This window comes from Sphaerodactylus townsendi, linkage group LG04 (assembly GCF_021028975.2).
Source record: "Sphaerodactylus townsendi isolate TG3544 linkage group LG04, MPM_Stown_v2.3, whole genome shotgun sequence".
Lineage (NCBI taxonomy): Eukaryota > Metazoa > Chordata > Lepidosauria > Squamata > Sphaerodactylidae > Sphaerodactylus > Sphaerodactylus townsendi.
This window is the reverse complement of record NC_059428.1, coordinates 156,921,566-157,058,863: the sequence shown is the minus strand read 5'-3', so window position 1 is coordinate 157,058,863 and position 137,298 is coordinate 156,921,566. Positions and strand designations below refer to the sequence as shown.

The window sequence follows — 137,298 nt, the reverse complement described above, 5'->3', positions numbered from 1 at the left end:
AGGAATTAAATCCCACTCAACCACACCCTCCATTCCCAAAATCTCCAGGTATTCTCAACCCAGAGCTAGTAACCCTCTTTATCTCAGTTCCTTGACATTTGTTGGCATGCTCTTTTCACGTTTGTCTTTCACACCCAGTCACCATGATGGGATTCTCCTCCTGCTTGCAAGAAGCGCAATCTAAAACAAAACAAAACAAAGGCGGACTTTTTGAAACGCCCCCTGACGCCTCTTTACTTGGTTTGATTTTTCCTCAGCTGTTCCCAGATCAGGGAGGTCAGTTCTTGGGTGACCTGCTCCAAAGATGGCTCCATGGACCCCGAAGTATCGATCAGGATGCAAACGTTGGCTTCCAAAATCACCCCGAACAATCGCCGGCTTCCTATCCCCCCGAAAAAGAAGAAACGTGTCACCTTACAGCATGGTTTCACTACCACAGTGTGACAGACTGTTCCCAGCTGAAATGTAAGTTTGAATACATCTATCTCTCTCTCTCTCTCTCTCTCTCTCTCTCTCTCTCTCTCTCTCTCTCACACACACACACACACACACACACACACACACACACACAGACCCAAACCAAAATATTTCACATCACACAGAGCTGAGCGCTCAAGCAACAGGCCGTCTTTAGCACCAAACACACCTGACAAAAGCCACTGCATTCTTTTGACGTAGCACTGCAAGACTCTCTCCATTTGTTCGATATATTCTTCAAGATCCTTAGGCTGAACGTGCAAGTGCTTTACGTTGCCCTAGAAACACAATTTGTGAAGAATCGCTATATTAATCGACAGTCATCACGCAGCCAGCAGAGCACGTAAACTGATAAGGCAGGCAGGAAATAGTACCATTTAAAATTAAAACTGCAACTCCAGTTCTGTTAAAAAGTGTGAGTTTTTGCCTGAGGTGGGGGGAAGGCAGAAATGGGAAGGGGGCAGTATCAAGAAACTGGCCCTGTGGAGCGGTTTGTCGGCTTTTCAAACTTTGGTTTTGTGGGGACAGGCCAGAATGTCTATAAAATTTGTATTTAATCAAGAAATATGGAAATTCCTATGAACCAAAGATCCTAAGAATCAAAATGGGTGCTTCTGTATAAGTGACTAGAATTCGGGCGGTGTACAACTTAAAATCTCAATACAGTGCATATATAGTTATAAATATAGTTCAGTTATAAATATAGTTCCGGCTTTTGGGCCTAATCAGGCTCCTGACAACCCGCTCTGGGAAACTACTGCCTCACTGACCGGCAGTTTCCAGAAAGGTAAGGGATGTGATGGAGATAAGCATTGGTGGAAGGGAGAGAATGGGCCAGAGAGCTTCAAGCCCAGAGACCCAGTGGGAGTTCACATTCACATCCCATCTCATTAGTGCAGGAAATCTGATAGGGCTGTCAACCTCCAGGCGGTGACTGGAGATCTCCAGCAATTACAACTGACCTCCAAGTGACAGAGATAAGTTCCCCTGGGGAAAATGGCCGTTTTGGAAGGAGGACTCTATGGCATTAGAATCATAGAGTTGGAAGAGACCCCAAAGGGCCATCTAGTCCAACCCCCTGCAATGCAGGAACACACAGTCAAAGCACTCCCGACAGATGGCCATCCAGCCTCTCTTGAAAAACCTCCAAAGGTTCATCTAATGGAACCCGCCATCCCTCCCTCTGGGGGAGAGGACTTTGAAAATGGAGCTGTTGGACACCACTTATATTTATACTTGTATTTATTATATTTATTATACTCAGCTCTTATTGCTTTTATCGCTGCTTTTAAAGGTTTTTAGCCATCTTATGATTGTGCTATGCTTACATGTTGTACACCGCCCGGAGCCCCTCAGGGATAGGGCGGTATAAAAGTCTAAAGAATGAACGAATCTAACTAACTTAACGAATCGAATCTTAACGAACGTAATCTTAACGTAAATCTTAACGAATCCAACGAATCTAACGCAACAAAACAAAACAAAACAAAACAAAGTAAATCAGCCAAATAATATGAGACCTCCACCACACTCCCAGGTCTTGCATTCCACTGTTGAACTGCCCTTACTGTCAGGAAGTTTTTTCTTGATGCTTAGATGGACTCTCTTTTCCTTCAGCTTGAACCCATGACTCCTGGTCCTAGTCTCTGGAGCTGCAGAAAACAAGCTTGCTCCCTCACCAACATGGCATCCCTTCCAATATCTAAACGTGGCTATCATGTCACCTCTTCACCTTCTCTTCACCAAACTAAACATCCCCACCTCCCTCAGTCTCTCCTCGTAGGGCACGGATTCCAGACCTTTGACCATTTTGGGCGCCCTCCTCTGGATCCCATTACACCCCATTGAAGCCCCTCCTCTCCCCAAACCCTGTCCTTCTCAGGTTCCACCCCTCAAATCTCCTGGTATTTCCAACCAGGAGTGGCCAACCCTAATTCCATCAGTGGAGAATGGGGGGGACAGAGGTTGCCAAGTCCAGGTTGGGAAAGTCGTGGAGACGGAGCTTGGGGAGGACAGGTTTCGATCCCACAGTGTCCACCCTCCAAAGCATCCATTATCTCCAGGGAAACTGGAGATCAGTTGTAATTCCAGGAGATTCCCAGCCCTCCCACCCCCAGATAGAAGAGACAATTGGGAAGTCACTTACGTTCATTTCAACGCTGGGGAAAATGTCGCAGTATTTCGCAGACACTTTCTTGTGCAGAGACTCCACCGTTTGCCTCTGATGCAAGCACCCGGGCCCGAAAATGATCCTGGGTAGGTCTAACTTCAGTTTCTTGAGGCTGAATTTGTTGAGCCACTTTGGGGAGACATAAGAGGGGCCAGAATGTTGTGCTGGGGGTGTACACTCAGGCTGTGTAGCAGCAGAAGAAATATTCATGCTTTCGCTGTAATGCACATGAAGGTGAGTCATTTCATACCTCTTTGCTCGAGCACCTTTCCTCTTCCTGGGGCAAAACGACGTGAGGAATCGACTCCCTCACACACGTGGACTTGGAATATTTTTTGTAAACAGCACCTAGGGAAAAAGCAGCAGCAGTGTTCTACTTGTAGCAAAAAAACTTGTCTGTTTCGTGCACGTTCAACCATGAGTCTATAAGTTTAATGCCTGTTTTTGCTGCCAAGATTTTAATACTGGTTTTAATACTGGTTTTGCTGCCAAGATTGTAATACTGGTATATCCTAGTCTCTTGGGATGCTGTGTTGACTTTTTTCTGCCTTTTGATTTTCACTGCAACGGTTGCCATTTTGGCAGGGCGCGCACACACACACACACAAATATTCATAATATCCCACTGTTGTGTGATGTTTCCTTCTTTTTTTGTGCTTCCAACATCCCTCTTGCCTTGAAAATGACACCCCCCCCCAAATATATTTGAAAGCATCTCTCTGAGGGCGCAGAGAAGCCGACGTCTGCCCCTAGATACAGCTGTTGACTCCATTCCACTGAATTACAGTCAATGGGATGGTTGTTAGGAAACACAGCCCCGTTGCCGGGGCATACCGGCCCAGTTCCCATGAGGATGTATTCTTCCTCCTCCCCCCCTGCCCCCCGCACCCACGCCCTTTTGAAGAGTCGTGACCTGTTCTGTTCACAAATGAATGAAAAGTATTGCCAAAACAAGAAGGAGGTTGTTTGGCATTGAGGCGGGGGGAAATGTTTGCAAGCTGTACCCAACCAGTTCAGCCAGCCACGGGTAACTCAGTCTCACGAATGGAACTCTTCCCATTTAAAGAGCATTAATATTCGTCCAGGGCATTCCAAGAAGAAGAAGAGGAGTTTGGATTTATATCCCCCCTTTCGCTCCTGCAGGAGACTCAAAGGGGCTTACAATCTCCTTGCCCTTCCCCCCTCACAACAAACACCCTGTGAGGTAGGTGGGGCTGAGAGAGCTCCGAAGAACTGTGACTAGCCCAAGGTCACCCAGCTGGCGTGTGTGGGGGAGTGCACAGGCTAATCTGAATTCCACAGATAAGCCTCCACAGCTCAGGCGGCAGAGCTGGGAATCAAACCCGGTTCCTCCAGATTAGATACATGAGCTCTTAACCTCCTACGCCACTGCTGCTCAGATTTCTGAATCCCCAAGTACACAGGAACACACCCAAAGGTGCCTTTTAGTTGTGGTAGGTTTTCTGGGCTGCGTGGCTGTGGTCTGGTGGATCTTGTTCCTAACGTTTCGCCTGCATCTGTGCCTTATAGTGTTTAAGACCCCCATCCCGCCAAGGTCAGTATTATCTACTCAGACTGAAGGTCTTTCACTTCACTGCTGGGTCCTTGCAACTGCAGGTGCCGGGGAACGAACCCGTGACATTCTGCATGCAAAGTTGAGGCTCTTCCACTGAGCCACAGACCCTCCCTGGTAAAGTAATACTTTTCAAGCCTGAGAAATGGACAGATATTTTTCAAGAGAAGAATACAGCAGTTCCAATGAAGGCATGTGGAACGGAATATAGAACGAGCTCTGGCTGAGAATATGGCCGTCTCTTTGGCCTGTCCAATGGTATGAGGTGGGAATGAGATTGCCAGCCCCTCATCACTGAATCTTCTTACACCCTCCCCCCAACCACTGCTAAACTGCACACCAGATAAATTTCTGCGTAATCTGACTCTCACCATGTTGGGATCACCCACCTACTTTCTTCCCTTTGCCAGTATAAAACAACGAAAGAGAAATCTCCGGACTTTTCTTCGACCTGTATTTCTTTCTCCTGCCGATCTGCAAGAACTCCTTTATTGGCTGTGCTGCAACAAACAACGGAACGTTATTTTTCTCGCACACAGAATGACGATGCTGGTCCAAATTTTTATTTTGACGGCTACTAATATGATTGCGAGGAATCATTTATGTCAGCGATTTCATCAGTTTCCACCCACCTGGAGGGATTTCTGCTTTGGCGCTCGGCGGGCGCCACGTTAACGCTTTCGTGGCACGGTTTCTGTTCCCATCTCGTTCCTCTCTCATGATCTAATCATACAATGAATACTTGAGTTGACACACTGATGTCCGGCTACATGTCAATGACTTTTTCAAATCTTGGGTGCTGTGTGGTTTCCGGGCTGTATGGCCGTGTTCTAGCAGCATTCTCTCCTGACGTTTCGCCTGCATCTGTGGCTGGCATCTTCAGAGGATCCTTCAGAGGATCCAATTGGCCATGCTGGCAGGGGCTGATGGGATTTGTAGTCCACAAACATCTGGAGAGCCGCAGGTTGCAGACCCCTGGTCTATGAGTTTTCTCACTTTATGAGTAATGACACGGTGGACTGGTTTTTCCAGAGTGCCAAACTGATGAAGAAGAGGAAGAGTTTGGATTTATACCCCACCTTTCTCTCACGTAAAGAGACTCAAGGCAGTTTACAAATTCCTTTCCCTTTCTCTTTCCTTAACAGACCCCCTGAGACAGGCAGAGCTGAGAGAGTTCCAAAAAACTGTGACTAGTCCAAGGTCACCGAGCAGGCTTCATGTGTAGGAGTGGGGAAACAAATCCAGTTCACCAGATAAGAGTCCCCTGCTCTTGTGGAGGAGTGCAGAATCAAACCCGGTTCTCCAGATTAGAGTCTATCACTCTTAACTACTACACCACTCTGGCTCTCGATATCAGGTACCAAATGGGCCACCATTTGCCAAAGATGGGCTACCAAATGTCATTACAATTTGTGACACACACCCCCTCGGGTGATAACTGCAGTCAGCGGTCTCTTCTTAACATGGATTTTCTCAAGTAGAGACACGAAATATTTGCAAAGCATTGAAAACACACACGCATTTGCAAAACTCTCTGAAGCTGACTTGACTTTTCTGAGGGGAAATTGATTCAATGAGGATCCAAGACAGGGCCAATCAGGTCTCATGCCTGTGATGGGGGCCAAGGGCCAGATTAAACCAGATTTCACCCAAAAAGCAGAGCTATCAGATCGGATCGTACCCTTCTGGCGAGAGTGAGGGCGGTCGGTTTTGGAAACGGTAACTTCTGCGGTCTACTTTTCTCCTCCTTCTCCGACACAGTTAGGTCTTCCTCAGGAATCAACTGATCAGCCCCTTGATTTCCTGACCGTTGCTTTAAGGATTCCACAAGTAGGGCACACTGAGATGAAAAAGCTGTGTTTAGACATCCAGTTGCAAGCATGATTTTAAACAGCCTTATTAATTCCTATCCTTCAGAAGCTACAGCAGAATAGTAGAGCGTAATCCTTATGGCACTTCCAGATATGTTATCAGCTAGAATTGCCCGCCGCCACGGGCCACTGGGCAATATGCTGGCAGGGGCTGATGGGAATTGTAGTCCATAACATCTGGAGTGCCAAAGGTTCGCCACCACGGGCATAGAGCATAAGTTCCCACCCTTGTTGAAGTGCCAGGCCTAAGAAGGAATAGCGTTGCCACCACAAAATGGCTGCCGCAGGAGGCAGGCTAATCATGAAATGGCTGCCATAGGGGCTTTGGCCAATCACCGCATCATGTCTACCATTGGGATATGACTGATTTTCTGTGTCTAAAAGGAGAAAGTTTGTTTCCTGCGTGGCCACAGATGGAGGTTGCTGAACTCAGGGACCAAAGAAAGAAATACGTATCTCCAAACACTTGGGAACTGTGCGAATTCAGAAACGCGCATTTCAGTCTTAAATTTCATGTGTTTACCACAACAAAATGCCTCTGGAAAAATCTTTTTTTGTCTTCTAAAACATTTTTAAAAACAAAGGGAAAACACTCTGGAACACTCATGTCGCCATGTTAAGTTGCTTCTAGAGGCGGCCAAATGCTTCCTGTTCCTGTCAGAAGCCATTTCTGAGGTGAAATTGCCACCTGTCAAACACGTACCTTATGGGAATAGTCGACTGCGTTCTCCATTTCGGACAAGATGCAGTTGATGTCATCGCTTTCGTAAATGCCTGCCCTCGTGAGAAAAAGTAGCAGAGTACAATATGAAATCAGTCGCCAGTGTGCCGTGTTGGGATGAAAGAGAAATCCCCCACTGGAGTGAACTCTGAGGCCCCTTCCGCACAGGCAGAATAATGCACTTTCAATCCACTTTCAATGCACTTTGGATTTTACTGTGCGCAATAGCAAAATCCACTTTCAAACAATTGAGAAAGGGGATTGTATGTGCATTACAGCAGTGGCGTAGGAGGTTAAGAGCTCCTGTATCTGGAGGAACCGGGTTTGATTCCCAGCTCTGCCACCTGAGCTGTGGAGGCTTATCTGGGGAATTCAGATTAGCCTGGGCACTCCCACACACGCCAGCTGAGTGACCTTGGGCTAGTCACAGCTCTTCGGAGCGCTCTCAGCCCCACCTACCTCACAGGGTGTTTGTTGTGAGGGGGGAAGGGCAAGGAGCTTGTAAGCCCCTTTGAGTCTCCTGCAGGAGAGAAAGGGGGAATATAAATCCAAACTCTTCTTCTTCATTATTCTGCATGTGCAGAAAGGGCCAATTTTCGGTAGGTAGGGCCAATTTTCTTTTTTCTTTTTACAAGACCAGCACCACACCTGTTTCTCCAAACCAGTGAAAGCGGCCTCCAGCAGCCTGCACAATGGTCTTGAAAGCAAGGGCCGTTTCTTCTGGGCTGGTGTAGCGCGGTGGAATATCGTCGTCATAGGGAGAGTCGTCGGGGCTGAACAGAGAGACGTGAAGCTGCAAATCGCACCCTCCACAGACTTCCACCATGTAAGAGCTAATGGCGTGCTGAAAGACAGAAAGAAAGGTGAGGGCCAGAACAAAGTGCAAGTTTAGGATTCCGTGACTGGGACTCGAGTGGGATTACCTGACCTGAAAAATAACCAGCTGAGGATGAGACCAGCCAAGCTGGGAGTGGCTCAATCTTCCTCTGGTGCATGTGGCCAAGTCAAGCTCTTCAGCAAAGCTAACCTAGCCTCTTTCCACACAAGCCCCTGAAAACGTTTTCAAAACATTTTCACACATTTGCCCACACTCACTCCTTGAAAATGCTTCCTGGCCGCCATTTTGTGGTTGTTCCGTTTCCTTTTTTAAAAAACTTCACATAGCTACGTTGGCACACCCCCCCCCCCCCCCCATTAAAAAAAACTGAGGTAAATACAGCACGAGATGGCTGGCGGGTCATCACAAAATGGCACCGACAAGGAAGTCCAGGGACTGTCGAGCAGCATGGGAAACGTTTTAAAACGCACAGCAAGTGAAAACGGCTCCACAAAAGAATCACTTCCTAGAAACCATTTCTTTTTAAAGAATTGCTTGAGAACAGCATGCGAATAAAAAACTTTCAGGCTAGAAATAAAACCCTGTGGGGGTTAAAAACCATGCAGGACTCCATGGAAGAAGCACTTTATTTCCTTCCTTGAAACATTTTATTTGGTTTCTGTGGAAAGGGCTCTACATCTGTTTTGGAGCCTCCACAGTTCCTGATATATAGAAAGCCAGGGAATCGTGCATACCGTCTCTTGATCAGGGATGCCAGTAGTCAGAAGGTATATCCCTTGGGATTCCTGTTTGTCTTTATCTCTGAAGTCCACCTCCATTGCTCTTCGAAAAGCGCTCATGACGTTCCGGGTGCCTTCGCACTGCAGGGCCAACACCCACCTAGCAGAAGAGATAAGAACATAAGAACATAAGGAAGAGCCTGCTGGATCAGACCAGAGTCCAGCACTCTGCTACTGGCAGTGGCCCACCAGGTGCCTTTGGGAGCTCACAGGCAGGATGTGAAAGCAATGGCCTTAAGAACATAAGCAAGAGCCTGCTGGATCAGAGCAGAGTCCATCTAGTCCAGCACTGTGCTACTGGCAGTGGCCCACCAGATGCCTTTGGGAGCTCACAGGCAGGAGGTGGAAGCAATGGCCTTCTGCTGCAGCTGCTGCTGCTGCTCCTGAGTACCTGGTCTGCTAAGAACATAAGAAAGAGCCTGCTGGATCAGACCAGAGTCCATCTAGTCCAGCACTCTGCTACTTGCAGTAGCCCACCAGGTGCCTTTGGGAGCTCACAGGTAGGAGGTGAAAGCCAATGGCCTTCTGTTGCTGCTGCTCCTGAGCACCTGGTCTGCTAAGAGCATAAGAAAGAACCTGCTGGATCAGACCAGAGTCCATCCAGTCCAGCACTCTGCTACTGGCAGTGGCCCACCAGGTGCCTTTGGAAGCTCACAGGCAGGGTGTGAAAGCAATGGCCTTAAGAACATAAGAAAGAACCTGCTGGATCATACCAGAGTCCATCTAGTCCAGCACTCTGCTACTGGCAGTGGCCTACCAGGTGCCTTTGGGAGCTCACAGGCAGGATGTGAAAGCAATGGCCTTCTGCTGCTGCTCCTGCTCCTGAGCACCTGGTCTGCTCAGGCATTTGCAATCTCAGATCAAGGAGATGCATGGAAACGATCCAAAACGTAGTGAAACTCTAAGATGGCTCCGCTGACCCCAAGTGTTTGCACGCAGCCCACAGCCCAGATTCCAAATCCTATGTTTAGTGTTATATCCCTGTGCTTCTGACACCGAGCGTCTTTGGCACCTCAAGCCTCGTGTTCTAATGCAAGAAGTATAGTTTGTTCGTGGTTTCTGTTAATCTGCAATTGGGGACCGTTCAAAGACGCTGCTCGCTGGAACATAAGTAAACAGAGAAGGCTAACACAGGTCTTTTACCCGTGAGATCTTACTCAGGAGCAAGGGGGGAATTAAAATTAAGTTTACCTACCTCCAGGCATGCTCTAAGTTGTCCGAGTGTGGAGGGACCATTTCCGGTTGCCAGGGCTTGACGTCTTTTCCAAAACTGGGAGGAACACCGTACGAAGAAAGCAGGGAACAATTGCATTAAAAAAACGAGCCCGAGGAGGTTGCTTGCCATTGTTTGAAAATAATCAGGCAAACCACTGGTCCTGATCTAAAGTGTTAATCACAAATGTAAACGGTTTTACTTACGCTATGATATTGAAGCAGTCCTTGCTGGACATCTGGTCTTCCAGCACAAGTCGCAGGGCATGTTGGATATGGATGATGTACAGGGAATTGGCTACGGAGACATCAATAAGTAGGACGACCCTACCGGAGAAACACCGGCATTGAGCGGTCAGCCTTTTCTTGCCCGGTTTGTTTTGTGAAAAGCGAAATGTGCTCAGTACCAATTGGCTGGAAACAGTGACGTGACTAATCCACCTCTTTCCTGGAAGCAGGTTTTCCACTTTTTTTGCCACGGCTAACAATTCATTTACCTCCTTTCGCAAACTGTTCCCCACATCCTCCTGCTGCCAGCGGAGAGCCACTCGATGCGTCTCTCATACCTTCTCACCAGCCTGGTCAGCTGCTTCTACAAGCAAAACACAAGCGTAGTGGAGTTGACATGCCGATGAATACATGCTGTCTGTTCCCACTGCTTGATCCACATAAATATAATAGTAGATTGTATATTCCTCTGCCACAGAACCAAGTGCAGGGAGGGTCCCCCTCTCCTTTAGCTCACCTGGTAGTCGTACAATATCGGTGGATCCACGTGGACATTTTTCACAGTCCCGTCATGCCATTCAAGCTGCTTCATTACTTTCTGAAAGGAGGAAAGGGGGAAAACATTGCGGTTTTTCAAGTTTTTGACATGCACAAAGTGAACCAGGGCTGGACAGTATGGAAGTTTCTTAAAGCTCCAACTGGGCGGCATCTCTCTGGCTCCGTTGTCGGCCCAGGCGCCTGAACACGACGAGACCAGCTAGGTGCTGACTCTCTGCTACTCCTGGGAATGCCAGGGGGAGGCTGTTTAAGGGGAGGGGGCCAAGGGGCACCTTCAGAACCAGGTGTTCATGGCAATTCCGTTCCAGTCTTTACAATTCAGTTATTATTAACAACAAAGGGAGACTCATGGGGAAAGGAGATGAATTTCCTTCTACTGTAAGGTTGTCGGCTCTGGGCTGTGGAAGACCTAGAGATTTTTTTTGGGGGGGGAGACATGGGAGGGCAGAATTTGGGGAGGGAAGGGAGCTCAGCAGGGTATAATGCCATAGAGTCCATCCTCCAAAGCAGTCATTTTCTCCGAGGGAACGTGGTTATCTGGAGTTCAATTATAATAGCGAGAGGTCTCCAGGGGCCGCCTGGAAGTTGGAAACCCTACTCCCCGGGCCCTCCACTTCCTCCCCTCATGCTGGCTCTCTGCCCCAAACCCTCCCATTCATCCACCCCCGGTGACCCTGCCATTCCCTACTCCGCGGGCCCCCTCAACTGACACAAGAGGAAGGGTTCCGAGATGAACAGAGGAACATCTCATTTAGGCCCCGTTCCACACATGCAGGATAGTGCGCTTTCAATCCACTTTCAATGCACTCTGAAGCTGCGGAACAGCAAAATCCACTTGCAAACAATCGTGAAAGCGAATTGAAAATGCATTGCTTCCTCTTATGGTCGTAATCCTTTCACTCACCGCTCTTAGGCCAGTAATTTCAGAACACAAACTAACCAGGTTTGAGGAACGACCTTCCCGGTCGAATCCCCACTACCGTCTTAGCCAGGTTTCAGATACAAACTAACCAGGTTTGAGGAATGATTTCGTCGAGACCATTGTCAGCCTTAGCCAGGTTTCAGAATACAAACGACCTCAAACCTGGTTAGTTTGTGTTCTGAAACCTGGCTAAGACGGTAGGGGGGATTCGACCTGCATGTGCGGAAGGGGGCCTTAGAGAAATGGGTAAGGACGCGAGCTGGTTTTGAAAGAAAGCATTTAATCGGGGATTTTTCTCCCCCACACTCACTTCATGCACAGTTGATGACACCGTTTTCTGAAGAATAGGGACAAATTCTTCCACGGGGGAAAAGGCGTTTGGCGCCAAAACCTGGTATAGGCCTAGCTTCTTTCCTGCAGCGAAAACAAGGAAGCGGAAAATATTTCCATCGGATCCCAGGGCTGGTGTCCGAGTGGCCTCATGCAGAAAGGCTTGGAATGAGAGATCCCCTACTTAAGTTCCATGGAAGAAGGAAGGTGAAACGTAAACACAAATCATCAAGCACTCCGCAAAGTTGGTTTTCTTCCCCTCAAAACCCCTCTGTCCGACCTTACCTTTTAATCCGTTGGTTTTTAACCACTCTGCTGACGTTTTGACCAGGAAATCCGGGATTCGTATCACGAGAGGCCCTTCGTGGTTCGGTGGCTTTGGTAGTGAGCTGGCCAGTGGCACTGTGTCTGCGGAGCTCTAGGCAGAGATTTAAAATTAGGACCGACTGAGACAGCTGGGGAAGAAACCCATTAAAAAAAACCCAAATCTGGAACCCAGATCTGGAGAAAGGATAGTACAGAGCTAGAAAATATGTTAACACACGGAAATCAAAATGGCCTGGGGGTTGCAGTTCTTCTCTACGAAGACAGCTGAAGAATATGAGGCTTTTCAATGTACAAAGAGACACGTTGGATGAAATGGGATAAAGTTTATAAAATTATGCTCGGGGGTGGGGAAAGCGGAGAGAGAACTTTCTCTCCTTCTTGCAAAATAGTAGAACTCAGGCAGCTAATCCAGTTGACGGGAAGGAGAGACACAAAAGTTAAGTGCTTCTTCACGCTGTGCGCGATTAACCTGTGGAACTCCACGCCACAGGGGGGCTCCTAAGTTTAGACGGCCTTAAAAAGAGGACTAGTGAATGGTGGCTATTGTTCATTAAAAGCTAAATGGAAGTTCTAAGTTCAGGAGCGGTATACCTTTGAATATCTGTTGTTGCTGGAGGGTAGCAACAGGAGTGGATTTGGGCCTCCGTGCCCCACACAGAGGTTTTCTCGGAGTACCTGGTTGCCCACTAGGAAAAAGGGAGTTTCTGGACTAGACAGATCGTTGACTGATCCAGCAGGGCTCTTATCAACTTAACAAAAACCAATCTGGCTCTCACCTCTGGGATTAAACTGAAACATGCACGGCCCACCCTTCTCTGATAGATTTTGTTTATGACAGCCAGCATGTCCTCGGCTCTCTCGCGCTCACAAAGGGTCGTGTCCAGATCTTTGTTGTCGTAACTCTGAAGTCGCAGGGACAAAAAAAAGGGATTACAAAGCCAATCAGACTTCGATTGCTCCCTGCTGTCGAAACGTAACCACGCTGGAGCGCAAATGCCAACGCTATGGATCGTGACTCTTCTTTCATTCCGGAAATGAAATAGATTTTCTTTTATGACTCATAAAAATGTACATGAGAATTGTGGTCCAAGCGCACCCAGGGTCCAGAGAAAATCACGCTCGGGATGTTGCAGATGATACGGGACCACAATCATCAGTTCTAAGAACCCTGCCCTTTTTGTTACATCTCTAAAATGATGAGGAGGTCACATCTCAAGAACGTTTCGGGTTAGAGCAGCACTGCTGACAAGTATGGTTGCCAACACGCAGGTTGATAGAGATCTGTTCCCTTGGAGAAAATGGCGGCTTGGGAAGGCAGTCCCTAGGGCCGTGGTGGCGAACCTTTGGCACTCCAGATGTTATGGACTACAATTCCCATCAGCCCATGCCAGCATGGCCAATGGGTTGATGGGAATTTTACTTCATAACATCTGGCGTGTCAAAGGTTCGCCACCACTGCTCTAGGACATAATACCCCTCCCTTCCCCAAACCCCTCCCTCCTCAGCCCACACCCCCAACACATCCTGTCATTTTCCAACCAGGGGCTGGCAACCCTGCTGTCAGGGCACAGGAGAAACCACCCTGTCACGCCTACCTCGTTTTTTGTAGAACAGCTGTGATGATGGCCGCCAACGGCTTCGGCGATGCTTTTCAAGACAGCCTGCGTTAATGGCAATAAGGAAAACGATCGGCCACGGAGGCAAACTAGGCTCGCTCTTCGTACTATTCCCTTCCCACAAAAAGGGCTCGGCTACATACGGCTGGGAGGGCAAACTATTACAAAGTGCGAAATGGCTGGAACAACAGCCCCCTCAAGAATGCCTCAAGTGGCGGCTGGGATTCTCCTGCTATTACAACTGATTTTCAGGCAACAGAAAATGGCCGCTTTGAAAAATAGACTCTATGGCAGTGGTGGCGAACCTCTGGCACTCCAGATGTTATGGACTACAATTCCCATCAGCCAATTGGCCATGCTGGCAGAGGCTGATGGGAATTGTAGTCCACAACATCTGGAGTGCCAGAGGTTCGCCACCATGGCTCTATGGCATCATACCCCATTGTAGCCTCTTCTCTCCCAAACCCCCAACCTCCCCAGTCTCTTCCCACCCCCAGAGTCTCTAGTCTAGGGATTTCCCAGCCCTGATCTGGCATCTCTGCTCCCACTCAGTCTTTGTTACTGCGTGTCTAGTTTATTATTCTATTGATATATTAACTTCATTTATACCCTGCCTTTCACCCAGTCAGAGACACAGATTTCGTCTCCTCCGTTTAATGCTCATAGCAGCAACACTCTGAGGTAGGTTAGGCTGAAAGGCAGAGACTCAGCCGAAGTCGCTCAGTGACCCAAGCATAGCGGCTTTAAAAGGGGACTGCGCAGATTCACGGAGGACAGGTTTGTCAGCAGCGGTGAGCCGTCGTGACTGAAGGGAACCTCCTAAGCGGCTACTAGCAATGGATTACCAACAACTGCAGAGCTTGGCCAACAAATGCTGCTCGCCAATGAATGTGGCAATTCCATTTGTGCAGGGAAACCCAGCCTACTATATTGCAGCGCTTACCAACCCTATATATAGGAGAGCCTACATGCTGGCTAGATTTAACATTATGCCATCCCCGTTCCATAGAGGAAGACTCAAGGGTCTACCAAACGATAAGAGGCTTTGCCCCTGCAGTCCAGGGCAGCTGGATTCCATTGCACACATTCTCCTCCACTGCCCACTTTACCAGAATCCAAGATCCAGCTTATTATTACAAGTCACTGACTCTATGAAAACCCTTACAGAGCTTGATAAAGTAAATATGAAGGGAACCTCCATGTTCAGAAGCGGTAAACCTTTGAGTCCCGGTGCCAGGAGGCAACACTGGGAGAAGACTTCAATCTCTATGTCCTGTTGTTGGTCGTTCACAGCAGCTGAGTGGCCGCTATGTGAGAGGGGAGGACAGAAAGGATGAACCACGGGTCTGATCAAGCAGGGCTCTTCTTCCATTCAGTGAGCCTGCATGGCAGAGTGAGGGTCTCCCATGTTTATTCCTGACACTCCAACCACCATACCAGACTGCCTTCTAGTTGCCTCAGTGGCGTAGTGGTTAAGAGCAGGTGCAGTCTAATCTGGAGGAACCAGGTTTGATTCCCTGCTCTGCCGCTTGAGCTGTGGAGGCTTATCTGGGGAATTCAGATTAGCCTGTACTTTCCAACACATGCCAGCCGGGTGACCTTGGGCTAGTCACAGTTCTGTGGAGCTCTCTCAGCCCCATCTACCTCACAGGGTGTTTGTTGTGGGGAGGGGGGAAGGGAAAGGGGGGGATATAAATCCAACTCTTCTTCTTCTTCTTCTTCTTCTTCTTCCTCTTCTTCCTCTTCCTCTTCTTCTTCTTCTTCTTCTATATGCCCAGCCAATTGGATGTCCAGTGGCCAATCAGAAGTTCTGCTAGACAAGAGCCCCACATAGCTCAACTCACTTTGTGAGCACCATACAGAAAGCATGACAAATATACTAAAACAACAGTGGCATCAAGGTCTCGTCCAGCTTTTAATATGAATCCAGCGAGAGAAAGCACCGAAGGAAAACTTACTGGAGGCACTTGACTGCTACACTCGTAGGCAACCGTTTGGATCAGCAATTCTCTCCCCAGCGTACGTTGCTGGATATAATCAGACAATATTTCAGAGGACTGATCTGGGCTGAAACACAAGACATGTAAATATTGGTGACGCAAATGAACATTGCTTCATTCCTCTGCAGTCGGTCCACTACACAAAGGTACAAAATTGCAATAACGCTCTCCAAAGTCCGATGAAAGCGAGTGGTGAAACTCAGGGACCTACCAGCTCCCTGCAATAATGACCAGGCTATCCAAGTCTTTCAGCTCCAGAACCTTCTTCAGAGCTTTCAACAGGTTGCAGCCTCCGCTGGGTTTTAACCCCTTCAGCCACAGCCTTGCTGCATCCAAACTAGGAGGAAGAAAAAGAGAAGAAAAGAAGAGATCGTTTACTGGGATATAGGAACTACATGCCTGTAGTCAAAGACAAATTTATTTATTTTGATGTTGTCTGATACCGATCCCTGTGTTTCTGAAAGAGTAGGATTATTTGCTCCAGCAGCTAGAAAGAGCAGGATGCAAACGACACCGTGATGGTTTAATTTGATCAAATCCCCCTTTTATGCTCACGTAACCATTGATGTAAAGCTTTAATGTGACGTGTACTTATTGTGAAGGTCAATAAAACTTAGAAAAACCTTGTCATTTAGCCCAGATTCCCTAGGCACTGAGGTGCACTGAGTCCCTGGGCTAGTCCGTTCGTAGTCTTACACATTATCATTTAGTTCTGTGCACTGAGATGTACAGAGTGTCCTGGACTTAGCATCCAGATTTCTGTTGGTTATAGGAAGACCCTGGATTTTTCCAATGGGTTCTTTCACCCAGAACCTAGGCACACCTCCTGAACAAGGAAACCCAGATGAAGTTCTGACTCCATCAAGTGGCAAGCAACTCATCACTTACGCATCCACATTGACGTGTCTGGATTCCTTCCAAAGAGATGAGACCGTGGTACCGAAGGAAAGGAAGTACAGACGTTTCATGTGGCATAACTGCTCATCGACTAAATGCTGGGGGAACAAAAGCCGAGACTTTGAGTTGACAAACCAGGGCAGAACTAGAGGCAGAACGAACCAAGCAGAAAGAAAACATTGCTGTTTCCTATATAGGCGGAGCTTCAAAGAAATGTTCCAAAGAAACAGCCCAGAATTGGGTTCCGCAGGGATAGAACTATTTCTCTAGAATCGCCACTTCCAACATCAACGACCGACTATTGGGCTGACTGACCACCAGTGTTACCTGCACTGCTTACCAGAAGGTCTTTTTGAAAATCGAGGAGTCTTGGTCCACAAGTGATATCGGATGTGTCAATCAGAACTCCAAGTCTACTTCCTTGTAGAATACCAAATAGCTGGAGGAGAAGGTAAGGAAAAAGACAGAGACCATGTGTTGTCACAACTTAATTTTGATCCTAAGGGACTACCTGCCTACAGAACCCAATTGTCTGTTTCATAGAATGTTCTGATTTTAAGAGACAGAGCAAATTAAGACACTTCAAGAGGCCGGGGAGAGGAAGAGAGAGAAAGACAACAAACCAACAGTGGAGTGACCAAGAATTGAAATTTAATAGCTTCTAGAATTGAAATTTAATAGAAGACGAGTTGGATTTATATCCCCCTTTTCTCTCCTGAAGGAGACTCAAAGGGGCTTACAATCTCTTTCCCTTCCCACTCCTCACAACAAACACCCTATGAGGTGGGTGGGGCTGAGAGAGCTCAGAAGAGCTGTGACTAGCCCAAGGTCACCCAGCTGGCGTGTGTTGGAAAGTACAGGCTAATCTGAATTCCCCAGATAACCCTCCACAGCTCAGGTGGCAGAGCGGGGAATCAAACCTGGTTCCTCCAGATTAGAGAACACCTGCTCTTAACCACTACACCACTGCTGCTCCACATAGCTTCCAAATAGCTTCTAGAGCATCCGGGATTTATAGAATCATTTGGAAGGGCCATACAGACCATTTGGCCCAATCGCCTGCTCAATGCAGGACCACCCTAAAGCATCCCTGACAACTGTCACAGTTCCACATTTGAAATCAAAATAGCACACCGGAAAATCCCCCCCCCCTTTGTTGTTTGAATAGACCGCGCCATGTTACCTTTCTGGTGCCATGCAACAGCCACTGGATCCGTTTGTCATAAAGATCGATTGCTCTGGAAGAGACAGAGTGCAAAACACAGATCGTGTGGACTGGCTTGATGGTGAGAGAGGGGGATGAACGGTCTTTCTTCTTCTAAATCACAATTTAGCCGCCTTATCCTTATCCTGTTGTCTTGAGTCAGTCTACTGTGCTCTAAATGGCAGCAGTTCTCCAGAATCACGGACGGAGGTCTGTTTCCCATATACTATCAGGTGATGCTAGGATCTGAACCCGGGACTTCCATTCACCTACATCATTTTTTTCCCCAATGGGAACCCAAAATGACTTACATCGTTCTCCTCTCCTCCGTTTTACACAACAGCCCTGTGAGGTAGATTCAGCCGAGTGCATGATTGATCCAAGGTCACCCAGCAAAATGGGGACTTGAAACTGAGTCTCCAAAACCATAGTCTAGCCCAATTCATGGCCAATTGGCCATGCTGGCAGAGGCTGATGGGAATTGTAGTCCATGAACATCTGGAGCGCCATAGGTTGGCCACCCCTGGTCTAGCCACTGTGTCACACTGGCCCTGCATCTCTCTCAGTTTTTCTAAGCAGGGGCTAAACCCATCGCTGTCCCATAACAGGGCCAGATTCGAGTTGAGTAACATCTCTGAGACAAGCAAGATTTTCCGGGTACAAACTTTCAAGAATCAAAGCTCTCTTCGTCAGATGAATTCTTGAAAATTCATACCCCCCAAATTTTGTTGGTCTCCGTTACAGGATTCCAAACTAGCCCTTCGACTGCTACCCTCTGAATCTGTTCCATAACGGCGACTGGTATTTCACGGCCCAACAGAAAGGTCAGGGCTTCGGCAAAATAATTCTCCACGCCGTCCGAAAAGTTTCATTTCCCCAGAGTCCTTTGCGTGGGAATCAGAAGCCAGCGTAATCCAACCAGTAGACGCTCCCGCGGCTGTCGCATGCTTACGCGTGCAGTTGCATTTCAAAATCGACGACGGCCTCAGCGGGGAACTCCACCTGCTCTGCGTTGTTTGCATCCCTAAACGCAAAACATGGGAAAGATGAAGGGACGAGAAAACGACCGGCCAGTTTGGAAAGGATAGGACCCGTGGACTGGACTTACAGCCCGACAGAGCCTTTCTGCATTAGATCTTCCATTGTGAGATGCAGGTTTTTTACGCTGTAGCTCTGCATCCAGTTATCGGTGACATTCAATCCGGAACAGACCATGGCTGTATTCTTCACTTTCTGCTGCACAAGACAAAAGAAAGCCAGGAGGCAGGGAAAGCGATATGAAGAGATCCACCTGATTTAAGGCAGGGTGCTATTGGGGAAGCATGGACTCACAATCTGGCAGGCCTGACGGCAAACAGTTGGTCACACATGCGACTTTTTCTGAGCAACGAACTGATCGGGAGATGTACAGAATTTCCTGACTCGGCAAAGGAAGGGTAGGGCCCGCTTTGCAGTCCATTAACTTTCTACGGCAGTGATGGCGAACCTTTTCGAGACCGAGTGCCCAAATTGCAACCCAAAACCCACTTATTTATCGCAAAGTGCCAATACGCTAATTTAACCGGAATACTGAGGTTTTAGTTTAGAAAAAACGGTTGGCTCCAAGGCGCACATTACTTGGGAGTAAGCTTGGTGAAGCAACCGTGCAACACTTTGAATGGGTGAATCATGACCCTAGGAAGGTTTACTCAGAAGCAAGCCCCATTACCAGCAACTGAGCTTACTCCCAGGTAAAGGATCGTGCCCAGGTTAGCCTAGATGTGTGTGTGTGGGTGTGTGTGTGTGATTTTGCATTCCACCCCCACATGATGAACTCTGTGCACGCGTGCCCACAGAAAGGGCTCTGAATGCCACCTCTGGCACCCGTGCCATAGGTTCGCCATCACTGTTCTACGGTCATCTCTCTGTGCTTAAAAAGTTGCTTTCTCCCCTATGAATCGAACCACCACCTTGTGATCCTATCTCAGGGCCTTTTTTTCGCCTGCCCCCGTTTTCAGATGGGCGCTGTTGGGCCCTCAAAATTGCAGAATTCATTCTGCAAGGAGATTTCACCTGGTGTCAGACAAAAACATTTTTACTTTCCTGTCTTTTTCGCTGATGTCTGTTGACGTTCTGATTCTGGGGCGGCTTTCTGCACCGCCCTCCCTTCCCTCCAACAAGCCTGACTATCCTTATACAAACTGTGATGATTGCTGTTAGAAGACTAAACCATATGCGGCTGGGTTTGGCCGCTGATTTTAGCCCTGGTTGTTTTTACAGTTCTATTTTTGTTGATCAAAGCATTGAAAAGCCAGCTTCATTGTCAAATATGCCGCAGACGTGGCTGACATAATCAAGCAAACGAGTTTCCTTCATTAAAACCCATCACCTTACCAGAAGATCGTGGGTCTGGTTGATATTAGTAACCAATAAGCCGTGGTCAGATTCACGATCTGTTAAGGAAACCTTCCGCCATGATATTAAACTTGCAGATGTTGGGGGCTTGGAGCGTGCCTTTACACTGCGGAAAGAGAGATTACAAAAACATTATAAAACATTATTCTAACGGATGAGTCAAAATGTCATGCTAACATGGTGTAGTGGTCAAGAGCGGTGAGCTCTAATCTGGAGAACTGGGTTTGATTCCCCACTCCTCCACATGTGTGGCGGACTCTTATTTGCGGAACCGGATTTGCTTTCCCGCTCCTACAGATGAAGCAGGCTTCATGTGGAGGAGCGAGGAAACAAGTCCGGTTCACCAGGTAAGAGTCCCCTGCTCATGTGGAAGGGTGCAGAATCAAACCCGGTTCTCCAGATTAGAGTCTTATCGCTCTTAACTACTACACCACACTGGCTCTCGATATCAGTTACCAAATGGGCTACCATTTGCCAAAGATGGGCTACCAAATGCCATTACAATTTGTGACACACACACACACACACACCCCCCCCGGGTATTAACTGCAGTCAGCGGTCTCTCCTTAATATGGATTTTCTCATCTAGAGACACAAAATATATGTAAAGCATTGAAAACACACACACACCTTTGCAAAACTCTCTGAAGCTGACTTGGCTTTTTTGAGGGGAAATTGATTCAGTAGGGATCTAAGACAAGGCCGGGGATCAGGTCTCGTGCCTGCGATGGGGGCCAAGGGCCAGATTTCATCCAAAAAGCCGAGCGATCAGACTGAAGCAGGCTTCATGTGCAGGAGCGGGGAAACAAGTCTGGTTCACCAGATAAGAGTCCGTCATTCATGTGGAGGAGTGGGGAATCAAACCCAGTTCTCCAGATCAGGATCCACCACTCTTAATCACACCACACTGGCCCTCAGAAAGCAGTTTCAAAAAGCTGGTTTTCTGTGAGCTACTACTTGGACTACAGATGGTCAGCCAGCCTCACTTGTTTTAACCCTGAAGTGGTCCTGGGGCAAAGTAGAAGCTATCTGAGTACGGACCGAAAAATCACGTGACGCACGTGTGCTGCACAGTGGCTGATGTGTATTACAATTATAAATTATAACATCTAGACATACATAAAATGCAATAGCTGCAGAGGCTGTTTCACCAGGAATACTTGCTTGAGAGAGCCCGATCTTCCCCGCACGCCAGTGGTGAAACTTACCCCATTTTCTTCACGAACTGCCCGTCGTTCCGTAAACTGTTTGTCATCTCTGTTTCAGCAAAACGTTTCAACTCCTATTTGGTTTTTTTTTTTAAGATATGGAGGAAGAAGCAGCTTAGACACACAAATCTCCAAGGAAATTAACATCCTATTGTCAAAAATCAACTGCAAGTGCATTTTGATATTATAGAGAGCTTTTCTGAGTGGAAATTCCTTCTGAATTATTTTCCCCAGCACCATCTTTGCACCTTTATCTTTTAAGTATTATACAACAGTCATCTTGAGGGGCGGGGGCTGTTGGGGGGTGAATTGATTCTCTTCTTCTCTTCACACCTTGCTTTAAAAAAAAAAGGCCCTGTTTTGCAAGTTTTATTTACATGCTGATGTCTCCTGGTTGTTTTACCTGTGTTAATTGTTGCCGGTTTTGACATTATTAGCATCGGCTACTTTAAATATCGGCTGGATAGAAAAGGTTGCATTGTTTCAAATATCTTTCAGATAACTATGTCTTAGGGCACTTTCGCAAATGCAGAATAATTGCCTTTCAATCCACTTTCACATTCGTTTGCAAGTGGATTTTGTTATTTCGCACGGTAAAATCTAGCTGCAAAGCGGATTGAAAGCGCACTATTCTGCACGTACGGAAGAGGCCTACATTTTCATGTGAGATTCGGGTTCACGGTTGTCAAACCCGAGCTGGGAAATTCCTGAAGATTTAAGGCAGGGAGTGGATCCCGTAGAGGTCAGGATTTGGGTAGAGAGGGGATCCCAGTGGGCCACGATACAGTCCTCCATCCGAAATAACCCCCATGAATGGAACAGATTATAATAGGCCCAACTATACTGGGTTCTGTGTCCAAGATTAAGACCAGCGGTCTCTCGTTGCCACTGTCTGCTGGAAACTAGTAACTGTTTCCCATTTCTTTCCCTTGCCTCCAAAATCAAATTCCAACCTCCAAGCTCTCTGTTTTCTATTTCACTTCTCCCTTGCACAGATCAATTCCGTGATTCTCTATCACCTTGCCATGGTCACTTCCCCTGGACTGAATCTTCCCCATAAAAAAAATGACACCCTTCTCAAGGCTCCCTGTGCATCTCAAAATCAACCGCGTATGCTACGAACATCAAACATCTGAAGGATTATTCCCAGGTCTAAATTCCATAGGGAGACCCCACAATGTGTTTATTATGCTGCCTCCAAAAATTTGCAGAGCCAAAGGCAAAGAACTGAAACCTCTTGGGAGGGTGGGGTGGGGTGAATATAAAATAAACCAGTATAGAAAGGGAATAAAACTGGGGATCTAATGCAGACCCATGCCTTTGGCTCATTCTTGATCCTTCTCCCTTCTCCCTGGCAAGAAGATCCCACTGCCTCTGCTGCTAGGACGGAGTTTCGTACAAAAGTCCCAGACTCACCAGCAGCTCCCAATTCTTTCCCTGCGGCTTTATAGGCTCGGCCCTTTTCTCCAGAGCCCTCCTGGCTAGAGCTGCATTCCTGTTGCCAACAGCAACGGAAGCAACCAACCATTCTCGCCAGGGGAGGGAAAAAGAGACTCAGACACCGGCTCAGCACTGAAAACACAGATGAGGGTGCAGGAGGGACCAACAGTGCCCTCTTAAGAGGGCTTCTCTGGTCCCCGCTGGGTACCCCCGCTTAGGAATCGGAGTACAGGGGCTTTAGAGTACTAAGCAGGGCTGCAAAGAGGATCTCCACTTCTTCCCTCTCCTTGCTGTAGGCCAGACTGACTGCAGGTGGTTAATACGTGAGCAACTTTCCTAAGGCCCCTTCCGCACGTGCAGAATAATGCCCTTTCAATCCACTTTCACAACTGTTTGCAAGTGGATTTTGCTGTTCCGCACAGCTGCAAAGGGAGCAGCAGTGGCGTAGGACAGTGGTGGTGAACCTATGGCACGGGTGCCAGAGGTGGCACTCAGAGCCCTTTCTGTGGGCACACACACACATCTAGACTAGCCTGGGCACAATCCTTTACCTGGGAGTAAGCTCGGTTGCTGGCAATGGGGCTTGCTTCTGAGTAAACCCTCCTAGGGTCGTGATTCACCCATTCAAAGTGTTGCACTGTTGCTTCACCCAGCTTACTCCCGAGTAACGCGAGCCTCGGAGCCAGTTAAATTGCCGTGGTGGCACTTTGCGATAAATAAGTGGGTTTTGGGTTGCAATTTGGGTACTTTGCAATAAATAAGTGGGTTTTCGGTTGCAATTTGGGCACTCGGTCTCGAAAAGGTTATCCATCACTGGCGTAGGAGGTTAAGAGCTCATGTATCTAATCTGGAGGAACCAGGTTTGATTCCCAGCTTTGCCGCCTGAGCTGTGGAGGCTTATCTGGGGAATTCAGATTAGCCTGTACACTCCCACATACGCCAGCTGGGTGACCTTGGGCTAGTCACAGCTTTTCGGAGCTCTCTCAGCCCCACCTACCTCACAGGGTGTTTGTTGTGAGGGGGGGAAGGGCAAGGAGATTGTCAGCCCTTTTGAGTCTCCTGCAGGAGTGAAAGGGGGGATATAAATCCAAACTCCTCTCCTCCTCCTCCTCAAAGTGGATTGAAAGTGCATTATTCTGCATGTGCGGAAGGGGCCTAACTGCTCTAGACCCAAAAGTCTCTAGACCTGGTAAATAAAATGTAAACATGAACATGGCATTGGTTACTTATGTATCACGGCAGGAGGAGGACGGGGGAGATGGCACGGCTCAGCGGTATGGCATCTGGTTTGCATGCAGGATGTTCTGAGTTCGATTCCAGACACCTTCATTTAAAGGACGGCAGGGTCTATAAGGTTCTTGGTACCCAGGAGAATCGCTAGCAGCCAGAGCAGATGGCACTGAACTAAGCAAGGCACCAGCCTCAATTTGATAGCTTTATTTCTTCAGATGTTCAGGGTTTAGAACAATTCCAGGTCTGCAAAGTTTCTTCTGGGTTGAGGGAATTGCCTTCTGAACAAGTTCAAAGGCAGTTGGTATATGACAGCGGTGGCGAACCTATGGCACAGGTGCCAGAGATGGCACTCAGAGCCCTTTCTGTGGGCACAAGTGCACAGAGTTCATCATGTTGGGGGGGGGGGCGGAAAATCACACCCACACCCACACACACCTAGGCTGGGAGTAAGCTTGGCTGCTGGCAATGGGGCTTGCTTACTCTTTACCTGGGAGTAAGCTTGGTTGCTGGCAATGGGGCTTGCTTCTGAGTAAACCCTCATAGGGGCGTGATTCACCCATTCAAAGCATTGCACGGTTGCTTCACCAAGCTTACTCCTGAGTAATGCACATCTCGGTGCCAACTGTTTTTTCTAAACTAAAACCTCAGTATTCAGGTTAAATTGCCATGCTGGCACTTTGCGATAAATAAGTGGGTTTTGGGTTGCAGTTTGGACACTCAGTCTCGAAAAGGTTCACCATCACTGGTATATGAGGAGAAACAAGCATTTTGGCCCTGAAGGATGGTTGAAAGGGATAGCATATCCAGGAACATGCTGAGATCTTTTCTGAATAATTCTAAGAAGGTGAGGTTGAATTATTTTTTCTTTGCTGTCAAGTCACATGTGCCTTTCAGCAACCCCGTGGGGCTTGGGGTTGAAATGATTTGTTACAAGGGAAAGCCAAGAGCCGGTCAGAGGTGGTTTGCCGTTGCATGAGACGTTCAGAGGTGGTTTGCCGTTGCCTGCCTCCACCTAACCGCCCTGGTATTCCTTGGAGGTCTCCCTTCCAAATACATGCCAGAGTCAGGTTAGTTTGGGGCAGTGGTGGCGAACCTTTGGCACTCCAGATGTTATGGACTGCCATGCTGGCAGGGGCTGATGGGAATTGTAGTCCATAACATCTGGAGTGCCAAAGGTTCGCCACCACGGGTTTGGGGGAACCCACAGGTAACAAAACAGTATATTCAAAAGTCTTTGTGCTCGTCACAGTCCTCTTGGTGCCGCATGGCTGAGGAAGACCACAAAGATAGGAAATGCTTTGTGTTGTGTTTGTGGGTGAAAATGGAACCAGCAGCCCCTGGACCCCATTCTTTCCTTGCCCTCTTCTTATCTTTGCTTCGAAGAGGCAGCCTAGTGCCATCTCTGCCCCTGCCAGCCCCAATGGGCCTGATCTTCATGACAGAGTGCATACCTTCAGTGGCTGATTCTTCCTTTCACCCAGCAGGTGGTTCGAATCCGCCCCACTCACCTTACCACTCGGCGCCTTGCTGTTAAGACCAAGCCAGTCCCGTTACTTTAATTAGAACAATTTCTTTATTTTTTTTTGATAAACTTGCTCAATAACAAAAATACAAGTGAAGAAAATTATGTCTGATTTATACAGGCTGTATTAACAAATTTGTTTCGAAAATCAATTGGAACATGGGGGGAAACGTCTTAACCAATTAGAAAAGAAATTCTTTTAACAATTGCGGCCCGGGGGGGCGGCGGGGGGAAGTGTAGTAGAAAGAAAGAAAGAAAAAGCACATACACAAAATGCTTTTGAGCACAGACTTCAGATCTCGTTGAGTAGGGATACAACTAGCGGGGAAACTTTTTTTAAAAATTCAATTTTCCTTCATCCTCGGTTTCTCATCCTTCACAAGGTTTTTTTAATGGTTACAAAACCAACAGCAATTGAAATGCATCCTCGGAGCTGGCGGAGATCTACCCTGTGCTTGGAAAGAATTAATGCGAACATGATTCTGATACTTATGTCTTACATCTCAAGAAGGTACTTACAAGATCTCTACATCTTACTTCTGCGGGAGTGACCTGGCAAAAACGAGACCTAATTCCAGCCCACCCCACAAAAAAGGAGACTCGTAGGCCAAACAGGCTAGTAAAAACAGAAACCGTAGGTAGCGAGAGAGCTTTACTTCCACTCAGACAGAAATCACACTGCAAACACCGTCGATGGAAAAAGCCACTGTTTCCCAAATCAGAAGCGATCAGAGGCAAGTCCTATTCGCCGTATGCCCGTCAAAGGGACTGTGGAAAAGAAACTTCAGTTCCCCCCCAAAATATAGATGATTAAAAGAAGACTGTTACACGCTCGGGCACCTGTGATCAGGCATGAAAGAAACAGCAGCGGAGTTAAAAGTGTCCACCAATGAGCTGCCCGGAAGACGGTAAAGCTGGCAGGAATTTAAAAGGCCGTCTGTGGATTTCCTTGGGCAAGGGGGCTGTGCACCCGCACGGAGAGAGAGAGATGAAGAAAGGGCCCAGCCGGGTGAACCCCCCACAAAAGAAATCTTTTGTGCAAATGGGAGCGACGAACCGTACATGTCGACTGCCGGGCTCCTAGGCAGAGAAAAAAAAAGTACTGCGATGGGAAGCCAAACCATTAAATTGGACGAACTGGACGTTGGATACAGTTTACAAGATATGATCTTTCTGCCATAAGTTAATACTGCCTTTTTTTGATCTTATTTAATTAATTATTGACCTTTTCTCCCACCTTCTTTTAATTACTGGAATTCTTTCTTTCTCTCTCCCCTGCCCGCTACGAAAATATTCTTGTTTAAACCACTGAGTGAAAACACCAAATTTCTATGCATTTTCCCACCAGGAGATATATATTATTTCCCTCCAAATGCTTGTGGGCTGGTTAAACTTTTACTCCTAGACTGGCTGAACGCAGAGCTCCTTCTCTTACTTGCCCCAACTTAGTTTTAGGTAGCGTTGCCAACCTCCAGGTGGCAGCTGGAGATTTTCAGGTGACAGAGAGTTCATCATTAGAAGGGCGGGTTCTACTGCTTTGTATCTCTCCCTCCCCAAACTCCGCCCTTCTCAGGCTCCACCCACAAAACCACATATTTCCCACCCCAGAGCTGACAACCCTGGTTTTAGGTGATGACTGGGAAAGATCACCACGAGGTGCTTTTTAGTTCTTTTTCTCACGCACTTGTGGGACAGCTTTCTGGTGATTTGCTCCCCCAATTGAACCTAGTTTCTACTCAGCCATAGCCTGAGGATGGTTGAACACTAAATCTTCTTCCTCCGTAATGAGCAAATATATTGGACCAGATGGGGGCGCGGTAACAAGCACGGGGTATAAATCTTTGCTATGCCTTCCTCCAACCTTGTCCTAAGGTCAGCTGCGTAAACATGTGACCTCAGTTGTATCAACAGGTGATGTCCAATTCTTGTTAACACAATGTCCACAATATAGAAGCCCCCTGTTTCTTGGCTGATTTGGTCTCCTTTGTGGTTCTACCTGCAAACAGTCCCACAAGCAACCGTGTTGGGGGTTTGACCCTGCTCTTTTCCCGTTTCCTTTGGCTCACTGTTCACCAGATCCAGGAGTTGCTCAGTTTTGTGGTCTAGGGGGGCTACTTTCTCAGGTATGATTTAGAACTGAAGCCCGCCCCTTGCAAATCAGTTTCACGGTCTAAAGGCCGGGAAGGCCGTCTCTCCCATTTCTAAAAATTCTCTGCTTTAAAATTTGAGAACTGAACATGTAAAAGCATCCAGATGCTTTCAGATATGTCTTGAGGAAAAGGGGTTACATTGGTTACATTTGGTAAAGCCCTACCGTTCCTAAAACCTCAAGTGGTCTAGCCACTGTAACTTTCCAGGATCTACTGGGACAGACTCCTTATGTCGCAATCTAGAAAACTAGAATCAAACCACAAATTGGCTCAAGGCTCAAGAAAGCGTCATGGATTCCTCTCTGCCTTTCCCCCCCCATAAATCTGAACAAACATCTACTGGTAGTGTTTTTTAAAATGTACAATTGTTTCAGCATCATTTGTACATCCCTAAGTCAGGTTAGTGATTCTTTCATGTAGTGGAAGAAATTTTATTCTGTGTTATCTTAAGGAAATGGGGGCGAAAAAGAGAGAATCGGTGCACCTGATTCATTTGGAGAGCAGGATGCAACATGGTCTATGCAAGTCATAACCCAGTGACTACCCAGTTAACCGGCAGCATTTTCCCATAGGGTGAATAATTCAGAAAAGAATACAAGATACTCCCCTCCCACTTTGCAGCCATGAAGTATGGTGCTTTTTACTTCCGCACATGCAGAATAATGAACATTCAATCCACTTTCACAATTGTTTACTATTCAGCAAAATAAAATCCAGCTGCAAAGTGGATTGAAAGTGCATTATTCTGCATGTGCAGAAGGGGCCAAAATGCAAATGAGGTGGAGGGGGGGAGCTACAGAGAAGGCTGGGGATGGGGGTTGAGGTTGGGGCAAGAAGAGCCAGAACTGAATTTTAGGGCTGTCGTCCCAGCTGTAACTCCACGTACCTTTCTGCGATGCTAAATGCTTTGCATCCTAACTGCAAAGGGTATCGGAGTCATACAATTAATTGGGGCATGAAGGTGTTTCCCACTCTCTCGGCCCTTCCCCTGTGCTTTGAGCAGCAGACTAGCCTGCGAAAATCAAGCGAGGCGTGTGCTTCCTGTGATGGGGCGAAGTGATTATGGAGACGTCCTCAGCCTCATTTCGAGGTTTGGGCAGCTGTGAAAAAGACCCAGCAGCTGAGAAGACCGCAAACACTGGCTGCAACTGAACCAAGCTGGCTAGCAGACCTGGAAGGGGAGCTTAATCGAGACAATGCTGGCTCCAAAATTACCCCACGGAACTACTGGCCACAAGCCTTTTGAAAGAGTAGCCGTTGTTGCCGATCAAAGCCTGTTAAAGCTACAACCCGTTCAGGATTTTCCCCTTTGGGTACCGAAAGTGAGAACTCAGTCATGTCGTTCAGTGTTAAGTAACAGTCCTCCATGTGGGGAAAAGACTAATTAAACCTCAAGAATGCTCTGATGGTCCTTAGAACTCTGGGAGGAATTTCTTGCAAAGACTCAAACTTCTACCACCCCCACCCCCACCACCCCGTCGAGATACAAATTTGGAAATAATTTGAATCTAAACCAGGCAGTCCAAGGGAGGAGTATATTTTCCAGAAAGCTACGAGAATACATGAGTGTCTGTGAATTCTTGCTTGGACAAACAGAAACAAGACCGAAACAACACCAGAGAACCAACCGTCGATCCTACAGAGGAAAATCTGGTAACGTTGCCAAGTTAGCCCCTTGCAATAATACTGTGATGGGAAAGTTAGAATGATTTGCACAATGTTTACAAACTGTACCCCGTCCACCCACGACTGAGAACTCCACATCTCAGAATCAAGTGGGAGGGGTAGAGAGCAGGAAAAAAACATACCGGCGGATTTCAGCTTCTGGCAAAGATCTACCTCCATATTGGAGGAAGAACTCCCTTCGTTTCCTTTGTCTTGTGCCGATTATGGCATTAGCCAGTAGCACCCCGTAGCAAACCTTACACTTCTCCTATGACTTGCCAGAGAATCCCACATAAATGATCCTGCTGACGATGATGCATGCGCCCTCAGGTTAGTGTTATGTCAAAAAGCACCCGGCAGTGATCACTGACCCATTTTCGTTTAATTTTAAAATAATTTCAGCTGCAGTTCTTCACAATGTTGAGGTCCCAAACTACAGCAGCCGAAGATTCTCTATGTTGTTGCTGCATAAAAAGAGGGTTCTAACTCAGTAATACTGGGTTCTGAGTGAATATAGGAAGGGACATCTGACGCTACAAACCGCAACAGCCCAGTTATAGTTCCGTACACCGAAACAAGACTTGGGAGCACCAATCGCTAGGCTGGCACCCTTTTTGGTAACAAATGGGGGCTTTCACTTAATACTGTCCCATTGCGCTGTCATCTTCCCAAGTTGCAATCAAGTGGAGATCTCTCTCTGTGGCAGATATTCCAGGGTAGAAACTCACATTAATGTAATGAGAAAAGTCCAAATCGTGCCAAACAGAGAGCCACAGGTGACCATACCTGGAATACAACAGCTGCTCCCAATTTAAAGGAGTGCTTTATCCCAACTGGGGGGGGGGTTGACCTTTGAGGGTTATGACATGATGCTGTCTTCTATTCCTGGCAACGTACAAATAAATTACCGTACACAGAAACCTTAGCTTAACTTAAAAATGGCCCCTAGAAAGGCATGGGTTTGTACCTTAGCATAGGGAGGGATAAAAACAGACCTGTTAAAATCAAGGGCTGCTACACAGATTGAGGTAAACTGAAGACCCGTCAGCTCGGCAGCCTTCAGGGAAATGGCTTTGTGTGTTTGTGTGTTTTTCCTTTCCTTTTTCTTCCTATCGCGTTTCGCACACCACAGTGTTTCACTAGCAAAGCGTTTGGAGTTCTCTTCCAGAAACTTTCTTTGTGTGTTTGTGTATATATATATATATATACACACACACACACATATGTATACACATTCAGTATACTGCATCAGCAAAATATGTATATATATATTTATATAAATATAAAGGAAGGATTCCCATTCTTCCACCCACCCCAAAGTTCCTTGGTGTTTCCTACAGCTCACGGGGGCAGACAAGAGGAAGAACGGCAGGCGTGTGTTTTGTTGTAACAGACTTCCGAGAACCTCGTTTGATCTCTTGGCTTCGGGGTGCAGTTAGTTTGAAATGGACCTTTCTTCTCTTTTTGTTTCTTGGTGGCAAACACTCCTTTGCCTGTCACAGAAGGAAGATACTAATCTACTCAGCGGTGGGGCCAGCCCCACACCAACATCCTTGGGCAACCTCTGGTTGACCAAAGTTCATAAATACTTTTTTTGTTGTTGTTGTTGAGACTTTCAAAACTGTCAAAGACATTTAAAAACTGGCACACAGTACAGTGACGGCGAGGGGCGAGAGATGTCGCTCGGTGGTCGAGAATTCTCCTCTGCTCGGCTGTCGAGTATCCTCCTCCGCTCGTTCCTTATCACAGTGCCGCGCCTGACGTCTCCCAGGCGCTCAGGAGGACGAGTGACAGTTGGCTGTATTTGGTTTATGGGAAAGGCTCTCCGCATATCTTTTTTTTCTTTTTTCATAAAAAAATAATCAAAGTGCATAGTGAGACCAACGTCAGAGACCTCCTCGTTGATGATAAAACCACGACAGCTCGACGCAGGCACCCTCCCGAGAACGCGCTCGACGCTCTGCTCTCCTTCATGACCGAGTGAAGCTGGCGTAGGTGGTCATCAGCCCGGCAGGCACACTTTCCCAGCGAATAGAAGTCCGACTATCGTAAAGAAAATGGATAGGACAAAGAGGACATAGGACGACCCGACCACGGTGTTGTTCGGCAGTTTATATGGCTGGCCGCCCACTTCGTTGATGTAAAAACCTATTGGGAATATTAGCGCTGCCATGCAGAACAGAATCACTGGAAGGAAAGAGAAGCCAGGTTAGTGACAGGGCAAAGTTATGGATGTGGAACGTTACACGGCCAAGTCCTTCTGTCTCCGTTCTGTCTACTCTCGCAGAAAGACCAACTTAGTTCTGTTTGCAAGCGCGTTAAGTGCCGTCAAGACGCGTCCAACTCATGGCGATCCCTTGACTCAATCTTCTCCAGAACTTTCTACCATTAACAGCCTTGCTCAAACTGAGGGGCGGGACTTCCTCTATAGAGTCGATCCATCTCATGTCGGGTCTCCCTCTTTTAAGAACATAAGAACATAAGAACAAGCCAGCTGGATCAGACCAGAGTCCATCTAGTCCAGCTCTCTGCTACTCGCAGTGGCCCACCAGGTGCCTTTGGGAGCTCACAGGCAGGAGGTGAAAGCAATGGCCTTCTGCTGCTGCTGCTCCTGAGCACCTGCTGCTGCTCCTGCCACCTTCAACTTTTCCTAGCATTCCTGTCTTTTCCACTGACTGGCCTTTTCATAATGCAAAGTACAATAACCTCAGCTTAGCTTCTAGGGATAGTTTGGGCTGGATTTGATAGGGAACCCGTTGATTTGTTTTTGGGGCGGTCCACAGTATCCGTAAAAGGATCCTCCAAAAACACATTTCAAAGGAATCTACTGTTTTCTCGCCAGCTTTCCTCACGGTTCAACTTTCACACCCATGCAGAGAAACAGAATTGGAGTGCAAGCCGCTAGAGGGCGCTTACGGATTTCCACTGACACCAGATGCCCGGAATAAGCTGCGAGGGAAGTAAGAGAGAGCCTGAAAGATGCAAGAACTGTCTCCATAGCGTTTTCAGGGCAAGAGGCAAACAGCGACCCTGGACTTCCTTAGTGGTCTCCTGAGAGCTGACCTTGCTTAGCTTGGGGCTAAACTGGCTATCTAGCTAGAAAATCCTTTACTTCAAGTGGCTTTTCAGAGTCAATCTGGGCTAGTTGCTTGGCCGACGCCAGGGATCGGGCAATGATCCCCCCCCCCCCCAAGTTTTGCACTTCCTCTTATCTGGTTTAAAACATTTGTACCTCCAAGTCTGACCCAAACCAGCGGTCAATAAAATGTTATGATCAGCATCGTATTTAGTTCTTCCAGAAAGAACAAGGGGACAGGTGAGGAAAGGTAGGCGCCCCCGAGGAGTTCCCTCTTCTTCGGCCCCCTGCTGATGCAAAACAAATGCTTGACCTCACCCCTATGGCTGGCATCTCCCTCCACACTGATCTTGGGACCGCAGGCTAATCGATCAAATTCGGATCAACTTCCAGGATGAATAAAGCGTCCACAGCTTTCGTGGTGCTTCGGACTCTCCTGACAATGGCTTTAGATTTGTAGTGACAGGGTCTGCTCTTTGGCCCTTGCGAGTGTCTTCCTGTCATGGGCCTGGCGTTAACTGAAATCTGGATTGCGTTTTGCTAATGGTGCTCATCTCTCTTTCATCCGCCCCCATGCTTGTACTATGTCAGTGGTGGCGAACATATGGCACGGGTGCCAGAGGTGGCACTCAGAGCCCTCTCTGTGGGCACGCGCAAACAGAGTCGTGACACCCCACACACACATCTAGGCTGGCCTGGGCCACTGGGCTCGATTATTAGCATTAAACTTAAGACCTAGTTTTGGAGAAGCAGTGTAGGTAACCCTGTTAAACCCCACTGATTTTCATGGGAAGAACCAAAGCGCGATCCTTTACCTGGGAGTAAGCTCGGTTGCTGGCAATGGGGCTTGCTTCTGAGTAAACCCTCCTAGGGCTGTGATTCATCCATTGGAAGAGTTGCATGGTTGCTTCAAAGCAAAGCCACCGACTACCACCAAGCTTACTCCTGAGTAATGCACGCCTCGGAGAAAACCATTTTTTCTAAATGAAAACCTCAGCATTCAGGTTAAATTGTCGGATTGGCACTTTGCGATAAATAAGTGGGTTTTGGGTTGCAATTTGGGCACTCAGTCTCAAAAAGGTTTGCCGTGATTTAGAATGCGCTCTTATCAGTACTTCTGGCCTTGAAGTGCAATGGCTAGGACAGCGCATAAGCTCTGCCTGGGCATTTGGGAAGGAGGGAAGAAGGAGGGGCGGAGTGGTAAACATATATTGGGGTTGTGGAAAGCCAATACCTTACTACTGGCTTTTCTCTCTGTACGGCCAAACTGCTGTCTGTCAATAAAGCTTCTGACCGAAATAACTGAGCTTGTTATTGGTACAGATCCGGGGCTTGACGCTTCCTCCTTTCCTGTGCTGGGGAAGGGGTCAGCATGCAGGCAGACTCCCTATGCATTGGGGAGACATTTCCTCCTTCCTACGGGAGACGCTCAGAAGCAAAGCCACGCCAGTAGGGCCAAGGAGGTCCAAACTCTATGGAATCAGATTCAGAGTTCCATCTGGTCCAGGGGTCTGCAACCTGTGGCTCTCCAGATGTTCATGGACTATAATTCCCATCAGCCCCTGCCAGCATGGCCAACTGGCCATGCTGGTAGGGGCTGATGGGAATTGTAGTCCATGTACATCTGAAGAGCCTGGACAATCCTGTTTCCCCACAGCAACCCACACCCAAATGCCACTGGAGAGGTATGCAGAAAATATCAACCAGAAGTCTGCTGCCTTTGAAAACTCTCCATCTCCGGAGGTTTTTAAACAGAGGCCGGATGGCCATCTGTCAGGGGAAGTTTTGATTGTGTGTTCCTGCACGGCAAGGGGTTGGACTGGATGGCCCTGTCTCTTCTAACTCAATGATTCCATGATTCTAATCAGGAGCTGTTGAAAGAATTAGGGCTCCATAAATCCAATTAAGGCCCTTCTAAAGTCATCCGAGGTAACGGGCGTCAATGCCTCTGGAAGCAGTGGATTCCATAAGCAAATTATGCCCCGCGTAAAGGAGGACTTCCTTTTGTCTGAGCTGTCGAAGCAGTTTCTCTCTCTCCATAACAGGCATGATTTCATAAGCCTCCATCACGTCCCTTCTTAGTCAACTTGGGGGAAGCCAAAGAGCAAAGGTGGTGCAGTGGTTGCAACAGAATCTGGGAACCCGAGGTCCAAGTCTCCACTATACAATCGTTCCCTTTCCCCCCTCTTTATTTTATTTTAAAAGTTACATAAAGTGGAAACAAAAAGATAACAAGAGTGCGGTGGTGGATCTACACGTACGTTTCTATCAATAGTTTCTGAATATCTAAAAAGAAGTCTAAGAGTACGCGTTCAAACATTGATAGTCCTCGATCCACTGATTTACCAGATGTGGGATTTTATATTTCCAATCTTGTAATATGAGTCTTGTGGCTGTACTGAGGGCATGGAAGGTTAATTTTAGTTGACCGTCAAGAGACAGGCAGCCGTCTGCCATGAAGTCTGCTGGGTGATCTTGGGCCTGCCTGTCAAACTCTCAGTCTAAACTACCTTGCAGGGTTGTTGGGAAGAAAACTGGGGAGGGGGGGGTGTTGGTCAATTCGAAAGGGAGAAAGGAAACTAAAACCGGAGCTGCACCTGACATTTTCATAAACCCACATTTGATATGGTCTAGCTCAGGGGTAGGGAACCTGCGGCTCTCCAGATGTTCGGGAACTACAATTCCCATCAGCCCCTTCCTGCATGGCCAATTGGCCATGCAGGTGGGGGGGGGTGGGGGGGGGGGGGGGGGGGGGGGGGGGGGGGGGGGGGTGGGGGGTGGGGGGGGGGGGGGGGTTGGGGCGTGGGGTGGGGGGGGGGTGGGGGGGGGGGGGGGTGTGTGGGGGGCGGGGAAGGGGGGGGGGGGGGGGGGGGGGGGGGGGGGTGGGGGGGGGGGGGGGTGGGGGGGGGGGGGGGTGGGGGGGGGGGGGGGTGGGGGGGGGGGGGGGTGGGGGGGGGGGGGGGTGGGGGGGGGGGGGGGTGGGGGGGGGGGGGGGTGGGGGGGGGGGGGGGTGGGGGGGGGGGGGGGTGGGGGGGGGGGGGGGTGGGGGGGGGGGGGGGTGGGGGGGGGGGGGGGTGGGGGGGGGGGGGGGTGGGGGGGGGGGGGGGTGGGGGGGGGGGGGGGTGGGGGGGGGGGGGGGTGGGGGGGGGGGGGGGTGGGGGGGGGGGGGGGTGGGGGGGGGGGGGGGTGGGGGGGGGGGGGGGTGGGGGGGGGGGGGGGTGGGGGGGGGGGGGGGTGGGGGGGGGGGGGGGTGGGGGGGGGGGGGGGTGGGGGGGGGGGGGGGTGGGGGGGGGGGGGGGTGGGGGGGGGGGGGGGTGGGGGGGGGGGGGGGTGGGGGGGGGGGGGGGTGGGGGGGGGGGGGGGTGGGGGGGGGGGGGGGTGGGGGGGGGGGGGGGTGGGGGGGGGGGGGGGTGGGGGGGGGGGGGGGTGGGGGGGGGGGGGGGTGGGGGGGGGGGGGGGTGGGGGGGGGGGGGGGTGGGGGGGGGGGGGGGTGGGGGGGGGGGGGGGTGGGGGGGGGGGGGGGTGGGGGGGGGGGGGGGTGGGGGGGGGGGGGGGTGGGGGGGGGGGGGGGTGGGGGGGGGGGGGGGTGGGGGGGGGGGGGGGTGGGGGGGGGGGGGGGTGGGGGGGGGGGGGGGTGGGGGGGGGGGGGGGTGGGGGGGGGGGGGGGTGGGGGGGGGGGGGGGTGGGGGGGGGGGGGGGTGGGGGGGGGGGGGGGTGGGGGGGGGGGGGGGTGGGGGGGGGGGGGGGTGGGGGGGGGGGGGGGTGGGGGGGGGGGGGGGTGGGGGGGGGGGGGGGTGGGGGGGGGGGGGGGTGGGGGGGGGGGGGGGTGGGGGGGGGGGGGGGTGGGGGGGGGGGGGGGTGGGGGGGGGGGGGGGTGGGGGGGGGGGGGGGTGGGGGGGGGGGGGGGTGGGGGGGGGGGGGGGTGGGGGGGGGGGGGGGTGGGGGGGGGGGGGGGTGGGGGGGGGGGGGGGTGGGGGGGGGGGGGGGTGGGGGGGGGGGGGGGTGGGGGGGGGGGGGGGTGGGGGGGGGGGGGGGTGGGGGGGGGGGGGGGTGGGGGGGGGGGGGGGTGGGGGGGGGGGGGGGTGGGGGGGGGGGGGGGTGGGGGGGGGGGGGGGTGGGGGGGGGGGGGGGTGGGGGGGGGGGGGGGTGGGGGGGGGGGGGGGTGGGGGGGGGGGGGGGTGGGGGGGGGGGGGGGTGGGGGGGGGGGGGGGTGGGGGGGGGGGGGGGTGGGGGGGGGGGGGGGTGGGGGGGGGGGGGGGTGGGGGGGGGGGGGGGTGGGGGGGGGGGGGGGTGGGGGGGGGGGGGGGTGGGGGGGGGGGGGGGTGGGGGGGGGGGGGGGTGGGGGGGGGGGGGGGTGGGGGGGGGGGGGGGTGGGGGGGGGGGGGGGTGGGGGGGGGGGGGGGTGGGGGGGGGGGGGGGTGGGGGGGGGGGGGGGTGGGGGGGGGGGGGGGTGGGGGGGGGGGGGGGTGGGGGGGGGGGGGGGTGGGGGGGGGGGGGGGTGGGGGGGGGGGGGGGTGGGGGGGGGGGGGGGTGGGGGGGGGGGGGGGTGGGGGGGGGGGGGGGTGGGGGGGGGGGGGGGTGGGGGGGGGGGGGGGTGGGGGGGGGGGGGGGTGGGGGGGGGGGGGGGTGGGGGGGGGGGGGGGTGGGGGGGGGGGGGGGTGGGGGGGGGGGGGGGTGGGGGGGGGGGGGGGTGGGGGGGGGGGGGGGTGGGGGGGGGGGGGGGTGGGGGGGGGGGGGGGTGGGGGGGGGGGGGGGTGGGGGGGGGGGGGGGTGGGGGGGGGGGGGGGTGGGGGGGGGGGGGGGTGGGGGGGGGGGGGGGTGGGGGGGGGGGGGGGTGGGGGGGGGGGGGGGTGGGGGGGGGGGGGGGTGGGGGGGGGGGGGGGTGGGGGGGGGGGGGGGTGGGGGGGGGGGGGGGTGGGGGGGGGGGGGGGTGGGGGGGGGGGGGGGTGGGGGGGGGGGGGGGTGGGGGGGGGGGGGGGTGGGGGGGGGGGGGGGTGGGGGGGGGGGGGGGTGGGGGGGGGGGGGGGTGGGGGGGGGGGGGGGTGGGGGGGGGGGGGGGTGGGGGGGGGGGGGGGTGGGGGGGGGGGGGGGTGGGGGGGGGGGGGGGTGGGGGGGGGGGGGGGTGGGGGGGGGGGGGGGTGGGGGGGGGGGGGGGTGGGGGGGGGGGGGGGTGGGGGGGGGGGGGGGTGGGGGGGGGGGGGGGTGGGGGGGGGGGGGGGTGGGGGGGGGGGGGGGTGGGGGGGGGGGGGGGTGGGGGGGGGGGGGGGTGGGGGGGGGGGGGGGTGGGGGGGGGGGGGGGTGGGGGGGGGGGGGGGTGGGGGGGGGGGGGGGTGGGGGGGGGGGGGGGTGGGGGGGGGGGGGGGTGGGGGGGGGGGGGGGTGGGGGGGGGGGGGGGTGGGGGGGGGGGGGGGTGGGGGGGGGGGGGGGTGGGGGGGGGGGGGGGTGGGGGGGGGGGGGGGTGGGGGGGGGGGGGGGTGGGGGGGGGGGGGGGTGGGGGGGGGGGGGGGTGGGGGGGGGGGGGGGTGGGGGGGGGGGGGGGTGGGGGGGGGGGGGGGTGGGGGGGGGGGGGGGTGGGGGGGGGGGGGGGTGGGGGGGGGGGGGGGTGGGGGGGGGGGGGGGTGGGGGGGGGGGGGGGTGGGGGGGGGGGGGGGTGGGGGGGGGGGGGGGTGGGGGGGGGGGGGGGTGGGGGGGGGGGGGGGTGGGGGGGGGGGGGGGTGGGGGGGGGGGGGGGTGGGGGGGGGGGGGGGTGGGGGGGGGGGGGGGTGGGGGGGGGGGGGGGTGGGGGGGGGGGGGGGTGGGGGGGGGGGGGGGTGGGGGGGGGGGGGGGTGGGGGGGGGGGGGGGTGGGGGGGGGGGGGGGTGGGGGGGGGGGGGGGTGGGGGGGGGGGGGGGTGGGGGGGGGGGGGGGTGGGGGGGGGGGGGGGTGGGGGGGGGGGGGGGTGGGGGGGGGGGGGGGTGGGGGGGGGGGGGGGTGGGGGGGGGGGGGGGTGGGGGGGGGGGGGGGTGGGGGGGGGGGGGGGTGGGGGGGGGGGGGGGTGGGGGGGGGGGGGGGTGGGGGGGGGGGGGGGTGGGGGGGGGGGGGGGTGGGGGGGGGGGGGGGTGGGGGGGGGGGGGGGTGGGGGGGGGGGGGGGTGGGGGGGGGGGGGGGTGGGGGGGGGGGGGGGTGGGGGGGGGGGGGGGTGGGGGGGGGGGGGGGTGGGGGGGGGGGGGGGTGGGGGGGGGGGGGGGTGGGGGGGGGGGGGGGTGGGGGGGGGGGGGGGTGGGGGGGGGGGGGGGTGGGGGGGGGGGGGGGTGGGGGGGGGGGGGGGTGGGGGGGGGGGGGGGTGGGGGGGGGGGGGGGTGGGGGGGGGGGGGGGTGGGGGGGGGGGGGGGTGGGGGGGGGGGGGGGTGGGGGGGGGGGGGGGTGGGGGGGGGGGGGGGTGGGGGGGGGGGGGGGTGGGGGGGGGGGGGGGTGGGGGGGGGGGGGGGTGGGGGGGGGGGGGGGTGGGGGGGGGGGGGGGTGGGGGGGGGGGGGGGTGGGGGGGGGGGGGGGTGGGGGGGGGGGGGGGTGGGGGGGGGGGGGGGTGGGGGGGGGGGGGGGTGGGGGGGGGGGGGGGTGGGGGGGGGGGGGGGTGGGGGGGGGGGGGGGTGGGGGGGGGGGGGGGTGGGGGGGGGGGGGGGTGGGGGGGGGGGGGGGTGGGGGGGGGGGGGGGTGGGGGGGGGGGGGGGTGGGGGGGGGGGGGGGTGGGGGGGGGGGGGGGTGGGGGGGGGGGGGGGTGGGGGGGGGGGGGGGTGGGGGGGGGGGGGGGTGGGGGGGGGGGGGGGTGGGGGGGGGGGGGGGTGGGGGGGGGGGGGGGTGGGGGGGGGGGGGGGTGGGGGGGGGGGGGGGTGGGGGGGGGGGGGGGTGGGGGGGGGGGGGGGTGGGGGGGGGGGGGGGTGGGGGGGGGGGGGGGTGGGGGGGGGGGGGGGTGGGGGGGGGGGGGGGTGGGGGGGGGGGGGGGTGGGGGGGGGGGGGGGTGGGGGGGGGGGGGGGTGGGGGGGGGGGGGGGTGGGGGGGGGGGGGGGTGGGGGGGGGGGGGGGTGGGGGGGGGGGGGGGTGGGGGGGGGGGGGGGTGGGGGGGGGGGGGGGTGGGGGGGGGGGGGGGTGGGGGGGGGGGGGGGTGGGGGGGGGGGGGGGTGGGGGGGGGGGGGGGTGGGGGGGGGGGGGGGTGGGGGGGGGGGGGGGTGGGGGGGGGGGGGGGTGGGGGGGGGGGGGGGTGGGGGGGGGGGGGGGTGGGGGGGGGGGGGGGTGGGGGGGGGGGGGGGTGGGGGGGGGGGGGGGTGGGGGGGGGGGGGGGTGGGGGGGGGGGGGGGTGGGGGGGGGGGGGGGTGGGGGGGGGGGGGGGTGGGGGGGGGGGGGGGTGGGGGGGGGGGGGGGTGGGGGGGCGGGGGGGTGGGGGGGGGGGGGGGTGGGGGGGGGGGGGGGTGGGGGGGGGGGGGGGTGGGGGGGGGGGGGGGTGGGGGGGGGGGGGTGGTGGGGGGGGGGGTGGGGGGGTGGGAGGGGGGGGGTGGTGGTGAGGGGGGGTAGGGCGTGGGGGGGGTGGGGGGGGGGGGGGGGGGGGGGGGGGGGGGGGGGGGGGGGGGGGGGGGGGGGGGGGGGGGGGGTGGGGGGGGGGGGGGGGGGGGGGGGGGGGGGGTGGGGGGGGGGGGGTTGTGGGGGGGGGGGGGGGTGGGGGGGGGGGGTGTAGTCCATAACATCTGGAGTGCCAAAGGTTCGCCACCACTGATTTAGGACTTCCTTGAGCCCGCCTGAGCCAACTGCTGAGAAACAGAGCTGGGGGTCGCCACGGCGTTCCTACTCCGAATCTCTGCATAAATCTCTCCCAGTGGTTTCGTGCAGGGGTTCAAAGGCACAGGGAGCAGGAAAGGACCCTGGGAGACCCCGGAGCAGGCCTCACAAGCGCTCCTTCAACACCACCTTTGGGACACAATCAAGCGGGGAAGAGTGGAATCACTGGGGTGACCTGCCCCGCCATTCCCCAGGTTTGGGCCGGCTTCAGGGGAAAGTCTGAAGCTTAAAACATGCGCAGCTTTTGCTACAGATATGTAGGAACAGGTCAACTGGCTGTTCTCCTGGTTGTTAGCTGAAGACTGAAGCAGCTGCACACTCCTTGCGTGTTCCCAAAAGATGCAATATCGACTGGCCCTCTCCTTAAAGTCACCGAAGCTCCACATGGTGAAAACTCCTTGCCGACCCTTCTTCACCTAGACGATTCTGCCGTTTCAACCCCTGCGGCTACATCCAACGCATCTTTCTTTTCATGTCACGCAAGCCGCATCCACGGCAAATGAAAAGGAGCGACGAGGAACCGACGCCCACTGGTTTCGTACCGGTGGAAATACCTTTGACAGCCAAACTGCTTCTGACTACACCAGATCCTCCAAACACCAGCAAACCCTGGTTTCCTAGGTAACAAAGGAGGAAACCCGAATCCAATAAAGGGAAGAAAAAGACCGGTGTGCTTGCTCCGAAAACCTCCCCCCCCCCCAATCCCTAACACTTTTGAATTATTTAAAAATATTGCAGGGCTTACTGTGGTACCAACTGCGACACATACGCCCCTCAAGACAAGCAGGCCAGCGTGATGAATAACTGGTACTGAAGCATACTCAGAGGACAATGGGCCCTTTCCCCCCGAGGGGCGAACAACAGCAAAGAGCAAAACCCCAGAAGGTGTGAGGATTCTGCCAGCTACAATAATCAGACACAAGCTGAGCCTGAGGAGACCTAAAAGCAGACATCAGGGTGTCTCAGCTTTAGGCCACAGGGACAAGTAAACAGGCGCTTCAACGGCTTGTCAAAGGCGTCCATGGCCGTAATTAACTCGCTATCGTAGGTTTTTCCGGGCGGTGCGGTTGCGGCCTGGTAGTTTTAGCTCCTAACGTTCTGCTCGCATCTCTGGCTGCCCTTTTCAGAGGTGTGTCGCAGTGATGTGTCTGAAAGAAATACGTATTACTGTGACGGTGCCGCTGAAAGGTTAGGAGCGAAAACTACCAGACCGCGGCCACGCAGCCTGGAAGTCCCACAACGGCCAGCAAACATGCTTCTCAATTAACAGAAAAAAATAAATAAAAAGAAGGCCGGAGGAGTTAGAAATCATTCGCCTAGACCTGGAAAGTTGACCAATTGACACTGGTGTGAATTGGCCATGCTGGCAGGGGCTGATGGGAATTGTAGTCCATAACATCCGGAGTGCCAAAGGTTCGCCACCACTGCCCTAGAACTACCTCAGTCATGGAGAAGGATTTTTGTTTTGTCTCTGGAGGTGAAAAGTCACAGCCAACGTATGGTGACCATTTGGGGTTGTGAAGGCAAGAGGTGCTCAAAGGTGGTTTGCCACCGCCTGCCTCCACGTGGGCTGAGAGAGTTCTGAGAGAACTGTGACTGGCCCCAGGTCACCCAGGCTTCCTGCGGAGGAGTGGGGAATCGAACCTGGTTCTCCAGATCAGAGTCTGCCGCTCCGACCCACCACACCACGCCTGCTCATGTTTTGTTTCTAGACGGTATCCGATCAATATTGCAGAAAGGCGCACCTCCTGGCGCGGTTCTGCACATGTCGCAAGCGCTTCCGCTTATGAAGTATGGCTTTAAAGACGTGTGGCTAGATTTGAAAGAAAAACGCCGATTAGTCAAGCGACGGGTTTTAGAAAACACTGGTCTGGGAGAACCACGGGGTTCTCCGGTTTTCGTAACGCAGCCCCGAGCAAACACGATGCGCTCTAAGCCCACTGTCTTCTGCGGGCTCAGGCTGTAGTAAGTGCGCATGGGACAGTCATGCCCAGATTGTGGCTCTTCTCCAATAAAACACAAGCCCAGGGGCCCCTCAAAAAGCAGCTATGGCCGTAACTGGATTTGCTCCTGAGCATACTGGACAAAATAGGTCGCGTGCCCTCTCGTCCCACGGGTTTTCTTCCCATCTGATGCTCCTGGGGCAGCTTCGGCCTGTTCGCAAATGTTCTCCTCCAATTAGTTAATGGCAGGAGTCAGGAGCTCCTCACAAGACAGAGGCTCTCCCAGTCAATGGGAGCGGTGTCATTCTTGTCTCTGCAGATGGACTGGGGTCAGCTGGAACTAAAAGGGTCAAAGCATTTGCTTAAAACCACAACAAAATAAGTCTCTCTCTCTGTGTGTGTGTGTGGTGTGTGTGTGGTAATGTGAGAAGGGAAGGGCCAGAAGATCAATAGTGCAGCTTCATGCTTCAAACAAACAACCCCCCACCCCTCCCCAAATCTCCCCATTCAGAGAACAAGAATGCCGGGAAAAGGGTTCAGGGCTATTTCTATTTACATTTATTACCCGCCCTCTACCACAGTCTCGGGCGTGGGTTGCAACAAAACGTGCCACATTAAAATCATGTCAGTAAAAACACAATGAAATACAATTTTTAAAAACCCATCCTAAAAACCTGGACGCTAAAATCTCCCACGTCCACCCCCATGAAAAAGGAGGGGTGTATGGATGTCCCAGGAGCACTCCCAGGAGGGGAAGGGGTCAGTCACAAGCCCAGGTGAAGAGGACAGTCTCCGCCAGGCGCCGAAACTCCAAAAGAGTAGGTGCTTGGCGAACCTCGAGAGGAAGGACATTCTGCAGTTTAGGGGGCCACTGTACAGAAGACCCTCCAGGCTGCCCCCAACCCCGTTACCTCTGACGGGGGCCTGACAGCCAGGCAGGCCCCCCCCCTTTGATCTCAGCACCTGGGCAGGAATATATGGGCAGACACACTCTCTCAGGTATGAAGGACCAAAGCCTCATAGGGCTTTGTTTCGGTTCTGTCTGGAAAAGCAAACTGTTGGGGGAGTCTCCATCTGCCACCTGAGCATGGGATCGCCTTTCCCCCATCTGCCAATTGTGAGGAATGGCCCACGGGCGCACATTCTGGCAACACAATGACCTGTTTTTCTCCCTGTTTTATCTCACAACACCAGCCCCCAGAGGAGAACACCAGAAGCACAGGAATCTGCGCTCGGCTATGAAAATATTGTATTAGTAATGGGTTGGTAATGCTGTGTTGGTAATGAAAATATTATTTGACGGGGAAAATATGGTCTTCCTTCAAAAACAAACAACCCCGCCAGTCTTAAAATGCGAAAACATATTTTCCCTATATACACGCCCCCTGCAAACAGGGCGCATCTTTTATTCACTGTACTGTTCACAACCTCAGTCATGACTAAGATTTTTTTGGTACATATGAGGATAAAAACTGATGTGTGTCCTATCCCCAGAAAGAACGGCAGTTGCAGTTGCAGTTGTGGCCGTGGTCTGGTAGGTTTTGCTCCTAACAGTTCTCTGGCATCTATGCCTGGCATCTTCAGAAGAAGATGCGCATGATGTGCCTCTGAAGGTGCCAGCCATAGATGCCAGAGAAAACATTAGGAGCAAACACTACTAGACCACGGCCACGCAGCCCAGAAAACCCACCACAGCTAGTTGATTCCAGCTGTGATAACCTTAGACAGTACAGACAGATTATCCCAGACAGATTATCTGAGAGGGAATGGATCATACGCCAGCTTAGTTCTGAATGAAACCAATTCCTGACTGCCCTTCTTAGGAAGTGGTTCGAAAACACACATTTGCAAAACTTGGCACCAGACACGGCTGCTTTAGTTCTCCCCGGCCCTTCCGGCAGGTGGTTCAGGTGACAGATTAAAACGCCGGTGTGTTCAGACTCATATCCGCAGCTTACAAATCCGAACGTGGCGTCATTCAACATCTAGGCGGACGTGCGGCAAAGAGCATTAATGCTCATTTTACATTCGGAGGAAGGCTGGAACAAAAGGCATCAATCACAGATGAATTACCCCCCCCCCCCATCCGGGGGTTGGGGGCCTCCCGCATTTTCACATCACAATTTATAGTAACTGAGTCAACCACCACCACAATCTGAAATCCGCGAGCATTCCAGAATGGCTATCGATCCTGTAATTCAGCATCTACCGTATATACTCGCATAAGTCGAATTTTTCAGCACATTTTTTGTGCTGAAAAAGCCCCCCTCAACTTATATGTGAGTGAGGTGTATTTAAAAAAATAGTTTAGGGTTTTACTTTGTCGGCCACCAGGGGGCGCAGTTTTTAGGCTAGCGGCACCAAAATTGCACGGTATCATCAGGAGACACTCCTGATGATACCAGCCAGGTTTGGTGAAGTTTGGTTCAGGGGGTCCAAAGTTATAGACCCCCAAAGGGAGTGCTCCCATCCCCCATTGTTTCCAATGGGAGCTAATAGTAGATGGGGCTACATTTTGAAGGTCCATAACTTGGGACCCCTTGAACCAAACCTCACTAAACCTGGGTGGTATCATCAGGATAATCTATTGCTGATACCAGCCAGGTTTGGTGATGTTTGGTTCAGGGGGTCCAAAGTTATGGATCCCCAAAATGGGTGCACCCATCCCCCATTGTTTCCAATGGAAGCTAATAGTAGATGGGGCTAACCTTTTGAGGGTCCATAACTTTGGACCCCCTGAACCAAACTTCACCAAATCTGGGTGGTATCATCACGAGGGTCTCCTAAAGATACTCTGAAATGTTGGTACTGCTAACATAAACATTCCTCCCCTGACAGGCACCCTCAAATTTTCCCCAGATTCTCCCTTTAAATCACCCCCCCCCTCTCTGAGTGGATTTAAAGGGAGAATCAGGGCTTACACAGCTAGTTTACTGTTTTTCTTTGAAATAAATATGCAAAAACATTTAACCTACTGATGCCTCAATTAATTTATTTTATTGGTATCTATTTTTATTTTTGAAATTTACCAGTAGATGCTGCATTTCCCACCCTCGACTTACACGCGAGTCAATAAGTTTTCCCAGTTTTTTGTGGTAAAATTAGGTGCCTTGACTTATATGCGGGTCGACTTATACACGAGTATATACGGTATGCATCTAATAATATGCATAGATGATGCACAATATAAAATCCCCACACGTTGGGTCCAGCCAGGGCAGGAATATTGTGTTGGTGGAAAGCGCCATCAATTCGCAGCTAACCTACGGCAACCTTATTGGTCTTTCAAAAACAAGTCTGGACTTCAGGCTTTTGCAAACCGGGGGCACTGCCAGATTTTACAGCACTGCATAAAGTGTTTTAAGACAGCCAGTGTGATGTAGTGGTTAAGAGCAGGTGCACTCTAATCTGGAGAACTTGAGCTGTGGAGGCTTTTCTGGTGAACTAGATTAGCTTGTGCACTCCCACACACGCCAGCTGGGTGACCTTGGGCTAGTCACAGTTCTTCGGAGCTCTCTCAGCCCCACCCACCTCACAGGATGTTTGTGGGGGGTGGGAAGGGAAAGGAGATTGTAAGCCCCTTTGGGTCTGCTTACAGAAGAGAAAGGGGGGATATAATCCAAACTTTTCTTCTTAAGTGGCGCAGAGTTGGGGTGTGTGTGTTAAAAGAGCTTCAAAACTCAAACAGTGATGCCTGTGCATGCACAGACATTACCGAAAGGAGTCATTTGAAAATATTGTTTATTCTGAAGAGTACAGCAGTATTTCTAGCCGTGTGCTGCTGAGTGGTTGTGGGTTGAGACGTCAGGTCGTGCCTCCCCGCAACTTTTGAATATGGTGGTTGCCCAATCGTAACAGGGCCTGCTCCACCGGCCATCTTCCGAGTGACAGCCCCGGCCCGTGCGCCTGGGTAGAGAGCGCGACCGGGCAGCTGTTCGGCTCTGTGTAGCGTGACTATATTTGGCTGCCCGTAGAAATGTAAAGTGATCCTGGGCTGCTGGCGAGCAACAAAAGCTAGGGAGAGTTCTATAAGTGGGGAATGGATTTGTCAAATGAAGGCAAGGAGGGGGAACAAATGATGTGCGCTGGCTTGTAATGCTCACCTCAAACAGACGTGGGCATGTCATGGAACCCTTCTTGCCATGGGCACAATGGGCAGCACATGCTCACACCGCCCATCTGTGTTTAAAAACGGAACTAGGGAGGCAACCTCTTGACTTTATGCCCGCATCTTCTCCTTTCTCCCTGCCGCCATATAAAAATTTTTGCAAGAATACCCAATATTTCATAAAAGAATTGCAAACTGCCGTACCCTATGTGACCGTAGTGCGTACCTCTTTCATCTTTACCATTTGAGAGGGAGGAAAAATAAAAGACAAGAGTGTGCACGACTGGGACTGAATCGTGACCACAGGTTTCTCAGACGCCTGCTGGCACTCATCCGATACACCCAGCAAAGGTACGCCCAGGCTAACCCAACCTTGTGAGATCTCAGAAGCTAAGCGGGATTGGCGCGGGTTAGTATTTGGATGGGAGGCCACCGAGGAACATGTGAGGAAGGCCACGGCATGCCACCTCTGTGCGTCACTTCCCTGAAAATCCCATGAAGGGTTGCCGTCAATTGGCTGTGACTTGATGACCTTTCTCGCCACCACCCAAAGCGCAAGGAATCAGCCCAGTGTGTCCCAGCATAAACCACCGGTTTCGCCCATCCTCCCTTCCCACATCTGGAGCCTGCTGCGATCGCACTGGGGAGAAAAATTGTTTGAAACTCTTTGGAGAGGGTGCTGTGCAAGCATTAGAGGGACCTCGGCTCAGCGGCAGAGCACCTGCGGTGCGTGCAGAGGGTCGCCGGTTCAAGTCCCCAGGGGCTCCAATTAAACAATCCCAGACAGTAAGCGCCAGGAAAGACCCTTTCTTCTGCCTGACACCCCCAGAGGACTCTCGACGGTCACGGTATTTATTATTTATATTAAATCTCCCTTGTATTTTAAATATTTATAACCCGGACTTTTATGAGGACTTATGCGAGGCAGCTCAACAATTTCCACTGGCAAAGGGAGGGAGCCCGGTTTCCATTTCCCGTCGTGTTGATTTAATCCAATTTCTTTGTAGCGTTTGGTGGCTTCCCTCGAGCATCGTAATAGGAAAATGTGAATTAAAATCAAATAACACCGAAACTCCAACAGCCTGAAGGCCAACATTTGCATTAAAAGTTCATCTGTCGGATCCTGCCTCGATATCTATAGATGCTGGGGGTGGGTTACATCTCTTATGGTGGTGCAGTGGTTACGAGCCGGTGCACTCTAATCTGGAGAACCGGGGTTGATTCCCCGCTCTGCCGCTTGAGCTGTGGAAGCTTATCTGGGGAACTAGATTAGCCTGTGCACTCCCAACACATGCCAGCTGGGTGACGTTGGGCTAGTCCAGGGGTAGGGAACCTTTAACGCTCAAAGAGCCATTTGGACCCGTTTTCCATGGGAAAAGAAAACACTTGGAGCCGCAAATAATTTCTGACATTTAAAATAAAGATAACACTGTATATATTGGGTTTTTTAACCTTTTACTCCGCTCATTCTGAGAAGCGCATGGATGCGTCCGCCCTGCTACTTGCAGGGCGGGCAAGGATGGGGCCAGTGGCTCGGCCTCACCAGCCGCCGGGAAAGCACCCACCCCACTCCAATGGGGCAGGCGAGAGGGGAAGCCCGCAACGCGGCCCAGCCGGCCGCGGGCAGTTGGTGCACCCACTCTGCTGCCTGCAGGGTGGGCAAGGATGGGACCAGCGGCTCGGCTCATGGAGCAGCAGTGCAAGAGCAGAAGAGCCGCATGCGGCTCTCGAGCCGCAGGTTCCCTACCCCTGGGCTAGTCAAAGTTCTTTGGAGCTCTCTCAGCTCCACCTACCTCACAGGGTGTTTGTTGTGAGGGGGGAAGGGGAAGGAGTTTGTAAGCCTCTTTGAGTCTCCTTATAGGAGAGAAAGGGGGGATATAAATCCAACTCTTCTTCTTATCAGTTCATTCAGGGTTTGGCATTCCAGTTCTCAATTGTTACAGGACGTTTCTTTGGTTGATTTATTAGACCGCCATCCTTTAAAGCCCCCATTCTGAACCAAGGCCGCCACCTACAAGTGCATGCTTAAAATGGTAGTCTTGTCTCAGATGCTTCAATACAGCAGGGTCACTCCTACCTGCTACAGAAGGCAAGGATTAATCTTCTCGCGCTTTGCTACTCAACTGACAAAGGGAAGCCATAAAACCCTGCCGCCCAACTTCAGCTGTTCCTCCGACACCCATTCAAGAAAAAGTAGGTCACGCTTAGCCACACGACCCACTGCTCTCTGTACTCTGCCGGGAAAAAATAAACCCTGCAAATGGGAGATTCATATAGTCCTATTCACAAGCGAGGGAATAGGGGCAACAATACTTTTAACAAGCCAGAAGAAGCTGCTGGCGGATTGGATCTTGCCAATTTGCGGCTAGGAGAACAAACGTCCACCAGTTTTTTGATGACGGCATGTTTCTTTCTAGCGTCTCTCAGTAGTGGTAATGAACAGGACTGTGGAAAATTCTCTCTTCTGATATTCTGAAGGATATATACGGATCGGCTGGAGGTAGAAAGGGACAGCGAAGACGCCTTGTCCCCTCGCCGCTGACGTCCCCCACAAAACTCACTGGTCCCCGTCCCCCCCTGAATTTTGAGCTCCCGCCAAGGGATCGGTGGCACACGGGTAGATGCTAAATGGAACAATGTGATTTACAGCACGACTGAAAAGTGCTCCCGGTTCTTTGGGAAAGGTTTGAACAAACACACGACTGCTGTATTGTTAATGGTGCTCTTCGTTCAAATCAAAGAGTTTCCCACAGATGCAACGTGTCAGATGCTACTGGAGGATCAGAGCCAGGAAGAATTGAGGAACTGAGGTCAGTGAAGGAGAAAAAGAGTTTGGATTTACACCCCACCTTTCTCTTCTTGTAAGGAGACTCAAGGTGGCTGACAAGCTCCTTTCCCTTCCTCTCCCCACAACAGACACCTTGTGAGGTAGGCCGGGCTGAGAGAATTGCACTCGGCCTCCTTCCCACCCCGTCAGCTCTCGATCAGGAGTGAGCAACAGCATCAGTGACTGCAAGTGAAGTCATCCTGTGACATATAAATTATGCCAAGGTCAATTTCATTTAAAGTTCCTCCAGCGCTCCGGCACATCACAATTCACAGAGGTTACCCGGCTGTTTCGGTGCCTCTCCTCAGCGCATCGCAGAGCATCTTTGAAGGCAAGGCAAAGAGCGCCGAGCTTCCCCAGCCTATTGCATCAGAAGGACAGAGCAAATTTAAGCTCTTGGGCCAAGTACTAGCCTGACCTAATTAGCAAGACAACATCTGTATTGAATTTTTCATTCAGCCCGTCTTCTTTTGGCGACCGAGCCTTTGGAGATGAAGGCACGGATGTCGTCAATATAATGCCTTCTGTTTATTGCTCCTGTTTCTCCAGCAATTCTCCCTTAGTGCCCAAGACACGTTTGATTAGAGCAGAAGTTCTCAACCTGAGGGTCGCGACCCCTTTGGGGGGGGTCGAACGACCCTTTCATAGGGGTCGCCTAAGACCATCGGAAAACACATATTTCCAATGGTCTTAGGAACCGAGACACAAATAATTTTATAGTTGGGGGTCACCACAATATGAGGAACTGTATTAAAGGCTCGCGGCATTAGGAAGGTTGAGAACCACTGGATGAGAGCCACAGTTTGTAAAAGAAGAGTCAGGCGCTCTTAACGGGCAGCGTGAATTCTAAAAGTGGATCACCAGAAGGTGAGCAGGGCATAAAGGGAATAGGGGAAGAAGCCCATGGAACTGGCCGGACAGGCATCTGGATAAGACCGGTGAGCACGTAATGGTAAACCACAGTTTACTGCCATAGAGATAACCCTATAAGGTGACCAGGCTTATATACTTCCTCTGCACACGCAGCCCAAAGAGGCCTGCCCTTTCCGAGCAAACAGCAGTTTGCCATTACAGGCAAAATCATAAAACTCTGGTTTGAACTTTGCCCTTCGAGTCGAGATTTCGAACTGTGGCTTAGTTTTCATTCAGAGAAGCAGTGGCGTAGTGGCTAAGAGCAGGTGCACTCTGATCTGGAGGAACCGGGTTTGATTCCCAGCTCTGCCACTTGAGCTGTGGAGGCTTATCTGGTGAACCAGATTAGCTTGTGCACTCCCACACACACCAGCTGGGTGACCTTGGGCTAGTCACAGCTTTTCAGAGCTCTCTCAGCCTCACCTACCTCACAGGGTGTTTGTTGTGAGGGGGGAAGGGAAAGGAGATTGTAAGCCCCTTTGAGTCTCCTACAGGAGAGAAAGGGGGGATATAAATCCAAACTCCTCCTCCTCCTCCTCCTCCTCCTCTTCTTCTTCTTCTTCTTCTTCTTCTTCTTCATGTTCACGTAGTAGCAAACCATGGCCCATTTTCTCTTCCGAACTCTACAGGTCCTTGACAACTTCACAGCTTCTCAAAGCTTACTGTTTTAATTTCCATTTGAAAAGTAGCATGTTAATTCCAAACTATCTTAAGATACAGCTTTTACCACTGATTCTCTGTTACACTGATGTGCCAAAGGAGAAAAAAAAACAAATCTACAGTTTCTGCTAGTAGGGTGACCTGGGGCAAACAGCCCCTTTTCAACATGTACATAATAATTGCCTGCAAGTGTACCGAGAAACTCTTTACTTCCATCCAGGGTAGACGGCGGGACAAAATATCTCCAGACTCATCTTTATTATTGTTTTTAATAGCCTCGATCTGCACCCCCAGCCCAGAAGGAAAACTCTTTCGAAAAGTGAAAAAGATGCCATCGTGCATTAAGTCAACTAAATTGGCAGCTGGAAAAAAAAAACCTCATTAAAATTTCAGAACTTATTAGTGTCACCGTAGAGCTGCTTATAGGGCTATTTAAACGGGGAAAATAAGAACAAGGTCACTCGTGAGGAGTATTATGTTTCACCGGTGTGCAATCAATGGAGTTGACTACTCAGCAGCGGAGGCACGCAAGCCGACATCGTGACAAGCTGGAATACCAATTACGAGCAACGCGGGCCTTGTGCGAACAAGGTGCATCAACCTAAGAGGCTGTGAGTGATCCTTGTTTTAGGAGTCCCCCACCCCACCCCTGCCTCGAGGAGTTAGCAGCTAAGTCCCGATATCTGTGATAAGTTAATAGCAAGAGCTATAAAGTGACTGCATTGCGTATTGTGGACCATCAGTTGCAGAAGTTAGCAGGACAGCGGTATGACTGCTGCTTCAGAAGCAACGGGAGGGGCAGTGAAGTCTCCAACTAAAGTCTCCCACCTCATTTGCTAGCTGGTCCTTTCAAGCGGGGAGGCCGGGGATCGAACCTGCAACTTCCCGCCTGCCGAACAGCTGTTCTGCTGCTGATCCGCACATCCCTCCACAAAATCCTCCATGCTCCCTTCCCAGTGGTAACTCTTCTTTGCTGGATACATCATGGAAAAGGTGCTCGGATAGCATCAGGACCAGCAGGTGGGATCCCGTGGACCTGCTTCACCAACAGCGGCTCTTCCGCCGACGCAAAAGGTTCTTCTGCAGTAGCGTGGCCTCCTCACGTAGGAGAAAAAATGTGATGGCCAGTAAACAGATCAGCAAGATCCAACCCATTACTTTCCCGTTCAAGCGCGGCTGAAGTCTCGGACTCCCATCAGCATCCCGGGCGGTTCATTCTGTCCCTTCGACAGCAACAGACTGCAGAGCACATTTTCACAGACGTGTTCTAGGTAGGTTTATTTTTAGAACGCCTCATGTGGTCCTCCACTGGCTCTCTTGATAAATCTCCACAGGCTGCCTTTGGCGAGAGTGCTGTGAAATCCTCTTTAAGAGGTGGGCCTTTTGAAAAAAAATCTATGCTATTTGAATGCTCTAGTACTTATCCCAGCAAAAAAATATATATTATTTTGTCATTTGCGAAAACATCTGTTTTAGACTTAGTCGCTCTGGTCCTACAGCTGTTTTCATCCACATGTGGTGGCGAGGTATACTTGGCTGTCAGATACATTATTCTTAATGCCTCGAGATACAAAACTCATGCCCAAGGTTGCCGCTGGTCCAGTTTCACTGCCAGCGTGGTGTAGTGGTTAAGAGCAGGTACACTCTAATCTGGAGAACCGGGTTTGATTCGCTGCTCTGCCACATGAGCTGTGGAGGCTTCTCTGATGTACCAGATTAGCCTGTGCACTCCAACACATGCCAGCTGGGTGACCTTGGGCTAGTCACAGTTCTCCAGAGCCCTCTCAGCCCCTCTCACAGGGTGTTTGTTGTGCAGGGGGAAGGGAAAGGAGATTGGAAGCCCCTTTGAGCCTGCTTACAGGAGAGAAAAGGGGGATATAAATCCAAACTCTTCTTCTTTCATAGTCATAAATGTTTTGGTCCCCAATGGCTGCCTCCTTGTCAATCATCTTGGGTTGCTACCTCTCCATCCAAAGACCAGACTCTTGGTCCATCAAAGTAAAAACATTGTTTTCTCTGACTGATAACAGCTCTGCCAGGTCCTATGTAGCAAAAGTTATGCAAAGCAAAGGTTCTTCCACTGAGTCGCAGCTCTCCCCCATTGCTCTGTACACAGTTTAGGACATTAAATATCTACAGAACCACACTGCCTTCTTTTTGGAAGCAGAGACCAATGAAAATTTGGACATCGGACAGGAAAACAGCAACAATACTAGAAATTTAACTCTGAAGTTCGGAACGGACTCGCCAAGTTTGACCAGGCTAACAAGGTTGCTTCTTTTTTTAAGAAACCTTGGGGATTCCCTGGACACAAGAACATAGGAAGGCCTAACAGTTCACCAAACACAGTCTCCGAGAAGGGATCTGCAGTACTGCAAAAAGGCTGTCTCTTTGAATGGAAATACTTAAGAACCATCCCTAGTATTCTGAGAAGAGAGATTCCCCCATAAGAACATAAGAACAAGCCAGCTGGATCAGACCAGAGTCCATCTAGTCCAGCTCTCTGCTACTCGCAGTGGCCCACTAGGTGCCTTTGGGAGCTCACAGGCAGGATGTGAAAGCAAGGGCCTTCTGCGGCTGTTGCTCCCGAGCACCTGGACTGTTAAGGCATTTGCAATCTGAGATCAAGGAGGATCAAGATTGGTAGCCATAAATCGACTTCTCCTCCATAAATCTATCCAAGCCACTTTTAAAGCTATCCAGGTTTTAAAACAAACCCCTTTTAAAACAAACCATTCCTTGAAATCAAGTGTCCTGTGGATTTCTCAAGCATACAGATTATTCACGGCCATAAAATTAAAGACTGTCAGAAAGAAGTCAAATCTTTGACAGGAGCAGAGTCCATCTGGGCAATCAGGCAGACTCCAGCACACGTCACCACACAGTGAACTCAAAAGTCTATTCTTGGGCAATGCACCTTCGGGCACTGCAATTTTGGTCCTTTCTCCACACAAGCTCGCCCACACACTAAACAGCTAGTGTGATTCCAGTTGCATCAGAAAAACAAAACAAAACCCCCAGCAAGGAAGTCGTCTGACATCCCAGCATGCTTTGGGCAGCGGCTCCCCATCACCACATTCACAAAGCAAACAGCAATCCAGTTCAGAATTCATCTGGCTGAGGGGGAAAAAATCAATTCCCTCAAGCCGTATCTCGCACCTACAATGTCACTGCCTTGACATAATTAGGTGACAATAATTAGGTCCCCGTTTCCTCGGCGCCTTGTGCCGATAAATGTCCAAATTTGTCCCAGGCATTCACTGACCAAGAAGGCTGACGCTATCTCCTCAGCACACCCGGTTTCAAGTACAGTGTTCGAATGCTCTCTTTTCTAAGTGACGCCCTTCTCAACACCCCATGCACATTGCGGGGCTGCCACGCCATGACTGCATCTGGCAAACTTCGAGAGAGCCCCTTCGTAGCCTCCATCTTCACAGCCGTTCGCTCCTGCTTTTATTCTCAGCTCAATATTTTCAGCTCAGCTGGCTCCTGCCAATAGCTTGGACAGCACTTTGCTGACAAAGGAGGAATTCCTTCCTTACCTGGTGTGACCCTCGCTTGCAAAAAACACACACACACGCTTTCTCCTTCTTCCCCTCTCATCGGCATGGGATGAGAGGTGTTGTGGCTCCTCTTCTTGTTTGCTTTCTAGTGAGATCATACAACAAACCCAAACACAGTCAAGCATTCACATGGCTCACCCACAGAATTGGCACGGAAGCCACCCATCCTTCCCCGTGGCTTATCTTATAGCCGTTCGCTCCAGCCAAGCTGGCAGATCAACCTTGGTTGTGCTATTTGCCTGTAAAACTCTGCCACGGAAGCCACCCTGGGATTTCATGTTCATCTCTCAGACCTGCGCTTCCATTAGTGTCCATCCTTCAAACAATATGTTTCTCAATGCACGCTGAGTGAGGGGTTTTTTTTCCTTTCTGGCACAGCACGGTTTCAGGAAGCTGCTATCCACAAAGGGCCCTGCAACTCAATGGAGACTCTGGGGCTGCTTAGGGTATTTTTACCCCTCTTTTCAGCAAAGAGTTCAAGGGAGCTTATGTGGCACTTTATTTTCCCTCACATCAACCCTGCGAGGGAGGTTACGCAGAGAGAGATTGGTCCAAGGCCACCCAGTACGTTGCCATTAAATGTGTTAAGGAATGAAACAACAAAGATCCCTTCCCTGTTTACACTGTGTAATAAGCATCGCAGAGCAAACCGGCAGAGGGTTACCTGAGGATTTCTGGAAGGTGTGAGCCTGCAGAAAACGTGTCGTTCAATGCTGCCCAGACCATTAACGATCTACACGCCAGACAGATAACTGGGGCACCATAATGTGTTAATTCACCTCAACAAAAAACAGTAGCGTAAGGGATCATTGGCAAGAACGCATCACCAGGTAGATTCCCTGCCCATTCAAATTTAAGCCCTGAGATTTTCAACCACTTGGACTGCCACTTTATGAAACAAAGCTCTGTTTCCCCCTCCAGGGCAGCCTTGCCAGGTAGATGAGGCTAAGAAAGAGAGAGAGATTGGCCCAAGGTCACCCAGCGAGCCCCATGATTGATCCCTTCCTCCGTTCCGGCCTCACAACAACCCTGAGAGGTAGGCTAGGCTGGGAGTGAGAAAGCAAAGCAGCCCAAGGTCAACGCACGGCAAATCGGGGACTTAAACCCGGGTTTCGGACAGTCTCCCCTGCAGAGCCGCCGTGGGAAGAACCAGTGGCGAGAAGCAGGGGAGCGGAGGCACGGGAGCCAGGGCGGGATCAGCCCCTCCGGATCCACGCACGGGCAAGGAGCTCTCCAGTCGCGGGTCCCGCTCCGCAGGCTCCGCCGCCCCGCACAGCCTCCCTCCCCGGCCACTCACCCGCGGACTCGCCCGTGTTGATCCAGTCCGGGTTGGCCAGGCTGGCGATGGCGAAGATGTCTGCGGCCAGGAAGAGGCATCCTGAGATGATGGTCAGTTTGTCCATGTCCTCCGGCTCCGGCCTCGGCCCGGCGGCTGCCCACAGGCGGGGCCCGGGCCGGGGGAGGCTCCTCACAGCCGCGGCTCCATGGCTCGGCCCCCTCCCTCCGCCCGGCTCCTCGGCGCCCCTCCTCAGGCCGCCGCCGCCACACAGGAGCGGGTACCCCCGCCCGTCCCGCCCCGACTCGGGACGGCGCCGGAAGCAAAACCCGGGCGGAGGCTACGGCGACCCGGAAGCGAACGCTCCAGCTCTCGCCCTCATCTCCCCGCGCGCCTTGCCGTTCACACTTTGCCCAGGCGGGGCGGGGCTGAATCGAAAGGGGCCGGGAAGCGAGATTCATTGGGGGCGGGGCTTCCTGGAAAAGGGGCCGGACGGAGCTCGGTTGAAAGGAGGGGCGGGGCTCGAGAGGGAAACAACCCCGAGCGCGAGCCTCTGAGGCCAAAGTGGGCGTGGCTTGGTTTGCCAGTTGAGAGGCGGGAAGCTGCTGCCTCGGTTACCTTGGCAACAAGGCGTCGAGGGAACTCTCTGCCATGAGTGAACAAAAAAAGTTATTTTTTTAAAACCGTCGTTGCCTTAAGTTGCTCTTAATTGCCAATTTTAGGCACTGTAAAATCTGCCACACGCGCCTTTCCACAATTTTATTTTCGGCTTTATATTGCTTTTTAACGTTCATCCACTGTGTCTCCCTTTAATTGTCATCCTGGATTATACTTTCCATGGCAATAAAGGCCTGTGTTAGGTTCTGTTAAGCCAAGTTGCTATGAACATAACCCACCTACATGGTGACTACCTCGGTCTCCATAATAAGCATCCCCAGAGCCAGAAACTATACGTTTTCAAAATCCTCACCCTCCACGCCGCCTCGCTAGGCTGCAAACGCAAATTACCAGAAATCTAAGTCTTCACCAGAGGCAGCCGATGGCCTCCGAAGGCTGACCAAGGACTGGCATTTCCAAGTGCCAAGTCTAACAAGTCAAAACCCACAGAGCTGTCAGGAGTCTAAAAATACATCCGACTCCAGCTACACCCTTTCCTTTGTGTGGGCATCCTAAAATACACACCCGTCACACTGGTGCAACATGCAACGCCTGAAATATAAACTTTCACTGGCTGCCAAGGTTATTTTTAAACCTACGCTGAATGCACAGCACAGGCACTGCCATGTTCCATATGGCAAAGCAGGGACACTGTTCCAGGCGTGCTTACTTGGGAGTAAGCCTCCGTGAATAGTACAGTGAGATGTAAGGTTCAAATGGACTGGACTGGGATGTGGAGAGATCCAATCTGTGGGTTTCTTTCAGGGCCTTTCTTTTCTTTTTGCCAGGGTTCCTAGCTAGCTAGCTAACAGGAAGGAAGAAATCTGGATCGAGCCAGCCTCCAAGTGGGACCAGGGGACCCTCTAGAACTACCACTCATCTCCAGAGATCAGTTCTGCTGGAGAAAATGGATGCTTTGGAGGGCAGACGCCATTGTACCCCACTGAGGTTCCTGTTCTCCTCAAGCTCCATCCCCAAATCCCCAGGTATTGCCCACTTGGATCTGACAACCCTGGGGGGCCAGGGCATCCCATTTTAGCATTTTTATGATGCACTGGTGTGTCCACATACTGCTCCACCAGGATGAGGGCATTTTATGCTAAAAATCATGTTGCTACAAGAATGGAGGACAAACCGCAAGCATACAGAGGAAGAGTGCCTATCAGGGCAGGTTCCGATCTTTCCCCATAATTAGAAGGTTCCTAGAAGCCTGGAACTCCATGGCACTAGGATTCTAAACAGTTACTGTCCCATTCTCTGCTGCAGAGTTCTCCCCTCATGTCAGAGCAAGTTGGTCATCCCTCCCCTGAAATACAGGCAAGAGCTGTTTCCCCATCCCTTGAGAACTTCTCTTGAGGCTGCGTGTCCATGGATAACCAAACTTTTAGAAGGAGGCCATCAGTAAGACCATCCCACGAAAGGCGACCACCAGTGAGACCATCAGAGAGATCGCCATCAGATCACACGTGGCCATCAGCAAGAAGGCCATCAGTGAGAAGGCCACCAGGAAGACCATTAGAGAGAACACCATCAGACCACAGGCTTCCTTCAGTAAGAAGGCCATCAGTAAGACCATTAGAGAGATCGTCATCAGACCACCGGTGGACATCAGTGAGAAGGCCATCAGTAAGACCATTAGAGAGACCACCGTCAGACCACAGGCTTCCTTCAGTAAGAAGGCCATCAGTAAGACCACCATCAGACCACAGACTTCCTTCAGTAAGAAGGCCATCAGTAAGACCACCATCAGACCACAGGGTTCCTTCAGTAAGAAGGCCATCAGTAAGACCATTAGAGAGATCGCCATCAGACCACCGGCGGCCATCAGAGAGATTGCCATCAGTAGGACCATTAGAGAGACCACCGTCAGACCACAGGCTTCCTTCAGTAAGAAGGCCATCAGTAAGACCATCAGAGAGATCGCCATCAGACCACCAGTGGCCATCAGTAAGAAGACCATCAGAGAGATCACCATCAGTAAGACTGTTAGAGAGAACACCGTCAGACCACAGGCTTCCTTCAGTAAGAAGACCATCAGAGAGATCGCCATCAGACCACCGGCGGCCATCAGTGAGAAGGCCATCAGTAAGAAGACCATCAGACCACCGGTGGCCATCAGTGAGAAGGCCATCAGTAAGAAGACCATCAGAGAGATCGCCATCAGACCACCGGCGGCCATCAGTGAGAAGGCCATCAGTAAGAAGACCATCAGAGAGATCGCCATCAGACCACCGACGGCCATCAGTGAGAAGGCCATCAGTAAGAAGACCATCAGAGAGATCGCCATCAGACCACCGGTGGCCATCAGTGAGAAGGCCATCAGTAAGAAGACCATCAGAGAGATCGCCATCAGACCACCGGCGGCCATCAGTGAGAAGGCCATCAGTAAGAAGACCATCAGAGAGATCGCCATCAGACCACCGGCGGCCATCAGTAAGAAGACCATCAGAGAGGTCACCGTCAGACCACCGGCGGCCATCAGTGAGAAGGCCATCAGTAAGAATGCCACCAGTAAGACCATCAGAGAGAACATCTGTCTACAGACTTCCATCAGTGAGAAGGCCATCAGTGAGAAGGCCATCAGACCACAGGCGTTTATCAGTGAGAAGACCATCAGAGAGACCACCATCTCACAGATCAGAAGGTAGCTCATAAAACCAGTTAGTTTAAATTGCTTGTCAAGGTCTAACTCTTGCCCCCAAGTTCTCTTTCCTTACTCCAATAATGCTACCAATTATTCTGATGGGAACCATGTAAAAGCTGTAACAAGCCTGAGTTTTGAAGGACTCCATCATGGTCTTGTTCTATTGACAAATCACCACGTAACAACTAGGCCTCTACAGGTCTTCGTCTCGTTCACATAAAGACAACCACCACTATGTTTTGGACAGCTGGTGGGGAGACTTTGGCTGGGATCTACTATACGGGGGATGTAGTTCTAGGCATCCAAAAAGCCTTGTGCTTTTTTGGCTTTTACTGCTTCACTGCAAACTGCTTGGGGAAACTTACGTATAAGCTGTTTGTGATATGGCATGGGAGGTGTCAAACAGCGGGGGGGGGGGGGGGAATAGAGCCAGTTCGATGAACATTCTCAAAGCTTGTGACAGAAGACCTCTCAAGACCCCAGCTGGCTCAAAATACTGGAGCAAGAGAGTTAACCCGGATGTACCACCATTTCTGCTGCAGGAATGGCATGGGCTACCTATCTGTTTTCAGGGCACAGTCCCTTTAATCCACAGGGCCTCTCTCCTGCATGGCTATTCCCGAGATCATCTGACTAAGATCCAGTTGCACAGTCCCAGAACCTGAAAAGCCTGGCCCTGCAAGCTGGCTCCTGCATCTGATGGTCAGCTTCATGGGATCTATCCCACATTCAGCTCAAGTGTTTCTGTTTACCAAATCCAGTCCAGCTGTCCAGAGCTAGACCCTGCCTACATTATGCTTCTGGGCACCGACTTCTTCTGTCTGAACTACTCACTTGCTCTTTTGTCCCTCAGCCTGATCTTACCCAGGAACTATTCATCTCTGGACCTCTGCCATGTGGTGGAAAAACACCTGACAGCACTTTTCTTAAAACTGTAACCCAAATGCACATTTTTTGGGGGGAGAGGGAGACGGTCTCCTCTGCCACATTAATGCAAAGGTTACTGTTAGCTCAGGTGGCTCGGCAAGGACGGCCTTATGACATGTTTTAAATTCTCTTTCTCCAGCCACGTCCTCTTCCGAAACCAGCTCGTCGACTTATACTTCTGAGTACTACGGTTCGGATGAAGGTAAGATTGGAACCCGCCACCACTGGAAGCGCACCTCTGTTTTTTTTGTGGCTACTCATGGAGGGAATTACTACCTGTTGTCTGGCCTGAGGGGGATGACTACTACTGTGATCCACGCATGAGTTCAGCTGTACCAAGGTAGCCATGCAAAGCCAGGAGCTTCCAGATGGCCATAGTAAGAAACAGATGCTAGACGACACAGCCCAGCTTTTGACACCATCTGCTGCAGAGTTCCCCAACCTAGTGCTCGTGGGCACCCTGGCACCCACTAGCACTTCCCCTGGCACCCAAGTTTTTCAGAAAGCGGGAGGGGCTCTCTGCAAGACAGGGCAGCCCTCATTCAAACAAGGTTTTCCACTGCGACCGCAGCCGTAACAGGATCAGGACTGGTAATTTCCTTAGTCACTGTGTGGGACTATAGCCCCTTAAAGGCTTTCCTTCTTCAGCAGTGGCGTAGGAGGTTAAGAGCTCATGTATCTAATCTGGAGGAACCGGGTTTGATTCCCAGCTCAGCCGCCTGAGCTGTGGAGGCTTATCTGGGGAACTCAGATTAGCCTGTACACTCCCACACATGCCAGCTGGGTGACCTTGGGCTAGTCACAGCTTCTCGGAGCTCTCTCAGCCTCACCTACCTCACAGGGTGTTTGTTGTGAGGGGGGAAGGGCAAGGAGATTGTCAGCCCCTTTGAGTCTCCTACAGGAGAGAAAGGGGGGATATAAATCCAAACTCTTCTTCTTCTTCTTCCTTCCTCCTACCTCCGAGGCCAGCCTCCGTTTTGTTTTATTCCCCTTCTGCAGCTTTTGCAAAGAGAGGGAGAAGGCATAGCCTTGGTTTCTCGCAGGAGCCATTCTGGCCTGGTGCTCAAACACTGGCTCTCAAAATTCCAAAGCTGCCTGCAGGCTGGAAAAGGTGGAAGGACTCCTGATCTATTGGAACAGTACAACCAAGCGGGGGCACTCCAGTAGGCACGTATAGAACGGACCCACCTACACAGATCTCGCGTTCATTTTGTTTTGCAGCGTCTACTCTGACTGGCAAGGACCCTGGAGGGTCAATGGCAGTGAAAGGCCTGTCCTAACAAAGGCAGAGATATTGTAACTGCGGATGTCAGGGATCAGGCAAGGGGTCTCGAAACTAGAAAGCAAGTTCATCAGGACTGAAAACAGCCCCACAAAATGACATCTGCGGAAGTGTGGAATGCTCAAAGCTAGTATTTGGAGCCGGGGGGGGGGGGGTACTAAACAAAATTGGGAGGGGGGAAGAAAGGGTGCTTTACCAAGTAGCTGAAGCAAATGGATTTTTTTAATGGGCTGAGACCTCTGACTATTGCATTCAGATGAGTTGTCGGAACACAGCTTGAGCACCACGGTAAAGATCAACATCCAAATGGAAAAGGACGGGCTCGGGTTCATAATCATCCAGAACGGGCCTTATCTCCAGCTCACGGGCCTGGTGGAGAACAGCGCCGCAGCCAGAGATGGAAAACTGCAAGAGGGTAAGGATGGAATGCAAAACTCTGGGAAGGTTACAAAGGCAGCAGATGGCAAACGTTTCATCACACCTGAAAGCAAGTGTGGGGCCCGTTGTTGCCATTAGACCAACAGAGACCAGGTCCCCATTCCACCACTGAAGTTTGCTGGGCCACTTGCCCTCGGTCCAGCCTACCTGATAGGGTTGTCGCTGTGAGGAGAATAGAGGAGAAGAATGCTTTAAGCTGCTTCTCCTGGGGGACTGGAGCTGGGGAGAAAAGAGCCAGATTTATCTAACTAGATAGGTTTTATTCTACCCTTCCTTCAAAGATCGCAGAGCAGCAAACTTGGGCTCCTACCCTCTTCCATTGTGCTTTCACAACAACCTTGCAAGGTAGCTTAGCCTTGGAGGGCTTGAGGAGCTCAAAGGGAGGTTCGCGGCTGAATGGACACAAACACCCTGCCATCCCAGTCTTGATACCGTAAACTGCTGCAACCATTCTTGCATTGATATTCAGCCCTTGTCCCATACATGGAGAAAATAAAAGCTAACTGTAGTTCCCTGTGCAAGCTGAGCCGTTACTGACCCCTGTGGTGACATCACATGACATAATTTACTAGGCAGACTTTGTTGACAGGCGGTTTGCCATTGCCTTCCCCAGCAAGCCGGGTACTCATTTTACCAACCTTGGAAGGCTGAGCCAACCTTGAGCTGGCCACCAGAAACTGACTTCTGCCGGGATTGAACTCAGGTCGCGAGCAGAGCTTGGGCTGCACTAGTGCAGTTTACTGCTCTGCGCCACAGGGCTTGTCATACGTGGAGTAGGAGATCCCAGTCACTGCCTCCCCTCAAGAGCTTGGCAAGGTAGCTTTGCCTGTTAAAGAACAGCAGGTCCAAGGGCATTGAGTGAGCATGGCGGCCCAAAGCAAGATACACTGAAGATTATGCTGTTGTACTATGCGGCCAAAGTGTCGATGTGCTCCTTTTGCAGCACCCACTGCTGTTTATTTGAGTTTGTCTCCCTCTCCGACCAACCAAAGCTCTCCTGTTTTACCCCCACCGCAACCATGGGAGGTAGGATAGGTTAAGAGAAAAGGCACGGAGAAGCAAAACACAATGGCTCTCTCTTGGTTACTATAAAAGGAAACTGTTAATCAGAGGGGCCTCGCTTCCCTTTGTTTGCTTTTCCCGACAGGGGACGTGTTCCTTAAAATTGGGCACGCAAACGTCTTGGGGTGGACGCTGCGCGAACTCCGGCAACTTCTGCAAGGCACCCCCATCGGGACCGCTCTGCAGATCCAGGTCTATAGGGATTTTCTCGCACTGCCCAGCAGGTGGACATCCGTGATGGACCACATTCCGGAAAAATCCGGGACCAAGTAAGGAACAACCCGGAGCGTTTTACGCAGCGCTGACTTTATCTCGCTGCAGTCTTTCCAACAGCTGCAGGAAGGAGCTCTGTATTATGATTGGGGGGCTGGGTAGGGGGAGGAGTGAGGTATAACAACCTGCCCACGGTTTTAGGGCAGAGGGGAGCCTTACAATTCACAGCTAACGGTCTTAGGCACCACACCACACCAGTCCCGAGGATTCCAACCTGGGCCTGGCAAGTCATTTCAAAACAGCGTTTGGGAATTAAAAATCAGAAACCTAACTTTGACATCAGGTCGAACCACACTTTGCTGCCAAACAGCCGCCGCTCTTCAAGGTTTTTCTTGGCAGCTCAAAGGCCTTAAAGGAGTTATACAGGTCGTGCGGAGACTGCCATCTTTTCTGATGGTGGTCTTTTTTGGCTGTTAGGCTCTTCGGTTTTCAACAGATGTCCTTATTGTACTGGAGATTAATTTAGACTAGCTGAAGAAGCTGCAAAAACATCTGACGTATTTGATGGGGCATTTTAATTTATAGATTGCGAATACTAATAATTTATATTTTAATGTAAAACTAAGTTATTGTTTTAATTTAAATTATTGTTTTAACTAAGTTACTGTTTTAACTGCATGTATCTCTGTATTGTTATAGCCAATGGCTCAAACAATAAATACTTGACTGACTGACTGACCTTATTGCAAAACTGTCAGAAAGGTGGCTAACATTTCAGAAGGGAGAAGAAATGCTGAGGTTCTCTTTGTCTGCAGGCAAAACAAAGTCATGTTCTGGCCTTTCTAACCGCTTTCTAAAATGGATTGTCCTGTATGTTTCAGTTCAGCCAGCGATGTCAGTGAAGAGAGCTGGACGAGCAGCGAAGGCACGGACGAACCCGAAGATCACACGCAGGAAACAGACAGCGAAGGAGATCGCCAAACCACCCCTGACAGTCGTGCTGTGCAAGAGGAAAACGTTGCCCCCGACCCAGCTCCTCCGATTAAAACAGTACACTACCAAGATACGTGTGAGGAGCCAGAAGGGGCCAAAGCCACACGCCACGCCCCGGCCACACAAATGTCTCACTTTGGGCCTTCCCCACAACCTCAGTTTATCTCCAGAGATTGGCACTTCTTTGAAAGGAAAAAACACACCTTCACCGTGGGCTCGGACATCGGCTGTGACATTATGATCCATAAAGATCACAGGGAAAAAATGGATCTTGAGGGCCACCGTCCAGCCGTCAGTGCCGACGGGTGGGACGCGAAAAGCAACATGGATGTTTCATTTCCATACTCGAGATGGTCTTCGCCCTACTGGACTATGCCGAAAGCGAACATTGCTTCGTCGTCGTCTTCCTCTTCCTTGTCGGAGGTGTTCTGGCTCACAGATTCTGCTGAGGACAGGGAGTAATCACGCGGGCAGCTTCTGCTTGCCGAAACTGGGTTTTTTGGGACAGCACTCGCTTCAGATGGATTTGCACACTCACGTCCCTGAATTGGACTACGCTTTCCTGCGCTTGGTGATCAGAAAACTCGAGAAGAGAGGATGCCCCGCCTCCTAAAACGGTGACGCCGGTGGGGAAAACTGTGACTCTTCACACCTGTTTCTGGAAGCCTTGAAATCAGATTTGCAAGAGGTAAATAATGATTTCTGGTGCAAACAAATGACCCTAGCCCAGCCCTATCGGGTTGGCCACCAGCAAGGACTAACGGAATTCTGTTCTGAAAAATTAACCGTAAACACACGCAACAGCCCCCTTCTGAAACTCCCATAGCTCTCGTAAGAAGCCAATGTTCGCTGTGCACAAATGAATGAGTTCTCATGGGTGGGAAGGCATATGGGGACATGCTATGGAAACTGGAAATTCTGAGCATTCCTTTCACAAAAAGGGTCTCCCATAACCAGCACTGTTGGGCTTTTCAAGCTACTAAGTAGAAAGGATTAATGGAGACTATAAAGAGCTAAATTGGTTTTGGCCCAGGAGAAATCAGTATGACTAGGTGGCACAGATGCCTTCAGAGTCCTGACCAGAAATCTTCCTAGTTCTCGCAGCCAGGTTGTATCTTCCCCAAGACTGTTAAATGAATCACATCCATGGTGGATATGAAGTTTAACTCAAAACATGGGAGTTAGGGCTAAAAAACCGAGCACGTGCAGGGCCCCGGGCTCAGCCATTCACATCTCCAGCAGTGGGATTTCAGGTAGCTGGCGCTCCACCCAAGATCCCGGACTACACATGAAACATCTCTGTATGTTTGCGTCTTCCCCGATGAACATGCAAAGTTGCCTTATGCTGAAACAAACCATAGGTTCTTCCAGTTCAAAAGTATTGACTCAGACTTGCAGGTGCTCTGTGGGATCTCGGGCAAAGGCCTCTTACGTCACCTACCACCTGATCCTTTCAGCTGGCGATACCGGGGATTGAACCTGGGACTCTCTGTGTGCCAGGCAGATGCTCAAACACTGAGCCACAGCCCACCCCAAGTCCTGCTTTCTACTGCCAAAGGACTAGTTCCTGTCCTTAGCGAAACAGCCCCCATCTCTGAATGCAGCAAACCCTCACCTGAGCTCTTTCTGTCAGCGTAAATGTGTTGAGATCCAGGGTTTCAATCTGTAAGCCAAAGCATTTCATTTACGAAATGATGTTTTCTCAGGACTCGGTTTTAAGCTTCCGGGTTCTAGGTTTGCCACCATCTGTCACTCTCAAGAGCAGGTATGGAGTGAGAAAAAAAAACCACTAAACGAGCTTTTGACAGGAAAGACTGAGGGACTGATTGAGGGACTGGAGCACCTTATGAGGAGAGGCTGCAGCGTTTGGGACTCTTTAGTTTGGAGAGGAGACGGCTGAGGGGGGATATGATTGAAGTCTATAAAATTATGCATGGGGTAGAAAATGTCGACAGAGAGAAATTTTTCTCTCTTTCTCACAATACTAGAACCAGGGGGGATACATTGAAAATGCTGGGGGGAAGAGTTAGGACTAATAAAAGGAAACACTTCTTCACGCAACGTGTGATTGGTGTTTGGAATATGCTGCCACAGGAGGTGGTGATGGCCACTAACCTGGATAGCTTTAAAAAGGGCTTGGACAGATTTATGGAGGAGAAGTCGGATTTATGGCTCCTGCCAATCTTGATCCTTTGATCTGAGGATTGCGTAAAATGTGCTCCTTTAACAGTCCAGGTGCTCAGGAGCAACAGCCGCAGAAGGCCATTGCTTTCACCTCCTGCATGTGAGCTCCCAAAGGCACCTGGTGGGCCACTGCGAGTAGCAGAGAGCTGGACTAGATGGACTCTGGTCTGATCCAGCTGGCTTGTTCTTATGTTCTTAAAGACGCTAGCGGCTTCCATAAGACCTCCGGGGGAGGGCGGCTAATAAATCCAATGAATGAATGAATAAAGAAATATGTACTCTATGTTTTATTCAGTGTATGTAAATAGGCAGGGTAGCTTGCAGGCCCCCAGCATTAGAACCATAAATAAGAGACTGAAGGTTGAGTACAGCGATTCTAATGTAATTGCCTCGGAGCCGGGTCTGACCTGCTTCTTCCTCTCGGCCGGCCTCTGGCTTCCTACAGCTCATCAACAAAGGGGGTGTTTGCCAAGCCCCCGCTGGCTGCCATTGACTTCTTCCCACTAACAAACTTCTTTGCGGCCTGTAAAAAGAAGCAGAAAGATTATAGATGAGGCACGGTGTGGCTGTCACCATATCAAACAGGCTTATCTTCTTGTAACTCCAGGTTCCCAAAAAATTAGGATCCTTATGGTAATGAAGTCCAGGGCAGGGGTAGGAACCATAAAATAGTTTCCCTCCCTTCCCTAATATTGTTCTCTAAGTCCAAAGACACAGCTGCTACGACTGTTGAGAAACTACACGACCTCTTGGAGCATGACTTACATTCACAATGTCAGCAGTGGTGACAGCATCAATCTTTTCCACCACAGCTGCAGGTGACGCGTACGCCCCAGACGCCAGTGCCTGACAGCCGATTTCCTCCAGCAAGCCATCGGAGGACTCGACCGACATCAAGAGAGCTGCCTTCAGCTGGTTTCTGTCCAATTGCAGAGGAGGAAGACAGTGAGTATGGTAAATAAGAAGCGCCGGAGCTGTGTTTTGCTCTCAGATCAGAATCTTAATCTGTACTCCGCTGTGCATTGTTTCTCTCACGAGAAATAAACACTGACTTGGTGTTGTTTTTATTGGGAACCAGACGTGCAGGTTATAAAAGTAAGCTGGCAAGCCTCAAAGACATCCCAACCAGAGTTGTGTGCGGAAAAAAAAATCCCCCCCCATCTTAGAGGACACACGGCCCGCGGTGAAAAGGAGAGAGCAGCTAGATTCTAGCTGGCCCACAGTCAAAACTGAGCAGCAAGGACCGGTTTCCAGCCCACCCTCGTGTGACCAGCAGTGCAGAAACAGGACAAAGGAAAACAGAGAGCTCTCCCCAACTTCAGTGACACCCCCCCTCCCCTCTGCTTCTCGGCAGCAGCTGGAACAGAATCAGGGACCCAGAAGCCAAATTTGTTCCTGGGCACAGCTTCAGCCACGAGGGAAGACACTGCCCCGTTGTGCTTTCATGTCCAACTCCACAACAGGCCCACAAAAAATGGATGCTGCAAAATACGGCTTATTCTTTGTGGCTCCCAGAGACACACTGCTGTGTGTGGGGGGAATGCCTTCTTAATCCAAGAGGCAGTTGGGCCCCTCAATTTGTTTGTTTGTTCCTCTAAACCCGTGGTGGCGAACCTTTGGCACTCCAGATGTTATGGACTACAATTCCCATCAGCCCCTGCCAGCATGGCCAATTGGCCATGCTGGCAGGGGCTGATGGGAATTGTAGTCCATAACATCTGGAGTGCCAAAGGTTCGCCACCACTGCTCTAAACCCTCTTTTGCCCCCACAACCCTCTGCAGGCACTCAGAGCCAAACCAGGCGTTATGGCAGACACAGGCCGGATCCATGCCCCCCGTAACATCTATCTTGGCCCTGAGCGACAGAAAGTCCAAAAAATATGTTTTTAATATATATTTTATGTGTGTAGAAATTCAGTATTAGAGGCGTCTTTTCATTTTTAATCACACCCCTCCCAACTGAAGGCATTAAAATCGAAATAAACTATCTGGAACCCAGGAGAACGTGTCGTCTTCCAAAGACTGCAAAATGGAGGAATCGTAGGAAAGCCAGCATATATGGTATCTTGGGAAAAACCATGCCACGTGCTTCGGAGCAGGCAACATGAAGAATGCCACATGCGGAGAAGAAGAGTCAGAAGATAACAGCTTTGTATATATGTATAGGAGCAAAACCAGAATTTTAGTGAAACAAGACCTGAGAAATGGTCAAGATCATGTACTGTATAAAATCATGTATTTAGCAGTTCGAAGTAAACGGATTTTACATGCACCAAATGTTTCACTGCTTGGCTTGAAAAAGTACCAAGAGATTAAAGCATATGTTATTTACTCCGTTACTATCCCCCCAGGTCCTAGCTGGTTTTCCCAGGTTTATGGGAAACCGAAAGCTTTGCGCAATCTGATCAGAGACGGCAACTCTGCCATGGCTTTAAAGAAATTCTTACAAGTAACCCGCCCTGCCTTTGTTCCTGAATAAACCCCACACATTTGCCAAAAGAGAAATAAACAAAACCGAGGATTATAAAACACTTGTCTTGAAGATCAGGTTCTTGACAGAAGAACAAGGTCTGGCGGGAGTTTATAATTATGGACGGCCAGCGTGGGGTAAAAATTATGGAGAGCCAGTACAGTATAGTGGGTAACAGTAATCTGGTTTGATTCCCCACTCCGTCAAATGAGTGGCAGAGGCTTATCTGGTGAGCCAGATTTGTTTCCCCGACTCCTACATTCCTTCTGAGTGACCTTGGGCCAGGCACGGTTCTCTCTGAACTCTTTCTGCCCCACCTACCTCACAAGGTGTCTGTTGTGGGGAGAGGAAAGGAAAGGAGTTAGTAAGCCCCTCTGAGTCTCCTTACAGGAGAGAAAGGTGGGGTGTAAATCCAAACTCTTCCTCTACATCTGTGACACTTACTTGGCTGTTCTGACCTCTTCTTCAGTGAGTCCTCCCTGAGCAATTGCCTTCACTTGGTTCAAAGAAGCCTTGATTACCTAGATTAAGGGACGAAGAATATATTTATTTGTCTTCTAGGGCACCTTTCCCCAGGGTGGCTTTAGGCTGCACTAGGCAGAATCCATTCCACCCTTTGAAATGAAACTCCATATTGTTATTGTATTTGCTCCCAGCTCACACCGCTGAACACCAAGTTTATCCATCTAGAATAAGGTTATCCATCTATCAGGGCCACCAGAGTTTCTCCAGATGTTATAGCGGATTCTTCAGCTCTAGTTCTGTTCATCCTCGCCAGAATGATGCTGGCAGAAGCATGATGGGAACTTCCGTAGTCCATAACATCTGAGGGGTCATGAAGTTTGACACCTGTGATCTAGGATAAAGTAGTTGTCCATACAGGGCTGCTTCACAACAAGATTTTCATCAACCGCGAGTATCCCTTTGAGCAAATCTTTGTTATTACTATTCGATTTTGTCAGCCCAGAGAGCAAAAGAACCCTCGTTTTATTGGTTGCTGAAGCAAACAAGGGTGAGATCAAACTCTGGTTTGTCAGAATTATGGGGGAAAAAATCCTAATGCACACATTTAATCCTAAAGTCAGTCTTCACATTCTGAGGCAGACGTTTTTCCCCAACATCTGTTTTCCCAACCAATGAGTTACTTACCTCTCCAGCAGCTGATGGCTGGGATACGGCATATAAATGCCAAACAGTCCTGAATCACTGTAATTAACGTTGAATGCTGATGCCTGAAAGGGAGGAGGTGAGAATATTTTCAGCCAACATATGCCAACAACAAACATTCCTCCCGTTAAATATATGGTGGTTATGAAGACCCAAGACTGAAATGTCTAAGCAGAAATAACCGGGTCTTGTCTGTGAACATTGCTGCCGTGCAAAAATGCTGGTAGAAACTCCATTCCATATTGACCAGCTGGAATGGGTCCAGAGGAGGGCAACCAAAATGGCAAAAGGTCTGGAATCCATGCCCTACAGGGAGAGGCGTAGGGAGCTGGGGATGTTTAGTTTGGTGAAGAGAAGGTGAAGAGGTGACATGTTTAGATATTGGAAGAGATGTCATGTTGGGAGGGAGTAAGCTTGTCTTCTGCACGCTCCAGAGATCTAGGCATCTCAGGAGTCAAGTGGGTTCGGCGGGGAAGGATGAGAAGAGATTCCACCTAAACATCACTTTAAAAGCTTCTCCTGGCAGGTCAGGGCTGCTTCTGACAGTGGAATGCACTGCCCTCGGAGTGTGGTGTGAGTCTCCCTTCTTTGGGAGGTTTTAAAGAGAGGCTGGGTGGCCATCTGTCAGGAGTGCTTTGATTGTGTGTTCCTGCATTGCAGGGGGTTGGACTCAATGGCCCTTTGGGGTCTCTTCCAACTCTATGATTCTATGATTCCATGTCTCTCCTGCAACTAGTGCAAAATCAGTTGCCCTATGTCTGTTGATGGGGAAGGGCAGCCTTTAAATAAAATAAATCTGCCTTCCCGGTGTATTGAGTCTTGTTTGTTGAGACAAAAAAATCAAACAAGATCTATTCTTGTAGGACTGTTACAGAATCCTAAGATGCAAATTCTGCCTCACTCTGGCTAGCCAGCCCTTGGCTAAGTACGTAAAGTCCTTATAACAAGTCAGTGCTGTACTCACATCAAATGGCTGAGTTGTTGCCTTTGCAGCCCCCTGGATGAGCTTATTGGTAATGCCACTTCCTCTCTTAACAAGAGGCCCCGCTCCAAGGACATGCTGAAGGACGCTGAAGGCGTTTGCCTCGGCACTTCCCATGGTCGCTCCCTCTGCTACTACAACCGCGTGGACCAGGCTGTCGCCGTTCTGGTCTCGGATTTCACCTGAGCCAATTGGAAAGGGAGGTCTTAGAAACTAGCCAATCACAGGGCAGCAGGTTTGAAGCTTTCTGCCAAGGGGGAGAAACTCTTTCTACAGTGAACCCGTGTACAATGCTGTGGAATCCAGGGAATGGTTGCGCTGAGTTCCCAAGAGCCCAGGCCTGTTAAAGCTGCATTTCAGGAAGCCTGACTGCTACCTGGAGATCAAGGACAGCTGCTATGCTGAGCGACTTCTGAAATTCACCAGTTCTCATGGAAGTGCTCATGAAAAGGGAAGGCACATCTGCTCCCATGCGACGGAACTACCCGTCTGGCCATTTTTTTCCAGCACTGTCCCTGCACACATGTGCTTTGAGACTCCTTACGGTTGAAAAAGTGGGGCATAAATCCAAACTCCTCCTCTTCTTCTACCACTTGGGGCCTTGTGATTTAGCCTCTGTTTGCTCTGATCACTTTCTGCCTTCTTAAAATTTTCTCCTTACCATGACTCCAACAGTTGCGCGATTAGTCTTCGGGCAAATTAAGCCGCTTCGCTTTTGGCTGGAGCTGCCTGATACCAAGAGAGACGGGCTACACAAAAGTACCACCTCCGCGATATAGCTCTCGCCTTCATCGGGCGTGATCCGCCCCGCCTGATATTGAGAAACTGCTCCCCAACTTGCTTTAGGTCAGCGTGGCTGACTCCTGTGAAACAATAATCATATTAGAATGGGGGACCTGGGCCTCGGGGAGGTGAGGGGAACTGTTTCTTGAGCTGGATCCACCCTACTAGTGGAAGCAATCTTTCTGGTGGCCCGAGCCTTGCCTAAGCGCAAACTGCTAAGAAAGCCACGGGATTTAACTTTTTTTTAAAAACTGCCATAAGACACCAAAAGGGTAGCTTACATACCTAGACCGACCAAAGCCATCCTAGCACTTGTGAAGTTGCTCTGTACAAAATTATGCAGCTGGAATGGAACAAAGACAAAGCTTAAGTTGCAGGCACCGGGAAGACAATGAAAGCAGCTACAGGGTGTACCATTGTCGGCACTGGAAAATACTTTCAGAAAACGCAGATGCAACAGGAGCTAACCTGGTCCCACACCGATAAGCTCAATATTGCAGCAGAAGCCCCACTAATTGAGATGGCATTTTTTATCCTAGCAGATACGGACCTGCCTCTGACTGAGAAGGCTTTGCAAAAGAACACACGGCCAAGGAACACTGATTTGCAAGCTCCATGGTTAATGCCCCTGAACACTGCAGAAGCATTCTGGGAAACAGAGTTCCAGTGAAGCTCTTCAACCTATGCACATGAACCAGGGGGCATTCATTGAAAATGCTGGGGGGGGGGGAGATTAGGACTTATAAAAGGAAACACTTCTTCACGCAACGTGTGATTGGTGTTTGGAATATGCTGCCACGGGAGGTGGTGGTGGCCACTAACCTGGATAGCTTTAAAAGGGGCTTGGACAGATTTATGGAGGAGAAGTCAATTTATGGCTACCAATCTCGATCCTCTTTGATCTGAGATTGCAAATGCCTTAACAGACCAGGTGCTTGGGAGCAACAGCCACAGAAGGCCATTGCTTTCACATCCTACATGTGAGCTCCCAAAGGCACCTGGTGGGCCACTGTGAGTAGCAGAGAGCTGGACTAGATGGACTCTGGTCTGATCCAGCTGGCTTGTTCTTATGTTCACATTCCTAAAGCACACTGAACACCTCCCAGTAATGGAGTAATGGGACAAACCTTCTCTACAGCTCCAGAATTCAGGGGCTGGGGAGGATGGGACACTGACGGAGAAAAGGACGAGCGATAAGCAACTGTTCTGGCGGAAACGTTCTGCCATTTCTGAAGACTTCCAAGGCTCCCCATTTTGAAAGGATTTTTTTGGTACCAGACCTTTGCTTGAAGCATTTTAATGGCTTCTGCTAACTTCTGACATAGTTAGACTTCACGGCCTTTTAAAAACATTATTTTGATGTTAGTTTTTAAGCCTCGTGTGTCGTTCGCAGGTATATTTATTCTTATGATGGCTACTATTTCATGGCCCATCCACTTGTCTGGTTTCCAGTGGCTTTATATCAAGTCATACGTTGTTTTCGTGGCATGCCTGGTAGCCATCCCAAGGACCTTTTGTGTTGATGAACACTTCTTTAACGTAATCCTGCACACCCAGAAAGGGCAAAGAGCTATAAGAGGGTCCTACCTGTTCCGATGTAAATTTCCCAACCATGTAGTTCGGACAGTACAAGGAATTGGCAAGGGAATTCCGATACGCCGCCGCATGCAAGTTTTCGAGAACACCTGCCCAAGGAATGATGAAGTGAGGATAACATTTTGTGGCTTGCAGAAACACGATGCTTTTAGCTCACAGAGAGCTCTGCCCAGCCCTTGAATAGGAAAGGCTCTGATTATGTGAAGGTCCATGGACACAAGGGCTGTTCAAGCTCTCTTCTGGCGCAGTCCAATCAGTTTAAAGTACCCTCTGTGCAGAATTGTTTATTACAGCCCAGATATTAGCCAGGTGTCTATCAGTAGCAGCTTCTGGCATATTCAAGCAATTCTGCAAGCCCTCTGGCTTTCCACCATGCTCTTCAGAAACAGCAGATCCTCCAGTCAAATAAAAAATTGCTTTCGAAAATCTTCTTGGCACTGAGAGCTGCTGGTCCCAAGAACCAGAAATACACACCTCAGAGCTACTTTGCCCGGCAACCGATCCCAGCACAAACCATCACTGGTACGAAAGCAATTTAAATGTTTCAGAGAACATGAACAGAAGCAATGCTCTATAGCACAGGTGTCAAACTTGCGGCCCTCCATATGTTGTGGACTACAGTTCCCATCATCCCCTGCCAGCATCATGCTGGCAGGGGATGATGGGAACTGTAGTCCATAACATCTGGAGGGCCACGAAGTTTGACATCTATAGCGATAGTAGAACCTGCGGCTCTCCAGATGTTCAGGAACTGCAATTCCCATCAGCCTCTGTCAGCATGGCCAATTGGCCATGCTGGTAGGGGCTGATGGGAATTGTAGTTCCTGAACATCTGGAGAGCCGCAGGTTCCCTACCCCTGCTCTATAGGCTTCACCTCATGCATCCTAACGTGACATCCAGTTACAGAACAACTCGCTCATTCACAAGCACCAAACTGGCTTTTAAAACGTATACATGCTTGAATCAAATAGCATAGAGACACTTACAAACTTGTGGGTTCTGAAAGGCAATGGCCTTATCGACCCTTAGCTGCGGCTGAGCTTCAGACACTTCCCAACGTCTAAATTCTGGCGCCGTGGTGACGTTTATTAAATACTCCATAATGGTATCGCTGAACAAACGAAGGGGGGAAATATTAGGAAGGGCTAGAACAAACCAAGTGACAGTGTTTTGGTAGCAGTCTTCAAATCAAGACATTCGTTGGATGAGAAGGCTGACTCTCAAACGTTCTAACAAAATCCCTTCTGCCTCCTTTCCAGGTTAACTATTAGATAACTCCAATGTCTAGAAGAGTTTACAGAATCAAGAAAGAGAGAATTGTGGGGAAGCAGGAGAGAGAGAAAGACAGAGAGCTCTAACAAGCTTACACTTAACATTTTGACAAGGTCAAAATAAACACTACATGTTTTTTAGAACCAGTCTACAGGTAAGTTGTGACCAGTTACCTGTGGTTTGGAATATACAACAAACTGGGTATCCAGAGGGCATAAACCATAACCACTGTTGTGATGGACCTGATGCGGTTTTAGCAGTACAAAGGGGGGCTGGAAATTAATTCCAAGAACTTACACATAGTCACACAGGCATTCAACCGAGTAGACCATGTTCTCCCGGGTAGAGGCCACGCTAAAGAAAAACAGGCACGTATTTCGTTATGTCATTATGAGATGACTGGATCGCGACTCCGATTTCAATCTACTGTCCGACGAACAACGCAATAATACAGAGTTAAAATGCAGAGTACACAATTAGCGACACGGTATAAATATTGTAGGTAGTTGCAAGGAAAAAGTCTATGCAAGTTAATACCTAGAGTACTCACTGCAGCAGACTAGGATGCTCTTCCATTACAGGGGACAGGGAAAAGCAAAACTAATTATTTCATGACATAGATTAGTAGGTTACCTTAGGTTGCTGCCAACTGCTTCGATGCCCCGAGTTATCCTGAAGGCCGAAGCTCCTTTTGTGGTCTACGGAAAACCATAGTGACACTTTCAACAGATGCCATCAAGGTATCAGTGAAGTCTAAAAAACCTGACCCTTTGTGCCTTGTGAACTAGAGATACGCTACATAACCAATGTTAGCACTCCTAATAATTTATAATGAATAAGTCACGTCCAGCAAACCAATTAATGTAGCTATGAGGCCACTGAGTCTACTGAAAAGCAACCTGAATAATCCAGGCTAGCCCAAACTCATCAGAGTGCATAAGCTAAGAGGGTCGTCCATGGTTAGTATTTGGATGGGAAATGCCCAAAGATAACCAGGGTTGCTATGCAGAAAGGCAATGACAAACCACCTCTGATCATCTTATGCCTTGAAAACTCCATGGTAGAAGGTAAAAGTGGGGGGACGTCACATCACGAAGTTAACTAGGCAGACTATGTTTACACAGTGGTTTATCACTGCCTTCCCTGGTAACCTGCAATTTTGCCCCAGAAAGCTGGGTACTTATTTTTCTGATGGAAAGCAGAGTCAGTCTTGAGTTGACAACCTGAAACCAGCTTCCATCAGGATCAAACTCAGGATATGACTGCAGTACTGAAGATTACCACTTTGCACCACCAGGCTCCTATCTGAAGCCCGTGAGGGGTTACCATAAGTCAGCTGCAACTGGACAGCACTAAATTATTATTTATTCTACAGAAATTTAAAAGCAGTAGAGATCAAGAGCTTCTCTTTTCTAAATTGGGAATCACTCTTCTTGGAAAAGCATAGCAACTGCCCAAAATAGCCCCCCACATCACTTCCAGGTAAAATTGGAGTAAAGTACAATAAGGAACACTAATTCAATAATCCTAAGCAGAATTACACACTTCCAACATTACTGAAGTCAGTGGGTTCAGAAGGGTGCAACAGTACATTTAGAAGAATTGCATAGTTCTTTTCTAGTTCCGCACAAAAAGCAGATGCTTGTAAGAGAAACATATTTCATGCATTAAAGATCCCTAATAACCTATAATCTAGGCCAAACCCAAGCAATTAAGCAAAGGGTGAGAACTCACCAGGTTGGAGGAAAGACGGAGCAGATGTGTTATTCCCAAGTTGGCAGTGGTCTCATACCTGCTGCCTGCTTTGATGAAAACCCCAATTCTTGAGACAGGAGAGTAATTCTCCAGAGAGGCAATGATCAAGCCATTTGGTAGTTTTGTGATCTGCATTCAGAAGGGGAAAGAGATGTCCTTGGGTTTTTTCCCCGCACAAAGCATATAAAACGGTTGCCAAACATTTTGGAAACATTTCAAAAAGAATTGTTTTTGTTTTGTTTTGACTGCATTTTGATTGCTAGTTTACCATACCCATATAAAATGGTTTGAGGCAGAAATGAAACATTTCCAAAACTCATCTAAAATCTGCGCAGAATAATATGGGTTCTCAGCTAAAATCTGCGCAGAAATTCCAGAGGGAATGTTGTATTTTCCTATCTCAAAACGTTTTATTTGTGCAGTGCAGAAAGGACCCATATTACCCGGTGATGCTTTATTGCCACCTCCTCCAATGGACACAAATGCTAAGGTGCAAACAAATTTCTACTTTGCACTGACCTCAAGATCCTGAGGATGTAGCTGAACTTTTGCCCGTTCTGCTGCGGAAAAGGCATCTGCTTTTGGCGCACTTTTGAGAGAATAAAACCTTTTCTAGCAAGAAAAAAACCAAAAGAAATTACAAGGTCACAACCAATTAGTGTTTCAATTCGCAAGCTCGGTAAAAACTGTTCCTGAAACAAAAATCTAGACACAGTGTGTAACAGACTTCTCTCTGTGATATACCTCTGAAGATGCCAGCCACAGATGCAGGCGAAACATTAGGAACAAGATCCACCAAACCAAGCCCGGAAAAGCCACCACAACCAACAAAAATCTTTTTGTTCCATTTGCCTATTAAAGCTACGGATATGATGCTTTGCAGTACATGAAATTCTTATTTTTAAAGGAAACGCTGAATCATTAAGCAATGATTTCGGATGCAGTGTTTACTGTTTTATTCCTCCTACAGATTCAGCCCAGTTTCTACCCCCCAATCCCACTGACAGACATTCTGACCAGCAAATCAAGTGTCCTGCCAACGTTCCTTTAATTAAATGCAGCACAAACAGGGGAACAGAGCTCCAGAGTCATGGGGCAGCCAAGAAGTCCTCAGCACAAGACCCCGCCAAAAGCTAACTAAGTGACACTGGCCATTGCAAAGGGTTAATCTATTGTAGCAAAATTAAACAAAAATCTTGCAGCACCATATGGACTACCAACATTTATTTAAACACGAGCTTTTGCAAATCACTGCATATCTGAAGGTGTGGGCTGTGATGTTAAAACAAATGTTAATTTTTAAGGTGCAACTTGACCTTTATTTGCTGTTTCTTAGTCCAATGCACTTTGCAGGGCTGTCATTAGGCTAAACGGGAAAGAGAACCCTGAAATCTATAGGATGACCTTGGGCTAGTGGCTTTCTTTTCATAGCGTACTTCACAAGATTGTCGTTCAGGATTAAAAAGAGGGAGAGCACCATGTCTGCACCCTGAGCGCTTTGCAGGAAGGAAGGAATCAAAATGCACTATATAAACCAGCCAATTAGATGGCCACCCCACGATCCTCCTCTTTAGATTACAAACGCACAAAGACCAGACCCTGCAGGCAGAAATCTAGCCTCTCAAGGGTAGGACTACGGGGTGCGTGACCTTCCACCGACCAGAGAAGAGCTTCTACCGCCCTCTTTCCCTCCTACGAGGCCCACGTCAAGGTCGCTGCCGCCCTGCTCGGCCCTCTCCCCCTCGGCATCCCTACCCAGGCGGCTGCCCGGCTCCGCCACCTCGGTCCCCCTCCGCCAGGCCTCCCACCCTCACCGAGAGGCAGCGCGCCGCAAGCGGGACGGGCTTCATCGCCGCCATCCAGATCCCCCAGCCTCCCAAGGAGGAAACCAAGATGGCACAACAGGAAGAGGACTTCGTTTTCCCGGCATGCACCGCGCAGCAGGGCCGTAGAGAAACAGGCAGGCTTTTCCGGGTTTTTCCCCCTAGGGCACGGGGAAGCGCTGCTAAATCTATGACACTTCCGGTTCCCAAGTGCAGCTGGGTGAAGACTCCATATGCGGGGAACGAGGAGAGTGTCATTGCCCTAGGGGATTCTTCAGTTAACAGAGACAAAGGCTCCCTTTCGGCTGTCGCCGCTGAAATAGCCTTGAGGTGCAAACGATGCCACATAGTAGGACTGCGCCTGCGCAGGCCGGCTGCCCGTCAAGAGTCCTTTCGCTGAAGAGAGCGCGGTCCTAGTGACTTTTCCCGCCTAAACCATCATGTCCCTTGAGGAAAGAGGCGCCATATTCCTCAAGGCCCGCCTTATTCCTCAAGGCCCGCTCTCCCTTTTCGCCTTCTAGCTCGAAATTGGTCATTTCTTCTGGCAGGATTTCTTGCCTGGTCTTTTTCATCTCTCTCTGCACCAGAAAGGAGAGAGAATTTGGGGCTCTCTGTTGGATGAAGTGACTTTTAACCAAAGTATTATTTCCAGGGGACCAGCTATGCCCCCCCCCTTCAATGCAACGCCCGAGCAACAAATTTAAACCCCCTCAACAGTTATTTTTCGAAATTCCTTCACATATGGCACTGATGCCTCCTCTTCTGTGGTGGCAGATTCACCTGCGGCCTCCTTTTCACATATGGTCCGCATATATGCCTGACAGGTCTGAATGTGCCCCCCCCCCCCCCAAGAATGCAGCCCCCTTCCAGGCACCAACAGATGGGACCATCTTTGACTCCAAGCCCTACAGACCCTCTTCCATGTAATTCATCTGCACTTTCACTGCCTGACTCGGAGCCAGAGAAGGAGGAAGAGTTTGTTTTTATACCCCATTTTCTCTACTTAAGGAGTCTCAAAGGGGCCTTCACCCAACAAAGGACATCTTATGAAGCAGGTGGGGCTGAGAGAGTTCGGAGTTCTAGTCCAAGGTCGCCCGGCAGGCTTCATGTGCAGGAGCAGGCCAATAAACCCAGTTCACCGGATTAGAATTTGTCACTCATGTGGAGGAGTGGGGAATCAAACCTGGTCCTCCAGATTGGAGTGGGGAATCAAACCCAATTCATCAGATTAGAGTCCACTGCTCATGTGGAGGAGCAGAGAATCGGAGGAGTAGAGATTCGAACCTGGTTCTCCAGGTTAGAGTCTGCCACTCATATGAAGAAGTGGGGACTCAAACCCAGTTCTCCAGGTAAGAGTCCACTGCTCTTAACCGCTACACCACACTGGTTTGGATTGCTGTGATCTCTGTCCATAGTCCTGAAGAACATTCCGGCTCCTCTGCTGATGATTATGTGCCTGTTTTAGCCCAAAACAAAATCCTCAAAACCCCTTCCGCAGAATAATCCACTTTCAATCCACTTTCACAATTGTTTGCAAGTGGATCCTGCTGTTCCGCACAGTAAAATCCAGCTGCAGAGTCCATTGAAAGTGAATTGAAAGTGCATTATTCTGCATGTGCAGAAGGGGCCCAAGTGTCATGGAATACATTTCCCATAATTTCCCCCCATCCCCCAAAGTTTTCAATTAGGGTTGCCAACTCTGGGTTCAGAAATACTGGCGATTTCCTCAGGATCATGTCTGACATTGTCTTTCTCAAGCATTTAATCACTGTGTCCCAGGGTGTTTATAAAGTATGGGATGTTTATAAAGTATGGGATCCTTTATTACATTACTTATACAGTTCTGACCCTCAAAATAGAATCCTATTGTTATCTGCATATCACACATGCCAGCTGGGTGACCTTGGGCTAGTCACAGCTTCTCGGAGCTCTCTCAGCCCCACATACCTCACAGGGTGTTTGTTGTGAGGGGGGAAGGGCAAGGAGATTGTAAGCCCCTTTGAGTCTCCTGCAGGAGAGAAAGGGGGGATATAAATCCAAACTCTTCTTCTTCTTTTTCTTAAGATTATTATTAACCTATTTATTATTATCATTTATCTATGTTTATGTGTGTATGTATATATTTTCGCACTGTATTTATGTCCTAGAATCTTAAACCACTTTTTCTTATGTAATTTATCACTCACAAATGTTAAGTACATTGTTTATCTTTTATCCTGTTATTACTGGAATCACTTTGTCTGCCAATTAATATGTATTCCTAAATGATAAAATAATTTTTAAAAAATATTTTAAAAAAGAAATACTGGCCATTTGAGGGCAGTGCCTGGGAGGCTGGGGTTTAGGGAGAGGAAGGGTCTTGTTATGTCACCCAGCCCACCTTCCAAGGCAGTTGTTTGCTCCAGGAGAAGTAAATAAGTGATTTAGATCAGTTGCAATTCTGGCAGATCTCCAGCCCTGACCTGGAGGATGGCAACCTTTGCTTTCCCCCTTTCAAACATGCCGCTCTGGAGCGCTGGGAAGCTGCCAGAGCGCGCTTGCGGGAACAAGCATCGGGCGGGTCTTGGGTTCGGATTCTGAGCGATCCCGCCTGTTCCCCATTCGCAAACCGTGGGGCGGCTTCATTCATGAGTGAGTGAGGCGGCTTCTCTGATTGGTTGGCACCGTCGCTGGCCACTAGGGGGTGCTCGGCGCTGCACTTTCGGCCGGTCGGAGCGGATCGGCGTGGTCTGCAATCCAGGCGGCGGCAGCGGCTGAATTGGTGCTGTGGTCTGCTGCTGCTGGGCTGGACGGCGGCTGCCATGAGTCGGGGAGTTCCGCCGCCGCTGCTGCTGGGGGCCGAGGCAGTGGAGGAGCATTTCCCCCCCGCCGCCCTGCTGATCCCCGCCTTGGAAGCCGCCTTGGCCAACTTCTCCCGCGGCCCCGAGGGAGGCGTCGCCCAGCCGGTGCGCACCGTGGTCCCCATCCAGAAGTACAACGGGTGAGAAGGGAGAGAAGAAGGGGCGGGCTGCAGCCTCCATTCCGAAAGGGTCCTTTGCTTTTATTCTGCAGAGATTCTCACCCTGACTTCTGCCCCTTGAATGGTTGGCACCAGAGCAGGGGGGGGGGGCACACGGATTTTTGCCCCCAAATTGGTCAGTTGGCAACTTTGTCTTTGGGGGTCTCCTCTTTCTCTCCCCCCCTCCACTTCCTTATTGATTTTCCTTTTTGGCAAGGCTTCAGTACCTTGGACACCTACATGAAGGTCAGGCAGGAGTTCAGCAGGGCCATTTCTGCAAAGATCAGCTTTTTAATTTCAGCCGCTGTTAAAGGAGGCCGCACCTTGCTAGGAAAAGCTGGCGGTGATTTTCCACGCATCCACTCAGTTGGCTCTGTAGATAACTGGAGCACATCTGTCTTGAGAGTCACAGTGGTTAAAGACGAGGTTTTGTAGAGGAAGGGACGCATCTCTATTTTGACTATTCTGGGTAGGGTTTTCCATTTCAGAACATGCCCACAGAGCTCTGGCATGTTCCCTTTGCAAAAATGCCTGGTAAGCAGTTTGGGCATCTCTTTTGAAGAAAATTATCTCTAGGATTTTGCTGCTCATCATGATCAAAAGGAAAACCTTTCTCCTCCCTTCTGCGGTTGTCGAGAAGTCGACTGAAACTTGTTCTTTGCATGGTCGAAAAGCCTCAGCTATACTAAAAATTAAAACCAAGAATATTATTATGTCTTTTCGTAATCAGTTGTGGTATCCCAGAGCCCATTAAAGAATTATGTTCCCCCCCTAGAGTTGTCCTGAGGTAGGAGTGAAATGGGTTATTCTTTTCAGTTTAATGAATTTCTTGAAACTTGTGCCAGCTGTGTCGCCACCCAAGGAGACAGAACTGAAACGCTCAAAGGTTTCCTTCTGTTTTCTGCAGGTTCTTAGGAGTCATGCCTGCCTACAGCGAAGAGGATGACGCCTTGACCACCAAGCTGGTGACCTTTTATGAACACCCCAAGGACCCTTCTGTTCCTTCACACCAAGCAACAGTTCTGTTACTGGATCCAACCAATGGGACTCTAAAAGCTGTAAGTCTGTGAGGCGGGGGTGCAGCAGGTCACCACTGGTAGAAACGGATCTCCAACATGCCTGTAGCTGGTGTGCTGAACAGACTGGAAATGCGGAGCTGATTTCAGATTCTAGGCCCTAAAGGAATTGGGCGGTTGGTTTGCCAATGTCTTGTGCTTTAACCCTGTCCCTCAGGAACATCAGATGTGGTTCTTCCCCTCCTTTGCTGCATCCTTACTACAACTCTGCAGGGTGGGTTAGCTTGAGACAGAGACAGGTGTGGGGAATGGGTTGACATAAGATCAGCCAATGAGAAGAGAAGAAGAAGAGTTTGGATTTATATCACCCCTTTCTCTCCTGTAGGAGGCTTACAATCTCCTTGCCCTTCCCCCCTCACAACAAACACCCTGTGAGGTAGATGGGGCTGAGAGAGCTCTGAAGAACTGTGACTAGCCCAAGGTCACCCAGCTGGTGTGTGTGGGAGTGCACAGGCTAATTCCCCAGATAAGCCTACACAGCTCAAGCGGCAGAGCTGGGAATCAAACCTGGTTCCTCCAGATTAGAGTACACCTGCTCCTAACCACTATGCCACTGAGCTTTGTAGCAGAGTGAGACTTTGAACCCGCACCTCCCAACAATCTAATCCAGGGCCTCCGATCTTTTAGAGTTTGTGGGAAACTTGAAATTTAGAGAGGGAGTGGCGAACACCGCAGCAGAATGGCTGCCGCAAGAGGTGGAGCCAAACCCCAAAGGGCTGCTGTCGGAGGCGGGGCCTCTCCCGGGTCGCCAGCCACACATTCTCAGCCTGAACTACTTGGCAAGATGGCATTAAAGGATAAACGATGAGAGAGCAGAACGGAGATGGGATCGATAGATTTCAGAAGCAAATGGACCATTAATTGCACGTCTGGTTTTACACAAGGGGAAAACTTTCATCCTGCTGAGTTATTCTACTTCTGCTTCTCGTTATTCTTTTGAAAGGTCATGGACGGCAGCGTCATTACAGAGAAGCGAACAGCTGCCGTGTCTGCAATCGCCACTAAGGTGGGTGTCGCCATAGTTCATGCTGTTTGGTGCTATACAAAGCAGTTTCTGCTGGTAAAAGGCCTCCCCTTTCTGTTCCAGGTCAACCCCCCTCTCCTTTCAACCCTTGCCAGTGATTTCACAGCATTATGGGCCAGTTCCTGGGTTGGCACGCTGGATTTGTGCAAAGGAGATTTCCTTGGGAGTCAGATTAAAGCGCGGGGATGATTCTCGTTGTCTTCCTTCTGTTTGCCCTGCAATTTGAGTGATGTGCCTCGCGCATTAAGAGAACGAGTTGGCGGAAGTCAGGATTCAGGGCATGAAGATAAATGGGTCTCAAATTGATTTGACTCAGTGGAATTTCCCCCCCTGGTGAAGGGACTGGAGCTGCTGTATGTTCATCCAGATTGGAGCAGATCAGTGCAAAGTAAACTCAAGTCGGTTAGAGCAGTTTGCAGTTTAATAGCAGGATGAATACACATCTCACTGGTCTTCCTTTGTGTTGTTTTCTGTTGAGAATGCCAGTAGGTTTCTTTTTCTAGACCCTCAGTTTCTAGTAGAAGAAGAAGAAGAGTTGGATTTATGTCCCCCCCTTTCTCTCCTGTAAGGAGATTCAAAGGAGCTTACAAACCCCTTTCCCTTTCCTTGAGCCTGTTTTCCAGGCGGCACTTCAACCCGATCAGAATTAATGTCTGTTGAAAAATCACAGGGGCAGTTCTCAAATTAGCAGGTCCTTTCCCCTGTTCAAAGGCTCTCTTCTTCAAAGTCTTTGTTCAGAGAGCCTTTGTATGGAGAAATTCTTCAGTATCTGCTTTCAAGTTCAAAGCTGTTGAAGAAGTTCTGGAAGCTTTTTTTTTTTTTTTGCTGTGGGTATTGAGTCGCTTGGGGGTACTGAGACTTCACCGATAATGAATGTTCAACGCAAAAAAATATTTGGGGTTGAACTGGGCCAGTTCCTCATTCCAAACCTGAGTGATTGACAAGCCAATAAACCAAACAAGCTAGAGTTTCCACCACAGTTGGTTTCTGTAACGTTCGACTGAGGTTTACAGGCCAAATAGTTCATAACAAGTCCTATTCCAAGCACAGTTGCTCCCTTCTGAATCCAATGAAGCCAACAGGCTTAGAAAGTTGTAATTCGGTATTCATAGGCCGATTATGCACAAGGCATCTTCTGCATGATGGGAGCACACGTGCGTTGCCGCAAGATTTCTTGTGCAGGCATGTATCCTCAAGTTCCGCTTTAACTTTTTATTCTCCCTGCGGCAAGGAAGACCACTTCTAGTACTGGGGATTTTGAATACTGATATCATGAGACATACCTTGTGGCCTCTAAGGACTATCAAATTATAATGAAGGGTCTCTGTGGGAGAATGAGGGTCTCGACTTGAGCATCTGTCGAAGCTGTCAGTTTGGCACAGGGTCGTCTTAACAACCAGTTCTTTTCCTGTTCCTTATAGCTTTTGATGCCAGCTGGTTCTGAGGTTCTCTGTATCCTCGGAGCTGGAGTTCAAGCCCGCAGCCATTATGAGATCTTCATGGAGCTGTTTTCGTTCAAGGAGGTCAGAGTTGCAATGAAACCATCTCGAGGGGTGGGGGAGTAGACGCAGCACACGTGTTCTCAAAAACACAGTGCAGTGACTGGACTACCATCCTGTACCTTCATCAACTTTCTCATTCTTAAAACACCTTTTACAAAGCATCTAAAAGAGGTGCTCTGATAGGTGATCCTTAAACCAGAATCCAGGTAGTTTCATGAAGATGCTCTAGCTCCCCTTCCTTAGTTCTGTGACTACAGCTTACCAGTGGAATGGTTCCTTGTGGACGAACACCTGCCCAGTATATTGTTGAAGGCTTTCACGGCCAGATTCAACTGGTTGTGGTGAGTTTTCCGAGCTGTGTGGCCGTGGTCTGGTAGCTCTTGTTCCTAACGTTTCGCCTGCATCTGTGGCTGGAATCTTCAGAGGTGTATCATAGAGGGAAATCTATTACATACCTGCCCAGAACTTTACACACTGATGAAATCCCCCTTTATTCCAGGGTCCTCCTGGGGTCGTGTAGCAGACTATGGGTAGCGTTGGAAGTAAATCATACAGCCAGGATCATACGCTCAGTTGCTAACTGTCCAAACATGTTTGTTTTGTTTTGTTCATTCGCCTTGGAGGTGAGGGTGTGGAATCGCACCAAAGAGAATGCCGAGAAATTTGCCCGCTCGCTGGCAAGGCCGGTCCAAGTCTGCTCTACTGTCCAGGAGGCTGTCGCTGGGGCAGATGTGATTGTCACAGTCACTATGGCGACAGAACCAATCTTACATGGAGAATGGGTGAAAGCTGGGGCCCATATCAATGGTAAAGTACACTTTGCTTACTGTTTCTACCTCTGTTGCCACTAAAATTATTGTTGAATAACTGGTGCGGCTATAGGAGGGGCAGGGGCTCCCTGCTTTAGACCAGAGGTGTCCAACTTTGGCCCTTCAGATGTTCGTGGACTACAATTCCCATCAGCCCCTGCCAACATTGTGAGACCTGTGGATGCTGTCCCATCTGGTTTTATCCTCTGGCTCAGGTGATTTAATACCTGTCAGTACCTGGGTGCTACAAGGCAGCTATTTCAAGCACTATGCCCCCACTCACCCCATCTTTGAGAACTGTGAAACCGTTGAGCTGGTAATAAAAACTCTTATCATGTAAAAATAATCACACCTGCGGTACTTTAATTATTGCCGTTAAGGATTAGCTGGTCCAGATTAACAGGTTTCAAGAAGGCAAAATGGGAAGGGGGAAAATGAATCTGTCACATTCCCATGAGTATGCAGGTGGAACTAAAAGCCGTTGCAATGGGTGAAACCTTTGTGTAAGGCATTTAATAGCAGCTCCACAGCAGGTCTTTGTATAAATACAGCACCAGGAGTTTAAAAATAACTGTAGGAGTCCCTCTTCCAATTGCCAACCCCCCCCGGGGGGTGGGGGCAGGGGTGGGATCCAAAAATTTTAGTAACAGGTTCCCATGGTGGTGGGATTCAAACTGTGGCGTAGCGCCAATGGGGCTGGGTGGGGCATGACGGGGGCGTGGCCAGACATTCTGGGGGTGGGGCATTCGTGGGCGGGGCTGTGGCAAGGACGCAGCCATTGCGCCAGTCCTTGGGCGGGAAACGAATGCACGCAGGTGCAGGCTGCCACGCATACTGGTGCACCTCCTGCTAGACTGCTTCAAGTTCTGTGCAGTACTGCTGAGAGGAGGGGCATAACTAAGGCAAAAATCACGTGGCAAAATCACCAATTAGTAATCCCCTCTCGGCACACACAAATAATTAGTAACCTACTCTTGGGAACCTGTGAGAACCTGCTGGATCCCACCTCTGGGTGGGGGTGGATACAACTGGTGCCCTCCTTACCGAATCTGGTTTTTCATTGTGTTACTTTCTGCTTTTTAATGCAGAGCTCCAAGGGTTAACCCTGAAATAAAACTATAATTAAATCCTGATCCCGTTTTCCGCCTAGTTTAAAGGTCAGAAATTGGTTCCACATGCTGCTTCTTTCTGACTGGTGAGGTCTTGCCCCAGTGACAGAACTGCGCTATTTGTATTCCCCTTGTTGTTCTTTGTAGACATCCCCGTAGCTTATTAACTTTATTTATATTCCATCTTTCCTCCCAAGGGGGACCCCAAACAGCTTATGTCATTCTCCTCTTCCCCTTTTTAACAACCCTGTGAGGTAGGTGAGGCTACGCGGTTGGCCCAAGGTCACTCAGCAATCCTCCACGACTGAGTGGGGATTCAGGCCTCCGAGATCCTAGCCCAGGAGTCCCCAACCTTTTTGGAGCCTCGGGCACATTTGGAATTTGCACACAGCATGGAGAGCACATCAATATACTGGCTGCTGCAAAATGGCTGCTGCAGGAGGCGGAACCAGCCACAGAACGACGGCCACTGCTTAACTTCAGTAGCACATTTTAATTAATTAATTAATTAATTAATTAATTAATTAATTAATTAAATTTAATATACCGCCCTATCCCCGAGGGGCTCAGGGTGGTGCACAATATAAAACATCATATAAAATCATACATACAGTTTAAACTTTAAAACAACAGTTATATCCTAAAACAGCGTCCCATGAAACCCTTACAAAGCCCTCCCAGAACAGAATAATGGGTCCTGATGGTATTAGGGCCCTTCGGGAATAGGGCGGTATAAAAATCCAATAAAATAAATAAATAAATAAATAAATATGGAGTCAGTGGGGAGGGGGTTGGGGCACCTTCAGCGGCTGGTCTCTCCAAAGGCCCGGTGGAACAACTCGGTCTTACAGGCCCTGCGGAATTCTCCAAGGTCCCGCAGGGCCCGGACAGTAGGTGGTAGAGTGTTCCACCAGGCCGGTGCCAGAGCCGTGAAGGCCCTGGCCAGAGTGGAGGCCAGCCGCGTCATCGAGGGGCCAGGGACCTCCAGTAAATTGGCCTCTGCTGAGCACAGAGGTCGAGCTGGGACATATGGGGTAATGCGGTCCCAAAGGTACGAGGGTCCCAAGCCGCGTAAGGCCTTAAAGGTCAACACCCACACCTTGAAGATGATTCGGAATTCAACCGGCAACCAATGCAGGCGGCGGAACACAGGTTGAATATGTTCTCGAAAGGCGCCTCCTGTGAGCAGGCGAGCCGCCGCATGTTGGACCAGTTTTAATTTCCGGATCATTGCGAATCTTTGTGCTGTGGTGGCAGCTGCTGCCAAAGCAATATTTTCAAAAATCAGCACAGCCAGTCAGAAACCTTGCTGAGCAAAAGCCCTACCCAGCCTCACCCATTTCCTAAAAACGCTTGCTGTGGTCTAGAAAAGGTGCACCAGAAAAGGTCCCTGGGCACCATTTTGGGGACCCTTACCCTAGCCCAGCCGTGTAGTCACTATGCTGTCTGTTTCTCTGACACCCCCGCCCCCCCCAGTCACAATGCCTCTAGGGGGCCAGGAGGAAGAATAGTGGCGACTCAGTCTTCTAGGCATATGATGAGCCTCCAATGCTAGGTGGGGTTCAGAAACTCCCTTGACCCATTCTTGTTTTTCACTGGTGCTCCCCTTTGTGCTCCTTTTGTTTCGGAGGTAATAGAAAAAGATTTGCAGCAAAAAACAGTGGGGAAGGGAGAACATGTCATTCAATTTTCTTTTTCACACTCCATTGAAGGCTTTGTCTGAAAGGTTTTCAAGAGGCACAGAAAAGAGCCCGGCGGAGGAGCAATTAGCGTCTTCCTTCCCCGAGGCAACCCTTATAAACAAGGGCTGCCACCTCTCCATGTTGTATTTTCTCCCCCGGTGACCCTTTAGTGACGCTCGAGTAGGTTTCTCTGATGAACGCTCAAGTCCTCTGCTTTGCAGAAGCTTTCACGCAACTCTGTTCCTGGCCAGCCTTTCTTTTCCAAGTTGTTTATCTCATTGAAAAGAGACAGACGAAGCCAGATCCTCATTTAATTACAACATATTTAATTAAAAAGCCACAATCTGCCTGGGATCGGGAAAGAGGATTACGAAACGAGCACATGCTAGAGATCTTGTTGAAAAGACCGATGAAGGCCCTGCTTTTGTGCAATATTTGTTATTAGTTTTTATCTCCTTCATTTGTATCCTGCCTTTTGCCCCAATGGGGGACCCAAAGGTCTTCTCGCCTCCATTTTATCCTCACTAAAACCCTGTAAGGTAGGCCTGGTTGGAAGAGTGTTACTGTCCCAAAATGACAGAATGGGGATTGAAGATCTACCTGGTGGCACAGTGATTACAGTATGTGTGTTAATAAACAGTCGTGGACTGAAAATATGCACACAACTGAGGACTTAGCTTCCAAATCCCTGCTGGAACCATGGAATAATTATTTCTACTCCCCAAGGATATTGTAAGACTGAAACCCAAAACATTTCACTTAAATGTCTTATCCATACAACCCTTGTCCTTGGTGAGTCAAAGACCATTGCTGATGTTTTGTAGATGGAAATCTCTGAAGTTAAGCCATTGAGAAAATCTAAGTAGAAACAGAATTTCTCTACCACCATCTCTAAACTAGGCCCCACTGTTGAAGTTCTGGGATTCAAAGATACTTTCCCATCATCTGTGACCCTTGGACCTCTCCATCTTGGAGAATGAGTGCGTTCTCTGTCAGATTTGTTTTATCTTGACTTGTAGCCATCGGCGCGAGCAGGCCGGACTGGCGGGAACTGGACGATGACGTGATGAGGGACTCTGTCCTGTACGTGGACTCCAAAGAAGCCGCTCTGCGTGAATCCGGAGATGTTATTTTATCTGGGGTAAGCAGAGGGAGGGTTGTACATCTCTGTGTCTCACTTTCTCTTCCCCTCTCATTTAAAGCAATCGACATCGATTGAAATCTGGATGTCTTTTCTGGAGGCAACCTGGTGTTACCGTTTCGAATAATCTCCTGTGGACGAGCGACACCTTTAGCATCCTTCCTGGGAGCAACTTTGGGGCGTGGTTTAAAGGGAGGGATATGGTTCCACATGAAAGAACTGGCCACTCGACGTAGAGATTTCGGTTTCAGTCCCTGGCAACTTCGCTGCCCGTCAGCATGAGGCTTAATGCACTTATTCGGTGTAAGGCAGCTTTCTTATGTTTGTGCAGGCGTAAAACTTGCAAGTCGGGGCCATTGCAAAAAAGAGACCAGAAGCAGGGAGAGCCTGTGCTTGGTATTTGACTGCTACGGCTTATCAAGGAGATGGAACTGAAGGAAACGAAAGTCCTGAGAGTCCCCAAATTTTAAACATCTGTCACTGCTTCAGTTGCTTTTTTTTTAATCCCATATTTATGTGACAGATGGCGGGCCTGTCCCTGACAAAGATGCTCTCTGTTTGTTCCCTCTTGAACAATGCAAGAAGCGCAAAATGGTGAAGGGAAAGCCCTTGGGAAAGAAGTGAAATACGTGAAAGCCTTCGACAATACCAGTTCAATAAGTCTTGCTGACCTCAGTGGGATTTGCTTCTCCTTGAAAAGCTGTCCGTGGTTACCAAACACCTGAAGTCATCCCAGATCCACCGGCATTTTTTAATACTTTTAACCTGCTTTCCTCCATTGAGCGTGGACTCCAAGTGGCTTAGCTTATAAGAAAGCAACAAGCCATAAATACATTTTTATGCTGTCGAGTCACAGCCCAGCAGGGTTCTCAAGGCCAGAGATGTTTGCTGCCATCTGTCAAGCAACTCTGGACTTCCTTGGGGGGGGGGGGGTCTCCCATCCAAGTACCAGCCAGGGCTGACCATGCTTAGTTCCCAAGGCCTGACGATATAGCTTGAGCTATCCAGGTCAGGGCAAAATACATAAGTACAAAAATAGAAATCTGCGTGGCAACGACGGACTAATCCACAGAGGGAAAGAGAACACGGCAGGCGGTAAAAGCTTCCAGAAAGCAGCTCCCTTTAAGCTTGTGGGGCTCGGGGGGGGGGGGGGGGGGGCAGCAGAGCAGGTGGCAAAAATGAGGCCGTCCCGTTTCCCAGACCTGCAGAGTATAATCTGCACCCAGAGAAAATGTTTTAGAAGAAGAAGAAGAGTTTGGATTTATACCCCACCTTTCTCTCTTGTAAGGAGACTCAAGGTGGCTTATGAGCTCCTTTCCCTTCCTCTCCCCACAACAGACACCTTGCGAGGCAGGTGGGGCTGAGAGAGTTCCAAAGAACTGAGACTAACCCAAGGTCACCCAGCAGGAACGCATGAGTGTGGAAACACATCTGGTTCACCAGATAAGCCTCTGCCACTCTGGGGGGGGGGAGTGGAGAATCATACCCGGTTCTCCAGATTAGAATCCACCTTCTCTTAACCACTACACCACACTGGCTTCTAGCTGTGGTCACAGCTTCTGAATGGCCATGATAGCTTCAAAGCCTCTTTCTTCCTGGGAAGACCCAGCTGACAAGCTACCGAGCGTCCTCTCAGCATTTCTCTTTGGAATGTCCAAGTAGCTGTTCTCACCATGTGATGTTACTTATATAGGAGGCCTGTGCCTCCTAGATTCTTTGTACTTGGGTTGGTTCCTTCAGTTGCCTCTTTGTTCAGGGAAACCCTGGTGGGTGTGGCATTTGGACTCGCCAAGGAAGAAAAGGTGCAGCCATCATCCTTTGAGAGCCCCTAAGGGCCTATAGAAGGAATTTAGTAGGCTGTGGATATTATGGATATTTCGTGGATATTATGCTGTGGTACCATAGCAGTCATTCCTGAATGGACTGTCTTGCCCGCGCAGGGAAGTCCAGTTGCAAACAATCGCGAAAACTCACTGGCGAATCTCTCCCCGGCAATGTTCCAAGCCTGTTCAGGACCGCCTCCGTCGATAGGTGCCCAAACAATCCATCTCTGTTTGCAGGCGAAGATTTTTGCGGAGCTGGGCGAGGTGTTGCTGGGAACGAAACCGGCCCTGTGTGAGCAAACGACTGTGTTCAAATCTCTGGGTAAGAATAAGCCTCCCGAGGAGCTTGAAGGGCTACAGAAGACAATGCCCAATTATTTCCCAATGAGGGTCTCCTTGGCTGGGAATGTGAGTAATTAGCGGCCAGACAACTGCTCCTCCTTCCTGGTCAAAGAAACTGACAAAAGAGATTAACATCAGCATACGATGACAACGTAAAGGAGTGTACCCATGCTGGACCAGATCTAAGACCCGCATCCCTCCCCCAAATTTAAATCCATAATTCATATTTTTGGGTCAGCCTTTATTCAGTTTTTTTAACTTCTCATTTCCAGAGGTTCAAGGTAGTTGATTATTTTGCCTCTACCCAGTGGTAGGATTGAAATCATTTAACAACTGGTTCCAGTGGTGGGATTCAAATAATTGAACAACTGGTTGTTTACAAGCACCATTTTAACAACCTGTTCCTGCCGAAGTGGTGCGAACCTGCTGAATCCCACCACTGCCTCTAACCCATCTAACCTAAATACTGAATGAAGAAAAAATAGCACGTGTTTAATAATTGTTCAGGAACTCCGCAGACGAACCTTCTTGATCTGCCCCCCCTTTAAATAACAGGTGTGTGAGATCCAATTAGTAACAAGAACCTGGGGAAAGGGGGCGTTTAGGGACTTGCACATTTATTCCAGTGTGGCAAATAACAGTCCTGCAGGGTTGTTTGAAGTTGGAGGAAATATGGTAGCACTGAGGGGAAGGCCGAACCTCCTCCAAACCCCGAGCTGCAGTCCTCATCTGAATTGGGGTCTCTAGTGTCTGCTGCATGGTGTAGTGGTTAAGTGCTTGCACTGCCACTCACACAGTCAGGAGTTCGAGCCCCCTGTGGGTCAGATATCCTGACAGCTGGCTCATGGTCAACTCAGCCATCCATCCATTTCTTGGTTGGTAAATGAGTACCTAGCACATAGCTAGGGGGTAAAGAATAGTCAAGGAAAGCAATGGCAAACTACCTCACAAAAACAGCTTGCCTATAAAATCACTGCCTGCAGTGGTACCCAGGGTCGGACACGACTGAAGGGGAAACTTTACCTTTAGTGTCTGCTATTTTAAAAAAAGAATGGCTGAAATTTCTGTCCACAGCTCTTCTGTGGCTTGACTGTACAAAGCTCAGAATAGCCAGAATATTTTCCTCCTGCGCGTGAGATGTGCATTTCCCAGTCCCCTTACTTCCAGAAGTACTGTATGGCATAGGGTGGGAGAAATAAAAAAAAATTCTACTGACAGTGGTGGCACTCAGGAGAACCGACTTTGATTTCTGCTCTGTCGCTTCTTTCAGGGATGGCAATTGAAGACACAGTCGCTGCTAAGATGGTCTTTGATTCCTGGTCGGCCAGCAGCTGAAAGGAAGTGCTCTTAGGACACTCCAGCAAAATAGCTTGACAGGCTGGTTCACGGTACAATTTATTGATCAGAAGAATGAGTATCTTGCTATTGACTGTAGCTCTTTTTTCCTTTTTTTTGACAAGTCTTTGCCTTGTGGAAAAGCAATAGTTCTTTTTCTAAAGCAAGAATTGGATCCCCTCCACACACACACACACCCAACAATAAACACAATTTTTTTTCTGTATAGTTCTGTACGGGTCCTCTTTTGACCTGCTGTGACTTAGACCGGAGCTGATCTTCACCCCTTTAACAGGCCGTTGTGATGGAGGAGGAAGGAAGTCATATGAAGGCCTAGGTTCAAATCACTTCACATGAAATGTACTTGGGTGAGCTTGAGACTCATGTACTCACTCAACCTGATCTGTTTCATAGGGTTGTTGTGAGGCAAAATGGGAATTACTATACATATAATGGCCCTCAGCTTCTGGGACAAACACTTAGGGCTGCCGTTTAAAATGAGAGACTCCAGCATGTAAAAGCAGATTTATTTTCAAATCCCATGGTGTATTAAATCTGTATTAAAGCTTATTCCAAGGTTACAAGTGATAAAACTGGGAGATCCTGCGTTCATGTGTTTCTGCCATGACCCACCATCCCTGGCTGTTTCTCCTACTGCTGAATAGAAGAGAGTTTACTGCCAACAGTCATAACCAAATATCTTGGCTTCAAGAGTCAAAATGAACTTCTCAGTTTCTCCTAAGTGTAGCACTGGTGGTCTGCCTATTTTTCAAGCAAGTCCAAGATTTAGAGATACAGTTGACTTCCAAGACTTGACTAAGAGGACATGTGTTTGGGAAAAAAAACAACAACTACCACACTGTTCTAAATTAGCTGAGGGTCAGATATCCTGACAGCTGACAACAAAGGCTGGACATCCATGCGAGAGTACTGACTCCTCCCCAATAGTACTGACTCCGCCCCACCTTGCACCCCCACCCTGCCATAACCTGAAACATGACAAATCCCGTTTTCCCTGAGAAATGCTGTCATTTCCTGAATCTGATAAGAGGAAGGGCAGGAAGGGGTGAGTTCCTGTTCAGCTCTGGTGACGCTTTCTTACATACTCAGGGGAATGTCCATCAATCACCATGTTGAGATCTGCGAGGAATTTTCCTCGAGGCCAGATTGGTCAAGGATCCTGGAGATTCTTTGCCTTCCTTTAGGCATACAGCAGGGGGAGTCTGGGAGAGGTCGTTGTGAATTTCTTGCCTTGCACAGGGAATTGGACTAGATAAGAAGAAGAGTTTGGATTTATATGCCACATTTCTCTCCTGTAAGGAGACTCAAGGTGGCTTACAAGCTCCTTTCCCCTCCTCTCCCCACAACAGACAAGTTGGTGGGGCTGAGAGCGTTCCAAAGAACTGTGACTGGCCCAAGGTCACCCAGCAGGAATGTAGGAGTCCGGAAACACACCAGGTTCACCAGATAAGCCTCTGCCACTCAGGTGGAGGAGTAGGGAGTCAAACCCGGTTCTTCAGATTAGAACCCGCCTGCGCTTAACCACCACACCACGGTGGCTCTCTTCTAGGTTTTTGGAGGAAGATTTTTAAAAATCTTAGTGTAAGTTGCTGATTATGACAATAGACTTTTATTGATTTGATTGTTCGCTATTCTGAAAACAAATACAGCTTTGAAAAACCTAATTAATACATCAGATCTTCAAAATAGTGGCTAGTCCAGCCCTGCTCCCAATCTCCATGGGCTCAGCCCTAGTTCGTCTTAGTCAAACTCAAACCCTAGTCCCATCAAACCGCAGAAAACTATTGTGATGGGGAGCTTCGTAAGTTATAGCTTGGTGTCTTCTGCCTTGCCCGGCTTTGCCAGCACTTCCTTCCTTCTGTCCATTGCAAGGAGGATCTTCTTCCTTGGGCCCAGCTGCATCTGTATGCTCTGGAGGTCTTCGTTGGAGCACAGCGTGAGTGTCTCCAAATCAATATTTTCTCTCATCAAGACGGGAAGGTATTCATTCAGATCTAGCGATGCCAGAAAGACTTCGAGGGGGGTGGTCTCTGTGTTGCCATCGTCCCATCTGATTTCTGCCTCGATCCAAGGTTCTTCGCCGTCGACCCCCAGATCCGGGTCATTGTCCACCTCGGTCCTTTTGAACTGAAAGAGTTCATCAGGCATTTGGAAGCTGATCTCTTCTTTCTCAGGCAACGCGGAGGGCGGAGTCCCACCTGAGGCCAAGTGGTTTCTGAAGACAATGTTCCCAAGACCGGGACGATTAAAAATGGACGGTTGTTGATCTTCAGGAATACCGTTTTTGCCTTGACTTTCTAGGTCGTCCTCCTCGTTTTCACTGAACACATCCATCACGGCTGGACGGCCCACTGGGACCTCCTTTGCTTGGTCAATGCTCCTCGTGTCCTGGTCATCCAAATTTTCCTTCTTTCTCCCCCCTCGCCTGAAGGTGTCCTTCAGATGTTTGGGCAGCGTCCCTAGTGAGCTCGAGGTAAAAAAATTCATCACACGCGTCCGGGTGGCTGTTCCTCTTGCGGCTTGCGTCCTGTTGTAATGCCTGGCCATCTCGTGCTCGTGTCTCTCTTGGCGTCGTTCGCATTCTTGAATCTGCCTCTGAGCATCGCGCTGAGCCTGGGCCTTCACGCGGGAGACCTTTTTGGGATTCTTGATGCCCTGCTCCGTGGCGGCGTTGTCAAGGATTTGGACACATTCGTAGCGGTTCCTGTGGGCCGCTGCGTCAAGAGGAGAGCGCATGTTGTTATCCAGGGCGAAGATGTTGGCGCCAAAGTTGATCAAGAAGGAAACGCAGTGGGTGTGGCCATTGGAGGCTGCGTGGTGGAGAGGGGCGTTCCCCCAAATGTCAGATTTGTCTGGATCCCCTCTAGGGAAACACAACACAAAAGAGAGAGAAAAGTAAAATGCACCTTGTCTCTAGGGTTGATGTGAAATGTGTCCCTGTCGTTCTTCTAACAAAACACAATGGGGTTTACACAGGGTTCCTCCAAAAATTCCACCCAGGTAATAAAGAAGAGAAGAAGAGTTTTGGATTTATATCCCTCCTTTCTGTCCTGCAGGAGACTCAAAGGGGCTGACAATCTCCTTGCCCTTCCCCCCTCACCACAAACACCCTGTGAGGTGGGTGGGGCTGAGAGAGCTCCGAGAAGCTGTGACTAGCCCAAGGTCACCCAGCTGGCATGTGTGGGAGTGCCCAGGCTAATCCGAATTCCCCAGATAAGCCTCCACAGCTCAGGCGGCAGAGCTGGGAATCAAACCCGGTTCCTCCAGATTAGATACACGAGCTCTTAACCTCCTGCGCCACTGCTGCTCATTGACCTATGTCTGCTTAGGATCAGCAAGTGTCTGCCCCAGTTTCCTTTGCAGCCTGATCTATGCATGTACCAGAATCAGGGGCCAAGAGGTTTGTAAGGACCACCGGTTGCAGCAACACAAAGTGCTCCTGCTCCTGCACATAAAAGCTTGCTGCAAGTTAAACATAAACAAAAATGTCAACAATACAAAAAACGTCAACAACCCTGCAAGAGACTAACAGAGGAGGTCTTGACATCAAGGAGGTCACTGCCTAGGCCACCTTAGGCTAGGCTAGTTTTCCGTCATTCCCCCAGATATCAGCATCCCAAGTTGTGAAGAACTTTCAATTAGACAAAATAAATAAAAGTCAAAACCAGCACCTTGAATTTTGCTTAAAGGGGCAAACATCGTCAGTGTCACAGATGTGAAACCAGAATTGCCCTGTGCTACTTAAAACATGATGGTCGCCATTTTTTGATTACCTTCAGGCTAAAGTTTCCAAGAGGTGGAGGGAGGGAGAAAGTGTCTTTACGATGCAGTCAGCCTATTGTAACCTCGTAGAGTTTTCAGGGCAAGAGACTAACAGAGATGGCTTGCCATTGGCTGCCTCAGTGTAGCAGCCCTGGAATTCTCTGGTGGTCTCCCATTCAAGTTCCAACCAGAGCTGACCCTGCTTAACTTCTAAGAGCTGATGAAATCTGGCTAGCATGGGATGTCCAAGTTAGGACTCTTAAGAAATACTTGTGTTGAGTCTGTTACAAGCAAAAAAAGCCGAACAAGATTTTATTCCAGCCAAAATTTACATGGCTCTAATCCATGAAAACCTACCAGTATTCCTGCATATCATACCATGAGTCTGTAAGGTCTGTGCCTGCAAGCAGAAAGCGAGTAAGCAAGCAAAAAGAGATGTGAGACCTTCCTCCCTGTGGGGCTACATTTCTAATTGGGTGGAGCTTTTTTTAGGGGAAGGAAGAACATTCAAACCCAGAATCTGCCACTTTCAGGGTTGCAACAGCACAGTTCCTTCTATTGACTTTAGCATCCTGCCCCACTCATCCTCCTATGAGTGTGAATCAGGCATCGGGTTCTACTCCTGTACACAGCTCATAAGGCTGCCACAAGGACTTTTGGTGAAGCATGTACCTGTAGTTCTGGGCTGGGAACACAATTTCCAGGCAGGGCCGGATCCGAAGGGAGACTGCCGTGTGCAGGGAACCGGGAAACAAAGTTGTCAGTTCACATAAGATTTTCTACCTGGCAAACCGGCTCCCAGGACAATTTCAGAGCAGGAAACGGGGGGGCGGGGGGGGGACTTAAATGCCTTCACAGACCTGAACAAACTCAGAACTGCATGCTTTGGAACGGAGTTTCCAGTACAGAAGTCATACCACTAACAAGTGTTACTATCCGCCTGCAAGCAAAGATCCTGCCGCTTCTCTTTTGCATCCTTTTGGTAACGAGGCAGCCCAATTTGTGGGTGTTTTCTACTGAAGAAGGGCTAAGCCTGCCAGTCTCAATTGCTTCCAGATATGCCGGCTGTATCCATGGCAGCCCCTCGTGTCTTCCTTAATAGGAAGACAGTCTTGGCTCGCTACGCTTAAACTTTACTGCCCTGTTGTTTAATTCTGACAGAATTCATCCCTCCCCTGCCGTCCAGCTGCCAAGCAACTTGGCTCTCAAACTTTTTTTTTTAAATTCCCAAGTGCTTTTCAAAAATGGAAACATATGTAAGTAGTTGCTTCTTCCACAGAACTCTGGAACTTTTAGTTCCTGCAGATTTTTAAAAAGAAATCAGCATTATTTTAAAAAATCATGTTTTTCTCTATGAAGCTGGGGTGCAATAAGGAAAAAGACATTCAGACCAGTCATGTACATTTCCACGGAAGGAAGCTCCTCTGTGTTTCAATAGAATGGGAGGGGGAGAAAATCCTGTGTTCACTGAGGAGACTTGAGTTCAAATGTCCAGACTGTCATGAAGCTCACTGAGTAACTTTAGGTTAGTTGCTGTCATCCTGAGATGCTAATTTTCTACATGCCGAGATATCAAATCAGATATTTGCAGCTATATCAAATCAGACCAGCTCACACATGGATCAACCACTTCCGTGAGAACTAGATGACACTGTGATCCAGCCCTTCCCTGAGACGCTAAGTTGCTCTTGGCGGGGATTGTTCTACGCGGACACAGTGAGGTCAGCCCTGGACAGTTTGAAGCAATAAAGCCCAGGCAAGAGGCTGACTTTATAAGTGACACTTCCCCTTTCTAACAAACAGAGGACAGATTCTGTGAAGCTGTTTCTCTTAGCCACAGAGGAATAGACTGAACTAGGAAAAGCAATCATCCTGTCTAAAGGTCAACGTTATTGGCAATAAAGTACAGCAAATAAATCTATGGGTTACGTGGAAAAGCCAGAAACAGAACATCTTTTACCGATGCGTATCCTTTATGTCCCAACGCTTCTCGCTTTCTGAATCCTTTCGGTGTTTCTCTGCTCATTCATCGCGCTCTTCTCAGAGGCAAAGAATGCATTTTGCACACAGCTTTTTTCTTTTCGAAAGAAAACATGGACAGGCTAGTGCTCAAAGCATAATAATAATAATAATAATAATAATAATAATAATAATAATAATAATAATAATAATAATAATAATAATAATAATAACAGTACATTCAGATGTTCAAAGTGCTTGTCAAGTAACATCTCCGTGGTTCTGGGAGGGGTTTTGGATTTCCTGCAAGCGTGGGTCCTAGTCCCATGAGCTATTTCACGAACTGAGGCTGCACCCCATTGTCATGACGGAAAATGCTGTCGAGTCACAGCTGGCTTAGGATGACCCCTTGGGTTTTCAAGGCGAGGGAGATGGTTTGCCACTGCCGTCCCTGCCTGGGCTGAGAAAACCATGAGTGGCCCAAGGTCACCCAGCAGGTTTCTTGAGGAAGAGTGGGGCAACGGAACCTGGTTCTTCAGATTAGAGTCCGCTGCTTTTAACCACTCCACCATGCTGGTTCTACTGGCACCCCAGTAGGCTGGAGCAAAGTTTGTTTGGCCCCAGCTGGCAGGCAGGTAGCTGAGCTGTGCAGATGGACTATAGGGTGGGGCATGCATTGCCAGCTAACAGTGACAGGCAACGAACCAGTCCTGCGAAAGGCGACAGAGGAAATCTTTTTATGTCACACATTTTTCACAGAGTAGCTCACAACGTTGTTCTTCCTTTCCCCCCTTCTCCTTGCAACAGCCCTGCAAAGTAGGTTAGGTTGAGACTGAGAGAGAGAGAGAGAGCGCAATTGGCTGAAGATCACCCGGCAAGTTACCCTGGCCAAATGGGCCTTCGAACTTGGTCCCCAGAACTCTAGTCTGACATGCTGTGACCACAATGCCACCCCACAATGCCTGGCTTGCGCAGTTGAGAGGGAAATACACAAATGCAGATGTTAAGATTCTGTTTAGAGTAGTAAATTGGCCTTATGTTCCATTTTTTGTTTAGAAATGGACATCACCCACAGCTCACTCGAAGATCCTAGAAAAGGAGGGAAAACTCATTCTACCGAGAATGTTGTCTCTGTATTCACTAGGTAAGGATTTAATTTCCCTGGAAAACAGGGTGCTTTCTCTATCTGCCTGCAGTTTGGTCAGGAGTTTCCTCAGGATCCGATCCCTAAACTGTTCTGACCCAGCTGCAGGAAATAGCAAGCGTTATTGTTAAATATATATATTTCCCACTGAAATTAATAAAGAACAGGGATCTGAAATGAACGAAATATGTTCAGTAATCAAATCAAACCGAATTGACAATGTTAACCATCACAATAAGCTGGAAACAACCTGGATAAAACGAATAATTTATGTATGCCCTGGTTTTCTTCCAAATCAGGGCCAAAAATGGCTTTCTTCTCCATTTTATTCTCATATCAACAACCTGCGAGGTAGTTTAGGCTGAGGATGCATAATTGGAGAAGATCACCCTTTGAGCTACCACAGCAGAGCCGGCATTGGAACTCGGGTCCTCCAAATCCCAGTCCAGCTCTCCAACCACTCTGGCTATACATATCCCAGTATGCATGGCCTTTTCTCCGATAGTATGTATCAGAGAGGACAGGGGAAATCAGATATATCATAAACGGGGCACCTTCCCCATGTCACACCATCTTTGTTAAGAAGGACTGCCTCTCCCTATTCAACCGGGGTTGTTCTGACAAAAATCTGAAGCTAAAGAAAGGGGGAATTCCAGAAGGAAGGGGGAACCAGGGCTGTGCCTCTCTAATGGCGCAATTCCACAAAGATCATCCCTACCATCTCAAACTAGTCAGGGGGGTGGGGAGAGAAAGACAGTCTGTTTTTCTCCAGAAAAGACGGCACGGTTTTGATTTCCCCCTTCCATTTGAGTCCACTCACCCTCTCCGGCAAATGACTTCCATGGCCTCCAGGTGTCTGTGGTAAGCAGCCAGCAAGGTGGGCGTCATCCCATCCACATCAGAGGTGTTCAGGTCTTTTTGGGTGGCTTCTCTCAGCAACTCCAAGTTGCCATCGGTGGCCGCCTGGTGGTACCGGGTGGACATCTTTTGGCACTCCCTGGGGCAGGATTGTCTCCCTGCGCTGAGCAGCGGCTAAACTCGACAACCGCACATTTCTGTGACGCGCGGAGTCAATTAATGATTATTGAAAAGAGGCGCTGGCTGGAGGAGAAATGAGAAATCAAAGGTCACCGGCAGGAGGCTCCTTCGAGAAACATCCTGCGCTTCACAAAGTGGCATTCTTCCATATGTCATCAACTCGGTTTTAGAGCATGTGTGGTTTTGATTAACACCCCGGTTCAAACAAGCCGATACACCATCAGCCAGGGAAACTTAAAATGGGTGCCTGGATCCTTGTTCTCTATTATTCGATGAAAGAAAACGGAACTGGGAGGTAGGCCAGGCTGTTAGAGTAGCTGCTCAAAGGTCAGCCAGTGAGTTTTATAGATAGCATGAACCCTTTCTCCTCCATGGTCTCCTCAGGACAACCCTGTCAGGTAGGCCAACCTGAGTCTGAGTGACTGGCCCATAACAACCCCAGTGAGGGAGACAAGAGTTTGGACCCAAGACTTGTCTGGCCGCGTCTGGACCACCACGTTGGTTCTCACAAGGACGTTAGCCAAACCGTAGGTGCTTTTGAGTTCCTTAGAAATGGGTGGCTCACATCCTGAGCTGCAGTTAAATGCCCGGGTGAGCAGAGGCGGGAATGAATTCCAATCCCGGTTTGCCCGTTTTAATTGAAGCGGCAAGCCAGCCGAAAACGACAGGCCGTAATGAGTTGTGGGTTTGGTCTGGCCCTTCAGAAAAGATCAAAACAAATTAACCTCAAATTGCCTCTCAAGGGTTTGTCAGGGATTCGGTCTCAGCCTATCCACAGCGCTATAGTTTGTCGTGCCAGAAGCAAGCTACGTTTGTGTCTTGAGGGGAAGGCTCTTCTCCTCTGGAAACGTGGAACAGAAAGAGTTTTGCAAACAGATCTTTTTTCCTTCTTTTCACTGAAAAGCTGTTCTGAAACCCAAACCACTTCAAACTGAAAAGAGTGAGCGGTGCCAACCACAGCAAGAACCATTGAGGGCTTTAAGGTAAACAGATTGCCAAAACGGGACTTTTATTCCATTCCTCTGTTTGCAAAAGGAGCCCGTGGTGTTTTTTGGCATCCATTTCGATGGATGACTCACTGGTTTATATTATATTATTGGCTGTCAGTTACTTATAAAATTGCAAAAGGACTCTTGCGTGGCACCCGGACACGAAAAAAATTGGTTGTGCCATTAGCTTTTATGGGTTGACTTTGGAAGGGGCATCACATGAATCTGTAGTCTGCATAACACACACAACTGTATGATTTCATATATAGGCACATACATACATACAGCGGGGAAAATAATCTGTGAACGATGCAATCAAAAACCCAAGGGAAAGAATCCGAACTGTTAATCTGAATGCCGTAACTGAGCCTGTGGGCTGAACAAGAACAGGTATATGATTGAACTGGTAGCTTTTGTTTTGACCTAAGTCGCAGCTGACGTACGATGATCCCGTAGGGTCTTCGGTCCAGAGTTGGCAGTCTTGACGTTTCTCTATACACAGCACACTACCATAGCTATTCTGGGACTCTGGGAATTGTAGTTCTTTGTAGTAATGCACTGCTGACCCAGCAGCACCGTGGTAGAACGTTGGGACGCCAACGGACCTACGGCCTTCTGGTCGCACCGCACCCCCACTCCTCATCCCCCTATGAGTCACGGGTCATAAACTATCTGGCTCAATCACCGGGCGCAGGGACAATGGTCTTGCCCCCAGGTGAGGATTAGGCTCAGACGCTTACGCTCCTCTCCGTACGTAGCCAGGTGAGATCATGCATCACATGATGATCTCCCGACCTCCTGCCTCCCGCTCTCCCGGAACTCCCCCCGGTCCTCCCTCCTACACGCCCCCGATAGAATAACAATAAAAGGTGCCAGGAACCGGCATGCGGGAGACTCGCTAGGAACACGGACCTCCGGGCTCCCGCTGCTGGCGATCTCCACCAGATGTTATCTCCACGTCTCGTCTCGTTCTTACGCTGACCACGTGGGTCGACTACAGTTCTTAAAATGTCTGATGCCAGGGGGTGAACCCCCTCTCTCCCCACCCCACAAAAACACACACTACAAAGTCCAGAGTCTTAAATTATCTAGCAGCAGCACTTATTTTGGAGCCGCAAGTATACAGTACAAAGTTAGATGGACCGCTCGTGCCGTGGAAACTCATTGGGGACCTGGGTTCAGGCTCGTCTACCTCACTGGGTTGGTGTAAGGATGCACCCGTGTCGGTCTCTAGCAGCAGAAAACGTGTGAATGTCCAGGAAAACTGACGTCAAGAAGAGAACTTTGTTGATCTAAAAGCGCAGACGGGGAATCCAGTGAGCGGTCTAAACTAATTTCCCCCTTTAAAAACCCTACAAGAATATTGTGGCCGTTTTAAATGTCATGGTTTTGGGCACTTATAACCACCTATGTGCTGTGACGGAGCCCCGAGAAAATGAAAATGAATTTGGAGGGGATTCCAGTCGTTTCCCAATTTAATACGTGACTTTTGGGGGTTTCTTACAGTTGTTTTCTTGTGCCACAAGATGGCACCATTTACCCATTTATTTCAGGCGGTTTGCTGTGTTAGTCACTATTTGATTTTATAGCAGAGATTTAAAAGACCCCATCCACTCCCCACCCCGTGGATGCTTTCAAAAGTCAGAGCTATCTGATAAAGTGAACTTAAATTTATGAAAGCTTATATAGCCTTGACAATCGCCTTTAAAGTCCTACTGGACTGCACTGTTGTTCTTATTACCCTAGCTGTTACTCTTTTCGACATATAAGCAAACCAGTCCCTCAATTTGCAGCTCCATTTTCACCAATATGGGGACAAGAATAACAACCTTGCAGGGTTGTTGTTACAACTGTCGAAAAGATAACGTCTATGTCAGGTTCAGAGCAAGGGATGACTCAAAAATCTCGATCTGATTTTGCAATTGATTCAGGGTCTCTACTCTGGACTACTTGCCCGGATCAAATCCAGATCTGCTGGGAATCCAGACTCGGGGGTGTACCCATGTCGGTCTCTAGCAGCAGAAAACTTGTGAATGGCCAGGAAAACTTGTGCCAAGAATAAAGCGTTGCGGGTCTTAAAGGTACCAGCGAGGAATCCAGCGAGCATTCTACACTAATTTCCCCTTTTAAAAACCCTACAAGAATATTTACAAGAATACGTTTTTCTTGTAAAAACCCTACAAGAATACGTTTTAAATGTCATGGTTTTGCACACTTAAAATCACCTATGTGCTGGGCCGAAGCCCTGAGAAACTGCAACAGAATTTGAGTGTGGGGGGCGGATTCCAGTTATTTCCCAGATTTAGTAAATATACAAGTTTTAGGGTTTTCTTGTAGCTGTTTTCTTGTGCTACCAGATGGGACCAGAGACCGTGGAATGCCGAATAGCTCTTCAAGGTGCTGCTGGACTGGGATTTTGGCCTTATTTCCCTAATTGTTAAGGCTTCAAAGTGATCTTTTTAAAAAGGACCCTTGCCAAATTCCCTTGCTTCACCGTTTCCATTTGACAGTCCCCGAAAAAGTGTGCATGCCCGCGAAAGCTTAGAGCAAGGATAAAACTGTATTGGTCTCATAGGTGTCATTGGGGTCAAACTTTTTAATGCACGGAATTCCCCATTGGAAAAATCGATACGGATCTTGCGGACGTTTTTAAGTGTGATGGTTGTGTGTGCACTTAAAGTCCCCCACGTGCTGGGCTGGAGCCCCGAGAAACTGCGACTGAATGCGGGGGTGTGGGGTCGGTTTCCAGTTATTTCCCAGTTTTGGTATACAAGTTTTAGGGTTTTCTTGTAGTTGTATGCTTGTGCCACTAGATGGCACCAGAGACCGGGGAATGCCGAATAGCTCTTCAAGGTGCTGCTGGACTGGGATTTTGGCCTGATTCCCCTAATTGTTACACGGGTTGTTCGGGTGAGATTTCAGTGATTTTAAGGGGACCATTACCCCATTTCCGGGCCTCACAGTTATAGTCTTAGCAGCAGCCCTGCAAGCACCTTCTCCCCCCCCCCCCCCCAATATTGAAGGTGGAGCTGGTGGGCTGTAGATGAAGAAATGTGGGGCGGAGGACCTGCTGAGAATCCGGAAAAGTTTGAATCTAGTGCTAATTTTAAGACCAACAATGTTTTATTCTTGGTCTGGGCTTTGGGCGTGCATCTCTGAAGAAGTGCGCACGCGCACCAAAGTTTAGCCCAAGATCAACACGTTGCGGGACGCAAACTTTTTCCCAACTGTTTCAATAAACACCCCTCAGATGGAGGTATAGATCCTCCCTCTTGCCTTCCTCGATTTGGACACAGCGGGACTTCCTTCCGAGTAGACGTGCACAAGGTCCGGCTGCAACCCTGTTTGCAGCCGCGCAAGTCCTCTCTGTGCCTACCCGCGAGGAAAAGTCTCCTCGGGACCTCGTGTCGTTTGCTCGGGAGTAAGCTCCCCTTGAACTGTCAATGCTGTACCCGGGGAACAGCAACGTGGCCGTTCAGGATGTCCTACTCCAAAGTCAGCTGTCCTTCCACCTGCAGCGGGTCTGAGACCCGGAGGCTCAGTGGCTGGTGGATCGTGCCCGTCGGCAGTGTAAAACCATTAAAAAGGCGACTCCGGGTCTCACACACACACACCAATCGTTGCAAAGGGGGGGTGGGGATCGGGGCCAGAAACATGTGGTTGCAAACCTGTCATTGCAGATTTCCTAAGGGACCGGGTACTCTGCGCATGCGCGCAGGTGCCAGGTCGCTATAAAATTCCAAGTTAGGGGGTTAATAGGAAAGTCGTTGGGGTTTTCTCTGTTCCTTCCTTTCACGCTCCAAGTGTTGTAGGACGTTTGTGAAGTTTCACAACATGCGGTAAAGCAATGCATTCAGTAGCTTTTGTGTGACTTTGTGGGGGGTGGGGATGCTGAAATAAATAACCCTCTCCTCTCTCCTTGTTTTTTTAGGAAGCTGCTCTTGTTTGGCTGTTTCTTGGGTTGTTTTCTTTTTTCCGAGTCTCTCGATTTCCCAGGTAATCTATCTTCCTTGACTGATACTTCAGAAGTCTGATTCTGCCTTCCCATGTAAACAGTTGGAGTTGCAGCTGTCTGTAGTTTTGATGAACTTCCCTGGCAAGTGTGAATACTTAATCCCCCCCCCCCCCGAAATATAGCACTTTTTCATTGTTTAACTGATGACACACTTCACGTTTACTGCTTCTAAAACTCTGTATCAAGAACACAAAATGTAATTCGCGTAAATCACAAGCTTTAGGGCGAGAAGAGAAAAAATACTGCTTTGTTAGGCAGTATTTTTGAGTAACCTTCATAACCATTTGTTATGTCCTGTTGAGCAGTATTTTTAAGTAGCCTTGAAAAAGGTAAAGGTCATCTCATGAGCAAGCAGTCGGAAGGGGGGAAGGCTGAGCCTACCTTGAGCCAGCTACTCAAAACTGACTTCTTTTGGGATCAAACTCGGGTTGCACGCAGAGCTTTCGACTGCAGTATCGCAGCTTGCCGTTCTGCGCCACGGGACTCCTTTAGCAGCCTTATCAGTTATGTTCCATTCTGCCATCTTTTTTTGAAAAAAGAAGTTCAGGTTATTTTCTCACAACAATCGTGGGAGGAAGATTATTCAAAGTGATAACAAGCCTCCATTGTAGGGGGAACATTTGACCATTCTTGGTCCTGGGTAAACAGTATTAATTACTGGTTCCTATCCTTAATTTTAAAGAATCCAAGATTAAACAGGCGGACTAAGCTATCTATTTCTTCCTGAACTGCTCTTTCAGAAGCACAGGTGTCATCCTGCTTTCAGCTCTAGCTCTGTAAGGTTTGTGACACTGAGTCCTAGCATCTCAATTTCCACACTTAGGTCCAACATCTTGCCATCATGATAAAGTACAGCTCCAGCTTCCAGAGGAATTTGAGAATGACCTTTCCTGGCAAGTGAAAACTATTGGTATGTGCGCCTTCCCGTGTCTATCTGCTTCCTGTTTTTCTATTGAATGAAGTAAGGTTTTATATGGCGGCACAAGCCTACCTGATTTTTGCCCATTTCATCTTAGGTGCAACTGGAGAAGAAAAGGGTGATTGTGACTATGCCGTGGACTACGAAATGCGGATGCTAACAGTTCCCTACGCCAGCTGCACTAAACTGGAGGTAACAGCCAAGCTGTTGGGGTAAAAAAGTAGCTGCAGTGAATGTCTGGTGTGAAAATTCAATTTTTTCCATTCCGAGGGTTGATCCTTCCAGTGTGAAAACTGCTTGTGGTGGGCTTCCCGGGCTGCGTGGCCGTGGTCTGGTAGATCTTGTTCCTAATGTTTCACCTGCATCTGTGGCTGGCATCTTCAGAGGTGTATCACAGAGGGAAGCCTGTTACACACTATGTCCAGTGTCAAACCTTACACAGTGTGAAACAGACTTCCCTCTGTGATACACCTCTGAAGATGCCAGACACAGTTGCAGGCAAAATGTTAGGATCGAGATCTACCAGACCACGGCCACGCAGCCCGGAAAACTCACCACAATCAGTTGAATCCAGCCATGAAAGCCTTCGACAATACATTGCGCAGGGTACAGTTAGGCTGTTAACCTCTGGTTTTGGGAACATAAACTGTTGAATTAACACAAAACACAGATTACCTTCTTGAAATGGATTTTGGTCTCATTCGGCACATAATGCTTTTAGAGGATTTGAGCCTAGCATGAAAGGGAGGTGTTTCTCCGTTTGGCTACCTGTTTTCCATCAGTGTTGACATCTGTGCTAGGCTCTGGGGCCAAAATCCTGGGCCTCGCCTGATGGGTTTAACCGGTGGCTCTCAAAGACAGGCCGTAGCTAGCAAGCTCTTCTGAGCACAGTGGCTCTTAATGGGAAGGGCATATACAGAGAATCAGGCTGTGCCCTGTTAGCAAAGAAAGGGGGGTGTACAATGAGACAAGCTGGTTGAACAGTTATTCTGTGAGTCGTACTTGGCATAAATAGGAGTGCCTGTGAGTGTCATGACTCCCGTGGCATCAAATTTGGGTCCCCTGTATAAATAGTGCAGGCCAAGGGAGCCCTGCCCCCTCCCTGATCATACTGCCAGCAGTTGCTTTCAGCCTCAGTTCTTCCTGACATTTAGTTGCTTGTTGTAAGGCAGCAGAATCGGGGTTTCTCTTTCAGGCACTCCTCAGAATCTACCCTTGGTAGGAGATATAATGTAGATCTCCTCTCTCCTCTCTCTTTCTCTGTCCTGGCTTTGTATAGCCTAGCAATGCAACAGTCTTCTACGGGGGCTGAATGTCTCTTATTGCCTTCTTCTGTGGTTGGCCTAGCTGTGATACTTATCGAGAAGATCTCCTAAATATGACTCCCCAAAGATCTAGCGGAGATAATATCAGCTCTCCTCTGAAATAGATGTTGGTGTTTTAAGCAAGCGTCTAATGGTCTAACTTTCTGTCCCCGGCCTATCGGCTGTCACAGCACGTTAAGCCCCGCCTGCAACTCAAAGTGACCGGACCTTTGAAAAGTCAAACCTACAGTGTGGATTGTGACACTCTCCAGGCCGACGAAGCCTTTTCGCCGAGCGGAATGGCCAGTGCTACAAACTGCACCAAGGATTTCATGACAGTAAGTGTCTTTGCCATTTTCTGGCGGTGCCCTTCCCAGATCCCCGAAGGATTCTTTGGACTAAAACACCCTCCTCTTTCCCGCCTTCAGGTTGTGTTCCCAAGGCTTATCCCCAGCTTACACGATGAACATTCGGTATGTAACTCTGTCTCGACGAGTGGCTGTTTAATCTACTGGTGTCCTAACCAGCAGGGTTTCTGCAGGCTAAGTGGGTATGTTGGGATTTGATCGGCAAAAGACTACCTCTGTGGCTCCACAAGTTCTGAGAGCTGGCATATATGTTGTGGGCCAATGAACCGTTCTGTGGTAAGAAGCGTTCTTATGGGAATAACAAAAAAAAAGGATCCTCAAAATGAAAGATATGGACTTGCAAACCACTGAGTTAATTTATTGGCCGTTTCTGAACTTTCAGCCGGGTTTTTGGGGTGGAAAGGCTGTTAACTCTCAAAACAAACCATGGCTAGTTATACGGAGAAAGGCAATTTCTGGGGCTGGATTTTGGAAGGCCTGGTACTCAGTGGTTTGCAAGTCCATATCTCCTTGGCCTTGCACGTACAGTGGAAGCTTGCCGCTCATGCCGTATATAGGCAAATGGCAAACAGTGCAATGCATATGTTATGTGCCAGCTTCCTCTTTGAGAAGTTTGTGTAGGAAACTTGAGTGAAGCACTATACCCAGACAGAACAAACCACTGTCCTGTCTTATTCGCCATTAGCTCCCATGAAACTACCTTGAAGGTAGCAAAGAGTCTGTGCTATTGGCATGCCCAATGAGGCAGAAAGATACGGTTCTGTTTCAACAACCCAGTGTTGTATTTTCCAGTTTAAACATTGTACGTTACTTGCATTGAGTGTTGTGTACTACGATCGTTGTAGATTACGTATCGTTGGTATGTTTGCTGATCTTGGGCTGTCACAACAATTGTGTGAGTGAAGCTGTTGCAAGCGCAGCCCACAAGTGGTCCTGGGCAGCCAAACAAAAGCGAGCAGAAAGCTTTGGGTTTTTTTTTACAGTGCAAAGGGTTGTGTTGTTGTTGTTGGGGCTCTTTAGAGCTTTTGAGGGAAGGCGTCCTTAAAAACTGCTTTACAGTACAGCTGTTGATGCCCTCCTTCAGTCACCCATTTCCCCCAAGTAATTGGTGTTTATGCTCCAGGTGGCGGAGGCATCAATGGAATGGGTTGTGTCAATAGAAGACGGAACGAGAACACACCAGCTAAACCTTCGGCAAGCCATGCAGCAAGGGTACACCTTCCTAATGGACGGCAGCCACCTCATCTTCCAGGTCTCTTTCGATGCAACTGGAGTTGTTGCTTACAAGGTACAAGTGAACAGAAACCTGCTGGTCTTCAGCAGGGTTGCCCCTCGGTTGGAAGCTAAATCGGCCCGGGGATTTGACAGTTGGAAGTGCACGTCACAGACTGGCGGCTGTTGTTTTGCAGCAAGACGGCGGCGTGCTGTACACAGCTGCCCTGAAGCTCACCTACGGACCTCCAGAACGACGGCTGACAGTGGAAGCGAGAATGGTTTGTGCTCAAGGTGAGACCTTTACCGAAGCCACTGACCCTGATCCAAAGGATTGCTTGTAGTAGGGAAGAAGAAGAGTTGGATTTATATCCCAGCCCAAGGTCACCCAGCTGGCGTGTGTTGGAGTGCACAGGCTAATCTGAATTCCCCAGATAAGCCTCCACAGCTCAAGTGGCAGAGCGGGGAATCAAACCCGGTTCCTCCAGATCAGAGTGCTCCTGCTCTTAGCCACTACGCCACTGCTGGGTGGGAGGGGTAGATGGTTCCATTGACCATTGGGCATCATTTGTATTTGCTGCTGATTTTGTGTTTGGGTAGCAATGTTGTTACGTTTAATTCGGTTATGTTTGTAAAAAAAAAAAGATGGGGCTTGACTGGTAAGACTTGCATGTCAAGTTGTGGTATCCTGGAAAACGGGCCCCAATTCTGAAAACCCTCCTCTCTGTTCAGGCCCAGTGAGGTGCAACTCGACACACATGACCGTTGCCATCCCAGCGTTTCCAGGGACCCTGTCAGCCGTCAGCCTGAACGATAAGAATATTCCACTGAGCCAACGTCAAGCTGATGGAGTCAGTGTGGACCTAAGAAGGGGCGTGAAGCTGTACATCAATAAAAGGACCCTGAAGTCCAGGGTAAGAGCTTTTGGTTGATTGACATGTGTCCTGGGCTGGTGGGGAAAGACCAAAGGTAGGACAGCTCAGGGAATCCTGTACAATCAGGGAATCCACTAACTCAGCTAAGGGAATCCTGTACAATCAGGGAATCCACTAACTCAGGTCAGGGAATCCTGTACAATCAGGGAATCCACTAACTCAGCTAAGGGAATCCTGTACAATCAGGGAATCCACTAACTCAGCTCAGGGAATCCTGTACAATCCGGGAATCCACTAACGGTCTACCCAGAGGTCCCCAGCCTTCTTAAGCTTGCAGGCACCGTTGGCATCCTGATATGGTTAGGTGGGTGCAGCAATAAAACAGCTGCTGCAGGAGGTAGAGCCTGCCATAAAATGGCTGCCACAGCTTTATTTCTGTTAAGAAGGAGAAGAAGAAGAAAAGGTTGGATTTATATCCCACCTTTCCCTCCTGTAAGGAGACTCAAGGTGGCTCACAAGCTCCTGTCCCTTCCTCTCCCCACAACAGACACCTTGGGCCTTTCCCCACTTACCTTAAGCCCCGCGCTACTTGAGGAGAGTAGCGCGGGGTCCCCCAGCACTCCCCACGACAGGGGCGGCGACAGCGCACCCACACCGACGCTGTCGCGCCCCCTCAGGCGCTCTTCTTAATGGTGTCTTTTGATGACCCCGCGCAGAGCACAGGGTCGTGGGGACGCCCGGGCGCGTGCCCGGGATGCCGCGTGCTGCATATGGGGGATCGAAGAGAGTGGGGAAAGGCGCCTTGTCAGGTAGGTGGGGCTGAGAGAGCTCCCAAGAACTGTGACTAGCCCAAGGAGAAGAGTTTGGATTTATACCCCACCTTTCTGTCTTGTAAGGAGACTCAAGGTGGCTCACAAGCTCCTGTCCCTTCTTCTCCCCACAACAGACACCTTGTCAGGCAGGTGGGGCTGAGAGAGCTCCCAAGAACTGTGACTAGCCCAAGGAGAAGAGTTTGGATTTATACCCCACCTTTCTCTCCTGTAAGGAGACTCAAGGTGGCTTGCAAGCTCCTGTCCTTTCCTCTCCCCACAACAGATACCTTGTGAGGCGGGTGGGGCTGAGAGAGCTCCAAAGAACTGTGACTAGCTCAAGGTCACCCAGCAGGAATGGAGAAGTGCAGAAACACCTCTGGTTCACCAGATAAGCCTCTGTCACTCAGGTGGAGGAGTAGGGGATCAAACCCGGTTCCCCAGATTAGAATCCACCTGCTCTTAACCACACATTGCAGTTCCTCGTGCTGTGTTCGCAGCCACGGCCAAAGCAGCGTCTGAAAAAAAAGTCTGCACAGCTGTTCAAATTTCCAGAAGTGTTATCAGGCCCCCTTTCTGGCCAAAAGCCCTATCCGGCCTCACTCACTTCCTAAAAGCACTTGGCAGGCACTGCAACAGGTGCTGAGTGGCACCCTGCTGGGGACTGCTAGTCTAGACTGAGGTTTCCCAGCCGCTTTCCTGTCGTCTAAATGACAGCAATCAAACGCATCCTCCCATTTGGAGGTTGATATCTGGGTGCTTGAGGGCAACGCTGCCAACTCCTATCTTCAATGAGACTGCAAAGCTGTTGGAAGTCCTTCTTTTGCCAAGACCCTGGAGAGCAGCTAGCCAGCTAGCACAGATGGCCCAGTGTTTTGAACTGGTACTGGCTCAGCTCTGTGCCCAAGAGGGATTTGAGAAGCGCAGTGGCATAAGGGATAGGAAAATTGCATTGCACCTGAATGCCTAGAAACGGACCCTGATGGAAGGAAAGGATTGGGAGTCAACTGCTCGCGGGAAGGAAAGAGTTGCTGCCTCGTGCCTCCCTGACAGCTGGCAGGCTCTCCTGCCTTATGAATTTCAGACATGGGACTACAAACGCATCCAGCTTCTAATCTGCATGTAATCTCTTTTTGGAGAACAAAGTCCAATTATGAGACTGCCTGTACCCGTCCAGGCTGCTCTAGGCCACCGTAACTGGCAACTGGTTCTCATTCAGACGTTTCTGATTTTATTTCATTAAAACTGTTTTCTCTGGGACCTCTAATCAGCTCATGACAATACTTAAGCAACCTGACATAAGACTTGATTACAGAAACGAGAAGACGGTGCTGACAAACAAGGAAATATACACAGATTATGTGAATTTTTGCTTTGTTTTTGTCACAGGTCTACAGAGATGACAGCTGTTCGGGATTCCAGGTTTACGCTTCCTCGCTCAAACTGAGCTTCGACATCCGTGGCGAAAAGGCAACCACGGTTATGTACCCGGAATGTCCTTGTGAGCAAAGCGCGTTGCTGGGTAAGAGAGGGGCAGGCCCTACACTCTATGGCAGACCTGGGCATTATATGGCCCGGGGGCCACATCCGGCCTGCCGGATGACCCTGACAGGCCCTTATGATAGACTTGGCCCTGGCCTAAGAGGACCTGTTTAGAACCGCACTGCTCACGTTAACCCTCCCCCTTCCCCCCTCGCGCAGTGGCTTCTGGGGCGATCCCCTCCTTTGAAAGCCCCGCAGAAGCCAGTTGCCTTGGCTGCCTGCTTCTGCGGGGCTTTCAAAAGCGTCTCGTCCCCCTGCCTTGCTGGGGAGTGAGGCGCCTTTGAAAGCCCCGCAGAAGCCGCTTGCCTCGGCTGCCTGCTTCTGCAGGGCTTTCAAAAGCGCCAGTCGATGAAAAAAGTAGGTCAAGGGACTTAAGTCTCCCCACTTGCTTGATTGTCACAGTGGACAACTATGCAGGTAGGTTAAGCCTGTGATTCTTCTTTTGTGCTTAAAAATAGTGTTTATTATGCAGAACCTGTTACCACCTGATTCCCAAGTTGATCTGTGCACCTGTCTGTCACTTATCAGCCCCTATTATGCAGAATTGAGTTCAGCCTTTTTTACGGCCTCGACCCTCCCACAATATTTCCTCTGTTTTCCTTATCGCTGTGCCCCTGGAAAAAATAATTGCCCTTTACCCTTGCTCTATGCGATCTACCAGGTTCCAGGACATCTCCAACCCTTCAGGATTAATTTCTCCTCTAGGCAAAAGTGACGTGCTGTGCCCCAGCTGTTCACGATGGGGAGGGCTGTTCAGAAACGGTCATACTTCCTCCCTGTGTTCTCAACCAAATAGGCCTTTTGCCATTCTGCTAAGCTTGTCTAGAAAGCTGAAAAGCAGATGGAAAAGGACTTTGGAAAAGGACCCTACTGATAATTGAAGTCGAACTATGTCCCAGGCTGGGAAGGTGGCCGGCGACCTGCTACTACTTCGTAGACCAGCAAGATTTGCCAGGTATCCGCTTTTGAGAGTCGAAGCTGTCGTCATCAAGTGGTAAATCTCGCTGGTCTCTTAAGATGGTCCTGGTCTAAAATCAAGCTGTTCTACCACAGACTGACGCGATGACCTTTTCTGGAGCTGCTGGCTGAAATTAGGCATGGGCTTAAGAGTCCCAAAATCTGCTTTTCTTTCTATTTTTTTTGTCATCAAGTCACACCTGACTTGTGGCAACCCCATAGGGTTTTTAAGGCAGGAGGGATTTGGAGGTGACTTGCTGTTGCTTGCCTCTTAGTCTGGTATTCCTTGGAGATCTGCCGTCCAAATCCTAGTCAGGGTCCAGGCTGAGAGTGCGTGACTAGCCCAAGGTCATCCATGGCAGAGTGGCAACTGGAACCTGGGTTTCCCAGGTCCTAGTCCCGTGGTGGCGAACCAATTGGCCATGCTGGCAGGGGCTGATGGGAATTGTAGTCCATAACATCTGGAGTGCCAAAGGTTCGCCAACACTGTCCTAGTCTGACACCTTCCCCACCACACCCCACCAAATACATTACTTTGCTGCGATTGATCTGAGAGGTTCTACACCTCTTCCCTCGCTTCCTTCAGAGATCAGAGCAGCGTTGCCCCACCAGCCTCCGGTCGAGTTTTCCAGCCTCCCCGATAGATGTCCACAGGTGTAAGATTTCTCCTGTGGTGATTCCTGTTTCTGTTCTATGGCAGCTGCCACCTGCACAGAAGACGGCCACATGGCCTTTGAAATCTCCAGCAGCAGCACCAAGCCCGCGCTAAACATGGACACACTTCGGCTCAAAGACCCTGCTTGCAAGCCGGTCGGCCGATCAGCTTCCGGTGACGCCGTCCAGTTTCACGTCCCCTTGAATGGTTGTGGGACCAGGCAAAGGGTTAGTTCTTTTTGTCAAGTGACCTGAAGTTACAAGTAACTGTCTAGTCTTTTAGAAACTAACTCCCCCCTCTCCCCCATGTTTTCAGTTTGATGGTGACAAGATGGTGTACGAGAACGAACTGAGCGCCCTGTGGATGGACCTTATGCCACGCAAGATCTCCAGAGACAGTGAATTCAGGTAAACTATGTTCTACAGAGTTTTAAGTTATGAATTTTAATTAATTAATTGATTGATTGATTGATTAATGTGCATTATTGTTTCATTTGTTGTCTTGTACACCGCCCAGAGCCCTTCGGGGGTGGTTGGTTTATTAAATCTAAATAATAATAATAATAAAAGCAGCTTCCAGTGGAGCTCTTGGTCTATCAAATTCATCTTCTGCCTTCTGTATTGCATTTGCGTTATCCTTGGTGCAGGCGTGCTCTGTATTTCTAATCTTTTATCTATGAACATCTGTGCATCTACAGAGCTCACTGGGATAGAAGGAGAGCTTAGCATTGAAGTGCCTGATGATGATGATGATGATGATGATGATGATGATTACTAATTAAATTTAATAGACTGCCTACTCCTGAAGGGCTCTGGGCGGTGAACAGTACAACCAATCATGCCTTTAAAGTGAGGACCTTTCCATAGCCAATGAGTACCTGTTTTTCTCAAGGCGAGGTCTTCCCCCAGTGGAGTATGGGATGCTGCAGGACGCCCCTTAAATCAGGAATCAAACTCATTAACTGGAAACATTTCTCAAGGAATCACGGGATGTGGAGTTCAGCATTTCTGCTTTAAAGCTGGATGGAGCATCTTGAAGTGCCTTTCGTGTTTGAAATCTTCTCTTGGTTAAGAGCAGGTGTACTCTAATCTGGAGGAACCGGGTTTGATTCCCCGCTCTGCCACCTGAGCTGTGGAGGCTTATCTGGGGGAATTCACATTAGCCTGTGCACTCCAACACACACGCCAGCTGGGTGACCTTGGGCTAGTCCAGGGGTAGGGAACCTGCGGCTCTCCAGATGTTCAGGAACTACAATTCCCATCAGCCCCTACCAGCATGGCCAATTGGCCATGCTGACAGAGACTGATGGCAATTGTAGTTCCTGAACATCTGGAGAGCTGCAGGTTCCCTACCCCTGGGCTAGTCATAGTTCTTTGGAGCTCTCTCAGCCCCACCTACCTCACAGGGTGTTTGTTGTGAGGGGGGAAGGGCAAGGAGATTGTAAGCCCCTTTGAGTCTCCTTGCAGGAGAGAAAGGGGGGGATATAAATCCAACTCTTCCTCTTCCTCTTCCTCCTCCAGGCTGACCGTAGTCTGCTCCTATAGTAGTGATGATGCTTCGCTGAACGTGAAGATAAGCAGCCTTCCTCCTCCAGAGCTGGTCATAAACCAAGGCCCTCTCTCTTTGATCCTCCTCATCTACCCAGGTGAGCCTTCCTGAAAGGCACAGGACTGTAATTTTTAATTGAAACAGGGGTCCCCACTCGCTCAGGCAGGTAGGGCTGCCTGGCCTCCCACTGAGGCAGGGGGGCTGTCCACCTGTTGCAGCACCACAAGAGAATTTTTTTAAAATCTGCTAGCGCTGTCTGTGACACAGTATCACTTCGGTGGGAAAACCAGGGAGTGACATAGCATAGCTCTTCATTGGGAACTCTATGGTAAAACATGTCCACCCTGTTTGCAGATGACTCCTACCTCCAGCCTTACGGTGACGACCAGTATCCAATTGTGAAGTATCTGCGGCAGCCCATATTCTTGGAGGTTCAAGTCCTTCACCGAAACGACCCCAACATCCACCTGGTGCTAGATGACTGCTGGGCCACGCTGTCCCTAGATTCGGCTTCCCTCCCGCGTTGGAACATCGTGGTAGATGGGTAAGAAGGGGGAATACGAACTGTGTTGGTACGTTCTTGCAGCTGGGGGCGGTGTGAGGATTAAGAGTAGGGGAAAATTGCAGAAGGCCATTGCTTTCACCTCCTGCATGGGAGCTCCCAGAGGCATCTGGTGGGCCACTGCAAGTAGCAGAGTGCTGGACTGGATGGACTCTGGTCTGATCCAGCAGGCTCTTTCTTATGTTCTTAAGGCCATTGTTTTCACCTCCTGCCTCTGAGCTCCCCAAGGCACCTGGTGGGTCACTTCGAGGAGCAGAGTGCTGGACTAGCTGGACTCTGGTCTGATCCAGCAGGCTCTCTCTTATGTTCTTAAGGCCATTGCTTTCACACCCTGCATGGGAGCTCCCCAAGGCACCTGGTGGGCCACTGCGAGTAGCAGAGTGCTGGACTAGCTGGACTCTGGTCTGATCCAGCAGGCTCTCTCTTATGTTCTTAAGGCCATTGCTTTCACCTCCTGCCTGTGAGCTCCCCAAGGCACCTGGTGGGCCACTGTGAGTAGCAGAGTGCTGGACTAGCTGGACTCTGGTCTGATCCAGCAGGCTCTCTCTTGTGTTCTTAAAATGCCACTTGTGAGCAGTGGCTTTCAACAGAAGGTCCTATCCGTACCGCTGCCACATGAAAGGGTTTTGGCCTTTATGGTGCAGAAGGGATGCATCATACCATTCTTACATTTTTCCCCCTGACGTTTCCTGCCACTGTCTGAAATGCATATCTTGGCTTCCACACCTGAGTAGCTATCTGCAAGAGCTTAAGGGGACTCCCACGTAAGTTTCCCGGGTGACGTATACAATCTAGCTTGCCCCCTTTCTTTCTGTAGCTGCAATTATGAGCTGGACACCTACCGAACCGTCTTCCATCCTGTGAGCCACAGGGTTGCGTATCCCAACTTTCGCCAGAGGTTTGAAGTGAAAGCTTTCACCTTTGTCTCAGACGGCAAAGCGCTCCCCAGCCTGGTGAGTGAAACATTTTTTAATGACGGCGCACCAAGTGCAACCCCCCACTTCCCTGGTAGAATTGGCACATGGTTGGCTATGGTGGTCACTGACTTATTGGATTTTCCTTTCTGGACGGGAATATCCAGAAAGGTGAAGTGTTGCAATGGTGCACTGTCGGTGTCCTGTCTATCCACTTCCTGACATATGGAGTATGGTGCAGGGCTCTAGTTGAGTGCGGGGAGCTCCAGCTTCATTCTTCTACTCCAGAGACAGCTACGAGTCCAGGCATCCCAATATGGTGCCTGTGGATATGGTGCCACGTAGCCCCCAAGTGGGTGTGGTACCATGTTGCCCCCAAGTTTTTCTGGAGCCTGCTAGGTGGTTTTTTTTTATGAAAGGCAGGGGTTTTGCTCAGCAAGGCTCCTATTGGACATTTGATTGGCTGTGCAGATTTTCTAAAGCACAGGTGTCAAACTCGCGGCCCTCCAGATGTTATGGACTACACTTCAAGGTCCCAGCCTGGCAGCCTTGCTTCTTCTAACTTCACCATTTTTTTGCAGCCTTCTGCTGCTTTAAGTCTCCACCCCTTTCTGGGTCAACCCATTCTGAACAGAGGGGTTACATTAGCGCAGGGGTAGGGAACCTGCGGCTCTCCAGATGTTCAGGAACTACAATTCCCATCAGCCCCTGCCAGCATGGCCTGAGGGGGGGCGGGGGCAGGGGGGGCCGGGGGGGGGGGGGGGGGGCGGGGGGGGGGGGGGGGGGGGGGGGGGGGGGGGGGGGGGGGGGGGGGGGGGGGGGGGGGGGGGGCCGGGGGGGGGGGGGGGGGGGGGGGGGGGGGTGGGGGGGGGGGGGGGTGGGGGGGGGGGGGGGGGGGAAGGGGGGGCGGGGAGGGGGGGGGGTAGGTGGGGGGGGGGGGGGGTGGGGTGGGGGGGGGGAGTGTTGGGGGTGGGTGCGGGGGGGGGGGCGGGAGGGGGTGGGGGGGGGGGGGTGTGGGGGGGGGGGGGGGGGGGGGGGGGGGGGGGTGGGGGGGGGGGGGGGTGGGGGGGGGGGGGGGTGGGGGGGGGGGGGGGTGGGGGGGGGGGGGGGTGGGGGGGGGGGGGGGTGGGGGGGGGGGGGGGTGGGGGGGGGGGGGGGTGGGGGGGGGGGGGGGTGGGGGGGGGGGGGGGTGGGGGGGGGGGGGGGTGGGGGGGGGGGGGGGTGGGGGGGGGGGGGGGTGGGGGGGGGGGGGGGTGGGGGGGGGGGGGGGTGGGGGGGGGGGGGGGTGGGGGGGGGGGGGGGTGGGGGGGGGGGGGGGTGGGGGGGGGGGGGGGTGGGGGGGGGGGGGGGTGGGGGGGGGGGGGGGTGGGGGGGGGGGGGGGTGGGGGGGGGGGGGGGTGGGGGGGGGGGGGGGTGGGGGGGGGGGGGGGTGGGGGGGGGGGGGGGTGGGGGGGGGGGGGGGTGGGGGGGGGGGGGGGTGGGGGGGGGGGGGGGTGGGGGGGGGGGGGGGTGGGGGGGGGGGGGGGTGGGGGGGGGGGGGGGTGGGGGGGGGGGGGGGTGGGGGGGGGGGGGGGTGGGGGGGGGGGGGGGTGGGGGGGGGGGGGGGTGGGGGGGGGGGGGGGTGGGGGGGGGGGGGGGTGGGGGGGGGGGGGGGTGGGGGGGGGGGGGGGTGGGGGGGGGGGGGGGTGGGGGGGGGGGGGGGTGGGGGGGGGGGGGGGTGGGGGGGGGGGGGGGTGGGGGGGGGGGGGGGTGGGGGGGGGGGGGGGTGGGGGGGGGGGGGGGTGGGGGGGGGGGGGGGTGGGGGGGGGGGGGGGTGGGGGGGGGGGGGGGTGGGGGGGGGGGGGGGTGGGGGGGGGGGGGGGTGGGGGGGGGGGGGGGTGGGGGGGGGGGGGGGTGGGGGGGGGGGGGGGTGGGGGGGGGGGGGGGTGGGGGGGGGGGGGGGTGGGGGGGGGGGGGGGTGGGGGGGGGGGGGGGTGGGGGGGGGGGGGGGTGGGGGGGGGGGGGGGTGGGGGGGGGGGGGGGTGGGGGGGGGGGGGGGTGGGGGGGGGGGGGGGTGGGGGGGGGGGGGGGTGGGGGGGGGGGGGGGTGGGGGGGGGGGGGGGTGGGGGGGGGGGGGGGTGGGGGGGGGGGGGGGTGGGGGGGGGGGGGGGTGGGGGGGGGGGGGGGTGGGGGGGGGGGGGGGTGGGGGGGGGGGGGGGTGGGGGGGGGGGGGGGTGGGGGGGGGGGGGGGTGGGGGGGGGGGGGGGTGGGGGGGGGGGGGGGTGGGGGGGGGGGGGGGTGGGGGGGGGGGGGGGTGGGGGGGGGGGGGGGTGGGGGGGGGGGGGGGTGGGGGGGGGGGGGGGTGGGGGGGGGGGGGGGTGGGGGGGGGGGGGGGTGGGGGGGGGGGGGGGTGGGGGGGGGGGGGGGTGGGGGGGGGGGGGGGTGGGGGGGGGGGGGGGTGGGGGGGGGGGGGGGTGGGGGGGGGGGGGGGTGGGGGGGGGGGGGGGTGGGGGGGGGGGGGGGTGGGGGGGGGGGGGGGTGGGGGGGGGGGGGGGTGGGGGGGGGGGGGGGTGGGGGGGGGGGGGGGTGGGGGGGGGGGGGGGTGGGGGGGGGGGGGGGTGGGGGGGGGGGGGGGTGGGGGGGGGGGGGGGTGGGGGGGGGGGGGGGTGGGGGGGGGGGGGGGTGGGGGGGGGGGGGGGTGGGGGGGGGGGGGGGTGGGGGGGGGGGGGGGTGGGGGGGGGGGGGGGTGGGGGGGGGGGGGGGTGGGGGGGGGGGGGGGTGGGGGGGGGGGGGGGTGGGGGGGGGGGGGGGTGGGGGGGGGGGGGGGTGGGGGGGGGGGGGGGTGGGGGGGGGGGGGGGTGGGGGGGGGGGGGGGTGGGGGGGGGGGGGGGTGGGGGGGGGGGGGGGTGGGGGGGGGGGGGGGTGGGGGGGGGGGGGGGTGGGGGGGGGGGGGGGTGGGGGGGGGGGGGGGTGGGGGGGGGGGGGGGTGGGGGGGGGGGGGGGTGGGGGGGGGGGGGGGTGGGGGGGGGGGGGGGTGGGGGGGGGGGGGGGTGGGGGGGGGGGGGGGTGGGGGGGGGGGGGGGTGGGGGGGGGGGGGGGTGGGGGGGGGGGGGGGTGGGGGGGGGGGGGGGTGGGGGGGGGGGGGGGTGGGGGGGGGGGGGGGTGGGGGGGGGGGGGGGTGGGGGGGGGGGGGGGTGGGGGGGGGGGGGGGTGGGGGGGGGGGGGGGTGGGGGGGGGGGGGGGTGGGGGGGGGGGGGGGTGGGGGGGGGGGGGGGTGGGGGGGGGGGGGGGTGGGGGGGGGGGGGGGTGGGGGGGGGGGGGGGTGGGGGGGGGGGGGGGTGGGGGGGGGGGGGGGTGGGGGGGGGGGGGGGTGGGGGGGGGGGGGGGTGGGGGGGGGGGGGGGTGGGGGGGGGGGGGGGTGGGGGGGGGGGGGGGTGGGGGGGGGGGGGGGTGGGGGGGGGGGGGGGTGGGGGGGGGGGGGGGTGGGGGGGGGGGGGGGTGGGGGGGGGGGGGGGTGGGGGGGGGGGGGGGTGGGGGGGGGGGGGGGTGGGGGGGGGGGGGGGTGGGGGGGGGGGGGGGTGGGGGGGGGGGGGGGTGGGGGGGGGGGGGGGTGGGGGGGGGGGGGGGTGGGGGGGGGGGGGGGTGGGGGGGGGGGGGGGTGGGGGGGGGGGGGGGTGGGGGGGGGGGGGGGTGGGGGGGGGGGGGGGTGGGGGGGGGGGGGGGTGGGGGGGGGGGGGGGTGGGGGGGGGGGGGGGTGGGGGGGGGGGGGGGTGGGGGGGGGGGGGGGTGGGGGGGGGGGGGGGTGGGGGGGGGGGGGGGTGGGGGGGGGGGGGGGTGGGGGGGGGGGGGGGTGGGGGGGGGGGGGGGTGGGGGGGGGGGGGGGTGGGGGGGGGGGGGGGTGGGGGGGGGGGGGGGTGGGGGGGGGGGGGGGTGGGGGGGGGGGGGGGTGGGGGGGGGGGGGGGTGGGGGGGGGGGGGGGTGGGGGGGGGGGGGGGTGGGGGGGGGGGGGGGTGGGGGGGGGGGGGGGTGGGGGGGGGGGGGGGTGGGGGGGGGGGGGGGTGGGGGGGGGGGGGGGTGGGGGGGGGGGGGGGTGGGGGGGGGGGGGGGTGGGGGGGGGGGGGGGTGGGGGGGGGGGGGGGTGGGGGGGGGGGGGGGTGGGGGGGGGGGGGGGTGGGGGGGGGGGGGGGTGGGGGGGGGGGGGGGTGGGGGGGGGGGGGGGTGGGGGGGGGGGGGGGTGGGGGGGGGGGGGGGTGGGGGGGGGGGGGGGTGGGGGGGGGGGGGGGTGGGGGGGGGGGGGGGTGGGGGGGGGGGGGGGTGGGGGGGGGGGGGGGTGGGGGGGGGGGGGGGTGGGGGGGGGGGGGGGTGGGGGGGGGGGGGGGTGGGGGGGGGGGGGGGTGGGGGGGGGGGGGGGTGGGGGGGGGGGGGGGTGGGGGGGGGGGGGGGTGGGGGGGGGGGGGGGTGGGGGGGGGGGGGGGTGGGGGGGGGGGGGGGTGGGGGGGGGGGGGGGTGGGGGGGGGGGGGGGTGGGGGGGGGGGGGGGTGGGGGGGGGGGGGGGTGGGGGGGGGGGGGGGTGGGGGGGGGGGGGGGTGGGGGGGGGGGGGGGTGGGGGGGGGGGGGGGTGGGGGGGGGGGGGGGTGGGGGGGGGGGGGGGTGGGGGGGGGGGGGGGTGGGGGGGGGGGGGGGTGGGGGGGGGGGGGGGTGGGGGGGGGGGGGGGTGGGGGGGGGGGGGGGTGGGGGGGGGGGGGGGTGGGGGGGGGGGGGGGTGGGGGGGGGGGGGGGTGGGGGGGGGGGGGGGTGGGGGGGGGGGGGGGTGGGGGGGGGGGGGGGTGGGGGGGGGGGGGGGTGGGGGGGGGGGGGGGTGGGGGGGGGGGGGGGTGGGGGGGGGGGGGGGTGGGGGGGGGGGGGGGTGGGGGGGGGGGGGGGTGGGGGGGGGGGGGGGTGGGGGGGGGGGGGGGTGGGGGGGGGGGGGGGTGGGGGGGGGGGGGGGTGGGGGGGGGGGGGGGTGGGGGGGGGGGGGGGTGGGGGGGGGGGGGGGTGGGGGGGGGGGGGGGTGGGGGGGGGGGGGGGTGGGGGGGGGGGGGGGTGGGGGGGGGGGGGGGTGGGGGGGGGGGGGGGTGGGGGGGGGGGGGGGTGGGGGGGGGGGGGGGTGGGGGGGGGGGGGGGTGGGGGGGGGGGGGGGTGGGGGGGGGGGGGGGTGGGGGGGGGGGGGGGTGGGGGGGGGGGGGGGTGGGGGGGGGGGGGGGTGGGGGGGGGGGGGGGTGGGGGGGGGGGGGGGTGGGGGGGGGGGGGGGTGGGGGGGGGGGGGGGTGGGGGGGGGGGGGGGTGGGGGGGGGGGGGGGTGGGGGGGGGGGGGGGTGGGGGGGGGGGGGGGTGGGGGGGGGGGGGGGTGGGGGGGGGGGGGGGTGGGGGGGGGGGGGGGTGGGGGGGGGGGGGGGTGGGGGGGGGGGGGGGTGGGGGGGGGGGGGGGTGGGGGGGGGGGGGGGTGGGGGGGGGGGGGGGTGGGGGGGGGGGGGGGTGGGGGGGGGGGGGGGTGGGGGGGGGGGGGGGTGGGGGGGGGGGGGGGTGGGGGGGGGGGGGGGTGGGGGGGGGGGGGGGTGGGGGGGGGGGGGGGTGGGGGGGGGGGGGGGTGGGGGGGGGGGGGGGTGGGGGGGGGGGGGGGTGGGGGGGGGGGGGGGTGGGGGGGGGGGGGGGTGGGGGGGGGGGGGGGTGGGGGGGGGGGGGGGTGGGGGGGGGGGGGGGTGGGGGGGGGGGGGGGTGGGGGGGGGGGGGGGTGGGGGGGGGGGGGGGTGGGGGGGGGGGGGGGTGGGGGGGGGGGGGGGTGGGGGGGGGGGGGGGTGGGGGGGGGGGGGGGTGGGGGGGGGGGGGGGTGGGGGGGGGGGGGGGTGGGGGGGGGGGGGGGTGGGGGGGGGGGGGGGTGGGGGGGGGGGGGGGTGGGGGGGGGGGGGGGTGGGGGGGGGGGGGGGTGGGGGGGGGGGGGGGTGGGGGGGGGGGGGGGTGGGGGGGGGGGGGGGTGGGGGGGGGGGGGGGTGGGGGGGGGGGGGGGTGGGGGGGGGGGGGGGTGGGGGGGGGGGGGGGTGGGGGGGGGGGGGGGTGGGGGGGGGGGGGGGTGGGGGGGGGGGGGGGTGGGGGGGGGGGGGGGTGGGGGGGGGGGGGGGTGGGGGGGGGGGGGGGTGGGGGGGGGGGGGGGTGGGGGGGGGGGGGGGTGGGGGGGGGGGGGGGTGGGGGGGGGGGGGGGTGGGGGGGGGGGGGGGTGGGGGGGGGGGGGGGTGGGGGGGGGGGGGGGTGGGGGGGGGGGGGGGTGGGGGGGGGGGGGGGTGGGGGGGGGGGGGGGTGGGGGGGGGGGGGGGTGGGGGGGGGGGGGGGTGGGGGGGGGGGGGGGTGGGGGGGGGGGGGGGTGGGGGGGGGGGGGGGTGGGGGGGGGGGGGGGTGGGGGGGGGGGGGGGTGGGGGGGGGGGGGGGTGGGGGGGGGGGGGGGTGGGGGGGGGGGGGGGTGGGGGGGGGGGGGGGTGGGGGGGGGGGGGGGTGGGGGGGGGGGGGGGTGGGGGGGGGGGGGGGTGGGGGGGGGGGGGGGTGGGGGGGGGGGGGGGTGGGGGGGGGGGGGGGTGGGGGGGGGGGGGGGTGGGGGGGGGGGGGGGTGGGGGGGGGGGGGGGTGGGGGGGGGGGGGGGTGGGGGGGGGGGGGGGTGGGGGGGGGGGGGGGTGGGGGGGGGGGGGGGTGGGGGGGGGGGGGGGTGGGGGGGGGGGGGGGTGGGGGGGGGGGGGGGTGGGGGGGGGGGGGGGTGGGGGGGGGGGGGGGTGGGGGGGGGGGGGGGTGGGGGGGGGGGGGGGTGGGGGGGGGGGGGGGTGGGGGGGGGGGGGGGTGGGGGGGGGGGGGGGTGGGGGGGGGGGGGGGTGGGGGGGGGGGGGGGTGGGGGGGGGGGGGGGTGGGGGGGGGGGGGGGTGGGGGGGGGGGGGGGTGGGGGGGGGGGGGGGTGGGGGGGGGGGGGGGTGGGGGGGGGGGGGGGTGGGGGGGGGGGGGGGTGGGGGGGGGGGGGGGTGGGGGGGGGGGGGGGTGGGGGGGGGGGGGGGTGGGGGGGGGGGGGGGTGGGGGGGGGGGGGGGTGGGGGGGGGGGGGGGTGGGGGGGGGGGGGGGTGGGGGGGGGGGGGGGTGGGGGGGGGGGGGGGTGGGGGGGGGGGGGGGTGGGGGGGGGGGGGGGTGGGGGGGGGGGGGGGTGGGGGGGGGGGGGGGTGGGGGGGGGGGGGGGTGGGGGGGGGGGGGGGTGGGGGGGGGGGGGGGTGGGGGGGGGGGGGGGTGGGGGGGGGGGGGGGTGGGGGGGGGGGGGGGTGGGGGGGGGGGGGGGTGGGGGGGGGGGGGGGTGGGGGGGGGGGGGGGTGGGGGGGGGGGGGGGTGGGGGGGGGGGGGGGTGGGGGGGGGGGGGGGTGGGGGGGGGGGGGGGTGGGGGGGGGGGGGGGTGGGGGGGGGGGGGGGTGGGGGGGGGGGGGGGTGGGGGGGGGGGGGGGTGGGGGGGGGGGGGGGTGGGGGGGGGGGGGGGTGGGGGGGGGGGGGGGTGGGGGGGGGGGGGGGTGGGGGGGGGGGGGGGTGGGGGGGGGGGGGGGTGGGGGGGGGGGGGGGTGGGGGGGGGGGGGGGTGGGGGGGGGGGGGGGTGGGGGGGGGGGGGGGTGGGGGGGGGGGGGGGTGGGGGGGGGGGGGGGTGGGGGGGGGGGGGGGTGGGGGGGGGGGGGGGTGGGGGGGGGGGGGGGTGGGGGGGGGGGGGGGTGGGGGGGGGGGGGGGTGGGGGGGGGGGGGGGTGGGGGGGGGGGGGGGTGGGGGGGGGGGGGGGTGGGGGGGGGGGGGGGTGGGGGGGGGGGGGGGTGGGGGGGGGGGGGGGTGGGGGGGGGGGGGGGTGGGGGGGGGGGGGGGTGGGGGGGGGGGGGGGTGGGGGGGGGGGGGGGTGGGGGGGGGGGGGGGTGGGGGGGGGGGGGGGTGGGGGGGGGGGGGGGTGGGGGGGGGGGGGGGTGGGGGGGGGGGGGGGTGGGGGGGGGGGGGGGTGGGGGGGGGGGGGGGTGGGGGGGGGGGGGGGTGGGGGGGGGGGGGGGTGGGGGGGGGGGGGGGTGGGGGGGGGGGGGGGTGGGGGGGGGGGGGGGTGGGGGGGGGGGGGGGTGGGGGGGGGGGGGGGTGGGGGGGGGGGGGGGTGGGGGGGGGGGGGGGTGGGGGGGGGGGGGGGTGGGGGGGGGGGGGGGTGGGGGGGGGGGGGGGTGGGGGGGGGGGGGGGTGGGGGGGGGGGGGGGTGGGGGGGGGGGGGGGTGGGGGGGGGGGGGGGTGGGGGGGGGGGGGGGTGGGGGGGGGGGGGGGTGGGGGGGGGGGGGGGTGGGGGGGGGGGGGGGTGGGGGGGGGGGGGGGTGGGGGGGGGGGGGGGTGGGGGGGGGGGGGGGTGGGGGGGGGGGGGGGTGGGGGGGGGGGGGGGTGGGGGGGGGGGGGGGTGGGGGGGGGGGGGGGTGGGGGGGGGGGGGGGTGGGGGGGGGGGGGGGTGGGGGGGGGGGGGGGTGGGGGGGGGGGGGGGTGGGGGGGGGGGGGGGTGGGGGGGGGGGGGGGTGGGGGGGGGGGGGGGTGGGGGGGGGGGGGGGTGGGGGGGGGGGGGGGTGGGGGGGGGGGGGGGTGGGGGGGGGGGGGGGTGGGGGGGGGGGGGGGTGGGGGGGGGGGGGGGTGGGGGGGGGGGGGGGTGGGGGGGGGGGGGGGTGGGGGGGGGGGGGGGTGGGGGGGGGGGGGGGTGGGGGGGGGGGGGGGTGGGGGGGGGGGGGGGTGGGGGGGGGGGGGGGTGGGGGGGGGGGGGGGTGGGGGGGGGGGGGGGTGGGGGGGGGGGGGGGTGGGGGGGGGGGGGGGTGGGGGGGGGGGGGGGTGGGGGGGGGGGGGGGTGGGGGGGGGGGGGGGTGGGGGGGGGGGGGGGTGGGGGGGGGGGGGGGTGGGGGGGGGGGGGGGTGGGGGGGGGGGGGGGTGGGGGGGGGGGGGGGTGGGGGGGGGGGGGGGTGGGGGGGGGGGGGGGTGGGGGGGGGGGGGGGTGGGGGGGGGGGGGGGTGGGGGGGGGGGGGGGTGGGGGGGGGGGGGGGTGGGGGGGGGGGGGGGTGGGGGGGGGGGGGGGTGGGGGGGGGGGGGGGTGGGGGGGGGGGGGGGTGGGGGGGGGGGGGGGTGGGGGGGGGGGGGGGTGGGGGGGGGGGGGGGTGGGGGGGGGGGGGGGTGGGGGGGGGGGGGGGTGGGGGGGGGGGGGGGTGGGGGGGGGGGGGGGTGGGGGGGGGGGGGGGTGGGGGGGGGGGGGGGTGGGGGGGGGGGGGGGTGGGGGGGGGGGGGGGTGGGGGGGGGGGGGGGTGGGGGGGGGGGGGGGTGGGGGGGGGGGGGGGTGGGGGGGGGGGGGGGTGGGGGGGGGGGGGGGTGGGGGGGGGGGGGGGTGGGGGGGGGGGGGGGTGGGGGGGGGGGGGGGTGGGGGGGGGGGGGGGTGGGGGGGGGGGGGGGTGGGGGGGGGGGGGGGTGGGGGGGGGGGGGGGTGGGGGGGGGGGGGGGTGGGGGGGGGGGGGGGTGGGGGGGGGGGGGGGTGGGGGGGGGGGGGGGTGGGGGGGGGGGGGGGTGGGGGGGGGGGGGGGTGGGGGGGGGGGGGGGTGGGGGGGGGGGGGGGTGGGGGGGGGGGGGGGTGGGGGGGGGGGGGGGTGGGGGGGGGGGGGGGTGGGGGGGGGGGGGGGTGGGGGGGGGGGGGGGTGGGGGGGGGGGGGGGTGGGGGGGGGGGGGGGTGGGGGGGGGGGGGGGTGGGGGGGGGGGGGGGTGGGGGGGGGGGGGGGTGGGGGGGGGGGGGGGTGGGGGGGGGGGGGGGTGGGGGGGGGGGGGGGTGGGGGGGGGGGGGGGTGGGGGGGGGGGGGGGTGGGGGGGGGGGGGGGTGGGGGGGGGGGGGGGTGGGGGGGGGGGGGGGTGGGGGGGGGGGGGGGTGGGGGGGGGGGGGGGTGGGGGGGGGGGGGGGTGGGGGGGGGGGGGGGTGGGGGGGGGGGGGGGTGGGGGGGGGGGGGGGTGGGGGGGGGGGGGGGTGGGGGGGGGGGGGGGTGGGGGGGGGGGGGGGTGGGGGGGGGGGGGGGTGGGGGGGGGGGGGGGTGGGGGGGGGGGGGGGTGGGGGGGGGGGGGGGTGGGGGGGGGGGGGGGTGGGGGGGGGGGGGGGTGGGGGGGGGGGGGGGTGGGGGGGGGGGGGGGTGGGGGGGGGGGGGGGTGGGGGGGGGGGGGGGTGGGGGGGGGGGGGGGTGGGGGGGGGGGGGGGTGGGGGGGGGGGGGGGTGGGGGGGGGGGGGGGTGGGGGGGGGGGGGGGTGGGGGGGGGGGGGGGTGGGGGGGGGGGGGGGTGGGGGGGGGGGGGGGTGGGGGGGGGGGGGGGTGGGGGGGGGGGGGGGTGGGGGGGGGGGGGGGTGGGGGGGGGGGGGGGTGGGGGGGGGGGGGGGTGGGGGGGGGGGGGGGTGGGGGGGGGGGGGGGTGGGGGGGGGGGGGGGTGGGGGGGGGGGGGGGTGGGGGGGGGGGGGGGTGGGGGGGGGGGGGGGTGGGGGGGGGGGGGGGTGGGGGGGGGGGGGGGTGGGGGGGGGGGGGGGTGGGGGGGGGGGGGGGTGGGGGGGGGGGGGGGTGGGGGGGGGGGGGGGTGGGGGGGGGGGGGGGTGGGGGGGGGGGGGGGTGGGGGGGGGGGGGGGTGGGGGGGGGGGGGGGTGGGGGGGGGGGGGGGTGGGGGGGGGGGGGGGTGGGGGGGGGGGGGGGTGGGGGGGGGGGGGGGTGGGGGGGGGGGGGGGTGGGGGGGGGGGGGGGTGGGGGGGGGGGGGGGTGGGGGGGGGGGGGGGTGGGGGGGGGGGGGGGTGGGGGGGGGGGGGGGTGGGGGGGGGGGGGGGTGGGGGGGGGGGGGGGTGGGGGGGGGGGGGGGTGGGGGGGGGGGGGGGTGGGGGGGGGGGGGGGTGGGGGGGGGGGGGGGTGGGGGGGGGGGGGGGTGGGGGGGGGGGGGGGTGGGGGGGGGGGGGGGTGGGGGGGGGGGGGGGTGGGGGGGGGGGGGGGTGGGGGGGGGGGGGGGTGGGGGGGGGGGGGGGTGGGGGGGGGGGGGGGTGGGGGGGGGGGGGGGTGGGGGGGGGGGGGGGTGGGGGGGGGGGGGGGTGGGGGGGGGGGGGGGTGGGGGGGGGGGGGGGTGGGGGGGGGGGGGGGTGGGGGGGGGGGGGGGTGGGGGGGGGGGGGGGTGGGGGGGGGGGGGGGTGGGGGGGGGGGGGGGTGGGGGGGGGGGGGGGTGGGGGGGGGGGGGGGTGGGGGGGGGGGGGGGTGGGGGGGGGGGGGGGTGGGGGGGGGGGGGGGTGGGGGGGGGGGGGGGTGGGGGGGGGGGGGGGTGGGGGGGGGGGGGGGTGGGGGGGGGGGGGGGTGGGGGGGGGGGGGGGTGGGGGGGGGGGGGGGTGGGGGGGGGGGGGGGTGGGGGGGGGGGGGGGTGGGGGGGGGGGGGGGTGGGGGGGGGGGGGGGTGGGGGGGGGGGGGGGTGGGGGGGGGGGGGGGTGGGGGGGGGGGGGGGTGGGGGGGGGGGGGGGTGGGGGGGGGGGGGGGTGGGGGGGGGGGGGGGTGGGGGGGGGGGGGGGTGGGGGGGGGGGGGGGTGGGGGGGGGGGGGGGTGGGGGGGGGGGGGGGTGGGGGGGGGGGGGGGTGGGGGGGGGGGGGGGTGGGGGGGGGGGGGGGTGGGGGGGGGGGGGGGTGGGGGGGGGGGGGGGTGGGGGGGGGGGGGGGTGGGGGGGGGGGGGGGTGGGGGGGGGGGGGGGTGGGGGGGGGGGGGGGTGGGGGGGGGGGGGGGTGGGGGGGGGGGGGGGTGGGGGGGGGGGGGGGTGGGGGGGGGGGGGGGTGGGGGGGGGGGGGGGTGGGGGGGGGGGGGGGTGGGGGGGGGGGGGGGTGGGGGGGGGGGGGGGTGGGGGGGGGGGGGGGTGGGGGGGGGGGGGGGTGGGGGGGGGGGGGGGTGGGGGGGGGGGGGGGTGGGGGGGGGGGGGGGTGGGGGGGGGGGGGGGTGGGGGGGGGGGGGGGTGGGGGGGGGGGGGGGTGGGGGGGGGGGGGGGTGGGGGGGGGGGGGGGTGGGGGGGGGGGGGGGTGGGGGGGGGGGGGGGTGGGGGGGGGGGGGGGTGGGGGGGGGGGGGGGTGGGGGGGGGGGGGGGTGGGGGGGGGGGGGGGTGGGGGGGGGGGGGGGTGGGGGGGGGGGGGGGTGGGGGGGGGGGGGGGTGGGGGGGGGGGGGGGTGGGGGGGGGGGGGGGTGGGGGGGGGGGGGGGTGGGGGGGGGGGGGGGTGGGGGGGGGGGGGGGTGGGGGGGGGGGGGGGTGGGGGGGGGGGGGGGTGGGGGGGGGGGGGGGTGGGGGGGGGGGGGGGTGGGGGGGGGGGGGGGTGGGGGGGGGGGGGGGTGGGGGGGGGGGGGGGTGGGGGGGGGGGGGGGTGGGGGGGGGGGGGGGTGGGGGGGGGGGGGGGTGGGGGGGGGGGGGGGTGGGGGGGGGGGGGGGTGGGGGGGGGGGGGGGTGGGGGGGGGGGGGGGTGGGGGGGGGGGGGGGTGGGGGGGGGGGGGGGTGGGGGGGGGGGGGGGTGGGGGGGGGGGGGGGTGGGGGGGGGGGGGGGTGGGGGGGGGGGGGGGTGGGGGGGGGGGGGGGTGGGGGGGGGGGGGGGTGGGGGGGGGGGGGGGTGGGGGGGGGGGGGGGTGGGGGGGGGGGGGGGTGGGGGGGGGGGGGGGTGGGGGGGGGGGGGGGTGGGGGGGGGGGGGGGTGGGGGGGGGGGGGGGTGGGGGGGGGGGGGGGTGGGGGGGGGGGGGGGTGGGGGGGGGGGGGGGTGGGGGGGGGGGGGGGTGGGGGGGGGGGGGGGTGGGGGGGGGGGGGGGTGGGGGGGGGGGGGGGTGGGGGGGGGGGGGGGTGGGGGGGGGGGGGGGTGGGGGGGGGGGGGGGTGGGGGGGGGGGGGGGTGGGGGGGGGGGGGGGTGGGGGGGGGGGGGGGTGGGGGGGGGGGGGGGTGGGGGGGGGGGGGGGTGGGGGGGGGGGGGGGTGGGGGGGGGGGGGGGTGGGGGGGGGGGGGGGTGGGGGGGGGGGGGGGTGGGGGGGGGGGGGGGTGGGGGGGGGGGGGGGTGGGGGGGGGGGGGGGTGGGGGGGGGGGGGGGTGGGGGGGGGGGGGGGTGGGGGGGGGGGGGGGTGGGGGGGGGGGGGGGTGGGGGGGGGGGGGGGTGGGGGGGGGGGGGGGTGGGGGGGGGGGGGGGTGGGGGGGGGGGGGGGTGGGGGGGGGGGGGGGTGGGGGGGGGGGGGGGTGGGGGGGGGGGGGGGTGGGGGGGGGGGGGGGTGGGGGGGGGGGGGGGTGGGGGGGGGGGGGGGTGGGGGGGGGGGGGGGTGGGGGGGGGGGGGGGTGGGGGGGGGGGGGGGTGGGGGGGGGGGGGGGTGGGGGGGGGGGGGGGTGGGGGGGGGGGGGGGTGGGGGGGGGGGGGGGTGGGGGGGGGGGGGGGTGGGGGGGGGGGGGGGTGGGGGGGGGGGGGGGTGGGGGGGGGGGGGGGTGGGGGGGGGGGGGGGTGGGGGGGGGGGGGGGTGGGGGGGGGGGGGGGTGGGGGGGGGGGGGGGTGGGGGGGGGGGGGGGTGGGGGGGGGGGGGGGTGGGGGGGGGGGGGGGTGGGGGGGGGGGGGGGTGGGGGGGGGGGGGGGTGGGGGGGGGGGGGGGTGGGGGGGGGGGGGGGTGGGGGGGGGGGGGGGTGGGGGGGGGGGGGGGTGGGGGGGGGGGGGGGTGGGGGGGGGGGGGGGTGGGGGGGGGGGGGGGTGGGGGGGGGGGGGGGTGGGGGGGGGGGGGGGTGGGGGGGGGGGGGGGTGGGGGGGGGGGGGGGTGGGGGGGGGGGGGGGTGGGGGGGGGGGGGGGTGGGGGGGGGGGGGGGTGGGGGGGGGGGGGGGTGGGGGGGGGGGGGGGTGGGGGGGGGGGGGGGTGGGGGGGGGGGGGGGTGGGGGGGGGGGGGGGTGGGGGGGGGGGGGGGTGGGGGGGGGGGGGGGTGGGGGGGGGGGGGGGTGGGGGGGGGGGGGGGTGGGGGGGGGGGGGGGTGGGGGGGGGGGGGGGTGGGGGGGGGGGGGGGTGGGGGGGGGGGGGGGTGGGGGGGGGGGGGGGTGGGGGGGGGGGGGGGTGGGGGGGGGGGGGGGTGGGGGGGGGGGGGGGTGGGGGGGGGGGGGGGTGGGGGGGGGGGGGGGTGGGGGGGGGGGGGGGTGGGGGGGGGGGGGGGTGGGGGGGGGGGGGGGTGGGGGGGGGGGGGGGTGGGGGGGGGGGGGGGTGGGGGGGGGGGGGGGTGGGGGGGGGGGGGGGTGGGGGGGGGGGGGGGTGGGGGGGGGGGGGGGTGGGGGGGGGGGGGGGTGGGGGGGGGGGGGGGTGGGGGGGGGGGGGGGTGGGGGGGGGGGGGGGTGGGGGGGGGGGGGGGTGGGGGGGGGGGGGGGTGGGGGGGGGGGGGGGTGGGGGGGGGGGGGGGTGGGGGGGGGGGGGGGTGGGGGGGGGGGGGGGTGGGGGGGGGGGGGGGTGGGGGGGGGGGGGGGTGGGGGGGGGGGGGGGTGGGGGGGGGGGGGGGTGGGGGGGGGGGGGGGTGGGGGGGGGGGGGGGTGGGGGGGGGGGGGGGTGGGGGGGGGGGGGGGTGGGGGGGGGGGGGGGTGGGGGGGGGGGGGGGTGGGGGGGGGGGGGGGTGGGGGGGGGGGGGGGTGGGGGGGGGGGGGGGTGGGGGGGGGGGGGGGTGGGGGGGGGGGGGGGTGGGGGGGGGGGGGGGTGGGGGGGGGGGGGGGTGGGGGGGGGGGGGGGTGGGGGGGGGGGGGGGTGGGGGGGGGGGGGGGTGGGGGGGGGGGGGGGTGGGGGGGGGGGGGGGTGGGGGGGGGGGGGGGTGGGGGGGGGGGGGGGTGGGGGGGGGGGGGGGTGGGGGGGGGGGGGGGTGGGGGGGGGGGGGGGTGGGGGGGGGGGGGGGTGGGGGGGGGGGGGGGTGGGGGGGGGGGGGGGTGGGGGGGGGGGGGGGTGGGGGGGGGGGGGGGTGGGGGGGGGGGGGGGTGGGGGGGGGGGGGGGTGGGGGGGGGGGGGGGTGGGGGGGGGGGGGGGTGGGGGGGGGGGGGGGTGGGGGGGGGGGGGGGTGGGGGGGGGGGGGGGTGGGGGGGGGGGGGGGTGGGGGGGGGGGGGGGTGGGGGGGGGGGGGGGTGGGGGGGGGGGGGGGTGGGGGGGGGGGGGGGTGGGGGGGGGGGGGGGTGGGGGGGGGGGGGGGTGGGGGGGGGGGGGGGTGGGGGGGGGGGGGGGTGGGGGGGGGGGGGGGTGGGGGGGGGGGGGGGTGGGGGGGGGGGGGGGTGGGGGGGGGGGGGGGTGGGGGGGGGGGGGGGTGGGGGGGGGGGGGGGTGGGGGGGGGGGGGGGTGGGGGGGGGGGGGGGTGGGGGGGGGGGGGGGTGGGGGGGGGGGGGGGTGGGGGGGGGGGGGGGTGGGGGGGGGGGGGGGTGGGGGGGGGGGGGGGTGGGGGGGGGGGGGGGTGGGGGGGGGGGGGGGTGGGGGGGGGGGGGGGTGGGGGGGGGGGGGGGTGGGGGGGGGGGGGGGTGGGGGGGGGGGGGGGTGGGGGGGGGGGGGGGTGGGGGGGGGGGGGGGTGGGGGGGGGGGGGGGTGGGGGGGGGGGGGGGTGGGGGGGGGGGGGGGTGGGGGGGGGGGGGGGTGGGGGGGGGGGGGGGTGGGGGGGGGGGGGGGTGGGGGGGGGGGGGGGTGGGGGGGGGGGGGGGTGGGGGGGGGGGGGGGTGGGGGGGGGGGGGGGTGGGGGGGGGGGGGGGTGGGGGGGGGGGGGGGTGGGGGGGGGGGGGGGTGGGGGGGGGGGGGGGTGGGGGGGGGGGGGGGTGGGGGGGGGGGGGGGTGGGGGGGGGGGGGGGTGGGGGGGGGGGGGGGTGGGGGGGGGGGGGGGTGGGGGGGGGGGGGGGTGGGGGGGGGGGGGGGTGGGGGGGGGGGGGGGTGGGGGGGGGGGGGGGTGGGGGGGGGGGGGGGTGGGGGGGGGGGGGGGTGGGGGGGGGGGGGGGTGGGGGGGGGGGGGGGTGGGGGGGGGGGGGGGTGGGGGGGGGGGGGGGTGGGGGGGGGGGGGGGTGGGGGGGGGGGGGGGTGGGGGGGGGGGGGGGTGGGGGGGGGGGGGGGTGGGGGGGGGGGGGGGTGGGGGGGGGGGGGGGTGGGGGGGGGGGGGGGTGGGGGGGGGGGGGGGTGGGGGGGGGGGGGGGTGGGGGGGGGGGGGGGTGGGGGGGGGGGGGGGTGGGGGGGGGGGGGGGTGGGGGGGGGGGGGGGTGGGGGGGGGGGGGGGTGGGGGGGGGGGGGGGTGGGGGGGGGGGGGGGTGGGGGGGGGGGGGGGTGGGGGGGGGGGGGGGTGGGGGGGGGGGGGGGTGGGGGGGGGGGGGGGTGGGGGGGGGGGGGGGTGGGGGGGGGGGGGGGTGGGGGGGGGGGGGGGTGGGGGGGGGGGGGGGTGGGGGGGGGGGGGGGTGGGGGGGGGGGGGGGTGGGGGGGGGGGGGGGTGGGGGGGGGGGGGGGTGGGGGGGGGGGGGGGTGGGGGGGGGGGGGGGTGGGGGGGGGGGGGGGTGGGGGGGGGGGGGGGTGGGGGGGGGGGGGGGTGGGGGGGGGGGGGGGTGGGGGGGGGGGGGGGTGGGGGGGGGGGGGGGTGGGGGGGGGGGGGGGTGGGGGGGGGGGGGGGTGGGGGGGGGGGGGGGTGGGGGGGGGGGGGGGTGGGGGGGGGGGGGGGTGGGGGGGGGGGGGGGTGGGGGGGGGGGGGGGTGGGGGGGGGGGGGGGTGGGGGGGGGGGGGGGTGGGGGGGGGGGGGGGTGGGGGGGGGGGGGGGTGGGGGGGGGGGGGGGTGGGGGGGGGGGGGGGTGGGGGGGGGGGGGGGTGGGGGGGGGGGGGGGTGGGGGGGGGGGGGGGTGGGGGGGGGGGGGGGTGGGGGGGGGGGGGGGTGGGGGGGGGGGGGGGTGGGGGGGGGGGGGGGTGGGGGGGGGGGGGGGTGGGGGGGGGGGGGGGTGGGGGGGGGGGGGGGTGGGGGGGGGGGGGGGTGGGGGGGGGGGGGGGTGGGGGGGGGGGGGGGTGGGGGGGGGGGGGGGTGGGGGGGGGGGGGGGTGGGGGGGGGGGGGGGTGGGGGGGGGGGGGGGTGGGGGGGGGGGGGGGTGGGGGGGGGGGGGGGTGGGGGGGGGGGGGGGTGGGGGGGGGGGGGGGTGGGGGGGGGGGGGGGTGGGGGGGGGGGGGGGTGGGGGGGGGGGGGGGTGGGGGGGGGGGGGGGTGGGGGGGGGGGGGGGTGGGGGGGGGGGGGGGTGGGGGGGGGGGGGGGTGGGGGGGGGGGGGGGTGGGGGGGGGGGGGGGTGGGGGGGGGGGGGGGTGGGGGGGGGGGGGGGTGGGGGGGGGGGGGGGTGGGGGGGGGGGGGGGTGGGGGGGGGGGGGGGTGGGGGGGGGGGGGGGTGGGGGGGGGGGGGGGTGGGGGGGGGGGGGGGTGGGGGGGGGGGGGGGTGGGGGGGGGGGGGGGTGGGGGGGGGGGGGGGTGGGGGGGGGGGGGGGTGGGGGGGGGGGGGGGTGGGGGGGGGGGGGGGTGGGGGGGGGGGGGGGTGGGGGGGGGGGGGGGTGGGGGGGGGGGGGGGTGGGGGGGGGGGGGGGTGGGGGGGGGGGGGGGTGGGGGGGGGGGGGGGTGGGGGGGGGGGGGGGTGGGGGGGGGGGGGGGTGGGGGGGGGGGGGGGTGGGGGGGGGGGGGGGTGGGGGGGGGGGGGGGTGGGGGGGGGGGGGGGTGGGGGGGGGGGGGGGTGGGGGGGGGGGGGGGTGGGGGGGGGGGGGGGTGGGGGGGGGGGGGGGTGGGGGGGGGGGGGGGTGGGGGGGGGGGGGGGTGGGGGGGGGGGGGGGTGGGGGGGGGGGGGGGTGGGGGGGGGGGGGGGTGGGGGGGGGGGGGGGTGGGGGGGGGGGGGGGTGGGGGGGGGGGGGGGTGGGGGGGGGGGGGGGTGGGGGGGGGGGGGGGTGGGGGGGGGGGGGGGTGGGGGGGGGGGGGGGTGGGGGGGGGGGGGGGTGGGGGGGGGGGGGGGTGGGGGGGGGGGGGGGTGGGGGGGGGGGGGGGTGGGGGGGGGGGGGGGTGGGGGGGGGGGGGGGTGGGGGGGGGGGGGGGTGGGGGGGGGGGGGGGTGGGGGGGGGGGGGGGTGGGGGGGGGGGGGGGTGGGGGGGGGGGGGGGTGGGGGGGGGGGGGGGTGGGGGGGGGGGGGGGTGGGGGGGGGGGGGGGTGGGGGGGGGGGGGGGTGGGGGGGGGGGGGGGTGGGGGGGGGGGGGGGTGGGGGGGGGGGGGGGTGGGGGGGGGGGGGGGTGGGGGGGGGGGGGGGTGGGGGGGGGGGGGGGTGGGGGGGGGGGGGGGTGGGGGGGGGGGGGGGTGGGGGGGGGGGGGGGTGGGGGGGGGGGGGGGTGGGGGGGGGGGGGGGTGGGGGGGGGGGGGGGTGGGGGGGGGGGGGGGTGGGGGGGGGGGGGGGTGGGGGGGGGGGGGGGTGGGGGGGGGGGGGGGTGGGGGGGGGGGGGGGTGGGGGGGGGGGGGGGTGGGGGGGGGGGGGGGTGGGGGGGGGGGGGGGTGGGGGGGGGGGGGGGTGGGGGGGGGGGGGGGTGGGGGGGGGGGGGGGTGGGGGGGGGGGGGGGTGGGGGGGGGGGGGGGTGGGGGGGGGGGGGGGTGGGGGGGGGGGGGGGTGGGGGGGGGGGGGGGTGGGGGGGGGGGGGGGTGGGGGGGGGGGGGGGTGGGGGGGGGGGGGGGTGGGGGGGGGGGGGGGTGGGGGGGGGGGGGGGTGGGGGGGGGGGGGGGTGGGGGGGGGGGGGGGTGGGGGGGGGGGGGGGTGGGGGGGGGGGGGGGTGGGGGGGGGGGGGGGTGGGGGGGGGGGGGGGTGGGGGGGGGGGGGGGTGGGGGGGGGGGGGGGTGGGGGGGGGGGGGGGTGGGGGGGGGGGGGGGTGGGGGGGGGGGGGGGTGGGGGGGGGGGGGGGTGGGGGGGGGGGGGGGTGGGGGGGGGGGGGGGTGGGGGGGGGGGGGGGTGGGGGGGGGGGGGGGTGGGGGGGGGGGGGGGTGGGGGGGGGGGGGGGTGGGGGGGGGGGGGGGTGGGGGGGGGGGGGGGTGGGGGGGGGGGGGGGTGGGGGGGGGGGGGGGTGGGGGGGGGGGGGGGTGGGGGGGGGGGGGGGTGGGGGGGGGGGGGGGTGGGGGGGGGGGGGGGTGGGGGGGGGGGGGGGTGGGGGGGGGGGGGGGTGGGGGGGGGGGGGGGTGGGGGGGGGGGGGGGTGGGGGGGGGGGGGGGTGGGGGGGGGGGGGGGTGGGGGGGGGGGGGGGTGGGGGGGGGGGGGGGTGGGGGGGGGGGGGGGTGGGGGGGGGGGGGGGTGGGGGGGGGGGGGGGTGGGGGGGGGGGGGGGTGGGGGGGGGGGGGGGTGGGGGGGGGGGGGGGTGGGGGGGGGGGGGGGTGGGGGGGGGGGGGGGTGGGGGGGGGGGGGGGTGGGGGGGGGGGGGGGTGGGGGGGGGGGGGGGTGGGGGGGGGGGGGGGTGGGGGGGGGGGGGGGTGGGGGGGGGGGGGGGTGGGGGGGGGGGGGGGTGGGGGGGGGGGGGGGTGGGGGGGGGGGGGGGTGGGGGGGGGGGGGGGTGGGGGGGGGGGGGGGTGGGGGGGGGGGGGGGTGGGGGGGGGGGGGGGTGGGGGGGGGGGGGGGTGGGGGGGGGGGGGGGTGGGGGGGGGGGGGGGTGGGGGGGGGGGGGGGTGGGGGGGGGGGGGGGTGGGGGGGGGGGGGGGTGGGGGGGGGGGGGGGTGGGGGGGGGGGGGGGTGGGGGGGGGGGGGGGTGGGGGGGGGGGGGGGTGGGGGGGGGGGGGGGTGGGGGGGGGGGGGGGTGGGGGGGGGGGGGGGTGGGGGGGGGGGGGGGTGGGGGGGGGGGGGGGTGGGGGGGGGGGGGGGTGGGGGGGGGGGGGGGTGGGGGGGGGGGGGGGTGGGGGGGGGGGGGGGTGGGGGGGGGGGGGGGTGGGGGGGGGGGGGGGTGGGGGGGGGGGGGGGTGGGGGGGGGGGGGGGTGGGGGGGGGGGGGGGTGGGGGGGGGGGGGGGTGGGGGGGGGGGGGGGTGGGGGGGGGGGGGGGTGGGGGGGGGGGGGGGTGGGGGGGGGGGGGGGTGGGGGGGGGGGGGGGTGGGGGG

General features: G+C 56.3%; 7 protein-coding genes across 8 annotated transcripts in view; 3 read left to right on the top strand and 4 right to left on the bottom strand.

Annotated features, from left to right (window-relative positions):
- The window catches only part of VWA3A (von Willebrand factor A domain containing 3A), a 23,111-nt gene extending 2,949 nt beyond the window's left edge, over positions 1-20,162 (bottom strand). Inside the window, exons 1-26 of the mRNA XM_048495477.1 lie at positions 20,097-20,162; positions 18,832-18,956; positions 18,676-18,747; positions 17,703-17,757; positions 16,860-16,958; positions 16,511-16,617; positions 15,834-15,959; positions 15,581-15,689; positions 13,602-13,667; positions 12,783-12,908; positions 11,965-12,097; positions 11,660-11,763; positions 10,387-10,467; positions 10,139-10,233; positions 9,849-9,968; positions 9,625-9,699; positions 8,385-8,529; positions 7,461-7,656; positions 6,795-6,865; positions 5,902-6,060; positions 4,853-4,943; positions 4,610-4,720; positions 2,898-2,995; positions 2,624-2,776; positions 647-755; positions 238-382 (exon numbers count right to left, since the gene is read on the bottom strand). Of these exons, the coding sequence (XP_048351434.1) occupies positions 238-382; positions 647-755; positions 2,624-2,776; positions 2,898-2,995; positions 4,610-4,720; positions 4,853-4,943; positions 5,902-6,060; positions 6,795-6,865; positions 7,461-7,656; positions 8,385-8,529; positions 9,625-9,699; positions 9,849-9,968; positions 10,139-10,233; positions 10,387-10,467; positions 11,660-11,763; positions 11,965-12,097; positions 12,783-12,908; positions 13,602-13,667; positions 15,581-15,689; positions 15,834-15,959; positions 16,511-16,617; positions 16,860-16,958; positions 17,703-17,757; positions 18,676-18,747; positions 18,832-18,938 (2,753 nt within the window). The 5' untranslated portion in view covers positions 18,939-18,956; positions 20,097-20,162. The remainder of the gene's footprint in view (positions 1-237; positions 383-646; positions 756-2,623; positions 2,777-2,897; positions 2,996-4,609; positions 4,721-4,852; positions 4,944-5,901; positions 6,061-6,794; positions 6,866-7,460; positions 7,657-8,384; positions 8,530-9,624; positions 9,700-9,848; positions 9,969-10,138; positions 10,234-10,386; positions 10,468-11,659; positions 11,764-11,964; positions 12,098-12,782; positions 12,909-13,601; positions 13,668-15,580; positions 15,690-15,833; positions 15,960-16,510; positions 16,618-16,859; positions 16,959-17,702; positions 17,758-18,675; positions 18,748-18,831; positions 18,957-20,096) is intronic.
- Positions 20,163-26,670: 6,508 nt separating this feature from the next.
- MOSMO (modulator of smoothened) lies at positions 26,671-55,823 on the bottom strand. The gene is made up of 3 exons (XM_048494195.1): positions 55,528-55,823; positions 40,676-40,834; positions 26,671-31,522 (listed from the first exon to the last, which is right to left on the bottom strand). Exons 1-3 carry the CDS (start codon positions 55,631-55,633, stop codon positions 31,338-31,340), a joined length of 450 nt encoding a protein of 149 aa, XP_048350152.1. The 5' UTR covers positions 55,634-55,823; the 3' UTR covers positions 26,671-31,337.
- A 4,074-nt stretch (positions 55,824-59,897) lies between these two features.
- On the top strand, positions 59,898-64,468 carry PDZD9 (PDZ domain containing 9). Its single transcript, XM_048494971.1, has 5 exons — positions 59,898-59,936; positions 61,273-61,431; positions 62,602-62,785; positions 63,611-63,986; positions 64,068-64,468. The coding sequence occupies exons 2-5, from the start codon at positions 61,323-61,325 to the stop codon at positions 64,182-64,184; spliced, it is 786 nt and encodes a 261-aa protein (XP_048350928.1). The 5' UTR covers positions 59,898-59,936; positions 61,273-61,322; the 3' UTR covers positions 64,185-64,468.
- Positions 64,469-66,170: 1,702 nt separating this feature from the next.
- On the bottom strand, positions 66,171-77,883 carry LOC125432013 (cytochrome b-c1 complex subunit 2, mitochondrial). The gene is given in 16 exon segments (XM_048495310.1): positions 66,171-66,429; positions 66,672-66,825; positions 68,821-68,897; positions 69,526-69,558; positions 69,561-69,608; positions 70,508-70,707; positions 71,292-71,304; positions 71,306-71,388; positions 71,594-71,651; positions 72,896-72,993; positions 73,892-74,016; positions 74,475-74,531; positions 74,811-74,875; positions 75,912-76,061; positions 76,452-76,544; positions 77,747-77,883. Coding segments are annotated over 16 exon segments (1,383 nt in total). The 5' UTR covers positions 77,792-77,883; the 3' UTR covers positions 66,171-66,345.
- Positions 77,884-80,466: 2,583 nt separating this feature from the next.
- CRYM (crystallin mu) lies at positions 80,467-92,822 on the top strand. 2 transcript variants are annotated; one of them, XM_048495333.1, is made up of 8 exons: positions 80,467-80,735; positions 81,661-81,811; positions 82,773-82,835; positions 84,275-84,376; positions 84,979-85,162; positions 88,975-89,096; positions 91,157-91,241; positions 92,532-92,822. In XM_048495333.1, the coding sequence occupies exons 1-8, from the start codon at positions 80,557-80,559 to the stop codon at positions 92,594-92,596; spliced, it is 951 nt and encodes a 316-aa protein (XP_048351290.1). In that variant the 5' UTR covers positions 80,467-80,556; the 3' UTR covers positions 92,597-92,822. The 2 variants fall into 2 exon arrangements, with proteins under 2 accessions (XP_048351290.1, XP_048351289.1); XM_048495332.1 differs by having other exon boundaries at positions 91,037-91,241.
- A 1,601-nt stretch (positions 92,823-94,423) lies between these two features.
- Positions 94,424-98,704, bottom strand: ANKS4B (ankyrin repeat and sterile alpha motif domain containing 4B). The gene is made up of 3 exons (XM_048494194.1): positions 98,683-98,704; positions 97,052-97,106; positions 94,424-95,480 (listed from the first exon to the last, which is right to left on the bottom strand). The coding sequence occupies exons 1-3, from the start codon at positions 98,702-98,704 to the stop codon at positions 94,424-94,426; spliced, it is 1,134 nt and encodes a 377-aa protein (XP_048350151.1).
- A 704-nt stretch (positions 98,705-99,408) lies between these two features.
- On the top strand, positions 99,409-117,588 carry ZP2 (zona pellucida glycoprotein 2). Its single transcript, XM_048494193.1, has 17 exons — positions 99,409-99,482; positions 101,425-101,503; positions 105,441-105,505; positions 106,348-106,434; positions 106,541-106,635; positions 107,939-108,085; positions 108,176-108,220; positions 109,239-109,403; positions 109,525-109,621; positions 110,060-110,241; positions 112,401-112,533; positions 114,211-114,392; positions 114,481-114,572; positions 115,686-115,810; positions 116,068-116,257; positions 117,093-117,228; positions 117,535-117,588. The coding sequence occupies exons 1-17, from the start codon at positions 99,461-99,463 to the stop codon at positions 117,586-117,588; spliced, it is 1,896 nt and encodes a 631-aa protein (XP_048350150.1). The 5' UTR covers positions 99,409-99,460.
- The last annotated feature ends 19,710 nt before the right edge of the window (positions 117,589-137,298 follow it).

Coding starts and splice junctions, on each gene's coding strand:
- MOSMO (XM_048494195.1), bottom strand. CDS start 55,633: ATGGACAAACTGACCATCATCTCAGGATGCCTCTTCCTGGCCGCAGAC. Junction 40,835..55,527: donor CAACACGGGCGAGTCCGCGG/GTGAGTGGCCGG, acceptor TTTGTTACCTAG/GAAACCAGGGTTTGCTGGTG. Junction 31,523..40,675: donor TGACATGAAAAGAAAGATGC/GTTGGATGTAGC, acceptor CTTTCCTTCCAG/TGATTCTGTTCTGCATGGCA.
- CRYM (XM_048495332.1), top strand. CDS start 80,557: ATGAGTCGGGGAGTTCCGCCGCCGCTGCTGCTGGGGGCCGAGGCAGTG. Junction 80,736..81,660: donor CCCATCCAGAAGTACAACGG/GTGAGAAGGGAG, acceptor TGTTTTCTGCAG/GTTCTTAGGAGTCATGCCTG. Junction 81,812..82,772: donor CCAATGGGACTCTAAAAGCT/GTAAGTCTGTGA, acceptor TTCTTTTGAAAG/GTCATGGACGGCAGCGTCAT.
- PDZD9 (XM_048494971.1), top strand. CDS start 61,323: ATGGAAAAGGACGGGCTCGGGTTCATAATCATCCAGAACGGGCCTTAT. Junction 61,432..62,601: donor AGATGGAAAACTGCAAGAGG/GTAAGGATGGAA, acceptor TTTTCCCGACAG/GGGACGTGTTCCTTAAAATT. Junction 62,786..63,610: donor CCGGAAAAATCCGGGACCAA/GTAAGGAACAAC, acceptor TGTATGTTTCAG/TTCAGCCAGCGATGTCAGTG.
- ZP2 (XM_048494193.1), top strand. CDS start 99,461: ATGTTGTCTCTGTATTCACTAG. Junction 99,483..101,424: donor GTTGTCTCTGTATTCACTAG/GTAAGGATTTAA, acceptor TTCACTGAAAAG/CTGTTCTGAAACCCAAACCA. Junction 106,636..107,938: donor CCAGCTGCACTAAACTGGAG/GTAACAGCCAAG, acceptor CGGCTGTCACAG/CACGTTAAGCCCCGCCTGCA.
- ANKS4B (XM_048494194.1), bottom strand. CDS start 98,704: ATGACAATGGGGTGCAGCCTCA. Junction 97,107..98,682: donor GACAATGGGGTGCAGCCTCA/GTTCGTGAAATA, acceptor TGCACACGGCAG/TCTCCCTTCGGATCCGGCCC. Junction 95,481..97,051: donor TTCCCAGCCCAGAACTACAG/GTACATGCTTCA, acceptor GTGTTTCCCTAG/AGGGGATCCAGACAAATCTG.